The 144179-nt window shown below is 40.1% G+C and overlaps 1 protein-coding gene across 1 annotated transcript; it reads left to right on the forward strand.

Moving 5' to 3' along the window:
* Window positions 1–11249: 11249 nt before the first annotated feature.
* On the forward strand, window positions 11250–102057 carry LOC136866667 (UDP-glucosyltransferase 2-like). The gene is made up of 7 exons (XM_068226802.1): window positions 11250–11437; window positions 27408–27591; window positions 37221–37399; window positions 77516–77978; window positions 84754–84976; window positions 96472–96691; window positions 101772–102057. The coding sequence occupies exons 1-7, from the start codon at window positions 11250–11252 to the stop codon at window positions 102055–102057; spliced, it is 1743 nt and encodes a 580-aa protein (XP_068082903.1).
* The last annotated feature ends 42122 nt before the right edge of the window (window positions 102058–144179 follow it).

Raw genomic sequence — 144179 nt, forward strand, 5'->3', positions numbered from 1 at the left:
TACCTCATGCTAGTTAGGTTAAGTTGGTACCACTAAGGTTAGACCCGTCAAGATGGCAGTACTGAGGTTAGCGATGCGTTGTTGTCTGTCAAAAAGCACGTGGCTGTCAAAAAACACGTGGGTTTGTTTACCTCACGCTAGTTAGGTTAAGTTGGCACTAGTGAGGTTTAGGCCCGTCAAGATGGCAGCAGTGAGGTTAGCGTTGCGTTGTTGTCGATGACAGCTGTCAAAAAGCACGTGGCTTTGTTTACAAATTCAAATCTCGCGCCAAAATTCAAATTTCCCGCCAAAATTCAAATTTCCCGCGGGCGGCGGCGGAGGCGGCGGCGGAGGAGGCGGCGGGAGGAGGAGGAGGCGCCCGAACTCTCCCATTATACTACTAACTCTTCTCTCAATGCAAAAAATAACTCACTTTCTTAGGAACAGTTTGACACCAAACTAAAACACACGGTATATTGCCACAGTTTATTTCATTTCAATCAATCAATACTGATCTGCATTTAGGGCAGTCGCGCAGGTGGCAGATTCCCTATCTGTTGCTTTCCTACCCTTTTCCGAAATGATTTCAAAGAAATTGGAAATTTATTGAACATCTCCCTTGGTAAGTTATTCCAATCCCTAACTCCCCTTCCTATAAATGAATATTTGCCCCAGTTTGTCTTCTTGAATTCCAACTTTATCTTCATATCGTGATCTTTCCTACTTTTATAAACGCCATTCAAACCTATTCGTATACTAATGTCATTCCACGCCATCTCTCCGCTGACAGCTCGGAACATACCACTTAGTCGAGCAGCTCTTCTTCTTTCTCTCAATTCTTCCCAACCCAAACTTTGCAACATTTTTGTAACGCTACTCTTTTGTCGGAAATCACCCAGAACAAATCGAGCTGCTTTTCTTTGGATTTTTTCCAGTTCTTGAATCAGGTAATCCTGGTGAGGGTCCCATACACTGGAACCATACTCTAGTTGGGGTCTTACCAGAGACTTATATGCACTCTCCTTTACATCCTTACTACAACCCCCAAAACACCCTCATAACCATGTGTAGAGATCGGTACCCTTTATTTACAATCCCATTTATGTGATTACCCCAGTGAAGATCTTTCTTTATATTAACACCTAGATACTTACAATGATCCCCAAAAGGAACTTTCACCCCATCAACGCAGTAATTAAAATTGAGAGGACTTTTCCTATTTGTGAAACTCACAACCTGACTTTTAGCTCCGTTTATCAACATACCATTGCCTGCTGTCCATCTCACAACATTTTCGAGGTCACGTTGCAGTTGCTCACAATCTTGTAACTTATTTATCACTCTATAGAGAATAACATCATCCGCAAAAAGCCTTACCTCCGATTCCACTCCTTTACTCATATCATTTATATATATAAGAAAACATAAAGGTCCGATAACACTGCCCTGAGGAACTCCCCTCTCAACTATTACAGGGTCAGACAAAGCTTCACCTACTCTAACTCTCTGAGATCTATTTTCTAGAAATATAGCAACCCATTCAGTCACTCTTTTGTCTAGTCCAATTGCACTCATTTTTGCCAGTAGTCTCCCATGATCTACCCTATCAAATGCTTTAGACATGTCAATCGCGATACAGTCCATTTGACCTCCAGAATCCAAGATATCTGCTATATCTTGCTGGAATCCTACAAGTTGAGCTTCGGTGGAATAACCTTTCCTAAAACCGAATTGCCTTCTATCGAACCAGTTATTAATTTCACAAACATGTCTAATATAATCAGAAAGAATGCCTTCCCAAAGCTTACATACAATGCATGTCAAACTTACTGGCCTGTAATTTTCAGCTTTATGTCTATCACCCTTTCCTTTATACACAGGGGCTACTATAGCAACTCTCCATTCATCTGGTATAGCTCCTTCGACCAAACAATAATCAAATAAGTACTTCAGATATGGTACTACATTCCAACCCATTGTCTTTAGTATATCCCCAGAAATCTGATCAATTGCAGCCGCTTTTCTAGTTTTCAACTTTTGTATCTTATTGTCAATGTCATTGTTATCATATGTAAATTTTATTACTTCTTTGGCCTTAGTCTCTTCCTCTATCTCGACATTATCCTTGTAACCAACAATCTTTACATACTGCTGACTGAATACTTCTGCCTTTTGAAGATCCTCACATACACACTCCCCTTGTTCATTAATTATTCCTGGAATGTCCTTCTTGGAACCTGTTTCTGCCTTAAAATACCTATACATACCCTGCCATTTTTCACTAAAATTTGTATGACTGCCAATTATGCTTGCCATCATATTATCCTTAGCTGCCTTCTTTGCTAGATTCAATTTTCTAGTAAGTTCCTTCAATTTCTCCTTACTTCCACAGCCATTTCTAACTCTATTTCTTTCCAGTCTGCACCTCCTTCTTAGTCTCTTTATTTCTGTATTATAATAAGGTGGGTCTTTACCATTCTTTACCACCCTTAAAGGTACAAACCTGTTTTTGCATTCCTCAACAATTTCTTTAAACCCATCCCAGAGTCTGTTTACATTTTTATTTACCGTTTTCCACCGATCATAGTTACTTTTTAGAAACTGCCTCATACCTGCTTTATCAGCCCTATGGTACTGCCTAACAGTCCTACTTTTAAGACCTTCCTTTCTATCGCATTTATTTTTAACTACCACAAAAACAGCTTCATGATCACTAATACCATCTATTACTTCAGTTTCCCTATAGAGCTCATCTGGTTTTATCAGCACCACATCCAGGATATTTTTCCCTCTGGTTGGTTCCATCACTTTCTGAATCAGCTGTCCTTCCCATATTAACTTATTTGCCATTTGTTGGTCATGCTTCCTGTCGTTCGCATTTCCTTCCCAATTTACATCTGGCAAATTCAGATCTCCCGCTACAATCACATTTCTTTCCATGTCGTTTCCCACATAGCTGACTATCCTATAAAATAATTCCGAACCCGCATCAGTGCTACCCTTTCCCGATCTGTACACTCCAAATATATCAAGTCGCCTATTATCTTTAGAAATGAGCCTTACACCTAGAATTTCATGTGTCTCATCTTTAACTTGTACGTAGCTTACAAATTCTTCTTTCACCAGAATGATAACTCCCCCTCCCACCTTTCCTATCCTATCTCTACGATACACACTCCAGTGGGGTGAGAAAATTTCTGCATCCATTATATCATTTCTCAGCCATGATTCAACTCCTATTACAATATCTGGTAAATATATATCTATTAAATTACTTAATTCTATTCCTTTCTTTACAATACTTCTACAGTTCAGCACTAACAATTTTATGTCATCCCTACTTGATTTCCAGTTCCCTGTTCCCTTATCACCGCTCCCTAGGCCATCCCGTTTCCCTGAATGTACCTCCCTATTACCCTTCCAAACAAATTTCCTAACTTATACGTACCACTGCGGTTTAAATGAAGGCCATCCGAGCGCAGATCCCTATCTCCTACCCACCCATTAGGATCTAGAAATTTCACTCCCAGTTTCCCACATACCCACTCCATAGTCTCATTTAAATCCCCAATCACCCTCCAGTCAGTATCCCTCCTACACAGTATTCCTCTGGTAACAATCTCCGCTTCCTTAAACTTCACCCGTGCTGCATTTACCAGATCCCACACATCTCCAACTATGTTGGTACTTATATCAGCTTGCCTTACGTTGTTGGTACCAACGTGAAACACTACCACCTTCTCCTTCCCCTCCTCCCTCTCTTCTACTTTCCTCAACATCTGCCTCAACCTAATTCCTGGATAACATTCTACCCTGGTTCCCTTTCCTCCACACACTTTCCCCACGTGTCTGACGATGGAATCCCCCATGACCAGAGCCTCAACCCTACCCACCTCCTTTGATCCCCTCCCCTCCTGGTCAGCCCTATCTTTCCTGATAGCTGCAGAAGCTACTTCCTCCTCCCTTTTCTCCTTCCCATGACCCTGTTCCACCTGTCTTTTCCTATCCTCTACTCTACATTTCCCTTTCCTACCTCTTCCCTTCCTCCTACTTCCATGCATCTCAGCAACAGTTCCCTGTCCCTCATCTTCCCTCTGTTGTTCTACCTGGAGTGACTCGTACCGATTTCGCACAGACACCTGTCCTGAATTCTGATCCTGAAAAGAGCCCTTGGCCTGCAATCTCCTTCCCCTTAGAACATTAGACCACCTGTCTTCTACAACTCCTCCCTTTCCTTCCCCTCCCTCTTGTACACCTACTGTAACCTGTACATTGTTTGAGGGAGTGGCATTTAATAAGTCTGCTCTTGCCAAATCACTACAGTGTTACAAAATGTCATACCTCAGTAAGCGAAAGGGTCCAAGCATTATACCTGAGCGTGGGACAAAGGAAAACCTTAGGAAACCCAGCTGACAACAGACAAGCTGAAAAATTGAACATTTTTTTTTTTTGCTATTTTCTTTAAGGCCTACGTCGCACCGACACAGGTAGTTCTTATGGTGACGATGGAATAGGAAAGGCCTAGGAATGGGAAGGAAGCGACCGTGGCCTTAATTAAGGTAAAGCCCCAGCATTTGCCTTGTGTGAAAATGGGAAACTACGGAAAACCTTCTTGAGGGCTGCCGACAGTGGTGTTCGAACCCACTATCTTCCGGATGCAAGCTCACAGCTGTGCGCTCCTAACCGCACGGCCAACTCACCCGGTAGAGAAAAGGTTTTATGGTATCATTCATTTAAAGCATTACCACCAAATTACTTGTATCACCAAAAGCCTTACTTCACTCTTCGCTTCCTTATCCTAATGACCTCAAAATAGCTTGTGTTGTAATTTGAAGGCAGTTAACCTCGATCATAATGGAGCGACAGAATGTTTCCTCATGACTTTCGGTAGTTCGATAATTTGATAACAGAATCAGTCAGTTCGGCTGAAGAGCAGTACCTATCGGTTTCTGGTCATGAGGTGAGTTAAACTTTAACACTACTCACAGAGAGGTTAGGTGTTTATAATCCTTAAATTTAGCAGATGTGTGTACATCTATATAAATAAAATCGTAACGACCGTGTGTCTGTACAATGATTATTTTGGCAAGATTTTCATTCAGTTATCCGTTTCAGGTTTAATAATGATCATTGTATATTTTTTAGCTTTGGTGTCAGTTTTTCTGTTTGTCTGTTTATCTGTCTGTCTGTTGTCTGAATTCTTATAACTTGAAAACTACTGGAAATATTTCACCCGTCCTTGGGTAGGTTTTAGGGCCAATATTGTTTCTAAATCTCTGAATTGACTGGGGGTTTATACGAAACCGAAACGGTGATTTTGCGCTCCCACAATACATACACAACATAAATTAATGGACATCCACCTGCCTTAAAATCAACTTCTAAACCTTTTTCCTCATGTGCATAATTTTGATACGAGGATTAATGAGGGAGATATCATTAACGCATGGTTTTTCAGTACAAGTCCCACCGGACTTAACTAAAAAACGAGTGCGTGTAAAGCGTATTTCTTATAACTTGAAAGGTTTTTAGGTCCATACCATGTCAAATTACCGGAATGGACTGGGGTTTTATAGGGAACCGAAACAGTGATTTTACTCTTCCACAATATATACAAGACCAATCTGACCGGAAATCGATCAACCTTGATAGAAATCATTTATTTTTTCGTCATGTAAATCTTTTCTATAGAAGGATTAATATGGCATATACCGTGAACGGTCGGTTTTGGGGGCTAAGTCGAGCGGACATAGCAGATTCATTATCTATATAAATAAAATCGTAACGACCACGTCAGTACATTGACTATTTTGGAGAAGTTTTCGTACAGTTATCCGTTTCAGATGTAATAATGAACATCTCCATATTTGTTAGCTTTAGTTTCCTGAAATTTCTCAGTATTACCCCCCCCCCCCACCTCCCCCCAAAGCATGGTTGCGGCACAATCTGCCAGACGAGCTAGAATATTGAAATTTGTCAAAATTATGTGTCCGCCTGTAACTAACGGATTGCTTCCAAGATCTGAAAATATTTCACTTTTTACCCCCGAAAAATATCGAAATATTGAGGCAATGTCAATGTCGGTGCAGACTTTCGTTTGGAGGTATTTCGTGGCTAAACGGTAAGTCGTATCACAAAACGGATTTCACAATCTCCGTCCTATTTGGACTAATCTACAACTTTGGTCCCACCGAGCTCGATAGCTGCAGTCGCTTAAGTGCGGCCGGTATCCAGTTTTCGGGAGATAGTAGGTTCGAACACCACTGTCGGCAGTCCTGAAGATGGTTTTTCGTGGTTTCCCATTTTCACACCAGGCAAATGCTGGGGCTGTACCTTAATTAAGGCCACGGCCGCTTCCCTCCCACTCCTAGTTCTTCCCTGTCCCATCGTCGTCATAAGACCTGTCTGTGTCGGTGCGACGTAAAGCAAATAGCAATAGCAACTTTGGTGCTATGACGTTTTGTCGTATCTCAATTCCTTATACGTTAGATTTGTCTCTATTTCTCGATTGTACGTACATTTTGCAATTTGTACACGTCTAATTCATAGTTTGAAACACGTATACGAAAGATAGAATCATCTAATTCTACACCAACATTGGATCACCCAGTATTCATATGAGAGCCAAATTCTATGTTTGTAACTGTCCCATTTGCACCCAAAAGTAATACACTGTGAGGTCTTACCGAATTTTCACCCTACTCAACGTTTGTAACTCAATCTTACCCTTAACTATATGAGATAGGAGAAAATATTATAAGACTAGCTATTTGGACCGCTAAATGAGGCGTCTTATGGTACAATCCGTTTGTCGATATGACGTATGGTTTGGCAGCAGTTAATCTGTAAATGGAGCCTTGGAATATTGTATACATGAATATATTTCGTATGTCGATGTAATATTTATTGAAGTCGATTTGTAGCGATCTAATCAACATTTTACAAATCGATAGTGACTCTCAGGTGGAGGACGTCGGTTATTGTAACACCGGCCTGCGAAAAAAAAATCACTACAGCGATAGCTTGAAGAGGTGATTTACCTGATTTAGGTGTGCTGATTTCAAATATGTTAACCGTTTTTGCCAATCGCATACAGTTTTTTATTTGAAATCAAAATTTGACATATTGCTTTAATTTCGATAGTAAACACCATAATAGAGAATATATATCATTTTAATGGGACATGATCAAATTGCAACGAATATACAAAAAAAGTAACATATTCATTGCTAGAATTTATGAATCTCACTACATGACCACTATTGTTTACTACACTTTGAGGTGAATGAACGCTGTGTTGATTCGCGTTTGTGTTCCTCAGTAGTGTTATCTCGCACTAGACACCAACAGTAATCTGACATCATGGAGACGTCCCATCGCCCCTGATACCTTCTTTTAGATCCTGATGGAACCTCTCGCCATGTTCCTCGCCGAATGCTCCTAAATTTGCAGGAAAATAATCCAGATGACTGTGCAGGAAATGAAATTTTAAGCTCTTGCGGCAACCCAATTTCTGAAAGTTCTACAGCATGATTTCCATAATCTGTTGGTAGTTGAAATCTGTAACATTACCCACGAATTTGCTACAAGCATCCTTGAATGTTTCCCGTGCCTTAAGTTGTGTTTCGTTCAGCATCGTACTGAATGGCTTCATAACCTCATCAGCTTCCGAATTTGGGGGCCGTCAAAAACACCTTCCTTGATTTTGGCCTCCGACAGTCCTGGAAATTTCTGACAGAAGTACCGAAAGCAGGGACTGCCTCAATCCAAACTCTTCACGTACTGTTTCATAACTCCCTATTTAGCATGTTAGGGGGGCCAATAACACACTTTGAGGATCAATTAATGGATGATTTACAATGTTTTCTTCTCCAGACACGAACTGTTTCCTCTTAGGACACTCAGACACTAACCAGTGACGATCCCTGTCCCGAGAGTCCCACTCACGCAGCAAACACAGGAACTTTGTATATCCTTCTTGCTGCCCTAATATGACACAGCACACTTTCAAATCACAGCATAGTAACCATCTGCGTTCATTGTAGTTCAGTTTCTGCAACACCATAGATAAATTGTGGTAGTTTTCACGAAGAGATGTGAACGGGCGACTGGCACTGAAGCAACATTATTTCCATTGTGCAGAAGATGCTTGTCTTGTCGTTTTAAGGGGCCTAACATCTAAGTCATCTGCCCTGTGCAGAAGAACATCTTTGAGACTTCTTTTACTTGTATCAATAAATAGTCGCCAGTCCTTTGCTTGGTAAATATTTCCAAGACGACGAATCAAGCCAGGGATATCACAGCAAAACGCAAATTTGTCTTCGTGAACAAAAAACTGCCGGAATTCTCCCTCACGATTTCTGTAACAATATGAATTTGTCCCAGGAAGTAAGAAAAAGTACCTCTTTTAATCTTCATCCTAAAAATTCACTCTTTTCTTTATTGAGACCTAGGTCACGCACCAAATCTTTTAAGTCACACTGATTATAAAGACGTGGTGGTTTGTCTTCAACATTCCGGTACAAAGGTATCATCACCATACTCCGCACTTTTGAAGATGACGAAGACACACTCTCTGGTAACTGTATTGGTGGTTTCGGGACAGGAATATCGGGTCCATGTGGTACGGGGGCTATGGCAGATGGAAGGCAGGGATACACAATGTGCTTTTTGTTTTTCGTATTGAAGCCAGACACTTTACATCTTCTTCTTTCCTAATTTATCTGTTTACCCTCCAGGGTTGGTTTTTCCCTCGGACTCAACGAGGGATCCCACCTCTACCGCCTCACGGGCAGTGTCCTGGAGCTTCAGACTCTGCGACGTGGATACAACTGGGGAGGATGACCAGTACCTCGCGCAGGCGGCCTCGCCTGCTATGCCGAACAGGGGCCTTGCGGAGGGGTTGGGAAGATTGGAAGGGATAGACAAGGAAGAGGGAAGGAAGCGGCCGTGGCCTTAAGTTAGGTACCATCCCAGAGGTCGTCCAAGGACTCGACATACTCCACAAACAGAGGACGACATTCTTGAAGCCGTTCACCAATCACCTGGAGGAGAAGTGGGAAACCACGGAAAACCACTTCCAGGATGGCTGAGGTGGGAATCGAACCCACCTCTACTCAGTTGACCTCCCGAGGCTGAGTGGACCCCGTTCCAGCTCTCATACCACTTTTCAAATTTCGTGGCAGAGCCGGGAATCGAACTCCTTCGCTGAGTCCGAGGGAAAGGCCAACCCTAGAGGGCAGCTAATCACACTAACCACTACACCACAGAGGCGGACACACTTTACTTTCACAAAAATATCATTCGTCAACATGATCTCTTAGTTCCCGTCAAGCCATTGGCATTGACGGCAATAACCAAATGTACCACTCCCGCAGGTTTTCTACACACGTTTTGCACACAATATGGAGTGTGATATTCTTGTCCTGATTACCTAACTTCACGTAAAAATATGCCAAGTACAGGCTTTTTATAAATGGCGTAATATTTCGCTTCTGGCCTGTAATTGTATACTGGCCACATATACAGGGTGAACAAAAAATGCCGCACGAGGAAGTCTGCATGCGGTTCCTCGTCGAAATTCACTACGAAAGTTTATCTTGCAAAACTTAGTCCCACCAATAGGTTTAATAGAAATGCGAGTTAAGGAACGAGGCTCTGGCAACGCTGTAACGGCGCGTTTCGTGGCCAAGCACAGGTCGCATGAACTCGGCGTTATGCCGGAGCTGTCTCGTTAGCTCAGAGAGGAGGTAATACCATAAATGCCGGTTGTGCGGACGCGCCGATGTTTGAGTCGCCTTCGCGCCAATTGTTTTTCAGTTAATGTATCAAATTGTATCCAATGTACACTTCCACTATGCAATACACTATGTTCTGTCTTATCGTTACAGTTACCTTTACTTAAACATTCAAACATAACTTGAATTTCTTACAGACGTAAACGACCACCTTGTTTCTTCCATGGCACAAATAAAGCCGATACGTAGGACATAATATTGGACACAGTAACACCGTCTCTATCCAATGCGGTACAAGGAAACACAATACAGAACAGTAGGTAGGCTACGCCTTGGGAGGTCAACTGAGTAGAGGTGGGTTCCATTCCCACCTCAGCCATCCTGGAAGTGGTTTTCCGTGGTTTCCCACTTCTCCTCCAGGCAAATGCCGGGATGGTACCTAACTTAAGGCCACGGCTGCTTCCTTCTCTCTTCCTTGTCTATCCCTTCTAGTCTTCCCATCCCCACGCAAGGCCCCTGTTCAGCATAGCAGGTGAGGCTGCCTGGGCGAGGCACTGGTCATCCTGCCCAGCTGTATCCCCGACCCGGAGTCTGAAGCTCCAGGACACTGCCCTTGATGCGGTAGAGGTGGGATCCTTCGCTGAGTCCGAGGGAAAAGCCAACACTGGAGGGTAAACAGATTAAGAAGGAAAGAAGAAAAGGTAGGCGACACTGGATTGCCCATTATGTTACGCACAATAATTCCATAGTGTACGTTTGACATCCAGTCTTATCTTCACAGAGCCAGTACGTACACTTACGAGCAACGTTCACTTCACAGCAGATGTTCAAAGCGACCACCTTGCATTTGCAAACACTTCGTCACTCGCTGGAGCGTACTTTGCCGGACCATACGCAACACACCTGCATCCACCATTGCCGATGCAGCATGCACGGGAGCTATTAGGTCTTGTACATCTATGGGTGGAGTACTATAAACATGTTCCTTTAATGTTACCCACAAATAAAAATCTAGTGGATTAAGGTCCGGGGAACCTGAAGGCCAGAACATTGGACCTGCACGACCAATCTATTTCCCTAGAAACGCTTCATTTAATCAGTTAGGCACGGTCATTCCAAAGTTTGGCGGTGCACCATCATGCTGAAACCACAGCTGTCGCCGAACACCAAGTGGAACGTTTTCTAAATCGTCAGGCTAAGTAATGCGTAGAAGTGTACGACGGTGGGGAGCATTCAACTTGTCCGGCAATCGGTAAGGGCCTAAAGGCACTCCTCCCACGATTCCAGCCCACAGGTTTATGCCAAAGCGTGCCTGAAAGCCACGTTCATCGGTGACACGTGGGTTGTGGTCGGACCAATAATGGCTGTTGTAATGGTTGAAAATACCTTCCCGAGTGAAGCTACATTCGTCACTCCATATCACATGCTTTATAAAATGTTTGTTATCTTCAACTTGTTGCAAAAGCTATTCAGAGTACTGTACTCGTTAAATGTGGTCTTCTGGCCGTTGGTGTTGAGTTAACGTGTAATGATATGGATGCACGTTTTCGTCGTGCAACACATCAACAACCAGTGTTTGAGATACCTGGAACTGCCTTGCAATATCATGGGTACTTCGCCGAGGTGATTGGTGAACGGTTTCAAGAATGTCATCCTCTGTTTGTGGAGTACGTCGAGTCCATGGACGACCTCTGTCCACTACTTGTGGACGAAGATTACCGGTTTACCGCAGGCGTTGCTCAAGGCGACGAAAAACATTCTTATCGGGATGGTGCCTTTGAGGGTACCGTGCTGCATACTCACGAGCAGCAGCAGAAGCTTGGTTATCGGATGTACCCAACACTAAAAGCATATCGTTGTATTCGCCGTTTGTGTGCTCCATCAGGAAGCCGCCCTACAGGCACTTGACAGGACCAGGTATGGTTGAGCACTGAGTGGTTAGTCGACTCATGCATTCAGTTGAACTGATCACATTCTCATGGGTTCCACTATTGCCATGTGACAACAGGATGTCATACTCACAAACGCAGTTACACGACGGGAACTAGGGACCTGAGGTCACACACACAAAATAAAAAAATAACAACCTGACGTGGATTCGAGCCGTACCTCCACGGTGCATGTGGGTTTCATAACCCAACCGTCTACTCTGCAAGTTGCGACGGCGGGTACGGTAGAGCGGGATGATGCACGTTTCTCTATGACATTCCGATGCGCCGCAGGATGTGACAGTGTTGCCAGCTTCTCGTTTTCAACTTGTTTTCCAACAGCACCAGATCCGATCTGGCTATAGAAACTTTTGTCTTGCAATGGGATGAGGAATCGCATGCCGACCTCCAATTGCGGCATTTTTTGTTCACCCTGTATAACAGAAAGAGTTGGGATTGTTCAAACATTTTCGCCACCGCCATTTTAACACGAACGAACTCACTCATTCACTCAATCGACTCCAAGTGCACGTTGTAACTTGTATAAAAGGGCGTGACACATGTTCTCAGACTACGGAGAAACGCGATCATGACATTTTGACCTTGTCTGACATTGCGCATGCGCGAACTGCAACTGTTCTAATTGTTCTTCCGGTGTTCCTGTATGATTACCTACTCCCCTCTAAAACAGAGCACATACAATATTTTCTCTCGGACATGTCCACACCTGCATTCCATACAACCAATCCAAACCTCATTTACAACAACGAAGCTCCAAAAGCATAAACATGAGACGGTCTTGTGACAAATCTGTACGCGATACGAAACAACTGGTATTATTTTTTACATTAGGACACTAAATGTAACGTATATCACATGCAATTGATTTTCCCGGAAAATCTTCGCAGGCCGCGGGAGGTTCCCATACGTTGTTTACAATGTAAAGTGCGAGTTGCGGAGTTGTGATAATAACGGCAGGCTCACTTGCCTACTGCCATTCACAATCGAGTAGAAAAGTATTCATTATAATGGGAGTCCGCAATACCTACTGCGTGGTTACGATCGATTTTGGGAGTTTTAAAATGGCAGGCGTCCTTTCCTACTTCCAGACAGATTACAGTTGAAGAGTCAACAATCGGATTGTGCTATAAGACGCCATATTTAGCGGTCTAAATGGCTGGTCTTACGACATTTTCTCCTGTCTCATCTATTTATGGATGGAATTGAGTTAGAAACGTTGAATGGGGTAAAATTTGGGTAAGGTTTTCTCACAGTGTATTACTTTTGGGTACTAATATGAACACCTACAAACATAGAATTTGGTATGAGTGATTCGAATTCGAATTACGAATTATACGCGTGCACAGAGCAAAATGTAGATATACTCGAGAAATAGAAACAAACTAACATATAAAGAATAGAGATACGACGAAACATTATAGGACCAAAGTTGTAGATCACTCTAAATTGAATTCACATTGTGCCATCCGTTTTGTGATACGACTTACCGTTTAGCCTCGAAATACCTCGAAACGAAGGTCTGCATCGACATTAAAATTGCCTCAATATTCTGATATTCTCCGGGGGTAAAAATGAAGACTTTCATGAAACTAAAGTTAATAAATACGCAGATGGTTATTATTACACTTCAAACGGATAACTGTAGGAAAATTACCCAAAAAAGTCAATGTGCAGATACACGGTCCTTACGAATTTATTTATAAAGACACGGAATCTTCTCTACGTACAACCCCTTATGGACTATGTCAGCTGGACTTACCCTAAAAACAGATCGTTTATTTATCTCCCTTTTTGATTCTATCGAAAAAATGCACATGAGAAAAAGATTTTAGAAATACATTTCCATCAGGTTTGGTCGATTTTCAGTCAGGTTGGTCTTTCATATATTGTGGGAGAGTAAAATCACTGTTTCGGTTTCCTATAAAGCCACAGTCCGTTCCGGGAATTTGACATGGTATGGAACTAGAAACTTACCTTTGGACAGGTGGATGCTAAATATGAAGTTTGGTTGAAATATCTCCCGTAGTTTTCAACTTATAAGAGGTACGCTTTACACGCACAAGCTCTTGAGTTAAGTCCGATGGGACTTGAATCGAAAACTGGTCCGTTAATGATGCACATGAGGAAAAAGGTTTAGTAATTGATTTTAAGGCAGGTGGATGTCAATTAAGTTTGGTGGTGTATATTTTGTGGGAGTGCAAAATCACGGTTTCGTTTTCTTATAAACCCCCAGTCATTTCAGGTATTTAGAAACAATATTGGCCCTAAAACCTACCCAAGGACAGGTGGATTCTTAATGTGAAGTTTGGTAGAAATATATCCAGTAGTTTTCAAGTTACAAACAAACAGATAAACAAACAAACAAACAAACAAACAAACAAACAAACAGACACCAAAGCTAAAATATACGCAGATGGTCATTATTACACCTGAAATGGATGACTGTACGGAAATTTCGCCAAAACAATCAATGTCGTTACGACTTTATTTTTAAGACAGATTGGCTAGCGCACGTTTGAAAGTGCAGACCTTCATTTAGAGATTTACTGCTCCTAAACGGTACATCACGTCAACAAAAAGTTTGCACCATCAGACGCCCCTTTTAGAGCTCTATATGTTTGGCCTTAAAACAAGTTCTCATATCTCCATATTACGGGTTCGATTGAGTTACGGTGTTTGAATGGGGTGACATTTGGGTACATCTTTAACAATTTTACATTATTTTTCACATACTTATGTGGAAGCTAGAATCATGAAATTTGGTTTGCATATAGCCATTGGTCGTGTCAATCTGCGTGCCAAATTCGATGACTATATCTTTCCCATAAGTGTGTCAAACTGTTTAATATTCGTGTAAAAAGCATAAAATTTACAAACAATCGAGATATACAGCCAAATCTAAGGTATAATAGAGAGAGAGACGACAAAATCATAGGACAAAAGTTGTAGATCTTTCGAAATTGAACTGAGATTGGGCCATCCGTTGTGTGGTACGACTAACCGGTTAGCCGCAAAATTCCTCGAAACGAAGCTCTGCAGCGACATTAAAATTGCCTCCATATTTCGATATTCTTCGGGGTTAAAAAGTGAAAAATTTAAGGATCTTGGAAATTTTCCGTCGGTTACAGGATAAAACGTATAATTTTGGCTAATTTCAATTTTCTAGCTTGTCTGGCATATTGTGCCTCAATCTCGATTTTGGGCGAGGCAGGTAAAATTTAAGACTTTCAGGAAACTATAGCTAAAAGATATGCAGATGGCCATTATTACCGGGAAGTGTTACAAGCAGAGAGATGCGAATCTTGATATTTCATCCATCAGACGCCTCTTTTATCGCTCTACATGTTTGGTCTTAAAACATTTTCTCATATCTCCCATATTTATGAGTTACGATGTTTGAATGGGGTGACATTTGGGTACAAATTTAACATTTTACATTATTTTACACATACTCATCTGGAAGCTAGAAGTTCACAATTTTTAAGTATTTCCTCCAGCCAGTTAAATACAGTTGGACCCACAATTACAACTAAATTCATCCAAGTTTGAAGCTATGTACATTATAAACATAGATTCCCATTGCATTTGTTGATTATATTTTATCTCAAGTTTTTATGAATCACTGTTTTTTATATATGTCAATCTTCTTTATGTTATTTTAGCTGATGCTGGCCTCTAGGCTAGGTCAAAACATGACCTATGTAGCTTTGTAGACAGACCATTTATCAAATGGCAAACGTGTATTGAACAGGTGGACTTTATTTAATTAAATTCTTATAGATTTTATCTCAGACAATATTGAGAGAATGTGAATTTCTTCCAATACGATTCAAAGAATTTTAGAATAACACCACGGGACCTTATTACCTATTTTGTTATAAAAAAGTAAACTCGTGTCCTCATCCCGAGGTAAGGAAGCTCTTTTCAGGCACACCCCCCAAACGCAAGGGAGCTGCATGAACCATTTCAACCATATACCAGCCCTCCTGCCATTCTTAAATTTCTGGCAGTACCAGAACACGGGCCCTCGAGGACGGCAGCTGATAACAATAAACGTAATACCAATATAAATGGTCCGTTGTTGAACATTATAAACCTTCCAGCCGGCTCATTCCTGGTTGCCAGCGTTTCGTTACTTCACCAGGGCGCGCTCAAAGACAGACCCTCTAGACACGCCCGGTAACGTAAGTTCTGAACCACTATCTATCATTAATGTAAGTGCTATGTACCTGTATGTGTATTTTATTCAGCGTTCAGTCGAATTGAAATGGCTGATGTTTCGGTGAAACAAAAAAGACACAGACGCTGATTCAGAATTATTTCAGAAGATAATCAACTATGTGGGAAACGATAAGGAAAGGAACGTGATTTTAGAGGGTGATCTCAATTTACCAATCAAATCAATCAATCAATACTGGTCTGCATTTAGGGCAGGCGGCCAGGTGGCGGAATCCCTATCTGTTGTATTCCAAGACTTGCCTTAAATGATTTCAAAGAAATTGGAAATTCATTGAACATCTCCCTTGGTAAGTTCTTCCAATCACTAACTCTCCTTCCTATAAATTAATATTTTCCACAATTTGTCCTCTTGAATTCCAACTGTATCTTCATATTGTGATCTTTCCTACTTCTAAAGACACCACTCAAACTTATTCGTCTAATAATGTCATTCCACGAGATCTCTCCGCTGACAGCTCGGAACATACCACTTAGTCGAGCAGCTCGTCTTCAATCTCCGAATTCTTCCCAGCCCAAACTGTGCAACATTTTTGTAACGCTACTCTTTGTTGGGAATCACTCGAAACAAATCGAGCTGCTTTTCTTTGGATTTTTTCCAGTTCTTGAATCAGGCGATCCTGGAGAGGGTCCCATACACTGGAACCATACTCTAGTTGAGGTCTTACCAGAGACTTACATGCCCTCTCCTTTACATCCTTACTATAACCGCTAAACACCCTCATAACCATGTGCAGAGATCTGTATCCTTTATTTACAATCATATTTATGTGATTCTTTGGGAGTGGCGACCCCATCGCACTAATAGCCTATATCTGCTTCATTCATTTAATCCCTGACCCGGTCAATGACTGGAAAACAGGTTGTAGGTTTTCATTTTCATTTTCATTTATGTGATTACCCCAATGGATATCTTTCCTTATATTAACACCTAGCTACTTAAAATGATCCTCAAAATTAACTTTCACCCCATTAACGCAGTAATTAAAACTGAGAAAATTTTCTTATTTGTGAAACTCGCACCTGACTTTTAACCCCGTTTATCAACATGCCATTGCCTACTGTCCATCTCACAGCATTTTTGAGGTCACGTTGCAGTTGCTCACAATCTTGTAACTTATTTATTACTCTATACAGAATAACATCATATGCAAAAAGCCTTACCTCTCGTTCCACTCGTTTACACATTATTTATATATAAGAAAACATAAAGATCCAATAATACTGCTTTGAGGAATTCCCCTCTTAATTATGACAGTGTCAGATAAAGCTTCGCCTACTCTAATTCTCTGAGATCCATTTTCTAGAAATATAGTAACCCATTCAGTCACTCTTTGCCTAATCCAATTGCACTCATATTTGCCAGTAGTATTCCTTGATCTACCCTATCAAATGCCTTAGACAGGTCAATCGCGATACAGTACATTTGACCTCCTGAATCCAAGATATCTGCTATATCTTGCTGTAATCCTACAAGTTGAGCTGCAGTGGAATAACTTTTCCTAAAACCGGACTATTAACCCAGTTATTAATTTCGCAAACATGTCTAATATAATCAGAAAGAATGCCTTCCGAAAGCTTACATGCAACGCATGTCAAACTTACTGGCCTGTAATTTTTAGCTTTATGTCTATCACCCTTTCCTTTATACCCAGGGGCTACTATAGCAACTCTCCATTCATTAGGCATAGCTCTTTCAACCAAACAATAATCAAATAAGTACTTCAGATATGGTACAATATCCCAACCCATTGTCTTTAGTATAACCCCGGAAATCTTATCAATTCCAGCCGCTTTTCTAATTTTTCAACTTTTGAATCTTATTGTCAATGTCATTGATATCATATGTAAATGTTAATACTTCTTTGGCATTAGTCTCCTCCTCTATCTCGACATTATCCTTGTAACCAACAATCTTTACATACTGCTGACTGAATATTTCTTCCCTTTGAAGACCCTCACATACACACTGCCTTTGTTCATTAATGATTCCTGGATTGTCTTTCTTGGAACCTGTTTCTGCCTTAAAATACCTATACATACCCTACCATTTTTCACTAAATTTTGTATGACTGCCAGTTATGCTTGCCGTCATGTTATCCTTAGCTGCCTTCTTTGCTAGATTCAATTTTCTAGTAAGTTCCTTCAATTTCTCCTTACTTCCACAGCCATTTCTAACTCTATTTCTTTCCAATCTGCACCTCCTTTTTAGTCTCTTTATTTCTCCATTATAATAAGGTTGGTCTTTAATATTCCTTGCCACCCTTAAGGGTACAACATTTTTCACATTCCTCAACAATTGCTTTAAACCCTTCCCAGAGTCTGTTTACATTTTTATTTACCGTTTTCCACCGATCATAGTTGCTTTTTAAAAACTGCCTCATGCCTGCTTTATCAGCCATATGGTACTGCTTAATAGTCCTACTTTTAAGATCGTCCATTCTATCACATTTATTTTTAACTACGACAAAAACAGCTTCATGATCACTAATACCATGTATTACTTCGGTTTCTCTATAGAGCTCACCTGGTTTTACCAGCACCACATCCAGGATATTTTTCCCTGTAGTTGGTTCCATCAACTTCTGAATCAGCTGTCCTTCCCATATTAACTTATTTGCCATTTGTTGGTCATGCTTCCTGTCGTTCGCATTTCCTTCCCAATTGACATCTGGTAAATTCAGATCTCCCGTTATACTCACAATCCTTTCCACGTCGTTTCCCACATAGCTGATTATCTTATCAAATAAATCTGAACCCGTGTCAGCGCTACTTTTTCCCGGTCTGTACACTCCAAGGATATCAAGTTGCCTATTACTTTAGAAATGAGTCTTACACCTTAACTTTCATGTTTGTAAACTTTTTCGTAGCTTACAAATTCCTCTTTCACCAGTATGTATACTCCCCCTCTCGCCATTCCTATCCTATCCCCACGATACACACTCCAGTTCCGTTAGAAAATGTTTGCATCCATTATATCATTTCTCAGCCATGATTTAACTCCTATTACAATATCTGTTAAGTATGTATCTATTAAATTACTTAATTATATTCCTTTCTTTACAATACTTCTACAGTCCAACACTAACATTTTTATGTCATCCCTACTTGATTTCCAGTTCCCTGTTCCCTCATCACCACTCGCTAGGCCACCCCGTTTCCCTGAACGTGCCTCCCTATTACCCTTGCAAACAAATTTCCTAACTTATACGTACCACTGCGGTTTAAGTGAAGGCCATATGAGCACAGATCCCTATCCCCTACCCACCCATTAGGATCTAGAAATTTCACTCCCAGTTTCCCACATTCCCGCTCCATAGTCTCATTTAAATCCCCAATCACCCTCCAGTCAGTATCTCTCACACACAGTATTCCTCTGGTAACAATCTCCGCTTCCTTAAACTTCACCCGTGCTGCATTTACCATATCCCACACATCTCCATCCATGTTGGTACTTATATCAGCTTGCCATACGTTGTTGGTACCAACGTGAAACACTACCACCTTCTCCTTCCCCTCCTCCCTTCTAATTTCCTCAACATCTGCCTCAACCTAATTCCTGGATAACACTCTACCCTGGTTCCCTTTCCTCCACACACTTTCCCCGGATGTCTAACGATGGAATCCCCCATGACCAGAGCCTCAACCCTACCCACCTCATTTGATCCCCTCCCTTCCTGGCCAGCCCTATCTTTCCTGATAGCTGCAGAAGCTAATTCCTCTACCCTTTTCTCCTTCCGATGACCCTGTTCCACCTGTCTTTTCCTATCCTCTACATTTCTCTTTCCTACCTTTTCCGTTCCTCCTACTTCCACACCTCTCAGCAACAGTTCCCTGCTCCTCATGTTCCCGCTGTTGTTCTACCTGGAATAACTCGTGCCGATTGCGCACAGCCACCTATCCTGAATTCTGATCCTGAATAGAGCCCTTAACCTGCAATCTCCTTCACCTTAGAACATTAGACCACCTGTCTTCTACAACTCCCTCCTTTCCTTCCCCTCCCTCTTGTACAACTACTGTAACCTGTACATTGTTTGTGGGAGGGCTATCTACCTTCCTGACTTCTGTGAGAATCCTAATTATCTCCCTCAAACTTTCCAACTCTCCAACTCCTCCCTCATATCCCTCAATGCCTCGCCACACCCACAGTGTTCCTACGCTGGCACTCCTTAGCCATTCTTTACCAAATGTCAATTGGGACGGTAATGCGAACGACAGGAAGCATGACCAACAAATGGCAAATAAGTTAATATGGGAAGTGCATCTGATTCAGAAAGTGATGGAACCAATTAGAGGGAAGAATATTCTGGATGTGGTGCTGGAAAAACCAGATGATTTCAATAGAGAAACCGAAGTAATAAATGTTATTAGTGATCACGAAGCTGTTTTTGTGGTTGTTTATAATAAATGTGAAAGAAAGGAAGATATTAATATTATAACTTTTAGGCAGTACCATATGGCTCATGAAACGGGCATGAGGGAGTTTTTAAAAGGTAAGTAGGATCGATGGAAAACGGCAAATAAAAATGTAAACCGACTCTGGGATGGTTTTAATGCAATTGTTGAGGAATGTGAAAATATGTGTGTACCTTTAAAGGTGGCAAGGGATGGTAAAGATCCACTATATTATAACAGAGAAGTAAAGATACTATGAAGGAGGTGCAGGTTGGAATGAAATATATTTAGAAATGGCTGTGGAAGTAAGGAGAAATTGAAGGAACTTACTAGGAAATTGAACCTGCAAAGAAGTCAGCTAAGGATAACATGATGGTAAGCATAACTGGCGGTCATACAAATTTTAGTGAAAAATGGAAGAGTATGTATAAGCACTTTAAGGCAGAAACAGGTTCCGAGAAGGATATTCCAGGAAACATTAATGGACAAGGGGAGTGTGTATGGGATGATCTTCAAAGAGCAGAAGTATTCAGTCAGCAGTATGTAAAGATTGTTGGTTACAAGTATAATGCCCAGATAGAGGGGGTGACTGACACTAAAGAAGTATTAAAATTTACCTATGACAACAATGACATTGACAGTAAGATACAAAATTTGGAACCTAGAAAAGCAGTTGGAATTGATAAGATTTTTTTTTGCTATGGCCGTGGCCTCAATTAAGGTACAGCCCCAGCATTTGCCTGGTGTGAAAGTGGGAAAACACGGAAAACCATCTTCAGGGCTGCCGACAGTGGGGCTCGAACCCACTGTCTCCCGAATGCGAGCTCACAGCTGCGCGCTCCTAACCGCACGGCCAAATCGCTCGGTTGATAAGGTTTCGGGGGATATACTAAAGACAATGTGTTGGGATATAGTACCATATCTGACGTACTTATTTGATTATTGCTTGCATGAAGGAGCTATAACAAATGAATGGAGAGTTGCTATAGTAGCCCCTGTGTATAAAGGAAAGGGTTATAGACATTAACATGAACATTACAGGCCAGTCAGTTTGACATGCATTGCATGAAAGCTTTGGGATAGCATTCGTTCTGATTATATTGGAGATGTTTGCGAAATTAATAACCGTGTTAAGAGAAGGCAGTTTGGGTTTAGAAAATGTTATTAAACAGAAGCTCAACGTATAGGATTCCAGCAAGATATTGCACTCGCCCCGTACCCTATGGGTTCCGGCGATAAGTCTACAGGGTCGTTAACGGGTTATAATCAATTGGGCGTAAGACGTAAAACGACTTAGCGGCATACAGGTTCACGAAAAGACGGGCGGCATAACTAAACTAGATTGACAACATATTCTTATTAAATTTAAATTAAATCGATTGAGTTTTTTAGATCCTGATGATTATGGTGAGTGAAAGAAATATACGCAAATGATATACATGGATTGGCTCTATATTGTTGTGGATTGTTATGATAATTTGGTATTGCGGAATAAGCCCGAGTACTAACCCATCACGATGCAATATGTCATGACTTAACGTGTACGGAAACATTTAACATAAATCACTCAAGCTATTCCGCTATTACTGGGCCAATAAATTTTACACTCGATGTGAACAAGTCTGAGTGACACCTACTCTACTACAAATTTGTTTCCCAATGGAATAACTGAGCCTAATATAATACAATTTGTACAAGGATCAAACATCATGGGTTCGAATCGAACCTTCCCTTAAACACAAGATTTCGCCGCACCAATGGGTCAGAACCATTGTCGACGCTAATCACAAATACAATGTCCGACTCGTTGGCTGAATGGTCAGCGTAGTGGCCTTCGGTTCAGAGGGTCCGGGGTTCGATTCCCGGCCGGGTCGAGGATTTTAACCTTCACTGGTTGATTCCAGTGGCCCGGGGGCTGGGTGTTTGTGCTGTTAACATCCCTGCAACTCACACACCACACAAAACACTATCTTCCACCACAAGAACACGCAGTTAAGTACACATGACAGATGCCGCCCACCCTCATCGGAGGGTCTGCCTCACAAGGGCTGCACTCGGATAGAAATAGCCGCACGAAATTATTATACAAATACAATCAATACATAGTACACAAATCATATGAGATACACATAATTTATCCCACCACTGTGGAATAGGTGTACACACGCCCAGGACTGATCTAGTGACCACAATGTTGCCGGGGAATCTGAAAAGCCTACTTTCATTTAAGTGCAAGAAACAATAATATAATAAATATTAAGTATAGATTACCGTGTCGCTTATTACCGAAATAAACCTAAATCAGCTGTACCAATAAATATCAACGTGCTTCGCACGAACAAAATTTCGATCAGGCAAAAGACTCTGCTTGGGTCGAAGTCCTCACAAACAAAAGGAATACACCACGCAAGGCTTTCACAAGAAATATGGTTCTATGCCAGCCTCCCCTCGCAGCGGGCGTGTCTTCAAATCTCGACTACTCATTAACGGAAGACTAAATCGTCCCTTTAAAATATACATCTCATTACTGCAGCACAGCGCTATAATCATGATGTAGATTCCTCATTCATAAATCTCTACATGTGCAATTACAATATCTCACATCTTGAATCCTGACTTCGAATCATCCTGTCTTCGTAAACCTCATCTCCGCACATAATTTAATATACAGCTGAACCGTTGGTAATTAATGTTACGCGTTTTTCTGAACATCAAGACCCCGGCTTCTAATATTAATATTCTTCTTCTCCTTCTTCTTATTACTATGATCATTATTTTTATTAATATGATCGTTATTATTATCATCATTAATGATCATTATTGTCATTATTATTATTATTATTATTATTATTATTATTATTATTATTATTATTATTATTATTATTAATGATCCTTTGAAATGGGTCTACACCCCCTCTGACCTACCTAAGCGATTCATCTGTCACACACTCATTAATCAAGCAACACACACGGTAATTAAATGAACACACGCGTTAATAAAGCAACACGTGCACGGATTAAAGCGACAGAAATAAAATGAAACAGTCCCTAGCTAAGTATATCATTGGAGGGCTTGGGTTCAGTCCTTTGGGCGACTCTTGTAGTTCAATCTCTTCTCACATAACTTATCCTACCATCATATCACTACGAATGAATAACTAACTAAGCTGGTTCTATTATCAAACCTTGAATCTATTAATCTTCTGATATTATAAAACAACAATGAATAGTAAGCTCCACAAATTATATGGAAAAAAAATCCTTTTCCCATAAATAAATTTTCCCATATTTACAAATAAAGCCACTCAGACTTGCTACAAAAGAAAACTCCGTGCTCGGCTTCGGCATATTTACGTTTAAATAAAATTGAATCTCTAACATTAATAGCTACAGTTTTACGTAAAATAATTCACATATCCAAAGCCATGCAAAGAAAGATGGGGTACTCAGACTAAAATTCCTCGAGACACCTCTATAAGCTTAGGTGGTCCATGTTGAGGCTTAGTACCGCTCCATCAGCACTGAGACGGTCGCTGATTGCACATGTTGACTGCTGGGTTGAATCTACATAGTCCTTGGCTGGTGACGACTCTCCACTTTCCTAGGCACAGAATATACACAAGTTTATTCCAAGTTACGCACGTCAGCTTCCCCGCGCACGACCCGACGCGTTAACAAGCCACGAATCAAAGAATAGTGATATAAGGTATTGCGATACGGCCCGCACAAGATAATCCACGACTCAACACTGTGTTACACTGTACCTTTACTGGAACAGTTCATTTACTACCGCGCGTTCCCGCAGTTACCTCGGGTAAGCTTCGAACAGGATTAATAATAATAATAATAATAATAATAATAATAATAATAATAATAATAATAATAATAATAATAATAATTTTACGAGTTACGTGAAGAGTTCTAAAACACGACACAGTTTTATCACTCCTTTATTAAAGTCGAGAACATTAATACGGCGCACAATTCACTTGAATTAATCACTTTCTTTGCGATTTACAAACAACAGTTCACTGAACAAAAGGACACTGGGAGCTCGCCCGGCACACGTCCGCCTCTCGTGAAAAGAAAGATTAAGATACGAGACTCTGGGCTGACGCTCCTGCAGTCCTTTAACAACTAAGAGGCTACCCCCTCTCAAAACTCGCATATGACCCGTTCACGGCCTAACAGAGGTAAACTAGTGCAATAATGAGTTGACCAGTATTCACCTGATGTAAATGAGACACTTCCGTGCGAAATCCAATCGTGGGATCCTTCGTAATTAATAAATGTCTCTCCTCGATTTCTCCCCTCCTTGGGTAAGGCCCCGTGTCAACGAGGTGTGAAGATATAAGCCAGATGGCTGCCAATATTTTTCCATGGTTATATAACCAAGCATTCTTTCTCTATCAGTAAGTTATTAACAGAAAAGTCACCACGTACTCTAAAGAAATGCTCCACTTATAACATGCCCTTCTGGATCAAAAAGCAATGCTGGAATATGAATTTTATTAATTCTCTCGGCGTAGATAATCAAGTTGGCCATGCTGCTTTAAAGATGGCTCCCATATTCCGATTCGAAAAAGTTTACTCCTCCCAATCGGTTACAGTATGAGTTGGGGGTAACTTCTCCTACATATCATTCTGGTGGTTTACCGACTCGGCCCCATCCGTAATACTACAAGCTTCAATCTCCCGGGAACTTCCTGCTAAACAATAAAAGGTTGCGCAACAGACTGTAACTACCGAAAGATTTTATAATCAAATTTAAATGGTTGTTTTATCTCTTGCCATGATGTTGATAATTATCGATTTAAAAATTTCTCTTCTGAAAATAGCGTTACGTCTGCAAATTAGATGACCAGTCTTGACCAAAGGTCTTTGGATCTTGCCTCTGTCGGGTGCAATATAGCAGGCATCCTGGATTCAGATGGCCAATTGGACAGTATCGCGATTGATATATCTAAGGCATTTGATAGGGTAGACCATGGGAGACTACTGGCAAAAATGAGTGCAATTGGACTTGACAAAAGAGTGACTAAATGGGTGGCTATGTTTCTACAAAATAGAACTCAGAGAATTAGAGTAGACGAAGCTTTACCTGTCCCTGTAATAATAAAGGGGGGAATTCCTCAAGGCAGTATTATTGGACCTTTATGTGTTCTTATATACTATATTCTATATCAATGATATGTGTAAAGAAGTGAAATCAGAGATAAGGCTTTTGCAGATGATGTTATTCTGTACAGAGTAATAAATTAGTTACAAGATTGTGAGAAACTGAAAAATGACCTAGATAATATTGTGAGATGGACAGTAGGTACAGGTATGATGATAAACGGGGTTAAAAGTGAGGTTGTGAGTTTCACAACTAGGAAAAGTCCTCTCAGTTTTAATTAGTGCGTTAATGGGGTGAAAGTTCATTTTGGGGATCATTGTAAGTACCTAGGTCTTAATATATGAAAAGATCTTCATTGGGGTAATCACACAAGTATGATTGAAAATAAAGGGTACAAATCTCTGCACATGGTTATGAGGGTATTTATGGATTTTAGTAAGGATGTAAAGGGGAGGACATATAAATCTTTGGTAAGATCCCAACTAGACAATGGTTCCAGTGTATGGGACCCTCACCAGGATTACTTGATTCAAAAACTGAAAAAAAAAACCAAAGAAAAGGAGCTCGATTTGTTCCGGGTGATTCCCGACAAATGAGTAGCATTACAAAAATGTTGCAAAGTTTGGGCTGGGAAGATGTGGGAGAAAGGAGACGAGCTGCTCGACTAATTGGTATGTTCCGAGCTGTCAGTGGAGAGATGGCGTGGAACGAATATGTAGATGAATATATCTGACTGGTGTGTTTGAAAGTAGGGAAAGGTCCCAATATGAAGGTAAAGTTGGAATTAAAGACGACAAATTGGGGCAAATATTCGTTTATAGGAGGGGGAGTTAGGGATTGGAATAACTTACCAAGGGAGATGTTTAATATTTTCCAATTTCTTTGCAATCATTTAAGTAAAGGCTAGGGAAACAACCGATAGGGAATCTGCCATCTGGGCGTCTGACCTAAATGCAGATGAGTAGTGATTGAAAGAGGTTGAGAAGCTAATAAGTCAATGTAGGGCTACAGTTGTAAACGTTTCCAGTTATTTAATGAGTAGAAATTCATCAAAAGTGTGATTTGGGTCTCTGAAGGAAGTGCTGCAGCTATAGGTGCATTCAGATCATTAGAGTTCAATTGTCGTATTGAATCGATTCGTGGTCCCACGGCGACACCTAATAAAAAACTAGGATATAACAGACATTGAAGTAGCGAGAATGACCGTTGGTACAAACAGGTGGGAACAATGGCAGGAGGGACTTGGAATGAGGAGATAAGTGCTAAGGTAGAATAGAACTCGTTTGATGAGGCTGTACGCATAAACCGGCTTCGATGGTGATGCTATGTGAGTCGAATAGTGAAGGATATGGTACGTAGGACAGTAATAGAATCGGTCATGGAGAATGTGGAGGCTTACAGACTGAACGCTGAAAGGCATAATAGTCTATAATATAAATGTATGTAGGTTACGTTAAATTGGAAAATAGCAACTTACGTGAAGAAATGTGTTTAATTTCCGTGTCACAAAAATTACAACGTATGAATGACTACTTTTCTTCTTCTTTCTTTTCCTGCCGCTTTTCCCACACCTGTGAGGTCGCGGGTGCGAACTGCGTCGCACATGTGGATTTGGCCCTGTTTTACGGCCGGATGCCCTTCCTGACGCCAACCCTCTATGGAGGGGTGTAAGCACTATTGCGTGTTTCTGTGGTGGTTGGTAGTGTAGTATGTTGTCTGAATATGATGAGGAGAGTGTTGGGTCGGACATATACACCCAGTCCCCGGGCCAGAAGAATTAATCAGAAGCGATTAAAATCCCCGACCCGGCCGGGAATCGAACCCGCGACCCTCTGAACCGAAGGCCAGTACGCTGACCATTCAGCCAACGAGTCGGACGTATGAATGACTACTGTTACATGATATTCTTGCTCTGTTAATTGAGAAGTCTTTATGGATTTCAGATTTAGCCTCTGAAATAAAGAATACACCAGTCCCTCATTGTTGTTTCAGATTCTCAGTAATGTCCTTCGTGGGCGTGGTACTGCTCATTTCACTGGGCTGTGGCCATGCTGCTCGAATACTTGGTATATTTCCATCTCCAATGATCAGCCACCAGTTGCCCTTCCAGGTTATTATGAAGGCTTTGGCAGCCAGAGGTCATCAGGTCACGGTCATCAGTCCTCATCCACAAAAGGTAGGAACATCTTATTTATTTTTACATGATCAGATACAGGGATATGATCATTCTACACGCAACAAGAATTCGGTACAAAATGTCATACACTGAAAAATATTTAACTTCAGAACTTCTATATTTAGCGACAGGTAAGTTACATCTTACATGGTTTCAGTTCCATAAATAACAGAATTTCGTCATTGCACCGTCCGGCTCCATGGCTAAATGGTTAGCGTGCTAGCCTTTGGTCACAGGGGTCCCGGGTTCGATTCCCGGCAGGGTCGGAAATTTTAACCATCATTGGTTAACTTCGCTGGCACGGGGGCTAGGTGTATGTGTCGTCTTCATCATCACTTCATCTTCATCACGACATGCAGGTTGCCTACGGGAGTCAAATCAAAAGACATGCACTTGGCGAGCCGAACATGACCTCGGACACTCCCGGCACTAATAGCCATACGCCATTTCATTTTTTGTCGTTGCGCCTAGAAAAATCACTGTCATTTATACCCGTAATATTAAAAGAAGCGTTTTGACAGATAGAGCTGGAGGGAGGCGCATTGCACGGTGCTGACACATTCCTGCATTCTTTTCTCCCTCCCTTCACTTGCGCATCACTTGTCCGTTGGTTCAGACCGCTGTGTTCTGTTTTACGTGACTCAGAAGTGAGAGGTTTGGCAACTCCAAGCAGCATGAGCCGGCCAGCAGGCTTATCTCCATGGCAACCGCAGTGGGTCCGCCCACATTTCCATGGCAACAATACCCCGTACTCCCTTCTCCCCGCCCAGGCAGGCAGTAAACGGACCTCCCTCTATGAACTGTCAGAGCGCATCTTTCAATATTACCCCAGTATGGTTCAGTATTGCATGAACTATATCAACGAATTTTCGTTCCGAGTGATACATGTGCTGCGGGTCAGTATTTCTCCTCCCAACATTGTCACATAACGATATTTCGAGGCGCAACGATGATTTGTTGATTTCGAGTACGTGGCGTCTAGTCATGAAACACAACAAAGTAACGAGCGGTTGATTTCTGACGAACGTGGCTGTGCCAGCCAGTGGCCTCGTGTTGGAATATCCTATGTGTTGCCTGTTCGAAACTGGTATAGGCTATTGGAAACAGGAAACCACGAAAAACCATCTTTAAATCTGCCGACAGTGGGATTCAAACCCACCATCCTACGAATGCAAGCTCACAACTGTGCGAGGTTAACCGCACCGCAGTCTTTCTCCGTCTCTACTTTCCGTAAATCCTTACGTATGCTCTTCTTTTGTTCATTAATGTTTCCTGGAATGTCTTTTCTGCAACCTGCTTCTGCCTTAAATTACCATTAAATGCCTTTACGTTTTCACTATAATTCATATGACCGCCAATAACGCTAATACCATCATACTGTTATCCTTAGATGTCTTCTTCGCTACATTTAATTTCCTAGTAAATTCCTTAAATTCCTCCTTACTGTCACAACTATATGCAAATCTATTTCTTTTCAACCTGCACCTCCTTCTAATCTCCTTGTACTGTATCTCTGTTATTATACAGTAGGGTTTTACCATTTCTTACAACGTTGTAAGGTACATACTTGTTTTTACACTCCTCATCAATTACATTAAACCCATTCAATAGGCTGCTTACATTTTCCTTTACTATTTTCCAGTGGTCATAACTAGTACTTCTCTTAGCAAGCATATGGTACATAGTTCTGCTATAACCAAACGCTAAGGCACAACAACCCCCAAGGCCATAGCCTGCGCGAATGAATGCAGGGTATAAAGTGTCGTGTGGTCAGCACGACGAATCTTTCGACCATTATTCTTGGCTTCCTAGACTGGCGACCGGGGCCGCTATCTCACTGTAGCCCGCGTGAACCTCAAGTCAGTCCTCAGATCCAGTAAAAATCCCTGACCCGGTCAGGGATCGAACGCAGGGCATCCAGGTAAGTGGCAGGCACACTGCCCCTACACCGCGGGGCTGGCTACACGGTACTGCCTGACAGCCTTTCATTCTATGACATTTAACTATGGTAAAGAGAGGACCGTGATGTTTCATACCATCTATCACTTCAGTTTCTTCATAGAGTTCATATGGTCTTTTCAGCACCCCGTCTAAAATATTTTTCCCTTTAGCTGGTTTCAACACTTCCTGTTTCAGCTAGCCATCCCAGTTGAACTTATGCACTATTTTTGGGCTTGCTTTCAGTCATTCGCATTACCTTCCCAGTTAACATTATTGCATTGGTAAATTGCGATCACCTACTATAATCCACATTCTTTTCTGTGTAGTTTCCCACATAACTGATCTTCTTTTCAAACAGTTATGTGTCAGCATCAGCCCTTCTTAGTCCGTACTCACCAGAAACACCAAGTTGCTTATGATCTTAGCTTTACACCTTCATTTTGTCTTACTTACAATTTATTTTTTTCACCATTATGAATTCTCCGCCCTCCTATCGAATCTCTCCTCTCTCTACGCCACTTAATTATATTCCCTTTCTTACAATATTTCTTGCTAGGCTGAGTGGTTCAGACTGTTGAGGCGCTGGCCTTCTGACCCCAATATGTCAGGTTCGATCTTCGTTCAGTCCGGTGGTATTTGAAGGTGCTCACTCTCATATCCGTAAATTTACTGACACATACAAGAACTCCTGCAGGACTAAATTCCGCCACATCGGCGTCTCCGCAAACCATAAAAGTAGTTAGTGGGATGTACAGCCAATAACATTATTACAATATTTCTCCAGTTTAACAGTAACATCCTTTCTTGACTTCCTGTTCCCTATCCTCACATGACCGCTCCCTAGTCCAGCCCGTTTCACTGAACAGTCCTCTCTATAACTCTTCTAAATAAACCTTCTAACTATTTTCAGACTGATGCTTTCACGGCTCGTAATTGTAGACTTAATAATAAGCTTTTGGGCTCTCGCCGTGTTAGAAAATAAGATCAGATTCTTTACGTTTCGCAGAGAACATTGGTCCGCGTCTTTAGAAGAAACTCTTGTCTGTTCATGAGTAAAACCTCCCGCGCACTAGGCGACCAAGACAGCGGTCAGAGTCCCCGCGGTTAGGAAACTGTTAATGCGTATACGAACATCCACGCACTGGACGACAGTTTCCCGCGGCGTTGGTCGCTGACATCAGCGGCACACACAAGCGACCGTTGGCTGCGGCGACCGGCTGTTTGTGTTGTAACTTGTGGACAGCCGCACACTCAAACGACCAGCAGTACGACTCTTTGGACAGAAGCAGAGTCCGACTTGTCAGTTCAGTAAGTGACGAGTACATATGACCATGGATATCGACAGTGAACAGTTTATAGTATAAACTGAAAACTACCTGCAATTCGGAATATTTCCTCGGAAGCATATAGTGAAAGAAATGTAAAGAGAAATCGTTCAACTGTTTTCAAGCTACAACATTGCAGATAATAGGGAAAGAAATATGTTTTAATGATCTAGAGCTTAAGAGCGGATGCACCCAGTAACTTTTCTTGTGTTTGTATCATCTTCGGTAAGGATAAGAGTATGCTAAAGCAGCGATCTCTTCAACCTCCATTTCAAGAGTCAAGATTGTGGATGACATCAGTCGTTCTACTGGTCACTGTGTTGGACGTTCAATCAGCGACCAAAGCCGCGGCTTTGGCTGCTGTTGTGGTCGCCTAGCGCGCGGGAAGCGTAAGACGTCTCTAATAACGAAGGTTTGAATTTCTTCTTTCTTTTTTCTTAATCTGCTTACGCTCCCGGGTTGGTTTTCTTTCGGACTCAGCGAGGGATCCCACCTCTACCGCCTCAAGGGCAGTGTCCTGGAGCGTGAGACATTAGGTTGGGGATACAACTGGGGAGGATAACCAGTACCTCGCCCAGGCGGCCTCACCTGTTATGCTGAACAGCGACCTTGGTGGGCAATGGAAAGATTGGAAGGGATATAGAAGGAAAAGGGAAGGAAGTGAGCGTGGCCTTAAGTTAAGTACCATCTCGGCATTTGCCTGTAGGAGAAGTGGGAAACCACGGAAAACCTCTTCCAGGATGGCTGAAGTGGGAATCGAACCCACCTCTACTCAGTTGACCTCCCGAGGCTGAGTGGACCCCATTCCAGCCCTCGTGCCACTTTTCAAATTTCGTGGCAGAGCCGGGAATCGAACCCGGGACTCCAGGGGTGGCTGCTAATCACACTAACCTCTACACCACAGAGGAGGACAGGTTTGAATTTATGAATGCTTTATGTTGGATCTATACAGGGGGAGAGCAGCGAGAGATGCAGTCGGCCGTGGTCTATAGTATGTGGTTCTTTCCTTTGTCACCAGTTGGCTCACTGTGCGCTAGTCTTCTGAGAGGAAGGTGACGACACCATCTTAGCTCCAATTAACATGTTTCTTGTTCCATCGCACGTGCGTGTGAAGAAAACAGCAAGGTCATCAGATGAATCAGGGACGTATGCGGTAGAAATAAATAAAATACACAAGTACCACGGAAGACTGACGGGATAGAAGAAAAGAATAAAGCTGAAGATGGAGAGAAAAATGTGTAGCAGGAAAACGGCTTTGAGTCAGGTAGAGGTGGGGTGGCGGGGTGCAGGGGTAGCGTGGCTGCCCTTTACCCGCAAGTCCTGGGTTCGATTCTCGGCCAGGTCAGATACTTTTATCTGGATCTGAGGGCTGGTTCGAGGTCCACTCAGCCTACACGATAATAAGTGAGGAGCTGTCTGACGGTGAGATGTCGGACCCGGTCAGGAAAGCCAACAATAACGACCGAGAGGAATCGTCGTGCTGACCACAGGTCACCTCATAATCTGCAGGCCTCCTGACTGAGCAGCTTGGTAGGCCAAGGCCCTTCTGGGCTGTTGCGCCAAGGGGTTAGGTTTTTGGTTTTGGGTGTGAGGTGGGGGAGAACGTCGTAGGTGGAGGGGGCTGGCAGGACGTACTACAGCGAGATTGAAGACATGAGAGTGAATATCAGCAGGAATAATACAATAACAGGTGTATACAGGTTATGAAAGTATGACCCATAGCACATAGCACCATCTGGTGATGAGGAGAGTACGAATTCGGAAAACACCGAAACGAAATAACGATAGTGAAAGGATAGTGAAAGGACGTGAATCCTTAAGGGCTGGCAACCACGTATTAGTTACATTGTTGAAATTCTTAGGTTTTTAGGTATTTCCACAGCTTCCCGTATAATTTTAAATATAATGTATAGCATGGCTAAGAGCCCGAAGGACTTGGAATACTGCATGAAAAAGGTTCCTTTTTAAGCCCGTATTGTCACTTGTATAAGCGTTATAATGTTTTTAGTTCCACCATTACAATACTTAAGTTATTTTATTCATTTGAAAAATGACACACTATACTGAATAAAATAGGACATGTTATGTCCACTTTGGGACATCATCAGCCATTATTCTTCCTCCTCTTAATCTGCTTGCCCTCCAGGGTTGCTTTTAATTACTGCGTTGATGGGGTGAAAATTCCTTTTGGGGATCATTATAAGTACCTAGGTGTTAATATAAGAAAAGACCTTCATTGGGATAATCACATAAATATGATTGTTAATAAAGGGTACAGATCTCCGCACATGGTTATGAGGGTATTTAGGGGTTGTAGTAAGGATGTAAAGGAGAGGGCGTATAAGTTTCTGGTAAGACCCCAACTAGAACATGGTTCCAGTGTCTGGGACCTCACCAGGTTTACTTGATTCAGGAACTCGAAAAAATCCAAAGAAAAGTAGTTCGATTTGTTCTGGGCGATTTCCGGCAAAAGAGTAGCGTTACAAAAATGTTACAAAGTTTGGGCTGGGAAGACTTGGGAGAAAGGAGACGAGCTGCTCGATTAAGGGGTATGTTCCGAGCTGTCAGTGGAGAGATGGCGTGGGAGGACATCAGTAGACGAATAAGTTTGAGTGGTGTCTTTAAAAGTAGAAAATATCACAATATGAAAGTAAAGTTGGAATTCAAGAGGACAAATTGGGGCAAATATTCATTTATAGGAAGGGGAGTTAGGGATTGGAATAACTTACGAAGGGAGATGTTTAATAATTTTCCAATTTCTTTGCGATCATTTAAGAAAAGGCTAGGGAAGCAACTCAGAGGGAATCTGCCACCTGGGCAACTGCCCTAAATGCAGATCAGTAGTGATTGATTGATTGATTGATTGATTGATTGATTGATTGATTGATTGATTGATTGATTGATTGATTGATTGATTGATTGATTGATTGATTGATTGATTTTCCCTCGGACTCAGCAAGGAATCCCACCTCTATCGCCTCAAGGGCAGTGTCCTGGGGCGTGAGACATTGGGTCAGGGGATACAACTGAGGAGCATGACGAGTACCTCGCCCAGGCGGCCTCACCTGCTGTGCTGATCAGGGGCCTTGTTGAGGGTTGGGAAGATTGGAAGGGATAGACAAGGAAGAGGGAAGGAAGCGGCCGTGGCCTGAAGTTAGGTACCATCTCGGCATTTGCCTGGAGGAGAAGTGGGAAACTACGGAAACCACTTCGAGGATGGCTGAGGTGGGAATCGAACCCACCCATACTCAGTTGACCTCGCGAGGTTGAGTGGACCCCGTTCCAGCCCTTGTACCACTTTTCAAATTTCGTGGCAGAGCCGGGAATCGAACCCGGGCCTCCGGGGGTGGCAGCTAATCACACTAACCACTATACCACAGAATCAGCCATTATTAGAAGTTAAAATTATTGGAACAAGGATAATTTAAAACACTGGTTGAATAATCATGTTTCGGCAAGCGAATCAGTCAATGGTAATTCAATTAAAATACATAGGCTATTATCGAAAGTTAACATGTAGATGAATTTAAAATACTGAATCCACATCAAAAACGGGCATTTAGAAAGCCTTCATAGTCCGTTGTAGGTCAGAAAATGGTGGATTTTATTTGTCCTTTTCTGTCTTTTTCGGCGTGTTTTAGGCTCAACGGCCTTTTTTTTTTTTTTTTTTTTTTGCAACTTCACCTTCTTTACTGGCCATTCTCAATTCGAATCATCGTTAGTTCATCCATCACCACTTAAACACATATAATGGATCCATTCCTGAAAGGAGAGAAATTGAAATGAAGTGAAAATAATGAAACTAGTGTTTGAAACAAACACAGAGTATCAAATTGTATGTAAGATAAGTGAAATACTGAAAGGAGAAAATGTTGATGAGAGTATTTTTGAGCCCTTAACATCCTTTGATGTTGAGAGAATATTCTCGATGTTTCACAATCTGTTGTCTGAAAACCGACGATCCTTTACATCTAAGAACTTGGAGATGCCTGCTGTGATATACTGCAAAGCTATTGGAGATTAGGTTTACGAATTGCATTTCCTGTAACCCTAGTGTGGTTGAGCCAAATATGATTCCAGTTATACTAATTTAAATTTCTTTCTCCAGGATGTCCACTGGGGGTTTGCTGAAATCATTCTAGGTGGAAAATATATATTTTTTAAATCCTGCAAGTACTCTTTTAACAAACACCGGAATCCTTTTTTTTAAATTACATACTGTTTGAAAAAAGAAATATTTCACTCATATATTTTAGATTGCACTGTATGTTGCACACCACCAGAATTTTGCCTTTTTAAACATTATATTCCTTCATTAAATGTGCAATTGAAAATTAAATTATGAATTAATTTGGATCGCAATTTCACGTCGTTTTTGCCAGTTTTAGGTCCTTTTTTGTTTGCGTATGTTTAGGTCTTTATTATGCAAATTATAAGTCTTCAATTTCCGAGACCTAGATAACCTATTTTCAATTTATAACATCCGTGCTCCATTCTATTGTTACGCGCCAGCCGCTCCATAGTCCCTTTCGGCACTTCTTGGAAGGGACAAGTGTGTCAGCAGACTGGGGAGCGCCCAGCTGGCCTAGAGGGTATGGCTGGCATTTCCGTGCATTGTTCTCGTCGGCTGGCTGTGAGTATCTTGGAGATTCTACGGGAAAGTTCTGTCTCTAGCCAACTCGGGAATGTTCTGGTTCACATCACCCGAGCTACAAAAAGGGAGGCTAGCCGCGAACAGCCTGTCAGTATTGGGCTCCGTGGTGGAGTCAGTGTTAGTGCTGGACTCGGAATCAGTGTTGGACTCCATGGTGGAGTCAGTTGTGGGACTCAGTGAGTTGGAGTTCGGTGGCTGGGTTGAGGATGGCAGAGGTCTTGGCTGTCACTAGTGTCCCACCGAGGTCTGAACGAGGATCTGTGGTTTTTGGTATCGGCGTGTCTAGAGAATGGCTGGACTGAAGACGTGCAGAACGGAATATTCTTTACTCCCTGAGAGAGTACAGTGTATTTGTGTATTTCTGTGGACTGAGGATCGCCGTGAGCCAGCCAGCCACTATCGTGAGTGTGAGAGTATCAATCAATCAATCACTACTGATCTGCATTTAGGGCAGTCGCCCAGGTGGCAGATTCCCTATCTGTTGTTTTCCTAGCCTTTTCCGAAATGATGTCAAGGAAATTGGAAATTTATTGAACATCTCCCTTGGTAAGTTATTCCAATCCCTCACTCCCCTTCCTATAAATGAATATTTGTCCCAGTTTGTCCTCTTGAATTCCAACTTTATCTTCATAATCTTTCCTACTTTTATAAACGCCACTCAAACTTATTCGTCTACTAATGTCATTCCACGCCATCTCTCCGCTCACACCTCGGAACATACCACTTAGTCGAGCAGCTCTCCTTCTTTCTCTCAATTCTTCCCAGCCCAAACTTTGCAACATTTTTGTAACGCTACTCTTTTATCGGAGAGGGAACTGCGTTAATATTCGCTGTTGTGAGTATCGTCCTGCTGTGAATACTGTTCAGCTGTTGCTGTATAATTGTTCAATGCATGTGACTATGTGAATTACTAAACTGTCCTGTGTTCAAATCCAGTGGCCTAAATGCAGCTGCGCCGAGCTCGATAGCTGCAGTCATTTAAGTGCGGTCACTATCCAGTATTCGGGAGATAGTGGGTTCGAACCCCACTGTCGGCAGCCCTGAAGTTAGTTTTCCGTAGTTTCCCATTTTCACACCAGGCAAATACTGGGGCTGCACCTTAATTAAGGCCACGGTCGCTTCCTTCCTACTGCTAGCCTTTTAATGTCCCATCGTCGCCATAAGACCTACAGTATCTGTGTGATGTAAAGCAACTTGTAAAAAAAAAAAAAAAAAAAAAAAAAGGATACACACAGCTGCTGTATGAGGTGACATTACTTGGGAATGTGAAAGTAAATATTAACCGTCCCGAGGTAATAAGAACGGGCCAGACCACCTGCTGTGCCTTAGGGAAGAGAGACTTGTAAGTAGACAGCAACGAGTAAGTGTGACAATTCATGGATGACTATTTTGAATAAATTATATTTATTTATTTATTTATTTACTTGTTTGTGTGCATTTATTGGGTCATCCTGAAATAATCCAGAGCAATATAATAGACGACGTAGATAGTCATTTTGATCAGAGTTTCTAATTAACGAACGGCATATCACATTTCTTTGCTGCTACAGTATATGCTACACAAGTCTTTCCTTGTAAAATTACATTTGAAGTTATTTTTGGTATTCAATATCCTCAATATAATAATGGTTCATTTTTAATTCCTCAACAATGTCCATTTATAAGTTGAAGACAAATATTTTGAGGATCGCCATTAATTTTTCTTATAGATTCCTATTGCGAACTACACCGACATTGATGTATCGGATTCTCTCAAACTCGCTTCAGAATGGAAATTCCATGAGTTGGAAAAGATGCAGCCAGTTGACACTATGACTATCTTCAACTACTGTCTTTCCGAGATAATCGACTTTCAGCTTGGTTCTCCTCAAATCCAGGCCCTTATTAAGTAAGTATTAAGAATGAATAAATCCTTACTATATAATATGTATATGTACACTATCTAGGCTATCACTAGCTAATTGTTATGAAACAAGCTATTTTATTGATAAATGTGCTATTTGAAACCACGACTTCATAGATGTGCCCACCCGAAATCGTTAAAAATGTAGCGTTCTTCTAATTATCAAAGCGTTAATTATCTTATTTGTCTTTTTCTTAATTTTCTGGTGTCTTCAGTTCACAGAAGGCTGGAGACCATCATGGAGTAATGATAGGGTAAACCTTGATAAATTCGTTTATACATTTCTGAAATTACCTCTCGAAGTATTATACCCTACAGGGCATAAACAACAATGCATAATCGAACTTACCTGCTTACCTCTTACTAAATAAATGCACCAGGCTAACTGCAGTCGGCAGGCGGTCGTTTACTGGGTTCTTGTGACGAGAGTATGGGGTTAGGAAACTTATTCTATTATCCTAAATTATGAAATGAGGAACTCAGTAGCATTTAAATATATATAATTTTACAAAGCATAAGTTTCTGTGTTCATAATCAGTTTTTCTTTACAATAGATAGCACTCGTAGTGCAAGAAAAAAATATGCCATAAAGGCTTACATCTATAATTTCCAAAGACAACATAAAATGGCGTGATATTCCTGCGCGGAGGCGTAGATCAGTGAACCCAGAGAAAAAAAGAAACGTGTCCCCTACATGGAACAGCACCAATAGACCTATAAAATGAAAAGACATGATGGTAAGATCGGAACGGTCTCGCAGAAATAAAGCCATTGAAAAGGGTCCCCGCACATATTGGGGAGTACACACACAAATAGCAAGTTCGAATCTACTAGTACTGGCATATCTCTCCCTATCCCGCATAGAAATATCTATATGGATGCGACCTCAGGTCCATTAAGCGATCATTATATTTACAAGATATACTAATACAACTAATTCCTTATAGTCAAGATGTCCTATATGTAATTCATGACAATATTAACACGTAACCGGAAAGAGAAAAGAAAGAAAAGAAAAATCAAAAAAACATCACTGTCAAATGCTTCTCTGCTTGAAGGGGAATGCCTTACCACACAAATAAACATACACACGAATGCCAACAATAGACATCAAATTAATCATCTGGAATGAAAAAAAAAACACAAGAGAAACAGAACAAAATTAACAATACGCATGCAGACATACAAGACGAAAACTCCCCTGTAAACGGGTGTGGGTCGTGTCTTTGACCTGCTGAGTGGGGTGAGGATCTCTCCCTGGCTAGCAGCAATAAAACAGTAAACAAACACACCTCCTCGACCCAGTTCCTCTCAGCTGATGCGAACTTGACGTGACAAGGTCTCTAATTCTTCCACTCTTACAAGCGGGCATATCGGCTTCTTCGGCCATTCCCAACACAAGGGATCATTTACTTTCACAAAAAAAAAAAAAAAAAAAACTCAATCACCTGGCCGCAACCTCTCTTCCTTGAATCCCAGGTTCAAGTCAAGTGCATAGTGAAAAAACTCTGTCGGAAATTCAGATAATCTTACTGTTACGACGTTGCTACAGTTCATATGCCACCTCACCCAAATCACTGGAAACCATGCAATAACAACATGCAGATCCCGACATGAATTTAACTAACATTTTATTCCTACCCAGACTCCGTATTAAATTATCAGAACTTTCCTTTGACGACACTTACGTTGCGCAGATCCCTCTATCCTACCCAATAGAGAGAAACGATAAACTATTCTGATTAACTCTCAATTTACAAGAAAGTTTTATACAGATCCTAAGGAAATATACTAATCTAATGTACGCAAACAAGCTCCTGTAATACTTCCTATCATGTAACCTAATTTCAACCGTTGTTGCTGCATAATATATATATATATATATATATATATATATATATATATATATATATGCTTTACACATTAGTATTATAGAATCATCTTAATGAATGGCCTGATAAGCTATAATCACACCATCTACCAATTATTTATAAATTTAACTACTGTATTTCTGCGCAACAACCCCCGATCTTAACACATGCTTACTGTAATTATGGTTCACTTATCTATCATTCTGGAGACCTCTTCCTCTCCTTCCGAGTTGAATCGCCTGCTTAAGCCATCATGGTAGTAGTATGGTCCTGGGTCGATCCTCTAGGTCCAGTCTCCATGTGTAGCTCATTCATGACGTCTTCTTCTGTAAGGACGGCTCGCTGGTCGTCTTCTTGGGTTTGTGGCCGGAAGGTCGTAACACTCGTCTCTTGCACACGGCGCAGGTCTTTACTAGAATGAAATATCTACTTTATTCACAGCACACCATCTTCCGATATATTTTTATTCCCTATTGACATGGGCATCAGTACTGGCTATCTGTAACCTCAAAACTGAAACCAACACTGAGTCATTCGTGGCAATTTACTATTTCATGCTCCACTGATTTAGCCTCCTAAGTCTAGCAGGAATAATACCGATTGGTTTAGTTTATTATTAGTACTTCTTTTGCCCTTCGCAAACTTCACCCTTACCGCTTCATAATGAAGTCTATAAATACGGCATTCTTTACCGTCAATTAATTAGGCACTCGCGATCTCACTGGATAGCGTCTAAATATTATCGTACACTTGAATTACTGCTGGAACGTTTATAGATCTCCGATCCACTGAATGTAGGTTATTGCCACTACACTTAGTATGCACAGTCTTTGTCCTAAACAAAGGTTTCTGGCGTAAATACAAGCAGACACGCGACACGCACGGACAGCAGTCTTATCGTCGAATGAATCCCCTCCTTCCACATCTCTCAGCTCTTATAGGCACCGTGCGTGTCGCTCTAGCGGCCGGGCGGAGAACAACACGTGAGACAGACTCCATACTCGCGGTAGCTGATCCGTTGTGACTGAGCGTGTAGCTACTTCGATGATAATGGCAGAGAAACGGAGATCAAGTAAACGCAATTGTGTTGTCGGATGTTCCAATACAATACTTACGGAAATACCGGAAGTGAAGTACAATTTTATTGTTTTCCAAAACGAGCGATAGAACTGGACCGAAGGAGGTGATGGCTACAAGCAGTTAACCGAACGAAGTAAGTAGGTCTACACATACGTACTGCACATGTTTGCAATAAGTTCAATTGATCCGATTTAATTTAATTTCGGTTTTAATTTTTAGCACTGATGGATCACTTTGGCAACCTACGACTTACTCAAGAATATGTAGTGCACATTTCATCGGAAACAGAAGATCTGGACACCCACTAAGTCCAGCCAATGTTCCGACAATATTTCCGGATGAATACAAGAAGAGGAATGTGCCGCCGGGACCCAGCTTACAGCGCTTTCGCAGACAACTCAAGCGATTAAAAAAGGAAGAATCAGACGGAAAATTTTCAAATACCGTTTGCCCAAGTAACATAACCAAGGATGCATCTGTGGGAACAGATGCATCTGATTTTCATTGTTCAGACTTCATGTTTTCTTGTTCAATAAATGAAAACGACGTAAATACACAAGCATGTTTTCCACTTAATTTCTGTCTGGGAGGGAACATTACGAAACATGATAAATGTGTGGAACGGAAGACGATCATGCAGAGATCAAGGGTCCACGTTTTCAAGGCAACAGGTCCCTAAGGAACAATACACAAATGCGTGATTGAACAGGTGTGAACTTCAACGTCTTTGCCTTGCTGCTTGCGTTATTAACAAACTGGAACGTTTCGAAATTATGTAAAGAAACCAGATTATCGATTTTCCTAGTGAAAATGAAAACCATACTGTCCTATTCTGCTTTGAGAGTGCTATTCGGAGTTCACAGGACAATAATTTCACGTATTTTTACGACCGTGCTTATGCAACTGGCACTGCGTACGAAACATTTCATGTTCTGGCCTAGTAAGGAAAGTGTTCAAGAAACAATACCTCCAGTATTTAAGAGAAATTACGGTAACTGTCGAGTCATTATTGACTGCACGGAATTTAGGGTTGAACAGCCCCCCAAGTAGATCAGAGAGTGTATTTCTATTCTCATTCTCAATACAAGGATTGCCACTCTGCAGAAGTTTTAATTGCAATCACGCGTAGAGGTGTGATCGCCTTTAAACCTAAATGTTACGGTGGAAGAGCTAGCGACCCATTCATAACAACCGACAGGGGTTTATTAACTTTCCTTCCACCTGGCGACGAGGTCATGGCTGATGAAGGATTTCCTGGCATCAGAACTAACTTATCTGGCCGCGGTGTCATAATCGTTCTTACATGACAAGAGATTAACAGCTGAGGAAGTTGAGAGTAGGACAATATTGCGAGTGTTAGAATTCACGTAGAAAGGTGTATTCAAAGAATCAAAATATACAATATAATACAGAAATTGCCAACAGAACTTTTTCCACACATGGATGACATCGTGCATATGTGTTGCGTGTTACGAATTTGCAACCTGCAATAATTAAAGAATAGTGGTGTGTATGTCTGGTAGGCGCACGTCGTTAGAGACTTGCAAATGTACGAGTAATAGCTGTGTCACAATTTATTCACAGTCTTCTCTCTCGACATCATTCTCTACCCTATCTATCGATGAGGCCACTACGGCCCTGCACGATTGTTCGATTTCAGTACTTGCTTCTGCTCGAAGCGTTGTACGAAGACTGCAAGGGATGTGTTTTAAAATATCCTCAGTTAATTCGAAGGGGGGAAGAGATGTCTCCAAAGTCTTTTTACCGAACAGTTCTACGAGTTTGCCTTTTCTACATTTTTCTGTTGACATTATTTTTGGGCTCAGTTTTCCCCATTGTTCCGGACAGTCTGTTTTGGAGGCAACACTTTCATTATTTATATAATACACTACCGCAGCTAAGTGTTTGCAAGTTCCTCTGGCGCCGGCAGGACAGAAACATTCGCTGGTAGAGATATTACGATTCTAATCAACCTGAACACAAAATATAAATGCGTAAAACTTAGCAAACATGCATTAAGCAATCCTTACTAAATAAATTTTATAAACTGTTACCTAACTACACCTTGCCTACCTCAAGTTTCACGATATAAGGCGGCAAAGTGACAGACGTTTGTCGGGTGACTTTTCCTGTGAAGTATCCGAAACCATTCAAAATTAACTCTTCAACGCCGTTCACGTGGCCAATGACAACAAGATTTCTTCATTTATTGCATGACTAGCGAATGTACCCGTGCTTCGCTACGGTATTCTACATTGTATTCGGTTATCGAAGTAAATAGTGTACATGCAGTAAATAAGATTGTTTTAAAATTGCATGTCTCTTAGCGTTATCCGAGAAAGAGCATGGGGAGTTCCCCGTACGTTGTTTCCAATGTAAAGTGTTTGTTACGGATTTGTGATATAGCGGCAGACTCACTTGCCTACTGCCATTCACAATCGAGTTGGGATGATTACGTAATAATTGCAGGCCCCATTGCCTACTACGCGGACAGAATCGATTTGGGGAGTTTTCGTTAATATGGCAGCCCCTTCCTACTTCCAGACAGATTTCAGGTGAGGAGTTTTTATTATAATGGCAGGCAATTACCCTACTATCACTCGAAATTGAGTTGTGCAGTTATCATTATAATGCCAGGCCCATTTTCCTACTGCCAGCCAGCTTACTGCCAGTCACACCAAGTTGGTGAGTTTCCATCAAAATAGCAGGCCACTATGCCTAATGCCAGTCACATTTTAGATGAGGACATTTCTTTATAATGATAGGCACCCTTGCCTACTGCCAAACACAATCGGGTAGGGGAGTTTTAAACAAAACTGCATGCTCACTTGCCTTCTGCAAGTCAAATCGAGAAGGGAACTATTCATTATAATTGTAGGCTTTCCTTACTAATGACAGTTACACAGGAGTTGGAGAAGGAACCCTTTCCTACTGCCAGTCAAAGTCGGTGTGGGGAGTACTTATTACAATAGCAGACCCACCCTTTCTCGATCGCTAAAAATCGACATCAGTGAATATATATAGATCGACATACGAAAGTATATGCGTATTTACAATATTGAAGACCTTCATTTACAGATTAACTGCTACTAAACGTACGTCATATCGACAAAGGATTATACCATAAGACACGCCGGATTTAGTGGCCTAAATGGCTGGTCCTATGATATGTCATCTATTCTTGGGTCAGATTGAGTTAGAAACGTGGAACAGGGTAAAGGTTTTGTAAGATTATCTCACATTACATTACTTTTCGGATACATACATAGCATTTGGCTCACATATGGCTACTGGGTGGGCCAATTTTCGTGAAGAGTTTAATGATTCTGTATTTCATATAAGTAATTGAAAGTATGAATTATGCATGTGAAAATTCCAAATTGACTTAACATCGATTAAAGAGAAAAATCAAACGTAAAAGGGATACAGATACGGCAAAAAGTCATAAGACCACGGTTGTAGATCATTCCAAATTGAACGGAGATTGTGCAATCGGTTATAGGATAGGAATTTCCGAAGGTCTGCACCATCATTAAAATTGCCTGCGTATTTCGATATTCTTCGGGGATTCAAAGTGAAAAATTTAATGATCTAGGAAGTTTTCCGTTCGTTACAGGCTTAAACGTATAATTTTGTCAAATTTCAATTATCTTCTTTTTCTTCTGGCAGATTATGGCGCAATTTGGATTTTGGGCGAGGCGGGTAAAAATTAGTACTTTCAGGAAACTAAACCAAAAATTATGGAGATGGTCATTATTACCCCTTAAACGGAAAGCTGTACGAAAATTTCGCCAAAATAGTCAGTGTAGAGGCACACAGTCGTTACGATTTGATTTATATAGATAAGGAATCTGCTCCATGTAAAACACCTTTTGGGCTATGTCCGCTGGACTTAACCTGCAAAAGTGACCATTCATGATATCTCCCTTAGTAATCCTCCTGACGAAAGAATGCACATGAAAAAACGGTTTAGAGGTGGAATTCCATCACGTTTGGTCGATTTCCAGTCAGGTTGGTCTTGTTCTGTATATGTTGTGGAAGAGTAAAATCACCATTTCGGTTCCCTATAAACCGCCAGTCCATTCCGGAACATGAAATGTTATTTACGTTTAAAACCTACCTTTGGACAGGTGGATGCTAAATATAAATTTTGGTTCGAATGTCTTCAGTAGTTTTCAAATTGTAAGGAGTACGCTTTACACGCACCCGCTCGGGAGTTAAGTCCGATGGGACTTGTACAGAAAAACGGTCCGTTAATGATATCTCCCTTATTAATCCTCGTATCGAAATGATGCACATGAGAAAAAAGGTTTAGAAATTATTATCTACCAAGGTAGGTAGATTTCCATTAAGTTTGGTTGTGTATATTTTGTGGAAGTGCAAAATCACACTTTCGGTTTCGTATAAACCCCCAGTCAGTTCAGGGATTTAGAAACAATATTTGCCCAAAACCTATCAAGGACAGGTGTATTCTAAATATGAATCTTGGTGGAAATACATCCAGTAGTTTGTAGCACTCGCGTACATACGGCGTAATTAAGGAAGAAATAATACAGTTAAGAAAGTTGAAAGTAATAGAAAATGGATTATAACTGAGGACAGCCGGATAACGACAAATATGTAAATGCCAAGTGAATGTATTGGAAAATCAAATGCCCCTCAATAAATTATGCTAGTGTGAGTAATGGATATAATAAAGCGGTAACAGAGGAGAAATTTAGGTCAGTGATTCTTAGGTAAACAAATAATAAGAAGATGACTAATTGTGTTATTACTTAATCTATTCGAGGGCGGTTATAATATCCAACGATATTCCGCCAATATCCCGCAGATAGGCCGATTGACGCCTCTCTTGCCTTCTACCCAAGGAACAACCACGAATTTAAAAGCATGATGAGGAAAATGGCAATACGTTACTTCCCTGCTGGCATGCAGTCAGAGACGTTGCCATGGTAACCTGTAGTTTCGTTGTCGGTCTGTCGGTCACTCAATGCAGAGCATGATACCAGCGGAAAATTGTAAATTTCTCCGTCATGTGAAGAGTAAGGTAAATTATGAACATAACGAAAGTTGTTTATAATGAAGAGACGTTTCACGTACGGTAAACGAAGTTTACAGAAAATCAATAGTATAAGAGAAAATGGAGGAAACCCATTCTGGTTTTCCTATAAACCACCCGTCTATTCGACGATTGTAAAATAATATGTATATAGAAACCTTCCCCGAGATGAGTATTCTCTAAATATGAAGTTTGGTTGAGATCTATCCAGCCGTTTCGAAGTGATGGTGGAAAAACCATTCAGGTTTTCCTATAAACCCCCGTCTATTGAAAGATTTTAAAATGATATGCATATCGAAACCTTCCCCGGGATGAGTATACTCTAAATATGAAGTTTGGTTGAGATCTATCCAGCCGTTTCGAAGTGATGGTGGAAAAACCATTCTGGTTTTCCTATAAACCCCCGGTCTATTCAAAGATTTTAAAATAATATGCATATCGAAACCTTCCCCGAGATGAGTATACTCTAGATATGAAGTTTAGTTGAGATCTATCCAGCCGTTTCAACGTGATGGTGGAAAAACCATTCTGGTTTTCCTATAAACCCCCCGAGTATTGAAAGATTTTAAAATGATATGCATATCGAAACCATCCCCGGGATGAGTTTACTCTAAATATGAAGTTTGGTTGAGATCTATCCAGCCGTTTCGACGTGATGCTGGAACAGACAAACAAACAAACAGACAGACAAACAGACAAACAGACAAACAAACAGACACGAAACGTAAAAACCACCGATTCGGTCTTGAGTTGACCTAAAACGGATAAATATCTGAAAAATTGGCAAAACAAAAGAAATTACAGACAGCGGACCCCCTACAATTTTATTTATATAGATGATTCACTTAGATCCCCGAATTGAATCGCTTTAAACCAGCAACTTCTTCGAATGTCACACATGTTGTACTGAGACTCTCGCGCTACGCCTCACCTCTTGTTTCAGAACGGGCCACTATGTAGCGCTAGTAGTAGCATTTCGATCTATCTGCACGGTGCCTATAGGAGGCAAACACCCACTTGAGTCTAGGGAATGTCGAACGAGCAGCCATCATCGGCTTTGCTCGTGACTGCTCGAGAAACCTCGGCGTTTAGCACCTCCTACCTATCATGGCGATTTCGCGCCACGTGTGGAGCAGGAGAAGAAGAAGCTTTGTTTTGCTGTCAGGCATTGTCGAGCGCGTGGAGCCGCTCCCACGTTTTAAAGTATGAATTTCTTTCATTCTTGAGCAATAGTACAAATAAAATCTGTCCCTCCAGACGCCGTACATGTTTGTATAACTTTAAAGCCTAGAGTTTTAAGTACGGTACTTAACTATATTTTTAAAGCGTTTTCAAGTCCCTAAAAAATAATCAGGCGGCAAGATTGAACAAGGAACGTTACCGGTACGTGTTTAAAATTGATAAAGTAAATAATGATTTTTGCTTCTTTCTATTACAATAGTTGAATGTTAATACTGATAGTAATACTAATAAAACTCAATAAGGATTTCACTTTGTTCGAATCCTTGGCTGTGACCGTCATTTCAGAAGGTCCCGGATTTGTTTTCCATCCGGATCGAAGATTTTAATCACGCCTAATTACTTCTGGCTCATAGACTGGGTGTTAGTGTTTGTTCCACCACTTTTCTCTTAATATTCCGACAACGCACTGAGCCTCCCTGTCACAGACGGCAGCCCGTCGGCCTCTCACCGCTGGAAAACGTGGTTCAAATCCCGGTCACCCCATGAGGGATTTGTGCTGGACAAAGCAGAGGCAGGACAGGTTTTTCTCCGGGTACTTACGCTTTTTTCCTGTCATCTTTCATTCCAGCAACACTCTCCATTCTCATTTCATAGTATCTATAAGTCATTAATAAATCACCTTGGGAGTGGCGATCCCATCGTACTAATAGCCTAAATGTGCTTAATTCATTTCATCCTTGATCCGGTCAAGGAAAACAGAAGGTAGCTTTTTAAATTCAGACAACACACACTGCACTCCCAACCACCACAGAAACTGCAATAGTGATTACTAGACTTCGGATATTTAGGTGTTAAAAGGTCATTTTAGCTGCCTAAAAGACTGTCAAGTAGTTTCTAAAATACTTTTAGGCAGCTTCAATTGTACGTATTTTGATAGGCATTAAGTTAATTAAAATACCATACTTATTTTGCTAAATTGATAATCACTACTGATCTGCATTTAGAGCAGTCATCCAGGTGGCAGATTCCCTACCTGTTGAATTCCTAGCCTTTTCTTAAAGGATTGCAAAGAAATTGGAAATTTATTGAACATCTCCCTTGGTAAGTTATTCCAATCCCTAACTCCCCTTCCTATAAACAAATTTTTGCCCCAATTTGTCCTCTTGAATTCCAACTTTATCTTCATATTGTGATCTTCCCTACTTTTAAAGACAAGACACCACTCAAACTTATTCGTCTATTGATGTCCTCCCACGCCATCTCTCCCCTGACAGCTCGGGACATACCATTTAGTCGAGCAGCTCGTCCGTCTCCTTTCTCCCAAGTCTTCCCAGCTCAAATTTTGCAACATTCTTGCAACGCTACTCTTTTGTTGGAAATTGCCCAGAACAGATCGAGCTGTTTTTCTTTGGATTCTTGCCAGTTCTTGAATCAAGTAATCCTGTCGAGAGTCCCATACACTGGAACCATACTCTAGTTGGAGCCTTAACAGAGACTTCGTGGGCTGAATGGTCAGCGTAATGGCCTTCGGTTCAGAGGGCCCTGGGTTCGATTCCCGGCCGGGCTGGGGATTTTAACATTCACTGGTTAATTTCAATGGCCCAGGGACTGGGTGTTTTTGCTGTCCCCAACATCCCTGCAAATCACACATAACACTATCCTCCGCCATAACAACACGCAGTCACCTACACATGGCAGATGCCGCCCACGCACATCGGAGCGTCTGCCTTTCATGGGCTGCACTCGGCTAGAAATAGCAAACACGAAATTTAAAAAAACAGAGACTTATATGCCCTCTCCTTTTACATCCTTACAACAACCCCTAAATACCTTCATAACCAAGTGGAGAGATGGGTACCCTTTAGTTACAATCATATTTATGTGATTACCCTAATGAAGATCTTTCCTTAATTTAAGACCTAGGTATTTACAATGATCCCCAATGGGAACTTTCATCCCAACAACCCAGTAATTGAAAATGAGGACTTTTCCTATTTTTGAAAGTCACAACCTGGCTTTTAACCCCGTTTATCATCATACCATTGCCTACTGTCCATCTCACAACATTATCGAGGTCATTTTGCAGTTGTCCACAATCTTGTAACTTATTTATTACTCTGTACAGAATAACATCACCTGCAAAAAGCCTCATCTTTGATTCCACTTCTTTACACATATCATATAAGAAACCGTAAAAGTCTAATAATACTGCCTTGAGGAATTCCCCTCTTAATTATTACAGAGACAGATAAAGCTCCGTCTACTGTAATTCTCTGAGTCCTATTTTCTAGAAACAGAGCCACCCATTCAGTCACTCTTTTCTCAAGTCCACTTGCACTCATTTTTGCCAGTAGTCTCCCATGATCCACCCTATCAAATGCCCACCATAGGTCAATCGTGATACAGTCCAACTGGCCTCCTGAATCCAGGATATCTGCTATATTTTGCTGGAATCCTACAAGCTGAGCTTCAGTGGAACAACCTTTCCTAAACCCAAACTGCCTTCTATCAAACCAGTTATTAATTTTTCAAACATGTCTTTTATAATTAGAAACATTGCTTTCCCAACGTTTACATGCAATGCATGTCAAACTGAATGGACTGTAATTTTTAGCTTTATGTCTATCACCCTTTCCTTTATACACAGGGGCTACTATAGCGACTCTCCATTCATTTGGTATAGCTCCTAAATGCAAACAATAATCAAATAAGTACTTCAGACATGGTACTATATCCAACCCATTGTCTTTAGCATATCCCCTGAAACCTTATGAATTCTAGCTGCTTTTCTAGTTTTCAACTTTTGTATCTTACTGTAAATGTCATTCTTGTCCTAGGTAAATTTTAACACTTCTTTAGTATCACTTACCTCCTCTGTCTGCACATTATCCTTGGAACCAACAATCTTTACATACTGCTGACAGAATACTTCTGCCTTTTGAAGATCCTCGCATACACACTCTCCTTGTTCATTAATGATTCCTTGAACCTGTTTCTGCCTTAAAGTACCTATACATACTCTTCCATTCTTCACTAAAATTGTATGGCTGTCAATTATGCTGACTTCTTTGCTAGATTCAATTTCCTAGTAAGTTCCTTCAATTTCTCCTTACTTCCAGAGCCATTTCTAACTCAATCTCTTTCCAACTTGCATCTCCTTCCTAGTCTCTTTACTTCTTTGTTATACCGTAATATAGTGGATCTTTACCATTCCTTACCACTTTTAAAGGTACAAACCTATTTTCACATTCCTCAACAATTGCTTTAAACCCATCCCAGAGTCTGTTTACATTTTTATTTACCGTTTCCCACCAATCATAGTTACTTATTAAAAACTCCCTCATGCCTGTTTTATCAGCCATATGGTACTGCTTAATAGTCCTAATTTTTATATCTTCCTTTCTTACACATTTATTTTTAACTAGCTGACCTGACAAATGTTGTTCTGTCAAAAATAAATTACAATGGAAGGAACTCGAATTCAGTCTGTACTGCACGCAAAAATCAGAATAATGCAAATGATTACGTTATCAACATCGAATGAGTTAATTTTCTACTGCTACCAAAAGTTAATAACAAACTACTGGAAAAATGTATTTTCATTACCTGCAATATGCATATCTTGATTGTGAATAAGGAAATGCTGAAATAGGTCACAGCATATCACTACGTAGAAATTACCCTGATAGACTAACATAGATGTGAACTGTTCAGCAGGTCTATATTTTTTGGATATTTGTAAGGAAATATATGGAATCTGTTCTTGTTCGTGAAACTAATGAGTACAATGGATCTGGTGGTGGAATCAATGGCACTAATTTCATTTTGCCATTTGCGCAACACAATCCAGCGGCTTCATTTTTGTATTTCATTGCCTTACAATATTGGCACACTGAGTTCATAGATACAATAGCAACGCACTGGTAGGCACTGTACTCAGTCGAAACATCGTAACTGAAAGCAGCTCGATTCAAAGTTGCAAGATTATTAGCTGAACGACGCGCTGCACGGGTTTGTAATATCCCAATCCTTTCAGTTTCATTTCACTCTTCACGTTGTTGTGCAGTTCGATTAAACTGGAAATTAGCTTGGCTTGTAGTATGTGGAGTTCTTCGACCAAAGTTGCTCCGCCCGCGTCTAATAGGCGGCATGAGTCTTGAAATGAGTATACTGTACATGGAAGCACACACAAAATAAACCACTCAACCGAAGAAATAGATGAACTTGTTTGTTGAGAATCAAATATTTAAAAACAATCAGGATAGACAAAGGTCTCCAACTATAACAAAACACAACACTGCATGCGACTATCTGGAGAGCGTATGTTTGGGAGATCCGTACCAGCAGTCGAGCCAGCCAGTGGATAATATAGTGGATCTTTACCATTCCTTACTACCTTTAAAGGTACAAACCTATTTTTACATTCCTCAACAATTGTTTTATATATATTAAATTGGCACTGTTGGCGACGGGGGCCGGGCTCGCTACTGCGGGCACCGCTGACGTTGGCCCGGCTGGCGACGGGCTGCGCTAACGTTAGCCTTGCTCGCAGACGGATTTCAGTTGTACTATAAGGTAGGGGAAATTGGGCAGAGTTGAAAGGTCACTTCTAGAAAGCTTTCTTGCATAATTTAAAGAGTATTAATACCCCGCGTAGGTATATAAGGACATCAGACTCTCCTCAGCTTCATTATGTCTGCATTGACACCACCTTTGAGCTGGTTCGTTCAAAGTGCCGAGTTGGCGGAGCTGCCGATTGACTGATGTGAAAATGGGAAACTACGGAAAACCATCTTCACAGCTGCTGACAGTGGGGTTCAAACCCACTATCTCCCGGATGCGAGCTCACAGCTGCGCGCTCCTAACCGCATGGCCAACTCGCCCGTTAATAAGTTAATTAATATAGGCTACTACTATACTACTTATTTGTGTGATTTTTTAAATTCCTACAACACCCTAACAGGATGAAAATTGCTGGTTATTACTGCAAACAGAATAACGCACAAGAATTAAACAATTCTTAACTGCAGTTAATAACTCGTTACGGGGAAATAAACAACTTTATTCACCTCTTTGCTGCAAACGTCACAGGAGCAACTCCTGTAACCACTTTTTAATTAAAGACGAGTTGTAACCTGACACTTTCAGCATAATTCATACACTGAACAAACGGAAACACCAAAATATTCTCACAGAATGAAATGCAGTTCTTTTCCCCAGAAGTCAACGGATACTGTGTCATCTTCTGCCTTGTGACAAACTACGGGAGTGTTCACTGCAGGAGGTTCTTAAGGCATTTCGGAGAGAGTGGTTTATAGCTTCCCGATTTTAAAATTTTCGTAAAGACTGAACATAAGCCAGCAAATATTTTATTTTCTCGAAATATACTGAAAGGCATTTTTAACCGATTTAGGGATAAAAATAAGAATTATATAGGTTTTAACGTCAATTCAGACATTTTTAAGCACAATAGGAGTACAGTTTCTAACTTAATAAATACATGAAACGTGTATATACAACTTCATTTTTAGTCATTTCTTCAAGAACAAAATACGTCTTTCCCTAAAATCTGAGGGCTGGTGATTACATCCCTCCACAGAGTTGGCGCCATGAAGCGAGACATGTCACACCCCCGAATCCACATATATGGGAAAAGCAGTAAGAGGAGAAGAAGAAGAATATTTTTTGTTTTATATATTTTATTTTAAATTTTTCATCAAATAATATATAAACATAAATTTCTTCATTTTCACAAAAAACAGGAAATTTATAACTAATCAGTAACTAACAAACAATTTAACCACCTAAAACAAAAAATCAAGGACAACTTACATAAAGGCAATACTACTGTACAGTAATTGTGGGTAAAACTGAAGACAGCATTTTTTCAGAGATGATAAATTCAATATTGCCAAGAAAGACCGCACTAATACCATCCAAAAGAATCTCAAATAAATACTCAAAAATCCTCAGTTCTTGTTAAATGAACAGCAGACACTGCAATCGATTAACATGAACCCCAAAATACCAACTGCAAGAGCACTCCTTAAAATACACAATATAAACAGGGCCAATGACTTTCGATGTGACGCCTCTTTAAACAACAAGCATCATCCTCATCATCAAAATAAACATACCGGACTTGTGTCTAGGAGCAGCCATAATCGGCTTTAATAGACTTCTGCAGTGTTTTGGGGGTCCACTTCATGAAATAGCGAATTAGTTATGTGAATTAACTCCTTTATGGCACATTGCAGTGAACTTTTTATGCTTGCACAATGGACAATTTCGTATGTAGTGAGTGTAATAAATTTTTCAATTATAGGAAAACTTTAAATCATCACGTAAGAACAAAGCACACTAACAAAAATCCTAAATTTTCGTGCGATTTGTGTAGTTTTACCTCTCACACAAAATACAATTTAGAACGACATAAAAATTCACAACATAAGACTGCGAAGTGTGAACAACCTCAAGTAAAATGTCCGCTTTGTGTAGAAGAATGTGCTACATAATCCGATATGGTGGCACATTTTATTAATTTTCATGAGATTCGTATCGCAAAGGAAAGTTTAAAATTTGCGAATGAAGAGGATTTCCTTAAGTGGAAACGTGAAAAAGAAAATTAGCAAGTGTGTGAATTTGTTGTATGTCGCTCCAAGTACGAATGTAAAGATGGTTCCTCTAAAATGAAATACAGGTGCCACAGGGATGGGACCTTTAACTCAAGGGGTAATCATGAGCGTCACCAGAAAGTACTTGGAAGCAACAAGATAAGTGGTCATTGTCCAGCAAATATTGATGTTACTTTTCAGTCTGGAGAAGTGCATGTTTCATTTTGTGCAACTCATGTAGGCCACCAAGAAGAGTTAGGTCGCATGAGATTATCGCTGTCGGAAAGAAATGACTTAGCGAGGAAGATTGCGATGAAAATTCCTTTCGATAGAATCCTTGATGAGGTTAGAGATTCTATTGGTGAAACTGACATTGAACGCATTCATCTTCTGACCAGAAAAGATCTATTTAACATTGAGCAAGAGTACAATTTAAAATCTGAAGCTGTGCGGCATGAGAATGATTGTACGAGTGTCGAAGCATGGATTCGTGAAATGGACGAACGTGGAGGAATAGTACGCTTTTACAAGGGTCAAGACATGTCTTCTATGCTGTACCCTCAATTAAAACCAGAGGACTTCGTTCTAATTATAATGCATGAGGCGCAGCAAGAAATGTTACTACGATACGGCGACAAGTTCACTTGTATTGACAGCACACATGGTTTAAATAAGTACGAATTTGAACTAACTACCCTCCTAGTCGTAGATGGCAAGTTCCAAGGATTTCCATGCGCGTTCATGCTATCAAATAGGACGGATGCATTTGTGATGGAAGTGTTTTACAGAGTTATTAAAGAGGCTCTGCAAGTGACACTACAGCCAAAAGTGTTCATGTCAGACATGGCAGAAACATTTTACAGTGCCTGGCTATGCGTAATGATGCCTGCCAAATTCCGCCTGTTCTGTTCGTGGCATGTTGACCGTGCTTGGAGGAAAAACCTTTCTAAAGTTAAAGGCCGAGAGAAACAGGTGGAGGTGTACAAGGAGCTCAGAGTATTGTTGGAGGAAAGAGACGAGGCTGCTTTTTCGAGAATGCTCTATCAAGAAATAAATAAATTAAAAAGTGACCCTGACACAAGAGATTTTGGTATTTATTTCGAGGCCAATTATGAACACTCTGCAAGTAGCTGGGCTTATTGTAAACGTCTCAATGCCGGCCTCAACACTAACATGCATCTAGAGCGCATGCATGGAGTAATTAAACACATATACATGGAGGGTAAGAAGCCTAAGAGACTGGACATCGCAATCCATATCCTCATGCGATTTGTGAGAGATAAACTTTATGACCGCCTTATTTACATGAATAAAGGCAAACACAAATAAACTCTCACAAATAAGACTAAGGCATGCCAATTCATTATCGTTACAACCAGGAGAAATTATTTGCAGTGAGGATGTATGGACTGTTCCATCCACGAAGAAAAGTGAACTGTACGAGGTCAGAAGAACGGGTGAAATGAATTGCGGCTGTGACCTGAAGTGTACAGAGTGCAATACCTGCATTCATTCATACGTTTGTACATGCCACGACTCTTCCATTAAATTTAATATGTGCAAACATATACACCTAGCGGCTAAATATATTGGTGGTGCTAATGAACACTATTTAGAATCAGATACAAATTTAGTCATTCAGGAAGCACCTTCAAACGAAGAAAAGGACATTATTCTGAAGGAATTGCATAATCCCATGAAAAGAAGGCTAAGTGAGGACATAGAAGAGCACAAGGCCAAGCTTCGAGAAAAATTTGAAAGCATTCTCGCAACAATAGAATCACCAAAACATGTAGATATAATTGAGAAACAGCTCCAACCAATAATCCCAACTATACATGCCCATAGCACAAAAGCGATGATCAGCACACCACCTTCTACTTCAAGGGGGATAAAGTGTGAAACACAGTGACGATTATTTTCCACAAAAAAAGTCCCATACGAAAACTTCTTCTTCCTTGTCAAGGCCTACTGGCCTACAGGCAATTGCTGCAAATTTGTTACTCCACTAAGAAAAATGTGTTATAGGCCCTACTTCAGTACAATTGTTGGCTGCACCTGAGCAGTACTGGTGGAGATGTTCCATTTTTTCTTCTTCTTCTACTTCTCTCTCCCTCTTGTGTGGACTCCCTCTTTTTCTTGATCCCAAAGCGCCCTTCATGCTGCTGCTGGGAAGATTCTGTGTTGGCACAGAATTGGGTTTTAGCCTAAAAAAAGTTTATTGAAACAAAGTTAATATTCATATTAATTATACACATTGCTTTTTGAATAAGTCCATGCTATAGTACTATGAAATGCAAAACTGGTAGGCTATAATAATACAGCATATAAATTACAAGAATATGATGAACTGTTATGAAATACCAATCAATTTCATAGTAGTTGTGTAACAGCCCAAGATGTATTATTATTATATTATTATTTCTTGTGGTCCATGGTGTGGGTTACTGCAGTCACCGCCTAGTTCGAGAACCACAGGCAACGGCTGAGTTGCCTATAACATGGTCCTCAGACTCGAGATACCCTAACATATTCCAAGTCATGGCCTGCTTTGTGCTCAGGTGGCTAGGACCCGTCAGGGGAGAGGTCGTCACTAGGACTATAAGTAAGGTAGCATCCTGCTTCACAGAATCGACCTACCTTGGAACATTTCAAGTAAGCCTCGGACCTATGGAAGTAACGGAGTCCAGGATACAGGCATACAATAGGGAAAGAATGGGTGGCATACAGTGATGCAGCAGTAAAAGCAGGAAGGAAATGCCTAGGAACAACCCTCTCTAAAGGTAGTGAAAAGCAAAATATTGTCGGAATGACAGAGTGAAGGCAGTTTTCAGCGTTCAGTTACCACGGGCCAAGTCCTCAGTGTATCTGTGCTCCATGCGGTGGAGCTTGTCATAGGTATCGCACACTTATCTGTCCTCAGAGAAAATAATTGCTGACATGTTTCTGCTGCAACTAATATTTACTCCCCGTTGTGAGTAGTGAAATGTTGTTTGGTGCCTTTATTATATAATAATAATAATAAATTGCAAGATACTGTGCTGTAATGTGCAAAATATTCATGTTCAAATTATGCTCATGTTTTTCTAGTGTAACTTAAAGGATTTATGAACTGTAATTTAATCTTATGACCATTGACTGCAATAAAATACTAAGTTATTATTATTTAACTCACAGAGGCTTGCAGACTGAACGCTGAAGGGCTTAACTGCCTGTAGCTATGTATGTATGTAATATTCATTTTCTCTATTTCAAGCAATAAAGGGAAGTTAAGTTTTATACACAAGAACTATTTAACTTCATAAAGCATAAAATTACAGGCCAGTCAGTTTGACATGCATTGCATGTACGCTTTGGGAAAGCATTCTTTCTGATTATATTAGACATGTTTGCAAAATTAATAACTGGTTTCATAGAAGGCAGTTTGAGTTTAGGAAATGTTATTCTACTGAAGCTCAACTTGTAGGATTCCAACAAGATATAGCAGATATCCTGGATTCAGGAGGTCAAATGGACCTTATTGCGATTGACCTATGTAAAGCATTTGATAGGGTAGATCATGGGAGACTACTGGAAAAAATGAGTGCAATTGGACTAGAAAAAAAGAGTGACTGAATGGGTGGCTTTTGTTACAAGCCCAAGTCAAGGCTTGGAGTGGAGGCCTCGCCCACACATGCTAGAGAGGCATCCTTGGTTCCTCCACCTGGGTTCAGGTGAAGTGGGGCTGGTGACTGAGGTGAAGGCTCACTGCGGGGCGCTGGAACCAACACATCACTTTGCTCTACGTAGCCTGGCCCGAACTCAGTCATGATAATGCCAAGTGGAGACCACGTGAGTAGGCCTACTGAAGGGGGAACAAACCTGGCTAGGTTCGGGCCAGGGGCGGACCGCTGGATGGACGACTGAGGGGCGTGGTCTCTGCTACGGAGAGCCTAAGTTGTGGGAGGACAATGTATGGCTGTATGGCTCACCACGGATGGTAAGAACGACGCTCAGGACCCTAGAAGGGCCAAAAAACCTATGATTGATTGAAATATGTTTGCTTAAAAAGAGCCAATTTCAAAAATTTCGATATCAAGGGAAGCCATGGAAGCTCCAATAGAGCATATCCAGGAGCAAGCCCAAGATGAAGAAATGGAGACAGAAGTCCCAATTGGACAGGCTGTCGCTGACTCAAAACAAGAAATGGCAACAGAAGCTCCAGTAGAGCAGACTGCTACTACAAGCGAAGCAGAACGTCCATAGAAACAGAACTGAAGATTTCTGCCTCGAAAATCAACAGATTTCATATCGACAGACCACCTCGCAACAGTGCATATTACAAGGAAAGGAAGGGAGCGAGGAAGGAGGCCAAAATAGCGACTGGAACTTGGACGGAGAAGAAGCCAAGGAACAGGGATCGGCGAGAGGCTATCCCTCCGACAATGCCCAAAAGGCTGAGGCCATCAAGTTCGGCTACAAAACCGCCCGCCAAAAACCAGAAAGAAGAGACGGTCATGTCCTTTTCGGAAAGACTAACTTCAATCAAGGTAGCAATAATACCTTAAACCTCTCCAGATGGGAAACTGAAGGAGGATGACGTGAAGGAACTTACATTTGCTCTGATAGCGCAAATGAAACCGCTGTCAGATGGATGCCTTTCAGGCTTCTTCGAATCTCCGAGGCTGGAAAGTGGAGCAGTGGTACTGATCTGTGTAAATCCAGAAACTAAAAGCTGGCTGGAACAGACAGTGGCCAATTGCTACCCTTGGAAAGGGGAGAATTTGGAGGTGGCAGAAGTCAAGAAGGTGCTGAATACTACAAAGGTCATCGCCAAGTTTCCTCCTCCATAAGACAAGATGAAGGTTGATGATGTGCCTTTCAGGATACATGAGCATGACACCAAATTTCCGACGAAAGAGTGGAGAGTGCTGAATGCAACAACTACTGGCCCTTAATGAAAGAGCTTTTGAAGAGCTCAAGAAGAGAGGCCTTAAGGCCAAGCTTGGACTTGGGCAGATCAACTTTCAAGTAATCAAGGGAAAAACAAAACCTAGCGTTGGCAAGGATGGTACTGAATGTTCTACAGGCCAACCTACAACATAAAAAGTCAGCTGTTGCCAATTTCGTCAGGAAGTTCAAGTCCGAGGCTATCGATGTGGCTTTTATACACAAGCAACGGGTAGTTAAGGCAGAATAGCAAGACTCACGGAATCTGGAGGTAAGTTAATGTACGATACTACATCGAATATGCCTAGAACATGTTTACTTGTGAGCAGAAGACTACAATGCCTTCTGATGCAGGAACATTGTTCCAAGGAGTTATTGGCAGCCAAGATAAAAGATAAAACTTGGAAATTGGGAAGCTCCCAAAGATATAACCATAGGCTCTGCATACCTCCCATATGACTCAACTAATCTGTCCCCACCAGAAGAAGTTGAGAACCTAATTTGCAACGCAAAGAGGAAAGGCGAACACTAAGTCCTTCGAGCAGATGCAAATTCACATCACACGGCATGGGGCAGCAATGCAAGAGGTGAGTCTTTACTAGAGTTTATTATTGGAACTCTTGACGACACTAAAACCAAGAAACAAGCCTACGTTTATAAATAAAAATCGTCGGGAGGTAATAGACATTACACTCAGCACTACGCATATTGCAAACTTTATTAAAGACTGGAAGGTACTGGAGAAACCATGATTGGCAGACCACCAGCACATCCAATTTGCAATAGATGCGAGACTATGTGGGATTGACATGTACAGAGTAAAAAAAGAACTAACTGGGATAGATACAGAGAAGTTCTAGGGAAGGCTGTACAAGAAATTCAAACTAATGTGAGAGGACAGAAAGAATTGGATGGGCACTGAAAGTATTAGAAGAGGCCATAATAGACTCATTCCATGACAACTGTCCTCTCAAAGAAAAGAAACACACCAAAAAGTAAGGTGGTGGAACAACAAACTAGCCAAAATGAAAAAAGAGGTTAGGATGTTGTATAGAATATCATCTAGAAATGGTATGTGGGACGTATATCATAGGAAACTCACTGAGTATAACCTAGAGATATGGAAAGCAAAAAGAAAATCTTGGAGACCGTTCTGTGAGAAAGTGGAAGCACACAATGAAACAGCAAGGCTCCAGAAGATTCTGAAATCAACCCATATAAATCACATGTCTTGAAGAACATCTGAAAATGAACTATAGGAATAAGAACATTTTCATTTTAACGGACAGCCAAGCGGCCATTAAGGCACTAGAGGCAGTCCGGATAATATCCAGAATTGTCTGGTATTGCCACTCATTTCTTCTGAAGCTCTCAAAGTACAACATTGTCAAAATAACATGAGTACCAGGCATAAATGTATAGAAGGAAATGAAAAGGCAGATAAACTGGCCAGGAAAGTGGCAGAAACACATTTTGTAGGCCCGGAACCTGTATGCGGGATTTCCTATGGACAAGCCCGACACTACATAGGAAAATGGGTACAAAAGAGACAAATGGAGAACTGGAAAATTACTCCAGGATGCAGCCTTGCAAAGGAACTGAAAAAGGATTAAACAAGAAGCATACTAAAGAGTTGTTGAAACTCAACAGAGGAAATATAAGATGGGTAGTAGACCTGATGACAGGATACTGCCATCTGAAAAAAAAAAAAAAAACAACCTACATAGAATTGGAGTAATAAGAGACAACATATGTAGGAAATACAATGAAGCAGAGGAATCAGCTGAACACATACTTTTCGAATGTGAGGCGTTGGGTAGAATCAGACTCTCTACTCTAGGACTACCAGGTGAAGTGAGAGGACAAATCCAAGAAGACCCAATAAGAACAACCTGCTGCTTTGTGAAGGGAGCAGGTATATCTAGGTGGGAATGAAGGAAAAACATGGTAGCAAAAAAGATCTTAGAGGTCGACACTAATTAGGAACTAATATTTAGAGGCCCCATGAAGAAAACAAGAATGGGTGGCTATATTTCTAGAAAATAGAACTCAGAGAATTAGAGTAGGCAAAGCTTTTTCTGACCCTGTAAAAATCAAGAGGGGAATTCCTCAGGGCAGTATTATTGGACCTTTATATTTTCTTATATATATAAATGATATGTGTAAAGAAGTGGAATCAAAGATAAGGCTGTTTGCTGATGATGTTATTCTGTACAGAGTAATCAATAAGTTACAAGATTGTGAGCAACTGCAAAATGACCTCGATAATGTTGTAAGATGGACAGTAGATGATAAACGGGGTTAAAAGTCAGGCTGTCAGTTTCACAAATAGGAAAAGTCCTCTCAGCTTTAATTACTGCGTTGATAGGGTGAAAGATCCTTTTGGGGATCATTGTAAGTATCTAGGTGTTAATATAAGGAAAGATCTTCATTGAGATAAACACATAAATATGATTGTAACTAAAGGGTACAGATCTCTGCACATGGTTATGAGGGTATTTAGGGGTTGTAGTAAGGATGTAAAGGAGAGGGCATATAAGTCTCTGGTAAGACCTAAACTAGAGTATGGATCCAGCGTATAACTTGATTCTCAAGAACCGGAAAAAATCCAAAGAAAAGCAGCTCGATTTGTTCTGGGTGATTTCCAACAAAAGAGTAGCGTTACAAAAATAATGCAAAGTTTGGGCTGGGAAAATTTCGGAGAAAGGAGACGAGCTGCTCGACTAAGTGGTATGTTACAAGTGATAAAAATCATGTTGGGTCCATACTGAATCTCAGTTATGTTCCGAGCTGTCAGTGGAGAGACCACGAACCTGCTACGCAGGCGTAGCAGGGGGAGAGGTGATACTCCCACGTGGCGCGTCCCAGGTGGCGGATAGGGGGGTCCTAACCGGCTTGCCGGCGGACTTGAGGGAAATAAAATACCTCTCGTGGACCAAACACACACCCCCTGTGGGTGGGGGAGGCTGACGAATAATACACCCACGGTATCCCCTGCCTGTCGTGCGAGGCGACTAAAAGGGGCGACCAAGGGATGAATGAATTAGAACCATGAAACTACTCTTGATTCGTACCATCATGCGGGGAACACCATGGGTTGCATGTACTTGCGAGTAGTATCACTAACATGGTACGAAATATGTTTGTGATTCGTTGCAGTAAAAAGCCTGGACTGGTGGATTCCAGTACCCGTGCGTTGTACCCATGTGGGCAACACCGCGGGTCTGGGCGTAGCCTGTGAGTTGTACCACTATATGAGCGACACCGTGGGTCTGCGTTGCCTGTGATTAGTACTCACTATGTGCGGAACACCCCGGGGCCCTTGGGACCGGCACCCGTGACTAGTACCCTAGGTGAGGAAACTCATCGGTTTGCGTTGGCTGTAAGTGGCGCCACTGTGTGCGAAACACCATAGGTCTGCGTTACCTGTACGAAGTACAGTACTTGTGAGTAGTACCATCTTTTGTGGAACACCGTGAGTCTTCGCTACTTCTGATTAATACCCCAACATGACACATACCATGGTTCTATTTTACTCGCGACATGTACCATTCTGTGGGGCCTTAGACGTGGATTTTGCATCCCCTTTAGACACCAAGCATCATTGTGCTTTATAAGTGGTTCCTTGGTCGGTAATAATGTTTTTTTCGTTCTCTATTGAATCCGATCCACTGGTTTTTGTTTGTTTGTTTTGTGTTTTGTTGGGTTCCTGTCCATCCATTCATTCTTCATGACATTTTTTATTTTATTTTTTTGGTCAGTGGATGCCTTTTTAATTTTTGTTCTTTCATTTCGTACCATTAGGGGCCGATGACCTTCGATGTTAGGCCCCTTAAAACAACAAGCATCATCATCATCATCATCATCATCAGTGGAGAGATGGCATGGCATGACATTAGTAGACGAATAAGTTTGACTGGTGTCTTTAAAAGTAGGAAAGATCACAATATGAAGATAAAGCTGGAATTCAAGAGGACAAATTGGGGCAAATATTCATTTATAGGAAGGGGAGTTAGTGACTGGAATAACTTACCAAGGGAGATGTTCAAGAAATTTCCAATTTCTTTGCAATCATTTAAGAAAAGGCTAGGAAAAAAAACCAATAGGGAATGTTCCACCTGGCCGACTGCCCTAAATGCAGATTAAGAGACTGAGTGATTGATTCATGACTTACCCCTGACTAAAGTGCCGAGGATTCCTAAAATCTGTGGATTGGAAGTGATCTCAACATATCTTGTATGTATGTAGGTAGGTCCCTTCCATTGATCACACCTAAAACATAAAAAAAGCCAAATTAAAGTCAAACCTATGAGTACAATCTCTGCACCGCCACTAATATTTCACAATATTGGAATTTACTTACACTGGTTTGCCTCGAGGAAAGCAGAAGAAAGAGTTTATTCTACTGACGGAGGGCCTATAACACATTTTTCTTACTGGAGTAACAAATTTGCAGCAATTGCCTGCTGTTCACTCTCGGTAGGCCTTGACAAGGACGAAGAAGTTTTCTTATGGGGCTTTTTTGTGGAAAATAATCGTCGCTGTGTTTCAAACTTTATCCCCTTTGAAGTTGAAGGTGCTGTGCTGATCATCGCTTTTGTGCTATGGGCTTGTATAGTTGGGATTATTGGTTGGAGCTGTTTCTCAATTATATCTACATGTTCTCGTGATTCTATTGTTGCGAGAATACTTTCAAACTTTTTTCGGAGCTTGGCCTTGCACTCTTCTATGTCCTCACTTAGCCTTCTTTTCATGGGATTACGCAGTTCCTTCAGGATAATGTCCTTTTCTTCATTTGAAGGTGCTTCCTGAATGACTAAATTTGTATCTGATTCTAAAATGTGTTCATTAGCACCACCAATATATTTAGCCACTAGGTGTATATGTTTGCACATATTAAATTTAATTGAAGAGTCGTGGCATGTACAAACGTACGAATGAATGCAGGTATTGCACTCTGTACACTTCAGGTCACAGCCGCAATTCATTTCACCCGTTCTTCTGACCTCGTACAGTTCACTTTTCTTCGTGGATGGAACAGTCCATACATCCTCACTGCAAATAATTTCTCCTGGTTGTAACGATAATGAATTGGCATGCCTTAGTCTTATTTGTGAGAGTTTATTTGTAAGTTTGCCTTTATTCATGTAAATAAGGCGGTCATAAAGTTTATCTCTCACAAATCGCATGAGGATATGGATTGCGATGTCCAGTCTCTTAGGCTTCTTACCCTCCATGTATATGTGTTTAATTACTCCATGCATGCGCTCTAGATGCATGTTAGTGTTGAGGCCGGCATTGAGACGTTTACAATAAGCCCAGCTACTTGCAGAGTGTTCATAATTGGCCTCGAAATAAATACCAAAATCTCTTGTGTCAGGGTCACTTTTTAATTTATTTATTTCTTGATAGAGCATTCTCGAAAAAGCAGCCTCGTCTCTTTCCTCCAACAATACTCTGAGCTCCTTGTACACCTCCACCTGTTTCTCTCGGCCTTTAACTTTAGAAAGGTTTTTCCTCCAAGCACGGTCAACATGCCACGAACAGAACAGGCGGAATTTGGCAGGCATCATTACGCATAGCCAGGCACTGTAAAATGTTTCTGCCATGTCTGACATGAACACTTTTGGCTGTAGTGTCACTTGCAGAGCCTCTTTAATAACTCTGTAAAACACTTCCATCACAAATGCATCCGTCCTATTTGATAGCATGAACACACACGGAAATCCTTGGAACTTGTCATCTACGACTAGGAGGGTAGTTAGTTCAAATCCGTACTTATTTAAACCATGTGTGCTGTCAATACAAATGAACTTGTCGCCGTATCGTAGTAACATTTCTTGCTGCGCCTCATTCATTATAATTAGAACGAAGTCCTCTGGTTTTAATTGAGGGTACAGCATAGAAGACATGTCTTGACCCTTGTAAAAGCGTACTATTCCTCCACGTTCGTCCATTTCACGAATCCATGCTTCGACACTCGTACAATCATTCTCATGCCGCACAGCTTCAGATTTTAAATTGTACTCTTGCTCAATGTTAAATAGATCTTTTCTGGTCAGAAGATGAATGCGTTCAATGTCAGTTTCACCAATAGAATCTCTAACCTCATCAAGGATTCTATCGAAAGGAATTTTCATCGCAATCTTCCTCGCTAAGTCATTTCTTTCCGACAGCGATAACCTCATGCGACCTAACTCTTCTTGGTGGCCTACATGTGTTGCACAAAATGAAACATGCACTTCTCCAGACTGAAAAGTAACATCAATATTTGCTGGACAATGACCACTTATCTTGTTGCTTCCAAGTACTTTCTGGTGACGCTCATGATTACCCCTTGAGTTAAAGGTCCCATCCCTGTGACACCTGTATTTCATTTTAGAAGAACCATCTTTACATTCGTACTTGGAGCGACATACAACAAATTCACACACTTGCTCACTTTCTTTTTCACGTTTCCACTTAAGGAAATCCTCTTCATTCGCAAATTTTAAACTTTCCTTTGCGATACGAATCTCATGAAAATTAATAAAATGTGCCACCATTTCGGATTTTGTAGCACATTCTTCTACACAAAGCGGACATTTTACTTGAGGTTGTTCACACTTCGCAGTCTTATGTTGTGAATTTTTATGTCGTTCTAAATTGTATTTTGTGTGAGAGGTAAAACTACACAAATCACACGAAAATTTAGGGTTTTTGTTAGTGTGCTTTGTTCTTACGTGATGATTTAAATTTTTCCTGTAATTGAAAAATTGATTACACTCACTACATACGAAATTGTCCATTGTGCAAGCACAAAAAGTTCACTACAATGCGCAATAAACCACTTAATGCACGTAACTAATTCACTGTTTCATGAAGTGGACCTCCAAATACTGCAGAAGTCTATTAACACAGTCTGAACACAGCAGCACGATTTAAAAGAAATACTGGCTTCGCGAAAAGCTGCAACCAACAACAAACAAAACAGAGCTTCTTCTTCTCCTTGCCCCACACGTGGCGCGCAATAGCTAGGTAGGCGGTACTAAACGCCGAGGTTTCTCGAGCAGTCACGAGCAAAGCCGATGATGGCTGCTCGTTCGACATTCCCTAGACTCAAGTCAAACACCCACGCGTCGCCCGGGAAAGCCCCTGGAAACAACTTAAGTTTGGTATGCGGCCTCTAAACAGATTCCCACGGTGGTCGGCTTACTACATAGTTATTAATCTAATTATTTGTTAACAGCATTAGACGTATCGTTGGCTTCGTAAAATTCTGGAGATAAATCTTATCCTTCATCATCCTGGAAAACCTTCAGATAGAATAGATACCACTCAATTCCCGTGATGTGGTGAACCTGACTACTCCCGCTAAAATTTTTTGTTAGGATGGCATGGTTCTTCCCCAAACAAATTCTTATCTCCTTTTCTCCCTTCCACATATTCAGTCTCACTCATGCATCGCCTAGGGAAATCACCTTCATGGCATTATCGGACATATAGAATGTAAAGAACTTCATACACTGGGAGACAGAAAAGCTTTCATCTATCTGGAAGATGCACAGAGCGCGGATTTCTGGCCACAGGGAATAAAAGTCAGAAGATTTCGCTTTCGGAGATATGATAGGAGACCGGAGGAAGAACGAGGGGTGCAACTTCAGTGAACATCTCACCCAATTGCCAAAGAAGAAGGAACCTCGGTCGAGCACTGAAATAAGTGTATTATTGTGGAACATAGAGGGAAGAAGAAACGCAATACCCCACATATCACAGAAGACAACAGACGACACAGATGTTATAATAATGACAGAGACATTCCCCACGGAACCTATGGAGCTGCGAGGTTACTATGGTATACACACGCTAGCGGCCCCGACGGAAGGAAGACCAGCAGGTGGAGTCACAATCTTCATAAAAGAGAAACTATGAGATATCAAGCACATCATCAAGAAGAAAAACATGATAACAATAATCACATCAGAAATTACGATAATAGGAATTTATGTTCAGCCAAATACACCTATAGAAAACATAATGGATAAAACATATATAGCCATAAAACAAACGAAAGCAGAAAGGAACGTAATACTTGCCGTAGATTTTAACTGTGTCTGTGCGACGTAAAGCAATTAGCAAGAAGAAGAATACAAAAACTTGCATCCTTCTCGAGACACTAGAAGAAGAGGGCTTCAGAAGAGCAAACAAAAAAGAGACACCAACCTACTTTGCACAGAACGGTCATAACACCATCTACCTACTATTTTTAGAGGAGTACAACTACAATTATGTAAACAAGAAGGCCTATGGAACTCATCGGCAGCATCAAGAAGAAAACATATAAGTATAATGACACGCCTACGCATGGAAATCCAACAAAAGAGGGAGGAAGCAAAAATACCAAGTATAAATACCAGGAAAATACAGCGGAAAACAATAGAAGAAAACGAGGAAAAATCGGGAAAGCGAGAAAGCTAATAGAAAAAGAAATACTAGAAGAAGCCCTAGAAACAGCCACCAAAGTAATAACGAAAGCTATAGAATAATAGTTAAGGAAAGAAGACACGCACAAGCTTGGTTGGTTCTAGGACATTTCGTCCCACGGACATTTAGTACCACCGGACATTTCGTACCACTTGACCGGCTGATCACCTGCGAAGTGTCAGCTGATGACTTAAGAGTATTTAGGAGAGGACATTCCGTACTGCTTGAAAGAATGGGAAGTATTACGAAGCAGAAACGATATCATAAAGAATGTATTCATTACCGGGCGAGTTAGCCGTGCGTTTAGGGGTGCGCAGCTGTGAGCTTGCATCCAGGAGATAGTGGGTTCGAACCCCACTGTCGGCAGTCCTGAAGATTTTCACACGAGGCAAATGCTGAGGCTGTACTTTAATTAAGGCCACGGCCGCTTCCTTCCCATTCCTAGGCCTCTCCTATCCCATCGTCGCCATAAGACCTATTTGTGTCGGTACGACGTAAAACAGATTGTAAGAAGAAAAGAATGTATTCATTTGTATATCCATTGTCCACTACTGGAGCAGAAGCCTCTGCACGGTGTGACCACTACCAAATACAGTAGAGACAATACGCGACACTCAGCGAGATATCGAGGGACAGATTAGAGCTCTCTCTCTAGCGGGTAGACCTGAGAACTACTGATTCTCTCACAAGAGCACGTGTATTCGTGTGTGAAGTTTTTGTATTTAATGCGTTTTCAGTGAGTTGCCATAATTAAATAGTCTAGCGTGTGTCATTCCTTGATATCTCCTCTCAACATGAGGGGAAAGGTATGTGCTGTGTTTGGCTGCAGTAACTATGAAGCAGAGAAGAATGCGCGGTCTTTCTTCCGTTTGTCTCGTGGCAAGAAAATGTAAGTAATATTGGGTTTGCGTATATATTCTTCCAGTGACAAAGAGATTTTTATAGTACTTCATAATCTTCTGACCCGCTCGACCCATATTTTAACTGGCTTAAAATATAATACGCATATTTTATTGTATAGTGCAGCAGTTAAACTTCAATACCGATGTTTTGTTGTAGATGTGATCTGTGGATTTTAAAATGTCACAGAAGTGATTTTGATAAGGGGTAGGCCACAAAAAAGGGACGTTACGCTTATATAAGAATTATAAGTTCTGTTCAGATTATTTCCAGGCCAGCGACTTTAGAAATCCTCGACTATACAGCCATGGGTATATTACATTTTTACTCTGAATGTAGGGGAAGGGGGGGCAAGATGGGGACACGGGGCAAGACGGGGTGGGGGTTTCCTTGTCCCCATGGTGCTGCCACTGGCCTGAAAATGGAAATAGCTTGAAGGGCAGATGAAGGTTACACAGTTTGTACGACTTCTAGTCAGTGTGAGCTGTCTGGATGCTTGGAGTGGCCTTTTTACTGTTTCTCACCCCTGTGATCTTATACATATGTATCTTTTGGACTTTGATGAGGTAAGCTGGAATTGCAATACATTTGTTCTTGAACACTATCCATTAGACTGTACCTTAATGTATATATATTGAGCTTGTGGAAGTAATTCACAAATAAATAAATATATTTTTATTCCGTTAGTCTCAGTATAACACTTGGGGCAAGATGGGGACATCCCCGTCTTGCCCCAGTCCCCATCTTGCCCTAGTCCCCATCTTGCCCCAGTCCTAATCTTGCCCTTTAGGATAAATAGTATTTCCCCTATAGGTACTTATATAATTTCTAGACATATTTCATTTTTATAAATTATGCCCTCTGGTATAGGCCAAGGGACCAAATACTGAGTGCAAAGGGTAGTGGATTTCTCAATCAGTCATTACCGACAGCAGTGGCTACGCTGGCTAAAGCGCAGCGATAGGTCATGGGACCAAGCTCTCCGCTGACTCGGTAGACGCGTGGGTTCGAGCCTCACCGTCGGCCGTCCTTGAAATGGTTTCCCGTGGTTTCCCATTTTCAACACCAGTCAAATGCTGGGACGGTACCTTCTGACAGTCCACGGCCACTTCCTTCGACACCCTTGCCCAGTTTCATTCATCTTCATCCATTCCATCTCTCATCCCGTCGCGCAGGTCGCCCACGGGAGTCGACTTTAAAGACCTGCACACGGCCGCTCAGGAGGTCACGCGAAAAAAATCGGTCATTTAAAAATCCATACATTTTTACCATAAAAATGAATTTAAATTGTATTCTTGCTCATTATGCCATCTACGAGCCTTATGATGGTTTATTATGGTGTAATACTTTACGTTGATATTAGTAATTCAAGGTTATGGGAATAGATTCAAATTTTAGTATAATTTTTACTGTAGAATGCAAGTTTCCAGGCCAGTGGCAGCACCATGGAGACAAAGAAACCTCCACCCCGTCTTGCCCCATATGTGGGGCAAGACGGGGCATTGGTAGTATGCACGATTTTTTGTGTGTGGAGTTTTTGTGTTTGACTTTTCAATAACTATTTTAGTGCACTATGAGAAACAGATAGTGACGCAACAAAATAGAACTATTTATGAATATATTATCAACCTGTATAACGCACCTGAACTACTTTTTCCTTAGCGTCCCCATCTTGCCCCCCCTTCCCCTACGTAAATATTCCTCAAAGCATCACTATCGACAACATTTTCATACTTTTCTTTCTTTTATCCCTCTTCTCAGATTAAAACCGGGATTTGATAGATTGTCTTTCTGTTAGTAGGCTGAAGAACGGAAAGAAAGTATGTGGCGAAACCAGAGGATGATAATGATGTGAGTCGGAGTGAGAAGGTTGGGGGAGGGGCTATAACCGATGTACACACGTTATGAAAGTGTGATATTAACACATAACACACAACTTGGAATGAACCAGCTGGTGATGACTGGTTCGTTAACTTGTCTTAGTTTAATCAATTTTGTTCATACCTCTTTTTCTCAATGTTATGTTCTCAGATCCCTGTCCTTTATATATAATACTAGCAAGATATCCGTCCTACGGTTTTAAATTGCAAGATATTTTTCAAAATGTTACATTTTGGGGAATCTACTGTCGACTGAGCCTGTAAAATACAATTTGCAATTTTGCTTTACGTCGCAGCGACACAAATAGGTCTTATGGCGACGATACGATAGGAAAGGCCTAGGAGTGGAAAGGAAGCGGCCGTGGCCTTAATTAAGGTACAACCCCAGCATTTGCCTCATGTGAAAATGGGAAACCACGGAAAACCATCTTCGGGGCTACCGACAGTAGGGTTCAAACCCACTATTTCCCTGATGCAAGCTCACAGCCGCATGGCCAACTCGCCCGGTCCTGTAAAATACGTCATTGGGGGAATGATTGTTAATTTTCTTATCAAACACGCATTTGAACCCCGAACAGAATAACTGGAATTTTAAAACCCTATCTTATTCAAAATCTAGGGTGTCAAATTGATCATCCTGCGAAATTTAGGTGTTGTGCGCCGAACAGTAATGGAGGAATGAATGTTTCTTAGGCGGAATGTTTCAAAAATATTTCTTAACATTTAGGATATAGAAGACCGCCCTTCATGTAAAATTTTAAGATCGTGCCTGAAACGGTTTCAGAAGAATGGATATTTTATTTTTTGCGAGTCAAACTCCATCTAAACCACTTAAGGGAGAAGAATTTTGAAGTTTATGCTATCTTACATCTAGGACATAAACAACGAACCTTCTCGTAAAATTACAAAGTTGTACGTCAAACGGTTTTGGTGGGATGAATAATTTCGTTTGCGGAGATAACCCCATTTAACACATTGGGGGCGGGGGGGATGTTCAAACATTTTTCCTAATTCATAGTTAATATTGTATGCTATCTTACATCTAGGACATAAACAACGAACCTTCTCGTAAAATTACAAAGTTGTACGTCAAACGGTTTTGGTGGGATGAATAATTTCGTTTGCGGAGATAACCCCATTTAACACATTGGGGGCGGGGGGGATGTTCAAACATTTTTCCTAATTCATAGTTAATATTGTAACGAGTTGGCGGGATAGTATGATCAATTAACACAAGACTGGTAGCTTCAGTTTCATAGATTTATCAACTACGCACTAAACTATACAAGACTGCACACAACTGTTGCTCATAACACAAACTTACACAGTTCGTGCGCTCTCTCTCCCTTCGTTTCTCACTTGTGCTCACACTACACAGTGTTACACTCGCACACACGGTCCCGCATCGCACGGCTGCACGTTCCCTTCCTCGCCGACAGTCCGCACTGTAGCACACTAGTCCGATAATCACGACTGAGCCACACCGACTTCTAACTCGGTCGAACTCTTCACCCCTGCAGGCGAAACGTATGGGCACCTATCTCCGGAGAGATAGGTGGTAAGTGGGCTACCGATACCGGTGCGCTTTAGCGCTCCTCTGTCGGTCGTTGTTTAGGATAAGTTAATTTTGCGATTTGTGCGTAGTGTGAATGAGTTAATTTGAGTTAATTAGTTAGTTAATGGATTAATAGTTACGTTTGCGAATGTTTAATATGTTGTGGTCACCCATCCAGTGAGTGACCACACCCAATGTTGCTTAACTGTGTGAGTTAGTTTGGCGAATTTAATATAATAATTTTGCGAGTTTAATATAATTTTTGTAATGTAATTTGCGTTAATTGTTAATTTTGCGGTTTGAAACATTATTTTATGAGTAATTTCCAGTGAAATGCACGTTATTCTCCCGGATTTGGTGACACAGGTATTTTGTTGAGATACGTCATATGGCTGGATTTAGCCGTGCCCGGTTTGCTTTCGGAATTGCAAAGGCTATGACGTATATATTTCGCTAATTTATCCGAGATAAATTTAGTAGCAGATGTTATGTAATTTGGTGAAAGCATCGTTATTGGCAGCATATGTATGTGCACCGCCTCGTCTCCTGTGACCAGTGCTTCATCTTGTGCGAAGAGGTTTGTGATGTTACGTGCCGGTATTGGCGCAAAAGGAAGTGAGGACTTGGCGGTTCTTGGAGGGTTGGGGCTGTATCTTGGCGGAGTGGTGATTGATACTTGGTTGGGGGGTTTTCAGGGACCTCAGCTACTCAATCCACCGAGGGAGCCCTGTAGAGGGTTAACTTGGCTGTTGAGGAGGGTAATGAGGAGTTGTAATAGGGTGTTTTGAGCTTGGTTATTGAGAGGTGGGATAGGTGCGTGGGAACTTGGCTGGGGATTGGAGTTGGGATGCATGGGATTCTTTCTGAGCAAGTTTTTCTGTTGTGACTTGGTTTTTGCTATAACTGCCTTTTTAAAGTATGGGCATCCAGGGAACGAGGCCGCGTGTCCGCCCTGGCAGTTGGCGCACTTCGTCTGGTGCTTAGGAACCTTGCATTCGGTGTGGCGGTGGGGGCCGCCGCACCTATTACAGCGGGTTGAATTACGACAGCTTGCAGCGTGGTGGTTCAGTGTGGGGGGCTGGTTGATTTCTTCTTGACGTAGCTTCACCCCTGCAGGCCGGTCGTTCCTCTCTTTTATACCTGCGCTGGCTCTTCTAGAGTCGTCCGGATGCTGGATGAATCCAGAGACATCGCTAGATGGAACACTCTAGATTAGTCGCGGAGTTATCTCCATACTTCTCGGCTACGGACCGCGAGCGGAAGCGAGTGGGGGCTGGCCTAGCTGCTAGTGACTGGCGCAGCTGAAGCATAAGGGGTGGGTCTTTACGGTGCCGGGCCGGGCCCACTGCCAGTTGACATGGCGGACGCTAGGACCATTGCAATATTTTGGTATCATTGCTCATTCCCTAGTCATGTTTAGTGTACTTGTATTAATTATTACTCACCTACGTCACTCGTAATATTTCATTTTCATTTGCAACATTTTGAGCGCCAAAGCCCTTGCCTAATTCAACCACACTTCATGTTATAAATTATATATTCATAAGATTCTTAATTGTTTTGAAACATGTTTTAGGATTTCGCCAAATATTGTGTATGTTTAATATGGCTGATGATGACCCCTAGTAGGGTTGAAACTAGTTCCATGTAATTGTAAATTACATTGTAAATACAACTTAGTATTGAATAGGTGGAAAACTCTCCTGTGCATAATTTATATGTCATACCTACCATATAAAATGTATAGGCCCTACCGCTATTTGAATTTTTGTCTTCGTACGTTAAACAGCTTTAGAGGAAGGAATGTTTTCGGATCTTAACGCCCATTTAACCCTTTGAGGTTAAATTTATCTCAAACATTCTGTTATTCGTATTTAACTCCAAGGATGCGATTTGAAAGTTTAATCTCGTAATTCAAACGGTTTCATAGAAGTTAATATTTATGTATCATTGCTCATGCCCTAGTCAAAACCCCTTAGGGGTAGGGGAGCCTCTCCCAGTACCGGCCACCTAATAATTTTCCTTCATTGTTTAAAAATAGAATGGTCAGCAACAAATATGATCAAGTTAAAAGAGGCCTGATACAGTATTAGACATGAAGAAAATGAGTGTGCATGTTCATTACAACAATAGATAGAATTCTTACAAAACCTCACATTACAAAAAATGTTTCCCAGTACCGGCCAGCCAGACAGTTTTTCTTATTATTTAAAAATGAGGAAGTGATACTTTACAAATACACATTTAAACTTCAATGAGACATTACAAAACTTTAATTAACAATACAAATACATAAAGCAAATTTTACACGATAAATAATCCTACATATCAAAGTATGAAAAGTTCAAACATGATATTTAAAAATTTCGGTGGAATACAGAAAAAATGTTCTAAATACAATGATCACATTTGTAAAAGTCAATGTTCTCTTGATCTGCACATTGAAGATGTGCCCAACCCTGACAAGAAACACACTGAACCCAAGCTTCGTCCGTTGTTTCCAGGCAAATGATGCATTCTGTTTCTCGATCGCCTGATCGCCCTGTGCCATTCTGCTTTCTCTTGGACTCGAAGTTAAGTCTCTTCGCAGCTCTACTGTTTTTTGTTTTTGTTTACTCTTGAAAACACTTCTGTATCTCTGATTTTCTTTCTTTCATTAGCTTTCTCCCGTTTTTCTTTCAATCTCTGGTCTTCTCCTTCCAACATTTTCTTATACGGAGTGGATGTTAGAATTTCACTCTTTTCACTTCTCCTCTTTCTTATGGTAATTTTCCTTTCTGTCAAATCTGATTGTGGGGATATTTCTTCTACAATCTTCAGAAATTCTTGTGATGTAGAAGGCATTTCAAGTCTGGAAGAAGAAGTAGCTTCTGCAAGAAGATCTTCTTTTTGAGCATCAATTATTTTTCCCATCTGTGGAATCACTTCGCCACCAGTTCTTATTACTCTTACTCTACCTCCCAATGTGTTTCTTGGAACAGAATACTGAGTTGAAGCTTCCCTGACGCTTAATTTTCCGTCCATAACCATCTAAATTGCCTCTTTCATGTTTTCCGGTAACCATTTCCCTTTAGATTTGCCTTCCATTATCGATAAAATAGTTCTGGAAAGCAATAAAATCCTATATTGTAATCATATGATATATATAATTTAATTTAATCACAAGTCTACCAATAACGCTGTTACGATTACTATCTATACCTTATCTTACTACAAATAAAATAAATATGAATAAATAGAGATCAACTCACCAGAGATTGGTACACAAAGACTGAAAGTTTAGCAAGTACAGACTGAAAACAAAATGACAACTTCTCATCACAACAGCTCTCAAGCAAATGAACACAGGCGCGAGGGATTCTGAAGGGCATCCCTTTGTTATTGTATCTAAGTAGCAGACACAGTAAACATGTGCCATCTAGCTGCGTTTCTGAAAAACACGTGACGGCCGGTACTGGGAAATGGCCGGTACTGAGAGAGGCTCCCCTATATGTTTGAAGACCGCTTCGTATTTAAAATCTAAGACATAGAATTTAGTGTGTATAGACGGCAGCACCGATCTCTGATAAAATAGAGATGAAATCTTCTTTATTATTTTGGCTTGTTTTATGCATTACGCTTGTGGAAAGTGATTAGTGATTTGAGCGGTTTAAATCCTTATATATTATACATTCAACGTCTGCAAGAATTCGTAGGTACCATAAATGGTATGTTATACAGTCTCAAAATAATGTTCTTCCAGTTGTGTATCAGTTCAAGATTATTACAGTTTCAGAAAAACAGTTTCAGAGAAATGAATATTATGTCATCAGAACTGACCCATAGTCAAAACTCCTTAAGAATGTGTTGGTTTAAGACCACTTCTTAGTTAAAATATGATGCGCATGGGAGCAATCATCATGTGAAGTTTCCACCTCGTATGTCAAACGTTTCACAGAAATAAATATATTTGTTGCTACGGCATAAGCCCAAAAGCCTATACAGTATCATGTCTATAATATATTTGTCATCGGACAACACCCCCAGTCAGGAACCCTTGTAGGAGCATTGTTTCAAGACCAATTTTCATTCAAAATCTAAGATACTGAGGAGAAACCACCATGTGAAATTCCAACCTCGTATATCAAGCGATTTCAGAGAAATTGATATTATTGTGATCAGGCCTCACTCCCACCCCTCAGTCAAAACCACTTAAGGGCGCACTGTTTTAAGACCACTTTTTATTGAAAAATCTATTACATAGAGGAGCAACCATCATGTGAAAATACAACCTCGTAAGTAAATCAAACAGTTTCAGAGATACGAATATTTATTTTTTCAATCATTTCCCTCTCGGTCAAAACGCCTTACGGGCGTATTGCTTTGACACCACTTTTACTTAAAATCTAAGACGTATAGGGCAACAATCATGTGAAATTTAAACCTCGCATTTCAAATTGTTAGAGAGAAATGAATACTTATGTTCACAACTACAACCCCCTCCAATTACACACCCTTTGTGATGTATTGATTCAAGCCACTTCTTATTTAAAAATCTCTTACATATAGGAGCAAACACCATGTCAAATTTCAAACTCATATATCAGTCGATTTCAGATATATGAATGTTTGCTTTTTTAGGCCTCGCCCTCACGGTCAAATCCCCTTAGGGGTGTAATATTTTAATACCCCTTTTTGTTTAAAATCCAAGACAATAGGAGCAACCGTCATGTGAAATTTCAAACTCGTACGCTAAATGGTATGAGAGAAATTAATAGTTATGTCGTCAAGACCTCATCCCCAAGTCAGGCCCCCACCCCTAGGGGTGTATTGTTTAAGACCACTTATTACTCAGAATTTAAGATATACAGTACAACCATAATGTGAGATTTCAAATCCATGTGTGGATTCTCACAGAACAAAAAGTGCGCGTTAGTTTATAATTAATGGAGATTCCAAATACAACTTTTAACGTCTGACAGCCACCCCTCAGTAAAAATCCATTATAAGTTTATTATTTTAAGGTCAGGTTTTATCGAAAATTTAAGGTATACAGGAGAAACAAACAAGTTAAATTTAAACCTCGTACGTCAAACTGTTTCAGAGAAAAGAATATATTAGCTTTTGGGTATTAACCCCCATTTTACCTTTAAGGGCTGATTTTTTCTCAACTAGTCTTACTTACCATCTAGTACACAAAGAAACAATCATTGAGTGCAACTTCAACTCTGTCTGGTCAATGTTTCCGGAGGAATCAATATTTTAGTTTTTAGATATTTACCCCCGTTTCACCCCCTTAGAGTTTTTTGAAACCCTTCCTTAGTGGGTGCCTATCGCCTTTCATATGTATAGATATATACCAATTTTCACGTCTGCAACGTCTTCAGTTTTAGAGTTATAAGTATTTTCATAAAAATATTTCAACTCCTTCTTCATTTATTTTCACAACCCCCCCCCCCCCTCCCAATGTGGATTCTCACAGAACAAAAGAATGTGCGTTTGTTCATAATTAAAGGAGATTCCAAACACAACTTTTTACGTCTGTAACATCTCCACCATTTTAGATAAAGTTACCTTCATAAAAATAATTCAACTCCTTTTCCAGTCTTTTTCACACACACACACCCCCCCCCCTCTAATTAGATTTTCCGAAAAAAGTGTTTATTTATTTTCAATGAGATATAAGTTTCCTGATATAAATAATTAAATCTATTTCACTCAGCCTCCCCCAAACGTAAGCCCTTATACCAATTGTCACGTCTGGAACATCTTCAGTACTTGATAATACTGTAGATTTATACATTACAAACATTCACCCCTTTTAAAATTTCTTTTCACCCTCCTTAAATGGATTTTTCGAAAACTAAAAAATATGTGTTTCTTTATTTTTAAAGGAGATACCAAATACCAACTTTTATGTCTGTAATATCTTCAGTTTTATATATACAAGTACCCTCAAAAAAGGAATTGAACCCGTTTTCTCCTCTCTTTATCCCCCCCTCCCAACACAAGAGGATTTTCTGAAAACGTAAAATATACGTGTTTATTTTTAAAGGATACTCCAAATACCAATTTTTACGTCTCTAAATTATAAAGTTTTTGAGATATACAGTAGATATACTTATTTAAACAAATCACCCCTTAACGATGGAATATCAAAAAATTCCCTCTTAGTGAACACCTTCACTTTAAATTAAATGTATACCCAAAATTAAATTTCTTTCTGTCCATTAGTTTTGACTCGGCGATGATGAGTCAGTCAGTCAGTCAGTCAGTCAGTCAGTCAGACAGGGCATGTTATTTTAGATATAAGATTTAGACAGCTACTTTTGCGAGACCCATCTGGACGCTCCACGAACTCTACTGATAAGTTTGGGCAGGCGCACTTTAGGACAGGTGGTCGGATACAATACGGAGTGTAAAGGATGTTACGCATGTACATACGTATGTACGTACGTCCGTACGCACCCCCAGTCAGATTGCTGAATGGTGGTAAAGTTAAAAATTTAAAAGAGAAATTCAGATAGTTTCTACGTTAGGTAAAATATAATGGTTACTAATTTAATAATATTCGAATTTATATTTTCAGGAATAACGATACAAGATTCGATCTAGTGATTATTGAAAGGGTTTCGAACCAAGCGTTCTTCGGCCTGATTCACCAAGTGGGATCCCCGCCAGTGGTTGGAGTATTGTCATTAGGAGGTATGGCAATATCTTACAACAACATGGGGAATCCATTCAATCCTTCGTACCTGCCTGATACATTTTCTCCATATTCCGACCACATGTCATTCTGGAAACGCTTTTACAATGCCTACGTCTGTGTGAAGATAATGTACGTATGGAGATCGGAGGTACTCCCTGGACAGGAAGCTTTACTGAGGAAGTACTTCGGCTCTGCACCACCGTCAGTGTACGAGACTGAATATAACGACAGCCTGTTACTCCTCAACAACCACTGGAGTCTGTCCTACCCACGGCCGCTGCTTCCAAATGTAGTGGAACTTACTGGGCTGCACGTCCAGACTACAACTAAACCTCTCCCTAAGGTAAGAACATTACTCAACATTTGCGCATGTTATGTAAGGCTGTAATTTTTCATCTTTATTATTCACTAGCAAATGTACCCATGCTTCGCTACGGTATTCTACACTGTATACGGATATCGAAGTAAATTTCGGTACACCCAGTGAATAAGATCGTTTAAATTGCATGTCTCTTAGTGTTATCCGAGAAACAGCATTGGGAGGTCCCATACGTTGTTTTCAATGTAATGTGCGAGTTGCGGAGTTGTGATGATAACGGCAGGTTCACTTGCCTACTGCCATTCACAATCGTTTTGGGAAGTTTTCGATATAATGGTAGGTCCCCTTGTCTATTGCCTGTCACAATCGATTTGGGAAGATTTCGTTACAATGGCAGGCCCCATTTCCCACTTCCAGACACATTTCAGTTTAAGACTTTTCGTTATAAGGGCAGGCACCTTCCCTACTGCCAGTAAAAACGTTTACATTACAATGAAAGGCCACTTTTCCTAATGCCAGTCAGCTTACTGCCAGTCACACTCGAGTTGGCGAGTTTCAATTACAAAAGCAATCCACTTTGCCTGATGCCAGTCACCATTTAGATGGGCAAATTTATTTATAACGGCGGGCACACTTGCCTACTGCAAGACACAATCGGGTAGGGGAGTTTTGAACAAAATTGCAGGATGCCTTGCCTTCTGCCAGTCAAATCGAAAAAGGAATTATTCATAACAACAGTACTCCTCCGTACTAATGCCAGATACACAGGAGTTGGAGATCCTCCCACTGCCAGATAAAGTCGATGCGTGGAGAATTCATTACAATTGCAGACGCCCCTTTTCCTGACGGTCACGATCGATTTGTAAAGGATTATTTATAATGGCAGACATCCCCCTTTTTATATCGCTGCAAAATCGACTTCAATGAATATATACATCGATATATGAAACTATATATACGTTTAAACACTACAAAACTTCATTTATAGATTAAGTGCTGTCTAACGGTACGTCATATCGACAAACGGATTGCACGTTAAGACGCTGATTTTAGTGATCTACATGGTTGAAACTATGACATTTTGTCGTATATCATCTATTTACGGTAAAGTAAAAGGTGCATTTTTCTGTTACTGTGGACACGACCGGTACAGAAATACCATTCTTTTTTTAAATTCTGAACAAGTGCAGACAATACTCTTATATAGATAGATAGATAGATAGATAGATAGATAGATAGATAGATAGATGGATAGATAGATAGATAGATAGATAGATAGATAGATAGATAGATAGATAGATATATAGATAGATAGATAGATAGATAGATAGATAGATAGATAGATAGATAGATAGATAGATAGATAGATAGATAGATGATATACATTGATCCTTTGATGAACGGTAAAAATGGCTTTAAATGTAGCAAGTAGGGTGTGATCAATGATGAAGGGTAAATTGTGTGGATGACAGTGTGGGTTTAGTCCAAAGACAGGTTTTCAGGTCCAATTTTTTAGCATGTATTAGGCAATTGAAATTCTACGAGACGAGTAGTCACTTTATGTTTATGTTCCGTAGATGTAGAGAAGGCATATGACAGAGAACGAAGAGAAAAGTTGTTGGCCTAACGAAGGGATTACAGGTAAAAAAGACATTTATATTGAGATTCGGGCCGTAGATAGGATTGTAAAATGATTTCTCAGTTCTTGAGATTAAACGAGGTTGTAATATTGCACTATTATTGTTTACAAGGACCTTTGACTGACAGATATAAAGTGTCTGTGAAGATTTAAGTTAGGTCTCAATGTCCGGTAGAGAGTTCAAAACTGGACTGGATGGATCAATTCAAGTACTTAGGATGTGTATTCTCCCAAGATCATAGAATAGTTACCGAAATCGAATGTATGTGTATCGAATTTAACGCTTTGGGTTTTCAGTTGCAATCCGAAGTATTCCAACAAGATAATAAAGTAGGTGTAAACGAAGAACATCTTTTGATTTATAAGATCTCTTGCCAGGACAGGCAGCGGTGTTCTTGGAACCATTCACCTCCTATCGTGTTAACAAGTGTAGACTGTGGAGGATTATCTTGGGTAATTAATAAGACATGGAGTGTAGAAGAACACAACCCAATGCTTGATCGTCTACAATGGGCATGATATTCACTAAGATCGTGTATTAGAAATACTCAGTATTCTCCGGAACCTGGTCGATCTTTATGTGGATGACCAGCTGGGCTGGGCGCGTTAAATAACTTCGGTCTGCAGTACGCAACACAACAGTTCTCATTTTACCACCTCGCCCTTGACATAACTCATCTACGGACGGCGGCTTCCACATATGCCTTGGACGTAGGTCCTCTTGTAAAAGAACTAGGTCTCTTCTGTGTGGCTGTCGAATTGCATGATAGCTGAGGAGTTGGAGTAAATATTCTTTGGTCCTTCTCTTCCAGAAATCTTCAGTGATGTGTTGGCTGGAACATAATTTCTTCTGTGAGTTGACGTTTAACTGCATCAAACATGCGCTCCCAGTCATCTTGCCAACGAAGCCGCCACTGCAGCAATGAATTTCCATGTTATCCCACGTAATCAACACTCCGCGTATTATAAAGCAAGCATTTAAGTTGCTTTACGTCGCACCGACACAGACAGGTCCTCTAGCGACGATGAGACAGGAAAGGGCCAGGAATGGGAAGGAAGCGTCCGTGGCCTTAAGTTACAGCCCCAGCACTTGCCTAGTGTGAAAATAGGAAACCACGGAAAACCATCTTCAGGGCTGCCGACAGTGGGGTTCGAACTCACTATCTCCCGAATACTGGATACTGGCCGCACTTACGCTACTGCAGTTACCGAGCTCGGTGTATTATAAAGTAGCCCAAGATATTCCTTAACAAGTACATGAGTAGTATGTTGTAGTATTGTCTTTTGTCCTTCCTCTTTGCCGGTTATCACTGTGCATGCCACCTTCCGATACACCACTGTTAAGCTATAACGCGGGGCAAAGCACAGGGTAGGCAAAATAAAATTGGCCCGGAAAATATTTTCAATTATATTTACAACTAGCTGATGTACCCGTGCTTCGATATGGGATTCTCAGAAAGACTTGCTTTGTGGGTTTCCTAACTGAAGTCAACATAGGTCATTACAAAAACATCGGTAGGAAAGTAGCGATTAAAACCATTGTTGTCATATGAAATACTCGATCAAAGAAAAAACCGCACATTTTTTTTAACTTTAAGCGAACAGTTGTACGGTGCCGATCGAATAGTCCAAAGTTCCAGAGCTGGAATGACCAGGCCACACACAACCGTGAACACTCCTCTGCCATTATTCCGTTAAATATGCACACTGTTCATTCCAATCAGTGCCTCAGAGTAGTGTGTTACGTACCAGTAGTATCTTTTTTTTTTTGCTAGGGGCTTTACGTCGCACCGACACAGATAGGTCTTATGGCGACGATGGGATAGGAAAGGCTTAGGAGTTGGAAGGAAGCGGCCGTGGCCCTAATTAATGTACAGCCCCAGCATTTGCCTGGTGTGAAAATGGGAAACCACGGAAAACCATTTTCAGGGCTGCCGATAGTGGGATTCGAACCTACTATCTCCCGGATGCAAGCTCACAGCCGCGCGCCTCTACGCGCACGGCCAACTCGCCCGGTACCAGTATTATCAAAAACTTTATGAACTGGAGGAGTGGCATGCTAAAGAAGAAAGTTATTTAACTCCCCAGCTACTTCCCGCCAATATTCAGGCAGGCTGTTACACTCCCTATGAGCGGGCGAGTTGGCCGTGTTGTTAGGGGCGCGCAGCTGTGAGCTTGCATCCGGGAGATAGTGGATTCGAATGTCACTGTCGGCAGCCGTAAAGATGGTATTCCGTGGTTTCTCATTTTCTGGACAGGCAAATGCTGGGGCTGAACCTTAATTAAGGCCATGGCCGCTTCCTTCACACTCCTAGCCCTTTCCTATCCCATCGTCACCATAAGTCCTATCTATGTCGGTGTGACGTAAGACAAATTAAAAATACTCGGTACTCAGCAGTATTCCTATCTATCGGAGATGAGTGGCAACAGCAGACTAAAAGCACACCAGAACAAACAATGGTCAACGTAATGTTATTGTTGATCAATTTTATGAGCTTTCCATATTGTAGGCCTTCACATTTTGTTTTCTTTCGACTCTGCGATATTAGGGAATGTTGTATAATTAAGTATAGCGTGGACTGTAGTTCCTTATTCTCCGAATTTACATACCGATTTTCATTAAATTCTGTTTACCCATTTTCTCGCGACTCGGCGCTGATATGGACTTGGTAACAAAAAAAAAAAAAAAAAAAAAAATCCAAATTCACGAATATCTCTGTGACCATATCCGGGATGGTAACAATGTATAAGACATGAATGATCGGATATTTAATACTATATTACTTTAGTTATGTGGTATTTATCGATACGACCACTAATAACATGCATTACATATTTGAGAAATATATTTTAAGTCTTTCCCTAAACCACCATTTCACCCAGCGTGAATAAAATTATTTATGGTCTAAATTATAGCAACTTATTCCCCGACTTAGCATGCCGATTTTCATTAAGATAAGACCACTAATAACATAAGTATTTGATAATTAAATTATAGGTCTTCCCCTAAACTACCATATTTCTCAGCGTGAATACAATTATTTATGTCCTACATTATAGCGACTTATTCGCCAACTTCGCCTACCGATTCTCGTTAAGTTACGACCACTAATAAATATTTGAGAATTAAATTTTAGGTCTTCCCTAAACTACCATTTCACTCAGCGTGAATACAATTATTTATAGCCTCGATTATAGTGACTTAGGCGCCGAATTTGCATACCGATTTTCATTAAAATATGACCACTAATAATATAAATATTTGAGAATTAAATATTAGATCTTGCCCTAAACAACCATTTCACTCAGCGTGAATACAATTATTTATGGCCTAAATTGTAGCGACTTATTCTCCAACCTTGCATATCGATTTTAATTAAATTCTCTTCAGCCGCTTTCTCGTAATGCGTGTACAGACAGACAGACAGACAGACAGACAGACAGACAGACAGACAGACAGACAGACAGACAGACAGACAGACAGACAGACAGACAGACAGACAGACAGACAGACAGACAGACAGACAGACAGACAGACAGACAGACATTAAAATTGCATTTCCTTGTTACTGTAAACACGAATGATACAGAAATACCGTCCTTTTTAAATTCTGAGCAATGTACAGACAAAACACTTATATAAATAGATAGGACTGACGCGGAATTGACCCTTGTTAATGAACATTACAGAAGTTGCTGGAAATGGTCACCGTTGACGTGGATGCAGAGCGGTGGTCACTTTATCTAACTGTAAGACACGCACAGCAGCTCTGCCCGAGGGGTAGAAGCAATAGCGGTTTCAATTTTCTGCTGTAGCTCTTGCAGTGTGTGAGGAATACCGGATTACACCTGACCCTTCAATCTTCTCCACAAGTAAAAATCACACGGAGAGAGATCAGGCAATCGAGGTGGCCAGTTTATTGTAATGCCTCTGCTGATTGTCCTGTCTTCGCTAAACACCCCATGGATTCGTGACAAGGTTATCAAGGTGGCGTGTGCTGTTGCTCCGTCTTTCTGAAAATAACCGTTCAGTTTCCATGTGTTGATGCACATATGTATTAAACGGTGTCTCGACATTAGCAGTTTGGTGAAAGATTCGTGTCACGATGCGGACACCAGACATTGCGCACCACACACCAATCCTAAGATTATGCAACGGCTTCTCGACGTACTAATGGGAAATTTCTGATGTATAATGGCGCGTGTTCTGTGAGTTTCCATACCCTGACAGGTTGAATCAGGTCTAATCTGAAGAAATAAACAACTCAGAAAGCACCGATAGAACCAACAGACGAAGGTTCGTCTGGACCCTGTAATGCATGCACAACAGTAAATTTGCAAGGATAACGTTTCGACACGACGATGTCTTATTCCCAACGTCGTTGAGATTTCAGCGGACTTCGTTCAAGGCTTTACTTCATTCGAGCAATGTTTTCTGGAGTTCAAACTCTTTTCGGATAGTTACGGTTTTTATTCGCCACAGAGCCCCTTTCGAGCCATTTAGCCACTAAGTTTTGCACTGCAGACTTTGCGGAGGTTTTGCCAAAACACTTCCGGCCTAAACTCTTGCCCAAAGAGCTCCGCACAGGTTTTCCAAGAATCGTGCTTCGTATAACACTCGACAATGAAGACGCGCTGTTTCATGGTGAACAGCGTTTTGTGTTGCACTCAACTGGTCACTAAACACGTCTGCTCCTCACAGTCACTCACACGTAATGGCACAGCGATGTACTCGGGACAGAGCATGCGGGAGATGCGCACTCGTAGACATGTGGCAGCAGCCGATTGCGCTTCGAAATCATGGTTTCCTGCATTTCTTGTGGTAGCCAGTTCTCCTATTCATTAACAAGGGTCAATTCCGCGTTAGTCTTATACATTTTTTCCAGACCATTTTTAATTTGCCCACCTGGTATGTCCCTGAACAACTGAGTTATATCGGGTTTCTACTCTCATTGGAAACCAAATCATCAGAGATGGTCTGAGATCGCATACCTCAAATTGTGACTGATTTAATTTTTAATCTTTATTTTATGTTCATTTTTATTTTGAGATCAATCTTCATCGCTCAAAACGTGCATTTTTATATATTTTTTTATTGCAGAAGATTTATTAAATCCATCTTTAATTACGGATGTAAAGTTGCAGATTTCTTTTTTTCAGGACATCAAAAGTTTTCTCGATGGTGCAGAGCATGGAGTCATCTACTTCAGCTTGGGTTCGAACGTGAAGAGCGTAAATCTACCGCAAGAGAAAGTGCAACATATTCTCGATGCTTTCTCTGAGGTACCACAGCGTGTCCTTTGGAAGTGGGAGTCTGATTCGTTACCAGGAAAGCCAAGCAACGTCATGATACGCAAGTGGCTGCCTCAGCAGGATGTACTAGGTAAGTAGAGTTTCCTAATCCAGACGATAACCTTGCGGTGCTGAAGGTACCCTGGACAAATTAAATATTAAGGGTTATAAAGGGAAGAATTTTAGATTATTTTACAGCAACATATAACACGTACCGAGTGAGTTTGTCACGCAGTTGTGAGCTTGCATTCGGAAGATAGTGGAATCGAACCCCATCGTCGACAGCCCAAAATATGTTTTTTGTGGTTTCCCAATTTTACACCAGCAAATGCGGAGTCTGTACCTTAATTAACACCACGGCCGCTACCTTCCCTCTCCTAGTTCTTTCCTGTCCCATCATTATCAGTGTCTAAAGGCAAAGCCTCGTCCATGCAACCATTCTTTTCTGTTCTCAGCTCCCCGTTTCATTTTATAATTCGAACCATATGAAGAATCTGTGCAAAGTCTTGAAGGAACTTTTTCCTCGGTCGTCCTTTGCCTTTCTTCCCCGTGTACTTTCTGTGCAGCAGATTGGTAAGAAACGTATTGTGTCGCAATATGTGGTCAGTGAATTTAGGTCTTCTTCCTTATATCGTTAGCATCAGTTCTCTCTTCCCTTGAATTTCTAGAAGAACGCTTTTGTTTGTTCTCTTTTCAATCCATTTCATCCTTATCTTTCGCATCCAGGGCCACTTCTCGAGTGCTTCCAGTCATTTCCAATCCTGAATCCCGATTGTCCAAGATTCACAGCCATACAGTTTCATACTTCACACAAAAGAAATCACAAATATCTCCCGCATTCCATAATAAAAATTTTGCACTGATTTAAAGATTTCTCTTATTACTAAATGCCTGTTTTTCAAGTGCTATTCGCCTTTTGATCTCTTTTTTTTACACCTGGTGTCACTGGTATTCAGGCTTCCTACGTAAGGGAAGATGCGTCGGTGCGACGTAAATCACCTAGTGCGTGTGCAAGTTCTCCTGGTGTATACATACCCCTTTTTTGGGTTTGCCCTCTTAAATGAAAGGACCTGATCATCATATCATCATTATCATTCATCGCAATATTCAAGAATTAACCACCGGGCTGAGTGGTTCAGACGGTGGAGGCGCTGACCTTCTACCCCAACTTGGCAAGATTCTGGCTCAGTCTCGTGGAATTTGAATGTGCTAACATTCGTAAGCCTCGTGTCTGTAGATTTATTGACACGTAAAAGAACTCATGCGGGACAAACATCTGACACCTCTGCACCTCCGAAAGCCGAAAAAGTAATTAGTGCGACGTAAAGCCAATAAGTTTATTATTTTGTTAAGAATTAGTCCGTTCAAGGCCCATTCCGTCGCCATGTTCAGCTGGACACTGCATCTTGGCAATCCTCTTCGTGGTCCAAATTTATTAGGTTCGAGATTCGATACGGATTTCATCCACCTTTACGGTCGGATGCCCTACATGAGAATAATCTTATGTGGAGGGATTTGCTTTCAAATGTAGATTTTGTATTTTAATCGAGAACAGTAACTGAAGTTCTGTGAGTAGCACTACATAAGTATCTTTAATTCTCTGCTGAACTTTACTAATTAGTAACTGTACAACTTCATGGGATTCCATAATACAACATCAGAATTCTCCAAATATTTTGCTCTTTGAATGAAAACCTTTCCATTATTAACAAGTAAACTAACATAATCCCCCAAAATGATTCCTACTTGTAGATTTTCATTGCTGAAGTACATTTTTAAACTTTGGGACTGTCTAAACATTCAATGTACATTTTTTACAGGTTCCACATTTTTAAAAGCTGTAAGAGATGACCACCTAGTATTTGCATGGTGAAGGATTTCAGCACATTCAACATCCTCCAGTTCAAAATATAATTTTAACCTTTCCGTACGTTTGGCAGAACAGGAAAAATGACAAAAAATCTTAAGCAGTAGCATTTAAATATATATAATTTAAATAATTACGTGCACTATTAATGGCGTTATGAATCAAATGATTACAACTACTGGCTTGAAGGGAGTTTTCGGCTCTCTTTACCTAACATTCTCATGACTGAAATACGCTGTCCTTAAATAATACACTGGCATCAACAGCGAAGTTATGATGATATATTCCTGACATTCAAATGGTTTGAATTTAGTGAGTTAAATAACCTATGGACACCAATTGCAGTTTCTTATGCCTGTTGAATGGAATACACCAACTTGTTTTGGATTTCACCAAAGGCGTCAAAATATCGTACCGCAACTAGAAACGTTTTCATGTTTAGGTGATTGGAGGCATATGTTGCTATAGAAACAACATTGTAAACTCTTTGGGGCATTTAACTTTGCCAGAAATGTTACACTTCCTTAGGCTAATACGTTCTTTACAGTTATCTCAACATTTTTTGGCAAACGACAGATCTTTTGGACACATCATATTCGCTGAACACCTTTTTTGAAAGTTTGATGGCATAGTCCAAGCTCTTAATGGAGATTTGCTGATGATGTTATTCTGTACAGAGTAATAAATAAGTTATAAGAATGTGAGCAACTGCAAAATGCCCTCGATAATGTTGTGAGATGGACAGAAGGCAGTGGTATGATGATAAACGGGGATAAAAGTCATGTTGTGAGTTTCGCAAATAGCAAATTCCTCTCAGTTTTAATTACTGCGTTGATGGGGTGAAAGTTCCTTATGGGAATCATTATAAGTACCTACTGTAGATGTTAAAATAAGGAAATGTCTTCATTGGGGTAATCACATAAATGGGATTGTAAATGAAAGGTACAGATCTCTTCGCACGGTTATGAGGGTATTTAGAGGTTCTAGTAAGGATGTAAATGAGAGGTCATGTAAGTCTCTGGTAAGACCCCAACTAGAGTATGGTTTCAGTGTATGGGACCCTCACCAGGATTACTTGATTCTAAAAGTGAAAAAAGATACAAAAATGCAACTCGATTTGTTCCGGGTGATTTCCGACGACCGATCTCGATAGCTGCAGTCGCTTAAGTGCGGCCACTATCCAGTATTAGGGAGATCGTGGGTTCGAACCCCACTGTCGGCAGCCCTGAAGATAGTTTTCCGTGGTTTCCCATTTGCACACCAGGCAAATGCTGGGGGCTGTACCTTAATTAAGGCCACGGCCGCTTCCTTCCCACTCCTAGCCCCTTCCTCCCTCATCGTCACCATAAGACCTATCCGTGTCGGTGCGACGTAAAGCAAAAAAAAAAGATTTCCGACGAAAGCGTAGCGGTACAGAAATGTTGCAGAGTTTGGGCTGGGAAGACTTTGGAGGAAGGAGACGAGCTGCTCGATTAAGTGGTATGTTCCGAGCTGTCAGTGGAGATAGGGCGTGGAGCGACATTTGTAGACGAGTACGTTTGAGTCTTGTCTTTAAAAGTAGGAAAAGATCACAATAAGAAGATAATGTTAGAAAATCAAGAGGATAAATTGGGGCAAATATTCGTTTATATGAAGGGGAGTTAGGGATTGGAAGAACTTACCAAGGGAAATGTTCAATAAATTTCTAATTTCTTTGAAATCTTTTAAGAAAAGTCGAGGAAAACAACAGATAAGAAATATGCCATCTGAGCGACTGCACTAAAAGCAGATCAGTAGTGATTGATTGAAGGTGGGGAGAAATGATGAAAGTCCTAATTATAGATGGAGTATTGACATCTTTTGCTTTGTTAAAAAGCAATCAGAGGAAGTTATCTTAGAAAATGACCATGTTACGTAATTGGAACAGTTTACGCAGTAATGAAAAAATAATAGAATAGATTGTATTAATTCTTTCTTCCTTCTTTCTTTCTTTCTTTCTTTCTTTCTTTGTGTTGCTCAACTTTTGGTGGTTTGTTGTGATTTGATTTCGTTGGTTTTACTCTACATAACGTGTGAGTCGTGTAGGTGCAATATTTTAAAATAAAATGGTGGGCAATGACGACAAAGATAAAACGCCACCAAAAGAGAAAATAGCGTATATGTGTACAAATCTTTCCAAATGAGAAGATGTATATTCATGGATTGGATCAACACAGTCTTGTGCTTATAAAGCAAACTGTTCGATCAGAAAAAGTGAGTTCATCATGGCACATGACGGCAAGAAGGACCGTGTAGTGCACATGATCACTGCAGATAATAAATTAGTCAAAATTATCATAAAATCTTGTTCGTAAGTGCGTAAATTGTTCCAGATAGTTCGTAAATATAACTTTAAAGCTTTTTAGGCTGTCAACATATAAAGTTCAAAATAAATATTGTACTATAATATATCTTTAAAATAACACTATTAAACAAGGAATAAAAATACCCACTATTAAGAAAAGAATGACATGTCTCGTTCCTAAAAGAAAAATGATCAGATTTTATCAAGTCAAACTCAATATCTATATATATTGGTATTATATATATATAATAACATGTCCTGACTGACTAATTCATCATCGCCAAGCCAAAACTACTGGACATACAGAAATGAAATTTTGAGGATACCCTTGCTAAGAGGGTGAAAAGGGGGTTCGCATTTTTAAAATGTGTGTATCTATATCTGAAAAAATTAACATTATAAAGACAAGAAAAGTGGTATTTGGAATCTCCTTTAAAAATAATGAAACACGCATTTTTAGTTTTTTGGAAAATCCTATTAACGAGGTGAAAACAGGACAAAGAAGGGATTGAATACCTTATATGAGGATATATCTCAAAAACTGAAGAAATTACAGTCATGAAAATTGGTATTTGGAATCTCCTTTAAAAACACAGAACACTTATTTTTTGTGTTTGTAGCACTTACATAAGTGTGGGTAACAGGAGTGAAAGAATAGGTGAATTTTTAAAAGTGTATATCTACAATATATCTCAAGAACGTAACGTGTTATAGACGTGAACATTCGCATTTGAAATCTCCTGTAAATGTAAAGGAACACGCATAATTTGTTTTCTGAAAATCCACTTAAGGGTAAGTGTTAAAGGGAGTGAAATTTTAAAATGAGCATATCGAGAATATACCTCGAAAACTTAAAATATTGTACACCTGAAATTGGTATTTTTAATCTCCTTTAAAAATTAAATAACAGGTATTTTTTGTAAGTATTCCTGAAAAAGGGAGTTGAATTATTTTTATTTGGATACTGCTCTCTCTAAAACTGACGATAATACGGACGTGAAAATTAGTATTTCGACTCTTCTTTAAAAATAAAGCAACACATGTTTTTTTGTTTTCGGAAAATTCACTTGAGGGGTTGTAAAAAGGGCTGAAAAGGGGGTTGAAATTTTTTTATGAGGATACTTGTATCTCAAAATCTGAAGATGTTACAGACATGGACACTTTTATTTGATATCTCCTTAAAGATATAGAAAAATATAGTTTGGTTTTCGAAAAATCCACTTAAAGGGAGTGGGTTGGGTGAAAAGAAGCGAAGAAAGTGTTGTAATTTTTTCTTGGGATACTTCTCTATCATGCCGTTTCGAGTCCAAATTTCCCAGCGTTGAAGAAAAATCCACAGCTAGTGTCGGTGAACATCTCAGGGATTACAGAAAATAGTTTTTAAAAAAGTGAATTCGACTGAGAGCAATTCAATACAACGCTTCCATTTACGCCAGACAAGTTTTACGGATTTTTCAGCTTAAAATCAACCGCAGAATCAGCAAATACTTATCAGCTACGTCATCATATTATTTTATATACTAACATTATAATCTATAAGTAATAATAATAATAATAATAATAATGATAATGATAATGATAATGAATTAAATCTCAATAAGTATTATTTATTCCAAAAATATTGAAAGCGATGGATGGATTCATCAATATTTACAACAATATTTCTTTAAAAGCATTGGTTGAATGTTGTCTTTTTCGTCTGAATTGTGATAGCCTTCAATAAAAAAGGTTAATATCAGCTTCTATCTAAGCTTTTGATTTTAAAAGTAAATGTATTATTCTTCTCAAATAAGTTTTTATAGATCGGAATTATTTAAATTTAAATTATCCTAACTTAATATAAATTGCTTCTCACATCTCCTAGACCTAGGTTTCTTATTAAAGAATTGAACATTCAAGAGCTTGTTATGTCAAAAGTAAATTATATGAATAAAATGTTTGAAATGTTGAAAAATCTCATAATAAAAGTATTTGATAGTGCTCCTAAGAATGATTATTTCATATGGTCCTACGAATGATTATCTTTTATCATTTCTTTCATATTAGATGTACATAATTAAATATGTTCAAGTAGGCATACACAGAATAAGATCAGTTTCAAATATGTAGCTTCCAATGGTTATTTTCCGTAATATATTTAAAAATAAATATAACTATTCCTAAACAATTATATTCGAAATATCTTCCTTAGAAATATGTGAAATTGTCCTTAATAAATTCAATAGCTTCGTTGTCAGGTTGCAATTATATCTTGTCACTTCATAAAAGTCAATCATTTAACTGCAAGTTGATAAGGAATACCATGGATGAAATTCCTAATTCCTCATTAGAGATAGGCTGTCATAAAGAATACACTAAAATCGTATATTCCATTAACAACCAGTTATTTTAGCTTAAATCATTTTAAACCACATACATAATACGTAATTCTCTTCGAAATTGTCATATGAGTGTTGATTATAGATTATTGGAATTATTTTTGACGATAATTATCTGTTATTAACTCGTAAGTTTATTATCAAGTTGCCACTTATTACGTAATATGGATTATTCCATATTTAAATATCATTACTACCATTCATTCTAACCTTGATCCACATTTGAGTTACTAACCATTCATTATTTAACATTACATGAAAATCCTTCCTCATACGTCTTCATATTTATCATAATTCAACAACTAATTTCTCTTATACAACATTATTCCATCATCTCATATTACTTTTCTCATATTTTCTTCATATATTTGTACTGCACCACATGCCAATATTATTTATTTGTTTCTATAACACATAAATCAATTCACTTCTCAACTACTTAAAATAACACTTCATGGATGAACAAGTAACCAAATGCCTAGCAATACACATCTCACTTATCCATATATTTTCATATTTACCCTATATTGGCTTAAACTTGGCAATAAGATGTCAATATTTGCGAACTTGGTAACCTACGACTTGATGTTAACATGTATCACACTACATTCTCATCAAAACTTCCTATCTTTGCTATAGCTTATAGAGAATTAACTGAAATATCGCTAACGTGACACTTCACTGACATATGTTCACTTTCCTACCTTAGGATGTACTGAAGACTACCTATAACCTTCCTCAATGCATCACTATTGAATAACTCGCGTCAAAACTACATGTTATTAAATATTTCACGAAGATATAACGACCTATCCCTTCAGAAAATTATCAATCAACAACTATCTTCTACAAAGAAAAATATTAATGATCTTAAAATAAATTGCGAAACGTATCTTATTCTGTGTCTGTCTGCTGCCGGGATCGCTACTTGTTCTGCTACATCCTTCCATGGATAGATTCTCCCTTGGTCAACGGCTCAGTCATCTGGGAATCTCGGTAAGTGAGCTCGTATTTGCGGGTGATATCGGCTGGAGTCCATCAGTCGCCAATTCCATACTTGATTTAGGAAGCCATTACGTCGATCTCGTGCGCATGCATGAAAAATACATTCAAAGATAATATTAATAACATCTTCCTGTTAGTTGCAAAGCCTTATTGTACTATTCGTTTGCTTTATACTGGCAAATGTGACGTCAATTTGTATGCTAAGGCTAACTGAGTGACGTCCTCGAAGCACTTGAGGTGGAGTGGTCGATTTAGGACGGGCAAGGAGGCCCCTATTGTCAACACACAATCAAGTTCAACTTGCAACAGTATAACTCCACCTCCTAATCAAGAAATCTATTACAATGTGGCATCACCACAACACTGTTTTATGTACAATATGCACATAATTTTATTTGCATAGCCACTTACGGAGTTTTATAATTGACAATTCGTCGTTTTGAACAACAGTTTTAACATATGATTTTAATTGGACTTCATGCTTCATATCATGTTCACACCGAACCATTTTAACATTGAAGATTGACAAGACGCTATCACGCCGCGTCACAGTATACAAAGACTTTGCATTTACTTATTTTAATGTGTCCTCGCCTTATTTTTAATGTTATATATTTGTATTTGTGACTGAAGATGTCCTATAAGAGGAGGAAACATGTTTCACGAGTGTAATTTAATGTAGTCTTTGTAATAAAGACAATTACAGTATTGTAAAGGTGGAATTATAAAATCTAAATTTTCACAAGTTGATACTTTGACAATACGGGCTCTAATATGAAATTTATAACGTGCAATAAATCACTGAAATCACCGTTAACCACGACTATAATTATGACAATTTCGTGGCTCTTTGTCCTGTCAAAATATAAGTTTCAATTATATATTCAAGAAATGAGTTCAAGACAACTTGCGAAACCTATAGCGTAAATGATACCAATGAAATTATTATTATTATTATTATTATTATTAATAATAATAATAACAACAGAGCAAAGCCATACCAAAAAATCTGTCAATAGCAATCTAAATAAATCAATAAAAATATATGACTGATACTGTCACTCAACATCTTGTTTTATTACAATAAAATGATTCCTACCATAGGCTATACATTTTATAATATCCCAATCGTTTATTTAGATTCTGCTTCAAAAAATATATACAGTATATTTAAAATTTCTACAACAACATTTTAGGATATCATGACCGTAGATGAATAAATTTCTAATCAATTATATCGAATTTATATAACTTAATCCTAGCTCGTTTCACTGGCAATCAAAAAAATAATTAACTAATTTTGAAAAAATCCAATAGTTGTCCATTTAAATCATTTTATCTAAAAAATAAACTAAAATTATATCTCACATGATCATCAAAAATACGCTGGTAACCTGAACTGACAACATACTCCTAATAATAATAATAATAATAATAATAATAATAATAATAATAATAATAATAATAATAATAATAATAATAATAATAATAATAATAATAATAACTGTACACATACTTATATGACATACAGAAAAATTCCTAAATAGTTTGACGGTGCTTCCGTACCGTACTACATAATAACTAAACATTATCACTAACCACTCGCGTAACTGAAACTCCATTAACGGTAAAGACATATTTTAGATTCTATAAAAATCATGAGATGTGCTCACATTTTTGCAACCAAATTCAGCCCGTAGCCAATGGGCTCCCGCCATAGGTGAATTTAGAAAAACATCTTCAACAAATTACACTCTTCCATTTTCTTGCTGTATCCATAATTGCTCACACACAACTTATATAGAATACAGGATTACAACACTTAATCAACACTTAATTATGTACACTTACCACACGTTTTTACACTGTACTATTACGCATTTTACGCCGGAGCATTGATCAGCTTATATTCGCACTAACTATCCTATGTTGTATCGAAAGGACTGCTGGTAGTAGTTATTTATTTCGGATGTCGGCTTTTTCCACAGACACACATCCTACAATTCCAATCCTTCCCCTAAGCCAGGGTCTCTCAAACGCCCAAAATCTCACGCGTGCAGAGCGAGGCGCAAGAGCTCCGTGCACTGTGTATCGGTGTCGCTCGGTGCCGCTCGGTATGGCTCGGATCAACGCTTCGTCTCTGGGCTACTCGGCTATGCTCCAAATCGAGGAGTGGGGGGTCTGCACTCTGGTCAACCAAGCCAAGTCGTCTTTTGCACCGAGCACAGTGCATGCACCACGCGCATGCACCCTGAGAGGCCCTGCCCTAAGCCTTGACAAAGAGTCTCCCGCAGTTTCGGCTGCTAAGGGTTCTGTCGTCATTGACCGTGCAAACTGACTGTCTTTCAAAGACCCTCTCTTAAATGATGACAATAAATGTCTCCAACAGCCGCCCATCAACTGGCCTACTATAAATGTGAAAAGGAAAGTGTTCTTTTAAACTAGAATTATCCCCTGCTTGTTGGAATGTCTGTGGCTACTAGTGAACGTAACAAATACTGTACTGTGATTATGTCGTGATTATTATAAGACATAAATCTCCAGTTGACGTAATTACTCGCTGTTCCACACATTTAATTTTTTATATCATTTAATTCCCTGATAATATAAACGACACTGTCTTCGACGCCCACATTATGATTTATACCGTATTTAGACTTATAACTCTCTATCATGTATTTGTCCACTATACGGTACGATTTTTAATTCACGTCTGTCCGACGTTGACTCTGGTTGCGAACTGATTTTGCAAGAATCGTGCTCTCTTCAAACTTGCTCGCGTTGTGGCGGAAAGATACTCATTTAGCAGACAGAAGTCCCCACTCGAGGAGCGGCTCTCAATCGTTAAAATATGTTCAGTTGATTAATTGTCCCACTTGATTGATTAAATAAAGTGCGTGTCAGACCAATTATAAGGTGTGATCATAGAACTGTTCGTAAATATTTTATAACCCTGACGGCGTGAGTCAAACTAATTTTTCATACGCACTGTTGAACCTAACTGTGTTATGGCGGTAAATCCTCACACCGGTATTGACTCATAGCTAAGTGCGTAATTAATTATTTGTAATTTAATTAATGTAATTAGTCGTAAATATACTTGGTAAATTAAAGTATCCTGCTTTGATGGAATCCTTGTTAATTATTTGTACAGATCGTAGATGAATTGAATATTCTGTCCCACTTCTTTCAAAATATATGAATGGTGACTTCTGATTGGGTGAGAGGTATTCGCTAGTCACTTTTACGGACGAGTCCATCACAAATCGAGGGGTTTTCGGGGGTCTTCTTCTTCTTCTTCTTCTTCTTCTTCTTCTTCGTTTTCTGTCTGTTTTGCACCGTGGAACTTGCCACTGCTACTGCGTAGTACCTCTACTCCTATACTGATGACATCAACCGGGTGTTCCAAGCTTACTTTTCAGATATAACTTTTTATCATGAAAACAAACGTGGGCTTCATATAATTTCTAGTTCTCTTAAAGAGGCCTTAGAAATACCATAATTATACAATTTAAATCCAATGTATGAACACCTCACCTCTAATTTAGAAAATGATTAATTTAATTTGCCAACAGGCTCAAGATGTTGGGTGCAATACCAAATATGCATGTCTGTATACATACTCCACGTGGAGTGAGAGTTACAAAATTTGAGTGTCATTTAGGAGCTTATAGTGGTGGTTCTATCGGCTGATTCTTGCAGTTCGTCTTGTCCATTAATATGTATGGTTAACGAACGTGATCACACGACTGTGTAAGGAAAAGTGGCTAAAGCGTATTCTTCTGAACTTGGTAGGTGAAACGGACGTGAATTGCTTGATATGTAGCTCGTTTACAAGGATTGTGCACGAGTAATACATAACATATGGTTTTACATTTTCGAAAAGTCTAATTAATTTAAAAATTTGTTACTTGTTCATCGACTGCAAAGACCAAGGTAATTATTTAAATCAAACCACACAACTGTAAAAATTACTGTTTCTAATACAACGATATTTTCAATTCTCGTTACAGCTCATCCGAATATACGTGTGTTCATCACCCAAGGAGGACTCCAGAGTTTCCAAGAAGCAGCCTACCACGGTGTACCACTGATTGGCATCCCATTCTTAGGTGATCAGTTTTATAATGTTGCCAAGTTCGAAGCTGCTAAAATTGGAGTGCAGCTGAAGTTCAAAGATTTAACTAAGGATACCCTTTTGGAAGTCATTGAGAAGTTAACTAATGACTCAAGGTAATATGATTTCCATTTCAATAATAGCAATCATCATCATTACCACTGATCTGCGTTTAGGGTAGTCGCCGAGATGGCAGATTCCTTACGTAGTGTTTTCTTCAATAATTTCAAAGAAGTTGGAAATTTATCGAACAACTCATTTGGTAAATTATTGAAGTCCCTAACCCCTCTTTCTATAAGCGAATATTTGCACCAATTTCAATTTGTCCTCTTGAATTCCAATTTCATCATCATATCCTACTTTTAAAAGCGCCACTCAAACTTACACGTCTACTCATGCGATTCCACGCCATGTCTCCACTAACAGCTTGAAGCATGCCGCTTATTCTAGTAGCTCGTCTCCTTATTCACAAATCTTCTCAACCCAAAGTCTGTAACTTGATCGTAACACCCCTCTTTTGTTGGAAATCACCCATAACAAATCGTGATGCTTTTTCTTGGACGTTGAATGGGTAAAAACCATAACGGTATAAGTAGCATTTTGGTCATTCAGAGAAAAAGGCATTTAAACATCTTCAACACTCATATAAAGCATGCTATTTGTAGTTATACCACACATCACTAGAGCGCAGAATATTACCGCTATCACTTGTATCTCTTTGCTGGTGAAAGGATACATCCTCCCGGAGTTACATCCTGCATTTAACACATTTTTTAAAAATGTCACTTATACCGTTATGGTTTTCACCCATTCATTTTCTAGTTATCTAATCAGGTATCCTGGTGAGGATCCACCAGTAACTTACATGCCCTCTCCTTTACGTACTCACTACAAATCCTAAATACACCCACAGCCATACGAAAAGGTTTGTATAACCTTCATTTACAATCCTATTTGTGTCATTACCCCAATGGAGATTTGTCCTTATATTAATAATTATGTACTTACAGTGATCTCAATGAGGTACTACCACCCCATCAACACGGTCATTAAAACTGAGAGGACTTTCCCCTTGGTCAAATTGACAATGTGACTCTCTACCCGTTTCACCATTATTATTATTAGTTATCCAAGTAAACATTCTACTTTAAACATGATATATTAGGGCTACCTACAACAAAACTAGATTAATACACAGGTTACATAACAACTAAAATTTAAAACTGGACGTCTTGTAAATACAATTCAGAAATTTATCCAATGCAATACAACAGCAGTTTTTAAAAATAAAGAATCAGAAGGCGCTTTATATTTTATGTCACACATATTTAAGTGAATTACTAAATCATATATAATTATTAAAAAAATGGGATAGTCAAATAAAAGATGATTAGCAGTTTATTGCGTTTCAAAGGTACAATTGTGTAGGGCTTCTATATATTGATTCTAAACCTCTCATAGTAGGTTCCAAATTTCTCATTTAATGACATTAACTGTGTTAAAATATGGCCATGTGTTAATCTACTTTTCAGTCTATCCTGAATCTACGGAAAGAAAAAATTCTTTGTAAGCTGACCTTTTGAACCAGTTATCCATACATTCTCCGGATATGTTTTCATATATTAACAGAGAGTCCGGGTGGTTGCAGTTTCTTTGGCAAGTTTATCAGCTCTCTTGTTCCCTTCTGTACCGTTATGTCCTCGTGCCTGTTTCTTTCCTTTTTTTTTTTGGTTTACGTCGCACCGACACAGATAGGTCTTATGGCGACGACGGGACAAGGAAGGGCTAGGAGTGGGAAGGAAGCGGCCGTGGTCTAAATTAAGGTACAGCCCCAGTATTTGCCTGGTTTGAAAATGGGAAACCACGGAAAACCATTTTCAGGGCTGCCGATAGTGGGGTTCGAACCTACTATCTTCCGAATACTGGATACTGGCAGCACTTAAGCGACTGCAGCTATCGAGCTCGGTCGTGCCTGTTTCATGCCGATATGCTTGTTGTAGTCTAATGTATGTAATCATACACAGCAATCGGATATAAATTGTATTTGTCTTGAATTGCATTCAAAGCAGCCTGAGAACCTTCCAATATACGTGCATTACAATTGTGACACTGAAACTGCTGTCCACTTTACAAGGTTGTCGACGTTTCTGCAGTCGCTTACATTCCTGTAACTTATTTATTTGTACAGTATGACATCATACGCAAAATGCTTATCTCTGAATCCATTTCTTTCCTCATATCATTCATATATAAGAAAACGTAAAGGTACAATAATACTGCCCTGAGGAACTCCTCTCTTGTTCATTACGGGATCAGATAACGCTTTACCTTCTCAAATCTCTGAATTCAATTTTCTCCCATTCAGTCGCTCTTTTGACTAGTCCAATATCACTCATTTTTTCACTACTCTCTCATGATCTACCCTATAAAGAGCTTTGGACAGGTCCGCAGTGATACAATCCATTTGACCTCCTGAATCTTAAATATTACTTTACCCTACTGAAATGCTGCTAGTTGAGGCGCAGTGGAATAACATTTCCTAAAACCCAACTTGCTTCCATTAAACCGGTTAATACATTCGCTAATATATCTAATATAATGAGAAAGAACGCTTTACCACAGCTTGCATGCAGCCCATATCAGCCGACTGGTCTGTAATTATCAGCTTTATGTTTCTCACCCTTCCCTTTGTACACAGGGGCTACTATAGCAATTCGCCTTCCCTCATGGGTTTCAGAATTATTGATTGATACGATTTTTATTAATAGGTAGGCTGTAATATGGTATATCGATCATTTATAGACAGATTTTACACGACCCTTGTAGTTCTCAATCAAGGTTTACCTTTTTGGCATCCTCCAATGGGGGAAGCGGAAATAAATGCATTTCCTTCTCTCTATCACCGCTCTCTGAACCACCCCTTTTTCCCTTAGTATAACTCTCCGTAATCCTTCTAAACCGTCCTTACAAATAATCCCTCTCCTTCAGTGGCGGCTCGTGGATATCAGCAGTGGGGGGCGCACCTTAGTTTCATAATTCCACAAAAATCTCAAGTTCTTCAAACCATGTTATCAAGATACACACTTCGAACACTATACGGTGCAATGCATATGCAATTGTTTTGATTATTATTATTATTATTATTATTATTATTATTATTATTATTATTATTATTATTATTATTATTATTATTATTATTATTATTATTATTATTATATGCCTTTACTGGCAGGACCTAGTGTTTACAATGCACTATGTCTTCTGGTATGGGTTAGAGCAATTTTGTTACTTTCATTGATCAGTCTGTCTTATCCTTGGCTTTGACAATATGAAAGTGACTGAGGTATGAGCGATGCTAGTAATGCCATTCCTTCTGCAGCCAGTCCCTGCTATGAACAGTGTGAAAATGTTGCTCATAGGGTCGGTTGGTGCGTGCATTTCAGTGGGCTTGGTAGACTGATATGTAACAGCAACTTCTGGCTCAGTGAGGAAAGCAACGGGAAACTACCTCACTCCTCATTTCCCTAGTGTGCCTCTTCAGTGATGCCTAGGCCATCTATGACAGCTGATGGCAGAGCTGTTGAGGATCCAACCATCCTTAGGGCTGAAGACTGAACATACATCCCCCTGTGGGTGGGGGCGGTAGAATAACACCCACGGTATCCCCTGCCTGTCGTAAGAGGTGACTAAAAGGGGCCCCAAGGGCTCTGAACTTTGGATCGTGGGTTGGCGACCACGGGGTCCTCAGCTGAGTCCTGGCATTGCTTCCACTTACTTGTGCTAGGCTCCTCACTTTCATCTATCCTGTCTGAACTCTCTTGGTCAACTCTTGTTCTTTTCCTACCCCGACGCTATTAGGTTTGCGAGGGCGTCTTTCATTTTCACGCCCTTCGTGGCCCTTGTCTTTCTTTGACCGATATCTTCATTTTTCGAAGTGTCGGATCCCTTCCATTTTTCCCTCTGATTAGTGTTATATAGAGGATGGTTGCCTGGTCGTACTTCCTCTTAAAACAATAATCACCACCACCACCACTGAACATACATACATTATTATTGAATAATAATAATAATAATAATAATAATAATAATAATAATAATAATAATAATAATAATAATTGCCTGTTCTTGTCCACGATCGAGTTATGTTTACGAATAGTTTCACTGTAGTGATCACTTAAACAAGACACGACATTGACTTCACCAAGCATTTCAAAGTCCATGGTACTATTGATATCACCCCTGTGGTGACCCATTTATCTCCTTTCCTAGAACGGGAGAATAGCAGGCAAGGAAAGCAGTAAAAGGTTTCTGAGATATCACTTCCACATATCCGCGAGTTCTTGTTATATACGTCAGGAGAATTAATTTGTCTTTAGAAAGCCCAATTTTCATTTTTCTTGGTCTCCGGTTTTTTCAACAAGAAGTCTGGTGTCGGCCTAAAACACTCCTTCAGTTCGACTTTCTTCTCGATAGAAAGAGAAGAAAACTTTAGTACTTTAATATGTTCGACGGTAATCATACCGTACGAAGTGCAAATATAACACTACGCCTACATATAAATCGCAATCTTTCTCCTAATTTCACCTTGTCACAGTCACCTCACGAGATCATTCATCAACACGAAGTTAAACATTGCGCTCTCCAAGCGAGTACGGCCAACATGAGTCAAGTGCGAGGAGACAGTAGTTACAGTCGTTACTCGTTTCGTTAGTTAATAATCCTAAAAATTACACGACTATTTTAAATATATACCGGCACATTTAACTCAGGTAAGTACCTCAGTAAAATAGTCCCTAGTTTTAGGAGAGAAATGGTATAAACTGACCCCTATTAAATAGAAATCAGATCACCAATGTTTCGGGTAGGTTGGCTGCAACAATGGGCCGCGGCAGAAACGCGCCGGAATCTCCGTAGAACAGCACATCTCTACTGCGCCTCTGATTGGCTCCCTCAAGGCCAGTCAAGCGAGACTCGGAGTATTTGGTCCGCTATGAGAGAGCGCCCTCCTGCGCGGGGCCAGCAGCGCATCTTGCCGCAGTACAGTACCACTCGCGCTCTTGATAATAATCTTATAGTACGCAAAATATTTCCCTTGTTAACATTTAAGATTAAAATTCCCGAATTTAATGGAACCCCGTGGGGGGCGCGCGCCTTAGCGCCTCCCAAACGAGCCGCCACTGCTCTCCTTGCTTACAGTTACCGTGACAATATGAAGACCTTTTCGGCAGTGTATCGGGAAGAAGTGGGACCATCTCTGGATCGTGCGATCTGGTGGATAGAATATGTATTGAGACATAATGGTGCTCCGCACTTGAGATCGGCAGCACTGGATCTCTCATGGTACCAGTACCTACTGCTGGATGTCATCGCTTTCCTACTTCTAGTTTCAATTATAGCTCTTATTGTGATCTATATAGTGTTAAGACGACTTATGATGTTCGTTAAGAGTTTTATACCCTCTTCTAAATTAAAAAGTTCTTAAGTAAATTTATTTATTTATTTATTGTTTGATAGGTAACGTTATTAGGCCTATATTACGTTAAAATTTATGTTTTCCTTCGGTATATTCAACTAAATCATTCAAACATGAATATAGACTTATAATAACGTTAAACAATTTTACTGTGTATTTTGTGTCATGTTGTTATTTAGTTTTGTAACACAAATAAAATTTCTACCTTAAAACTGATGTGTTAACAATATGGTGAATACCAAAACTGAATAATATGATTGAGACTTACAGATGAAGAAGATTAAGCTTTCATGAATACGGAACATCTCCTATTGTTTTTAGGCTGAACATTGATTAATTGATTGATCATTTATTTATTTATTTATTTATTTATTTATTGATTTATTTATTTATCTTGGCAAGGCCAGTTGGTCTTCTCTTACATCTTGGTATAAACTTAAGTCTTACTTCTTCACTTTAAACCTCATTTTAAAAGGACTGGCTTCGTAGCTCAACGAATTAGGCGGTCGCACACTGCGTTCAATTAAGTAGAATGTAATCTAGCAGCAGTTAGCATCTAAGAGCGTTTATGGGGAGTCGTGACTATAATATTTTATTTTTCCACAAAAATAAATCATGTTTTAACCTTAAAATCCCAATTCTTCCTTTTTTAAATCCCGTCATCAGTTTTGCACTAACACCATTTTTAATATCCTAAATTACAGATTTAAAGGGTGGTGGTACAGCGTTTATAGAGGAAGCCCACGCTCCCGTCAGACAACATTAGCTAAAACGTTTTCAGCTCTTTGCCTTGTATAAAATGCTCCTTGCGACAGAGTTCCTGTAGGATTCATCTGAAATTTTCAGAAAATGTTTGAATAAGTACAGGGATTTCAAAAAGTTCTGCATTTTATTACCGTATGAGTTGAATATTACCTTCAAAATTTTCCCCTTAAAATAGCATTAAACTATATTTTTGGCTATCACATGAATAATCAAATATTGAAAAATTATATTTCTAATAGTTTACAGTACCCATCTGACTACAAAACCCTGAGTTGTTATTAAATGTGCGAGTATTTTTGACAAGTTTGCCAAATTGTAGGTCATGAAAATGTAAACTTTGCCTCAAGCAGCATTTTTCATGCAACATATAAAAATATAAATTATTTGTTAATAGCTTTGCAAAAAATAAAGAAAATCAACTCCATGTTTTGTGTAGTGCTGAATCTTATTAATATGTGCTTGTGTTTCAATTTTGTTGTTCAAAGTGGTAAATTGTATAAGTTTTAAATTTCAATCATGACTCCCCTTAAAAGTAATAACGTTATGACTGATCTACTTGATCGTGTGAATGATTTACTTGTTTCTTTAAGGACCCGTTATCAACAAAAAATGAGTTAGGAAATATTGTCAGTTCGGAATAGGTGACTGCCTGGAGAGTTATCAGCATTCATACGGGACGACAAGACAAAAGGTAAGTTCTCCTGACAATGAACGCCAAGTGCGGGGCGGCCGGCAATAATGCCAGCGAGAGATGGTAATTTCAGCACAGTTGCGACAATGAGGACGGGGCGAGCAGCGTACAAAGCAATATTGTCAGCGGTCCATTCCAAACTGGCTAACAAGGAGACATTCCCTACTCGTCACCACCGATTTCGCTCAAATTCATAGAACATGCAGAGCTTGGCTAGAAATGAAAATACCCGGAGTGGGAACTCCAGAACGCCAAGCGTATAGAAAATTAAAAAAAAATATTGACGCGGCTCTCGCATCGTATAAGCCACTTACGTTAGTCCGGACGCTGTGCAGTTGTTGGCGTAGCGGTAAGAGCTCGGAGTGGTAATTCGATGGTCGTGGGTTCGACTCCCCGCGTGGAGACTGGTCTTTTCTGTCAACTTTCATATTTTCCTTTTCCAGTTACGAAAAGGGGTGAATAATTCATTTTATTTATTTATACGCAAAAGGCATAGAAAAGGTAAAAAATTGGGATTTCATTGTCATTGTCTACCTGCGCCAAGAATCTATTGTTTGTGTACAGGCGCCAGGAGCAACTTTCACTTGTCAGGTGAAAACGAATCTTACAACGAAACGACTATTCCCGTTTATGGCACATTCCCCAAGGAGGGGAGATAGCCAGTAAAGGAGAAAAAAGAATTTCTGTTTGAACACGTCGGGAAAGTTCGCAACTCCAAATTTTCTACAATTGTGCGTTCATTAAAAAAAATATTTCCTATATGCATTTTGCATGTAAATAAGTAAAATAAATTAAAATAAATGAATAATAAAACATCATCATCATCATCATCATCTGTTTACCCTCCAGGGTCGGCTTTTCCCTCGGACACAGCGAGGGATCCCACCTCTACCGCCTCAAGGGCAGTGTCCTGGAGCTTCAGACTCTTGGTCGGGGATACAACTGGGGAGAATGACCAGTACCTCGCCCAGGCGGCCTCACCTGCTATGCTGAACAGGGGCCTTGTGGAGGGATGGGGCGATTGGATGGGACAGGCAAGGAAGAGGGAAGGAAGCGGCCGTGGCCTTAAGTTAGGTACCATCCCGGCATTTGCCTGGAGGAGAAGTGGGAAACCACGGAAAACCACTTCCAGGATGGCTGAGGTGGGAATCGAACCCACCTCTACTCAGTTGACCTCCCGAGGCTGAGTGGACCCCGTTCCAGCCCTCATACCACTTTTCAAATTTCGTGGCAGAGCCGGGAATCGAACCCGGACCTCCGGGGGTGGCAGCTAATCACGCTAACCACTACACCACAGAGGTGGACAATAATAAAACATAAAAAATAATATAATATAATATAAAAATTGAAACAAATATGTGTACTGTACCCGCTCAAAGCCTGAGTTCCAACCAGCATTTATCTCAGGGAGTGTTACGGTCCGAATCTATCGCAACTAATACACAATAAAAAAATATTTTGAGATATAAGATCTCAAACTAAATGTAAGGGCGCCATCCAATCAGTACTATAGGTTTGAACGGGACACTCTAATCTTTAACTTTAGGGCTCATCATCAAACATAAAAATTATATACATATTCAGATCAAAGGAAAATTATGAAGGCTCCGTCCTAGGAATGGGAACGGATATTTAAACGGTCACCGAGGGTTTACTCTTCTACAAGAACAAGAACCTGGAACTGTTTCCTTGCAAATGCTAAAGGAGCATTTTATTTAAGTAAACAAAACAATTTTTACACACAATCAAAATCTGTTGACCCTTGATTTGCCGGTACTTTGGCAAATATTCCTGAAAATGATTACATAATATTTATCACTTTTGACCACCCTTCCATTTGGGTGGTGGAACCGTTGATATCTGAAGGTATCAGATTTACCTTCGTTAAGACCATGACCATATTTGGTCATGGACCAATTACCTGTTGGCTAAGTGGGCGCGATCACATGGAGTATGTTATCGCCTCCACTTTGATTGAGATGAGACCAACCCGGGAAACTACAAACTCTCCCCGGGTTCCTAACCAAGATATGCTAATCGTTAGTTGAAGGAAACGACAAAGGGACTCTAACCTAATGGTCCAGATGTAGGGATTTGCCTTCATTTTACAAATATTAACTTAACTTATTATTTACAACAACGTGACATGATTACGTTAATTCGCCAGCTGACTTCCCTAGTATCATTCATCATCAGCATCCGAAATAATAAAATAAAATAAAAATAATAATCAATTATTATTATTATTATTATTATTATTATTAGTATTATTATTATCAACATTATCATTAATAGTGGAGATCGTGATTATCGTAACCCGTAATCATCTTCGCTATAATACTTCAACTTCTCGCTCTTATTATTCTCATCTGAAATAAAAAAGTAGCTTCCTTTTTTAAACTTCAAATATTATTATTATTGTTAAAGTGGTTAGAAAATTTCAATATTTTCAATTCAATTCCCACCATCATTATTGTGTTCATAAATAAAAATTAAAAATTCTTCTTCTGATTCTTCTATTATTATTATTATTATTATTATTATTATTATTATTATTATTATTATTATTATTATTTTAAAAAGTTAATTTCGCTTGTTACACGGTAGTCCACTCTATATATGTTTACCGCATAACCCCTTTTACAATTCCGATTTATTTTGGCATTAATCAATCCAGACATGATTTACTTGGAATATTATTATTATTATTATTATTATTATTATTATTATTTCTAATATTATTATTCTTTCGAGAATCTTTATTTTTATTCCCCATCTTTATAATTTAGTCACATACGTTCTCTCCCAAACAGAAATCACCAAGATCCGAATTCACATCGGTCGGGACATAATAGTGTTCGAACCCGCAACCTTATTTTCGTACTGTCGTTAATTCATGGAGACCATATGCTCCTAAGACAATTCTCAAATCCCATAACACCTCGCAGTTGGGCAAATACCTCCAATCTCTGCAAGTGTTAAATTATTCCTTCCTTTTCCATTTTGAAGTCCATTTATCCATCTTCAAAACATTTTCACTAATTAACCCTCGGTGTGTGGACTCTATTCTGCCACTCAATACACCGATATAGAAATACAACCTCTATGTAGGCCTTAAGATCCATCTATTTCTTCATCAACATCAGTACAATTCACTTTTATATCGGGCCGGATTTCTGTCCCACAAAACTCCAAATCTCAACTTTTGGCTCAAATCACTCTGGGCCTCAAACACAGCGTGACCATATTATCAAAATGCCTATCTCGTTTCTACCAAAATTATTTATGATTATTATGGAGTCCAAAAACGTTAAATCAACAATTAGTGTTAAAATCGGATTTATGCCCAAAAATATTCATGCCACGTATTATCTCCACATTTAAATTACTTTAATTTACAATCATTCTATCCAACTAGGCCCGTGCCTTTATTCTCAAAGATTATTATTAAATACGCCTTTACACATTACCCAATATTAATTTATTACTTCGACACTTGTACATAATATTATTTTGTCCACTGGCGAACTTCGCGATATTTACAAACAAATCAATGGACATCATTCCGTCCCACAACAATTTCAATCACTGGGCAACCCTACCTCTGGATTATCTTAACAACATGCCTTAATATCTATAAAATTTCCGATTACGGAAAAACACTTTGGAAGCACTTCTAAATGCATATTAACATTACGTGAAACGTGCTCCATATCATATCAAACAACTCAAGCACTTGAATGAACAAATAAACCCTACTCTACTCTATTAAATAATCAAAATTATGATGAGTGCTTGATCTAATTATGTACATATTAATTTGTCCCCTTGTCTATCTATCTTTGAATTTATACGAGCCGGAAACGGCTCGTTTCACAATTAAGTTACATGATAAATTAATATGATTTCCTCCCCCTAACGATAGCAATCTACAAATATCTCAAAAGGTTACTCATCTCTTTTTTGTAGTCTGCTAAGCCGGACAAGGAGCACAGGCCCCGTCCAGTCTTAGCCCTGCATCCTACTGGTTTTCATGCCAGCTTGAAGAAGTAATCCAATGCACTTTTCAGATTTACACATATTAATTTTCAAGATTTAAAATTTTAACATTTTAACAAATTTACACACACTAATATTGAACTGAAATATTTACACTTCTGGCATTTATCTGACCCGCCTAATTCATACACATATTCTTCATTCCTTCCCCGGCACTAAGGAACTGGTGACATCTCGATATCACATTCAAACGGCCCGGCGCGCACTTGATTTTCCCGTCTCACGTTCGCGTAGCTGACCAGGTATCAGTTTATAATCGACTATTACTAGATGAAATACATCGAACACTCGTGACCGTTCTCACGTAACGTACTTCCTGATCTGTTGGTAGAATCTCACACTCCGTAAGTTATGCTTTACTGAGTCATGTAACTATATGAAACACTTCATACTAGTATACTGCTCAAGACTGTAATATGAACTACATCACGTCGTGAATCACTGTGCTACGTAACATTCCAATACTTCGAACACTTCTCCACGAGTAAATATACACATGCTCCCTAGCGTATTGACGGCACGGAATATTCACAAGTAAGTTACGCACCCCTCGCGTGGTGACAGCTCGAACACAATATCAGAAGTAAGTAAGTCCGTCTCCACGACCCTATATTTATATTTGACTCCCCTCTCCTCCGAGTTCACGGGAGGTCATCTTAGGACGCACAGTCCCGATATCCTCATACGATAATTTGCGGTTCGGCCCGTGGCTTAAATATGAGATCCAATGATGTAATTATGTTCTCAAAGGCTCTATACCAATTCTCAACTATTATCGTTCGCTGGTAATTGATATATTTGCGAATTTAGCTGCCGTATCCCGGCTCGGGATTTCGCGCTATATTGTGGCGTCCCTTCCCTCCAGCCAATCAACGGATAGCATTCATGAATTCTCAGAATTACGCCAATCAATCTCCCTCAGTTAGTGACTTTTAATTTTATTACTTGGTTAGGCTTCTAAATTCCACCTTATTCCGAATTTATAACACACTTCCTTCAATATATTTAATCTGTTGAGTTCAGGTTTCTCGTGCTTCTTACAATACGAAGTTGGCGTACCTGCGACTGGTCGATGAATTTTTCTATTGGTCCACATAAACCACGGGACCGGGAAAGCTCATATTTTTTCTTCAAGTGCCAACCTCGCGTTCAACTCCCGCTAGTACATGGAGATACCCTGCCATCATTTCTAAGAAATCTGCACCCGGCTCTTTGCGCTGTTGCCACTACCTATTTCGCTCGAGGCGAGGAATGTGTCCCCTAACTTGTCAACAATTCTCGCCACTCTCTTTCCCCCTTCGTCACAATTTCTGAGAATTCTAATTCTGCTGTTCATTGTGTTTGTTAATCTCAGTGGAGACAACAGTCTGGGGTAGGTTTCACAACATCCTCTCGGCCTGGTCTGTATTTATAATATATAAAGTACGATCTTCTCGCTTCTGAAAATGAAATATATATCCCTCCATAAATAATTACAATTGCATGACGCTTATCACCAGGGCGCAGTACATCGACTAGCGATAGTTGTGCACTCCAGTAAAAAAAATATAAGCTCGTTTAGAAATTTTTCGATTTGTCGATGTGCATGCATCGATTAACAATAGTTGCGCACTCTGGTAAAACTGAATGTAAGATCATCTCGTATGCGTGCGCATCTTACGGGACTTAGCCACACATCACATGCTTTTAACAGGTATTAGCTCTGAATTTTAAAAAAGAGAAGGACGCTATCCTTACTGCTGTCATCTTAACGGGACTAAGCCATGTGCAGGCGTGGAATTTTAAATAAACCCTAACCTCACTACCGTTATCTTGACAGGACTTGGCCACGCGCAGTCGCGGTATTTTGAACTTGGCTATCTTCATTGCTGTCATCTTGACAGTTTATAACCTCACTGCTGCCACCTTAACCACGTAGGACAGGGGGGGACGGAATTTTAACATGTTAAGATTACAGCTGACACTTTGACAGATCCTAACTACGTGCAACTCAATGCGCGGAATTTGAAATTTATTATCTTGACGCAACACTATCTTAGAGGTGTACGGCCTAAGGTCTCTGGGCCTGTTTCTGCGTATTAGTGTGTTAGCCTCCGGATCGCAAGATAACGGGTTTAAAACTCGGCAGAGTCAGTCGGATTTGTCTAGGAAATTAAGAACGAGACATAACCGGGTCGCTATTTTTACATTAACCTTGTAACAAAAAATATACTTCTACGCGACAACATTCTGACATTGCGAGTAATAATAATACGAAGCTGAGTTGGGAGAAGATCAATTTGGCTTCAGAAGAAATGTAGGAACACGTGAAGCAATCCTGACTTTACGTCTGATCTTAGAGGATCAGATCAAGAAGGGCAAGCCTACGTACATGGCATTCGTAGATCTAGAAAAGGCATTCGATAATGTTGATTGGAACAAGCTATTTATGATTCTGAAGATGATAGGGATCAGATACCGGGAACGAAGAATTATCTACAATCTGTATAAATTCAGTCTGCAGTGATAAGAATCGAGGGCTTTGAAAAAGAAGCACCAATCCAGAAAGGAGTGAGGCAAGGCTGCAGTTTGTTCCCTCTCCTTTTCAATGTTTACATAGAACAGGCAGTAAAAGAAATCAAAGAGAAATTTGGAAAGGGAATCACAGTCGAAGGAGAGGAAATCAAAACCTTGAGATTTGCCGGTGATATTGTTATTTTATCTGAGACTGCAGAAGATCTCGAGGAGTTGCTGAATGGTATGGATGAAGTCTTGGGTAAGGAGTACAAGATGAAAATAAATAAGTCCAAAACAAAAGTAATGGAGTGCAGTGATGTAGGCAGGTGATGTAGGAAATATTAGATTAGGAAACGAAGTCTTAAAGGAAGTAGATGAAAATGGTTACTTGGGTAGTAAAATAACTAACGATGTCAGAAGTAAGGAGGACATAAAATGCAGACTAGCACAAGCAAGGAAGAGCTTTCTTAAGAAAAGAAATTTGCTCACTTCAAACATTGATATCGGAATTAGAAAGATGTTTTTGAAGACTTTCGTGTGGAGCGTGGCATTGTATGGAAGTGAAACGTGGACGATAACTAGCTCAGAAAGAAAGAGAATAGAAGCTTTTGAAATGTGGTGTTACAGAAGAATGCTGAAGGTGAGATGGATAGAGCGAATCACGAATGAAGAGATACTGAATCGAATTGATGAGAGGAGATCGATTTGGCTAAATTTGACGAGAAGAAGAGATAGAATGATAGAACACATCTTAAGACACTCAGGACTTGTTCAGTTGGTTTTTGAAGGAAGTGTTGGTGGTAAGAACGGTATGGGTAGACCAAGGTATGAATATGACAAACAGATTAGAGCAGATGTAGGATGCAATAGTTAAGTAGAAATGAAAAGGTTAGCACAGGATAGGGTGGCATGGAGGGCTGCATCAAACCAGTCTATGGACTGATGACTCAAACACACAATAATACGATATACCCTTTGCAGTTCGAACCCGGGATTCACTAAACCGATGCCCTGAACTCTCCTGCTACAACGCCCAAAGGCATGCAGTTGGCTAGTACGGGCTACATAGCCGAATCTGTGGGTAGTCGACTACAGTCTATAATTTAATTCTACTACAATAATCAATATCAAATACTCCTAAAGGCATGCAGTTTTCGAGTGGCCGGCTCGTTGCCACCTGAGCTATACTTTACGTAAGGTTTGTGCGGAGGCGTAGACAGATACACACCATACACACTCTTATCCCTGGGGTTCGATTCCTAACAAGGTTATAGGTTTATAGCTGCAACTATAGAGGAGAGCTAATAACGTCAAAGGACAATACTAATATTATTATCATATACAAATATACAATTTCGTAGTGTGTAGAGAAGACTTACACACATATACACACACACACACACATTCGCTGCTTCAGCATAAAATTGAAACTTCGTTTCCTGTTGAACACGGCACAGCGGCCTACAGTCCTGTAGCTTGTTAACTAAGTAACCTTTTCTATTATTTAGACGAAGTGAATTACAAAATTATTGATTTTAAAAATGTTGAGGTCTTAGCTCTTACCTAGAGGCTACGAAGACGATTTCCGAGCTAGGTTAGATATTTTTTGCCTGCATCTACAGTCCTAGCATTTTCTTGGTATTTACTATGCGCTATTTTGCGGTCTCCGGGTTCGATTTCTCTAGAAGGGCAACGTCTGAGCCACACAGCCTAGCAAGGTACTAGTCGTATGCCAAGAAAGGCCTTGATTAAATTCTAATCCTCTTCACAGTGCACATATAGAGTAAGGGCATATAACGCTGTTGATAGTGTTTTGTCCGTCGGTGAGCGTTCCATGAGATAGCGGGTTCGAATCCAGGTACCGCACGGAGCTTCTGTCCAGTTTTGAACCCGCTACCCTCAGACTGAGCAGCTGCGCTTGGTAGGCCAAGGCCCCGTAAGTTACATTATAGAAGAGGATATTTTTATTTTCACTGGCCCTCCTGCGACCGAAAAATCAGCAGGCCTTCAGGCTGAGCAGCGGTCGTTTGGTAGGCCAAGGCCCTGTAAGTTACAATATAGAGGAGAATTTTTTATTGTCACCAGTCCTCCTGCGACCGAAAAATCAGCAGGCCTTCAGACTGAGCAGCGGTCGCTTAGTAGGCCATGGCTCTCTAGGTTACAATATAGAGGCTACAGCCTCCTTGTTGTCCAGAGCAGCAGTCACTTAGTAGGCCATGGCTCTCTAGGTTACAATATAGAGACTCCAGCCTCCTTGTTGTCCAGAGCAGCGGTCACTTAGTAGGCCAAGGCCCTACCCCAGCAACCACTGCTCATGGGTACATATTATTATTATTATTATTATTATTATTATTATTATTATTATTATTATTATTATTATTATTATTATTATTATTCGAGCCGACACTGTATGGAATCGATACTGTATGTGAGACAAGACTGCACTGCATGTTCCCGTCAAGGTCGGAGTAAAGCTGATAAATCACATCCGGTAATGTCAGCAAACAGACTCTTGCACGTTACTAGTCCATTTCTATCGCTTCACGCAGAGAGCGCACATCAAATTTTCATATCTGATTTAATCCCCTCCCATTTTTACATGTAAGTATAAAAAAATTTTAACTCTGTGAATAAAGTGTGCAGAGAATTAAAATTTCGTGTGTGTGTTTTTACGCGTAGTGCTAAAATGTATGATGTGTAAGGCTAGCTCACAGCATTTGCTTGCCCTACAATCAATTCTATATTTTTGCGTGTGTTCGGTTTTTACAATAGAGAGTGTTGCGCGTGTATGTCATCAAAGAAATGTACAAACGAATATACGAATTAGTGCGTTAGTTAACATGTATTGTCTGTTCTTACGATTAATCAGTGTTCGAATCCATCACAGTAATAGAAAGAGATTTTCTATAGCTGTTATGTGTTGGTATTTTTATTCTAGCATTAATCAGAATGATAAGGGTTCGATTCTATGACAGAGAGAACGGGGGTTCGAATCAATTTTTTTCTAGAGATTTTATGTTTTAATCTGACATTTAACAGAGTGATTAGTGATCGAATCCATTACACTAATAGAAAGAGCTTTTTATAGTGGTTATATGTTGGTATTTTATTTTACTATTAATCAGAGTAATGAGGGTTTGATTCCATAACAGAGAGAACGGGGTTTCGAATCCATACTTTTTCTTTTCTTCAAATCTGATATTCAACAGAGTGATCAATGTTCGAATCCATTACCGTAATACTGTGTGTTAGTATTTTTATTTTTCTATTAATCAGCGTGATAAGGGTTCGATTCCATAACAGAGAGAACGGGCGTTCGAATCCATTTTTTTAAAATCTGACATTCAACAGAGTGATTAGTGTTCGAATCCATATTTTTCTTTCTTCTAGAGATTTCCTTTTTTAAATCTGACATTCAGCAGAGTGATTAGTGTTGGAATCCATTACAGTAATAGAAAGAGATTTTTTACAGTGGTTATGTGTTGGTATTTTATTCTACTATTAATCAGAGTAACGAGGGTCCGATTCCATAACAGAGAGGACGAGGGTTTGAATCCATACCTTTTTCTTTTTTTAAAATCTGACGTTCACCAGAGTGATCAATGTCCGAATCCATTACAGTAATAGTATGTGTTCATATTTTTATTCTTCTATTAATGAGAGTGATAAGGGTTCAGTTCCATAACAGAGAGAACGGGAGTTCGAATCCACATTATTTTTCTAGAGATTTTCTTTTTAAATCTGACATTCAACAGAGTAATTAATGTTCGAATCCATTCCAGTAATAGAAAGAGATTTTTTAAAATGGTGGTTGTATGTTGGTACTTTTATTCTATTATTAATCAGAGTTCGATTCTATAACAGAGAGAGAACGGGATTTGAATCCATTAATTTTTTCTAGAAATTTTCTTCCTTTAATCTGACATCCAACAGAGTGATCAGTGATCGAATCTATATCTTTAATACAGATTTTTCTGTTGTCTGTAATAGAGATTTTCTTCATGTGTCGGTTAGAGTCGCAAAGCCTTAGCGACGGTGTTTTCTTTTTTCTGTTCAAAACATGATGGGGAATGTATGCTGACTATTCCAAATCTTTACTGTAAGATAACAACAGACTATATATATATATTGAGCCCAATTGGCTCATATCATTGTCTTTAAAAATATTAGAAATTTAAAAAAATGGCATATGAGGGAATAGCCGCAGTTACATTATAGGCCGGATGTGTGGCGCCATTTCGCTTGCCCAGGTTTAAAGATGATGAAATGGAAAGCATTGGAATATTCCATGAGGTGTGATGACCAAAGTCACCAGATTTAAGTTGGCAACATTTTCAGGCAGCGAATCGCAGCAGAGCAGGTTTTGGAATGATGGGGGTAAATTAAAGATGGGTGCCGCATAAATGACTTCTAAAATAATTAAATCCACCAGGGGATAAGGTGAAAACAAGATTAAACCATTTTGAGAACAATAATTAAAGACGGCGTATTTGCAACAATTTATTGGAATAAATAATCGCAGGCATATGTGACGGGATGTTACATCATTGTTGATGGGGTTCCCCGAGCTCACTATCCAAGATCCAGCGTGCATGAAGGAGACGCGTGCCGCTGAGAAGAGGCACTCTGCTACGGAAATTTGAACGTGTCGGACGTACGTGTATGTGGTTCACGAGAACCCTAATCTAGAGCATTTCCTATCAAATAACTAGCTGTCGAAGATACTACGGGTCCGATAGACTTTGCATTTAACTCAATAATGACCGAAATTTTTGTAAATTCAAGAAGGTGAATTTTTACAACATTAACTGAAAATTAGGATCGGAGCGAGATCAAACAAGGACGCATCGCAGTGCCACGTGTAAACTCGCGGAAAGCAGAGACAAAGTGTATATTACAATTGTGAATAAGTGTATGTGCTAGAATAATTTAACTATATCTGTGTTTTTTTTATATGTATTTTAGTGTAGTAAGAAGTGATGAGCGTGTGATTTCATGAAAGCAACAAGAGTGAAGACCATGGTTGTGGAGAATGGTATGGGTTCAGGTTCTGAGGCCGTTAGCATGATGGCTTAAGTACATCATGGGGCCGACCTGAAACCATGAGGCCGTGGAGCTGAGTATGGAGCGTCGCCGAGTCGATAAGTACCCTGATTCATTATCTAGCATGTGCATGATTAGCTGTTAACTGTAAATAAATTAATGCATGATTATTAGTTTATTTTCCTTTTTAAGTACTTTAGCAAGGATAGTTAGGTTTTCTTTGGTTTTATTTTATGCTGATGCCTAGGGGGGTGTACATATTGTGATATTACCGTGTGTTAAAATATGGTCTTCGCGAGTGTGAAAATAATGTGTGTAAATAATGATCTTCCATTACGGGTGTGAAACATGGTTTTTTTTTGTTTTCTTCTCAGTGCGTTATCTTCTAGCAAATATTAGCGTGTGCGTGTGTGAATATTTAATGACGTAGGAGGTATCAGTAAGGATTAGTTAGAGGGAATAGATAGATTAACCTGGCATGTCGCATGAAAGTTCATCAAGAAAATTTCCATGGCCAAAGTTTCGAACCTTGATCTTTCCGGCACATTACAGTGGGATTTTTGAAATAGATGTCATCAGTAAGTAACAGGTAGTGCTAACCAGTGAATTAAAATTTTGTGCTGTAGGAAATAAAGTGTAATTCTATTAATTTATCCGGAATATAGCTAGCTAGTATTGAAGCAGGGACCTCTAAGACACAGATTGCCAACCGCAGGGTCGAACCAATGATATTGTACAACGCCACAGATGTAAAATACCGGCATAGTGATATATGTGTTCCCGAGAATGTTGAATGGAAAAGGTAGTACAAATATACGTGAAAGATGGAACAAAATGAGATGTATTGAGAGTGTCATATATAATTAGTTACTGTTCGCACCGAGAGTAAGAATACGCAGATATTGTGGAGGAAACATATGGCTTCATTTAGAGCGGAGAGAGAGAGAATATTAAGCGGGTGCGGACAAATTAGAATGCCGTGTCAATGAAACGAGTCGGGCGTGAGATAAGGCAGCAGACCGGGACGGCGTGTTGTGTATTAGAGAAGCTATGGTAGCTGTAGTAGGGTCTTATAAGTAAAATATATTACAGTCATTTGTTAGATAATTCTGTTTTGTAGAACTTAGGACAGCACAATAAAATTGATTAATAACAGAGATATTTCGTGACAGTTTATTGCGGCAAGCATAATGATAGGTCACTGTAATGATGCCATGTTGAGGGTCGGAGTTCGATGCCCGGCCGAACCAGTGTATAATGATTTTCCCTGTGACTATATGATTGAAATTATGTTGTGTTTGTTTATGTTATATGTTCTTCAATATGTGGGCAATGCAAATTTTGATTTTGCAGTTGCAATATTTCTTGTGATGTTGAATTCAGTTCACGATGGTTGTTTATACTTGCGGCAATGAGGTTTATCCCATTGTCTGTAGAATCAGTGTAGGTTAAGATGTATTTGACATTATAGTATAGGGTTTCTTGCTACAGGGTAGGCATATGTTTTGTGTATGATAAAACAGCTAATTAAGCATATGTGAGATATTTATCATTTTAATGAATCGGTAAATTAATTTAATTTATTTATGTCAGGGTTACTTTTCGATTTCGTGCGTGCGTTCCATATTATCAGCATTATATGAGGGGAGGATGGTACTGAGAAAGAATAAGTTAAATAGTTTCGGACTCAAATTAGGGACTATTTTTATATAAAATTTGTGATGAATAATTTTATGATATATAAAATTTTGGATTGAATTACCAAATCTAACAAACGTGATTGGATAAATTTATGATTTTCAAGGTAACAATTATACCGACATTGATAACTGCGAATTTGTAAATTATAATGAATTTAATGGATTTAATTAATTAAAAGATGAGTTGTGAATTACACGGCGGATGTTGCTTAATGAATTTACACAGCCTCATACTTTTCATTTTGAAGAGTGTATTTAAATAAATAATTTGGTATTTAGTAAATGGTAACTACAAGGTTTATAATATGGTGAGGAAATAATTTAAAGGTATGGAGAGCAAATACGAATTTGTTATTCAAAGAATGAACGGAAGAAGTTTGGTTGTATTAACATTTAAAAAGGCACTTTGACAAATTAACAAAGGTCATGATGATAGATTATTATAATATTTTATTATTGAAAATTTTGAAATATGGTGGTACCAAAATATGAGTGGAATGGAATTGGATTAAAATTTTTGAAGTACTGAAGTAGAGTTGATGAATAAGATGAAAGGGAATTGTAATAAAGATGAAGTAATGTGTTTAGAAGGATTTGAAATCTATGAGTCATGAGGTTGATATTTTATAGTCGAGGGTGATAGAGGTTGTGAACAATATTTGGTCCGAAGAGTTTATTGTTTGTATAGAAGTATATTTGCTTTGCCAAAGTTTAGCCTGTTCAATAAATTTTGCATTCGTAAATGTTCTCATTCGGATTTTTATTTAATTATTTTATTTCTTCTCTTTTATCCTTCCCGCTTGATTAATTTAAGGTTAGTTTATAATATTTGAAGATATCTTTGAGGGTAGTACCCAGTCAGCGACCCTGGGATGTCTCGAGCCGGCGCCACATTTCAAGGCAGGAAGGGTAGAGGGTTGAGTTGTCGCCCGTGACGTGGGGCACGATTGTGTGTTTACCCATTAAGTGGAACCAAGTTGATCATGGTGATGATAGAAATTTGGAAAATTTTTTGGAAAATCCTAAATTTCGGGTTTCACGATTTTTGTTAGATATTTTATGAGTGACATGTAAATGTAGATTATTTTGCGAAACTGAATGAGAACAGATCGTGAGTACCATTGTTATGGACATAGGCTCATGGCAGTCACTTAATAGAAATGCCCAAAAGAATAGAGGGATTGTGTTAAATCCAAACGAGGGTAAAAATGTCTGGTTTATTCTTCAAATAAATTCAGCCAGGGGCAATAGTTAAGAATAATTGTAGATTTTCGTGAAAGGATGAGATGACCTCGGTCTCAAGTTGTGGAAAATGGCAGTAACAAATGTTATGGTGTCAGTTTACGACGATATGGGCCATTGTTTCGGTCATATCCGCCGTAATGCTGAGGGCATGTGTTTGTATACTGGCATGTACTGTATGTGAAGTACTTAATAATTCGAAAGCCCAATGATAGTATCGCGATATTCGGTGGTTCAATGTTAAATTTCTTTGGGGCTGTGTTAATTATTTGTTAGCGAATTTATTTCGGGTTTTGCTTTCTTTGTATAAAACTTTGGCAAAATGTAGATGAAATAGGGACAGCTTTTAGATGGCAATGTTTGGCCAAATTTTTGATTGATATTATCCACGTAACGTAAAGTAAAGAAGCTGGAATTAAATTATATGATATTAATTATGGAAATTTGAACTTATTCTTTCTCATATCCACGGCACATGGTTAGAGGGAAGGCCCGTTTTCTCAGTGAGATAATATGGTAGATGTGGAGGTGGTGAAGGGTCTTATGACCGAACTCATGAATGAACTGAGGGAGGACATGAATGAACAATTTAGGGAAGCGAAGGAGAGCACCAATGAACAATTTAGGGAAGTTAAGGAGAGTGCGAATGAACAATTTCAAGGTGTCAATGAACAATTTAAAGAAGTTAAGGAGAGTGCAAATGAACAATTTAAAGAAGTTAGGGACCAGATGGTCAGTATCAAAGATCAGCTATCGACAGAGATAACTATAGTTAAAGAGGGCTGCGATAGGAATGCTCAAAGATTAGAGAAGCAGATAGAAGAGGTCCGAATGGAAGCAGTTACCCGCAGTGACAAGTTGGAAGAAAAGATAGATCAGGTCGCTTTAACAGTATCGCAAGTAGATGCCAGGTTGTCGGAGAAACTGAGTCAAGTCGAAATAAACGTCGAGGGTCAACAGAAAGCTGTAAATTCGATCAAGGATAAGATGGTTGATATTGAGGAAGCGATCGTATTGACAGGCGCCAAAGTCACCAAGCTACAAATAGAAACACATGAATCGTTTGTCAAGACTGCCGAGGGATTCAATGACCGGTTGTTGCAATTGAGAGATAATGTCCATGGAGAAGTTAAGAAGGTAGAAGACCAACTGAAAGAAGAGATGGCTGAAAATAGGAAGGAACTCTTGGAGGAAATAAATGGAGTGCAAGCGGATCTTCCAGCTGAAGGTTGTGAAGTAACGAAGCAAATTAGTGAATGGGCTCATAAATGCCATAAGGCGGAAGTGAAGGTGGACATACATGAAGAATTAATGAAAGAAATGAAAGAGGAGATCGGGCAAATCAAGGGACTTAAGGAAGATGTCGAGATATTGAAATTACAGGAGACTAAGGGAGAACTGCTCATGCGATCGATGATAAATAAACAAAACGTCTTAGAGCAAGCAGGAAGCCATTCTAGTAGTGTAGGATTGGGAAATGGAGTAGATCAGACCCGTTTACCTGAAACTACCAACCAACCATTTGAAGAACGAACTTCAACGCCACAGATTATGGGACCAATTCCATATTTTGAATTGATGAGATTATCCGAGGGAAAGCCAAGGAAATTCACTGGCGGACCCGAGATAACACCGAAAAGTTTCCTTAGAGAGATGACAGAATATATTCAGGACAATAGAATTCATCCGGATAGACAGTTGAGGATTGTAGAGCGATTTCTAGATGGACAACCATTGATCTGGTTTAAAGCATTCAAATATTGTTTTGATGACTACGAAGGTTTCAAGCGTGCCTTTTTACAAAAATACTGGGGTCAGGAGGTTCAACAAGGACTCAGACTTGAACTGTATTCACGAAAATACCAGAGCACAGTACCCACGAGATACGCAGACTTTTTCAGTGGGCAACTTTTGAAGCTTAGGGAGTTAGACTGTCCGCCTCCAGAAGAAGAGTTAATCGCATCAATCGAAAGACAGTTACCTGTGGATGTGCAAAGGACATTGATAGCTGCGAACGTGAAAACAGCTGTAGAGGCCGAAGTATTGTTGAGGCAATTAGATCAAACATCGAACTTGTATCATCCTAGGAATCGGAATATTGAAGCAGTCCATACTATTGACTTGACCAAGGAAGAGAATTCATCAGAGAAGAAGACCCAGGGAACCAACACGTACAACAATAAGAACGATGATAATCAGAACAGAGAGTATCGAGGAGGATACCAGGGAAGAAATTGGAAAGCTCAATCCTTTGGAAGAGGACGAGTCAACGATAGAAGTTATGAGTCAAATTATAATCAGAATTATGGAGGAAACAGAAGACAAGGGTACCGATATAGATATGGAAGGTTTGGAGAGATGAGAAGACCATATCCACCATATAATAGATCAGGTGATGCAAGAGGTCGACCACGAAGAGAAGAGAATGACAGAATGGATCTTCAAGAACGCAGGAATGAGTCTAGAAGATATGTTGAGGAGTTGGCCACGAAAGGAGTATCGTCGGACCAGTGGAAGAGTGCGATTCAACAAGGGAATCAGGACAGAAGACGTAGAGAAGAGATTGAGGAAAATCATGACGTGACACAGAGAGAGGAAGCTAGGGGCTTAAATCCAAATGCTCCGGGTTTTTCCTTGGAAGGAACAGGAGTAAAGAAGAAAACACACTGTTGGTAGGTGAAGATGATCTTGAAGGACATCCTGAAGAAGATGAAGGAGGAGAAGAAGATGGAGGAGGAGAAGAAGATGATGAGATGGAAGATGAAGAAGAAGAAGATGTTATGTTAACCTACGATACTACATATGAGATGCCCAGAGGAGAAATGGATGAAGACAAAAGTTCTGGCGGAGAGTGTGCCTGTGAAGAATTAATTGAAATTAGAGGAATGATGGAGAAGGTGGTTGCCAAGTTAACAAGAAGAAAATTTGAGTCTAAAATCTGGATGTGTTTAGAAAATGGTGTAAAGACAATGATATGTTTGAAAGATATATGGTTGGAAAAATCCCTTGTCAGTAATTTTTCCAAAAAGAAAGTGGGGGAAAGATGAGCCCAATTGGGTCATATCATTGTCTTTAAAAATATTAGAAATTAAAAAAATGGCATATGAGGGAATAGCCGCAGTTACATTATAGGCCGGATGTGTGGCGCCATTTCGCTTGCCCAGGTTTAAAGATAGTTCCACGTGTCAAGGTCATCTTATGATGAAATGGAAAGCATTGGAATATTCCATGAGGTGTGATGACCAAAGTCACCAGATTTAAGTTGGCAACATTTTCAGGCAGCGAATCGCAGCAGAGCAGGTTTTGGAATGATGGGGGTAAATTAAAGATGGGTGCCGCATAAATGACTTCTAAAATAATTAAATCCACCAGGGGATAAGGTGAAAACAAGATTAAACCATTTTGAGAACAATAATTAAAGACGGCGTATTTGCAACAATTTATTGGAATAAATAATCGCAGGCATATGTGACGGGATGTTACATCATTGTTGATGGGGTTCCCCGAGCTCACTATCCAAGATCCAGCGTGCATGAAGGAGACGCGTGCCGCTGAGAAGAGGCACTCTGCTACGGAAATTTGAACGTGTCGGACGTACGTGTATGTGGTTCACGAGAACCCTAATCTAGAGCATTTCCTATCAAATAACTAGCTGTCGAAGATACTACGGGTCCGATAGACTTTGCATTTAACTCAATAATGACCGAAATTTTTGTAAATTCAAGAAGGTGAATTTTTACAACATTAACTGAAAATTAGGATCGGAGCGAGATCAAACAAGGACGCATCGCAGTGCCACGTGTAAACTCGCGGAAAGCAGAGACAAAGTGTATATTACAATTGTGAATAAGTGTATGTGCTAGAATAATTTAACTATATCTTGTTTTTTTTTATATGTATTTTAGTGTAGTAAGAAGTGATGAGCGTGTGATTTCATGAAAGCAACAAGAGTGAAGACCATGGTTGTGGAGAATGGTATGGGTTCAGGTTCTGAGGCCGTTAGCATGATGGCTTAAGTACATCATGGGGCCGACCTGAAACCATGAGGCCGTGGAGCTGAGTATGGAGCGTCGCCGAGTCGATAAGTACCCTGATTCATTATCTAGCATGTGCATGATTAGCTGTTAACTGTAAATAAATTAATGCATGATTATTCGTTTATTTTCCTTTTTAAGTACTGTAGCAAGGATAGTTAGGTTTTTTTTTGGTTTTATTTTATGCTGATGCCTAGGGGGGTGTACATATTGTGATATTAGCGTGTGTTAAAATATGGTCTTCGCGAGTGTGAAAATAATGTGTGTAAATAATGATCTTCCATTACGGGTGTGAAACATGTTTTTTTTTGTTTTCTTCTCAGTGCGTGATCTTCTAGCAAATATTAGCGTGTGCGTATGTGAATATTTAATGACGTAGGAGGTATCAGTAAGGATTAGTTAGAGGGAATAGATAGATTAACCTGGCATGTCGCATGAAAGTTCATCAAGAAAATTTCCATGGCCAAAGTTTCGAACCTTGATCTTTCCGGCACATTACAGTGGGATTTTTGAAATAGATGTCATCAGTAAGTAACAGGTAGTGCTAACCAGTGAATTAAAATTTTGTGCTGTAGGAAATAAAGTGTCATTCTATTAATTTATCCGGAATATAGCTAGCTAGTATTGAAGCAGGGACCTCTAAGACACAGATTGCCAACCGCAGGGTCGAACCAATGATATTGTACAACGCCACAGATGTAAAATACCGGCATAGTGATATATGTGTTCCCGAGAATGTTGAATGAAAAAGGTAGTACAAATATACGTGAAAGATGGAACAAAATGAGATGTATTGAGAGTGTCATATATAATTAGTTACTGTTCGCACCGAGAGTAAGAATACGCAAATATTGTGGAGGAAACATATGGCTTCATTTAGAGCGGAGAGAGAGAGAATATTAAGTGGGTGCGGACAAATTAGAATGCCGTGTCAATGAAACGAGTCGGGCGTGAGATAAGGCAGCAGACCGGGACGGCGTGTTGTGTATTAGAGAAGCTATGGTAGCTGTAGTAGGGTCTTATAAGTAAAATATATTACAGTCATTTGTTAGATAATTCTGTTTTGTAGAACTTAGGACAGCACAATAAAATTGATTAATAACAGAGATATTTCGTGACAGTTTATTGCGGCAAGCATAATGATAGGTCACTGTAATGATGCCATGTTGAGGGTCGGAGTTCGATGCCCGGCCGAACCAGTGTATAATGATTTTCCCTGTGACTATATGATTGAAATTATGTTGTGTTTGTTTATGTTATATGTTCTTCAATATGTGGGCAATGCAAATTTTGATTTTGCAGTTGCAATATTTCTTGTGATGTTGAATTCAGTTCACGATGGTTGTTTATACTTGCGGCAATGAGGTTTATCCCATTGTCTGTAGAATCAGTGTAGGTTAAGATGTATTTGACATTATAGTATAGGGTTTCTTGCTACAGGGTAGGCATATGTTTTGTGTATGATAAAACAGCTAATTAAGCATATGTGAGATATTTATCATTTTAATGAATCGGTAAATTAATTTAATTTATTTATGTCAGGGTTACTTTTCGATTTCGTGCGTGCGTTCCATATTATCAGCATTATATGAGGGGAGGATGGTACTGAGAAAGAATAAGTTAAATAGTTTCGGACTCAAATTAGGGACTATTTTTATATAAAATTTGTGATGAATAATTTTATGATATATAAAATTTTGGATTGAATTACCAAATCTAACAAACGTGATTGGATAAATTTATGATTTTCAAGGTAACAATTATACCGACATTGATAACTGCGAATTTGTAAATTATAATGAATTTAATGGATTTAATTAATTAAAAGATGAGTTGTGAATTACACGGCGGATGTTGCTTAATGAATTTACACAGCCTCATACTTTTCATTTTGAAGAGTGTATTTAAGTAAATAATTTGGTATTTAGTAAATGGTAACTACAAGGTTTATAATATGGTGAGGAAATAATTTAAAGGTATGGAGAGCAAATACGAATTTGTTATTCAAAGAATGAACGGAAGAAGTTTGGTTGTATTAACATTTAAAAAGGCACTTTGACAAATTAACAAAGGTCATGATGATAGATTATTATAATATTTTATTATTGAAAATTTTGAAATATGGTGGTACCAAAATATGAGTGGAATGGAATTGGATTAAAATTTTTGAAGTACTGAAGTAGAGTTGATAAATAAGATGAAAGGGAATTGTAATAAAGATGAAGTAATGTGTTTAGAAGGATTTGAAATCTATGAGTCATGAGGTTGATATTTTATAGTCGAGGGTGATAGAGGTTGTGAACAATATTTGGTCCGAAGAGTTTATTGTTTGTATAGAAGTATATTTGCTTTGCCAAAGTTTAGCCTGTTCAATAAATTTTGCATTCGTAAATGTTCTCATTCGGATTTTTATTTAATTATTTTATTTCTTCTCTTTTATCCTTCCCGCTTGATTAATTTAAGGTTAGTTTATAATATTTGAAGATATCTTTGAGGGTAGTACCCAGTCAGCGACCCTGGGATGTCTCGAGCCGGCGGCACATTTCAAGGCAGGAAGGGTAGAGGGTTGAATATATATATATATATATATATATATATATATATATGTTCTAAACACACAAAAATGTTGCTCTTGGTAGAGGATCAAAGCACAATGCAAATTTTTCGGTTCTCTCTAACAGAATTGATTAACAACATTTTTTATCTTGTACTGGAGGAGAGGTCACGAGTCGGATAGAGACGTAAAGCCTTAGCAACGGTGTAGATAGTAGAGGGGGAGGAGGGTCATCTAGCACAGGAGGGTATCTATCCTTAAAATTGTCAAGAGGAGGAGGAGGAGGAAAAAGAACGTGGCTGGCAGCTGCCATAAGCCCGTATATTTTAAATTCCGCGCTCCACGTAGTTAAGTTGGCAGATAGCCACCATCTTGCGCAATCGCCCATGGGACGTCTCCTTAAATCCTATGTCTCCCCTAGAAAAACTTTCTCTATAAGTCTATGTATAGCCGCCATCTTGCGCAGTAGCCTATGGGCCGGCTCCTTAAGTCCTATGTCTCCTCTGAGCCAGCTTTCTCCATAAGAGCATATCCGCCATCTTGCACAGTAGCCTCTGGGCCAGCTTTCTCCATAAGAGCCCTGCATAGCCGCCATCTTGTGCAATTGACGTTTCGAAGGGCAGCCTGCTGAGGAGGAGAAGAGAGGTTAGGCCCCTCCAAGATAGCGACTGTCCATGTCGGGAAGGGCATCTGCCTGTAAAAATAAGGTTAGGCCCTTCCAAGATGGCGACTGTCCACGTCGGGAAGGGCGTCTGGCCGTAAATCTAGGTCTTGTGAGGTTAGACCCCTCCAAGATGGCAACTGTCCACGTCGAGAAGGGCACCTGCCCGTAAAACTGAGGTTTGGCTCATCTATGATAGCGACTGTCCACATCGAGAAGGGCATCTACCGCCGTAAAACTGAGGGTAGATCCCTCCAAGACAGCGACTGTGTAATTAGGCATGCTCTCTTACGTAAAATTCACGTCGGGAAGGGCAACTTACCGTAAAGAAGTGAGGTTAGCCATGTTCACTTGTTTAAATTCTGCGCCCACGTGGTTAGGACCTGTCAAGATAGCGGCTGCCAAGATGGCAGCTCTCAAAAAGCACGTGGATTTTAAATTCCGCGCTCACGTGGTTAGGACCTGTCAACAGCTGTCAAAAGCACATGGATTTTAATTTGCGCGCCACAACGTGCATAAGGTGGGAACAAAGACATTACGGTCTGTCAAGATGGCAGCAGTGAGGTTAGCGATGTTCACGTGTCCGAAAAAGTGAGGTTAGTGTCCGTCAAGAGGACAGCTGTCAAAAGCACATGGCTTCGTGTACAAACAATAGCACGTGGTCGTGTCGTCACTGTCACGTGGTCATGACGTCATGGGGTCAATGACCTTGGCCGGGGTTAATGACCTCGGGTGCTGACTCAGTAGAAGGAACGCTGACGCCATGCTTTTGAATCACCACTGCTCTACTATTCGTATTATTTAGAGATGAATGGAAAGAAAAGTTGAAATTGAGTTGGGAGAAGATCAGTTTGGCTTCGGAGGGAATTTCGGAAAACGTGAAGCAATCTTGACTTTAGTCTGATCTTAGAGGATCGAATTAAGAAGGACAAGCCCACATACATGGTGTTCGTAGTTCTAGAAAAGGCATTTGATAATCTTCATTGGACCAAGCTATTTGAGATACTGAAGGTGATCGGGATCAGGTACCGAGAAAGAAGAATTATACACAATATATATATATATATATATATATATATATATATATATATATATATATATATATAAATCAGTCTGGAATGATATGAATCGAGGACTATGAAAAATCAGCAATCTCGAACGGGGTGGGGCAAGGCTGTAGTTTGTTCCCCCTCCTTTTCAAACTTTATAACAGGCAGTAAAGGGAATCAAAGAAGAATTTGGAAAGCGAATCACAATCCAAGGAGAGGAAATCGAAACCATGAGATTTGCCGATGAAAATGAAATGAAATGTCGCATGGCTTTTAGTGCCGGGATATCCCAGGACGGGTTCGGCTCGCCAGGTGCAAGTCTTTATATTTGACTTCCGTAGGCGACCTGCACATCGTGATGAGGACGAAATGATGATGAAAACAACACATACACCCAGCCCGCGTGCCATTGGAATTAACCGATTAAGGTTAAAATCCCCGACCCGGCCGGGAATAGAACCCGGGGCCCTCTGAACCGAAGGCCAGTACGCTGACCGTTCAGCCAACGAGTCGGACAGATTTGCCGATGATATTTTTGTTTAATCTGAGACTGTAGAAAATCTGGACAAGTTGCTGAATGGTATGGTCGGAGTCTTGGGTGAGGAGTACAAGATGAAAATAAAGAAGTCCAAACAAAAATAATGGAGTGCAGTCGTACGAAATCAGGTGATGCCGGAAGTATTAGATTGGGGAATTAAGCCTTAAAGGAAGTGGATGAATAATGTTTCTTGGGTAGTAAAATAACTTATGGTGGCAGAAGTAATGAGGACATAAAACGCACGCTAGCACGAGCAAGGAAAGCCTTTCCTAAGAAATGAAATTTGCTCGCTTCGAACATTGATATATATTCATTAGAAAAATGTTTTTGAAGACATTCGTTTGGAGCGCGGCATTGTATTGAAGTGAAGCATGGACGATAACTCGCTCAGATAGAAAGAGAATAGAAGTTTTTGGAATGTGGTGTTTCAGAAGAATGGAGAAGGTGAGGTGGATAGATCGTATCACGAATGAATAGATACAGAATCGAATTGATGAAAATGATCGTTGTGGCTAAATTCGACGAGAAGAGGAAATAGAATGATAGGACACATCTTAAGACACGCAGGACTTGTGGAGTTGGTTTTTGAGAGAAGTGTACGTGGTAAGAACGGTAGGGGTAGACCAAGATATTAATATGACAAGCAGATTAGAGCAGATGTAGGATGCAGCAATTATGTAGAAATGAAAAGGTTAGCACAGGATAGGGTGGCATGGAGAGCTGTATCTAACCAGTCTATGGACTGAGGACTTCAACAACAACAACAACAGCAACAACAACGGTTACTTCTCAAAACTCACGAGTCTCAAACCTCACGGGCTATAATTAGTAACAAACAGTATCAAAACTCACGACTACAAACTGGTAGCTAAAGTAAATATTCTAATGAGTCTCCAAATTCACGAATCCGGACAGCAGGTGCTTGCGATGACTGCAGGAGGGATGAGAGTGCGGTGACTCACGCTTTCCTTCAACCCATGTTTTTGCACCGAATTAGGGCAGTCACCCAGGTATCAGATTGCCTATCAGTGTTTTATCTAGTCTTTTATTAAATAATTTAAGAGCCCCTGGGGCGCCTTTTTATTCGCCTCTTACGACAGGCAGGGGGTACTGTGAATGCTTTTCCGCCACCCCAACCCACAGGGGAAAAATAATGGTTAATGAATGGAAGAGACCGAGGTGTATTATTATCATTATTTTAAAAATGTATTGCTGTTGTCTTAAAGCGTATATAATTTATTTTTTCCATTTCACATAAATTTATAATAACGGCGTGTGGACTCTGGTGCAGGTCTTTAGAGTTGAGGCCGTATAGGCAACCTGCACGTCTGTGGAGATGAGGCCCTACCTAAGATGAAGCCTAATGCTGAAGACGGCACGAACACCTAGTCCCCGAGCCATAGGCATTAACTAATGAAAGTTAAAATCTTCCACCTGATCGGAAACTAAACCCGGGATCCCCTGGATCCCTTGGACCAAAGGCAAGCATGCTAACCATTTATGCATGCAGCCGGACGATATAAAATTAAAGTAGGTATATTATCCGCTGGTAGTTAAAAGAAACTGTCAATTGGTAGTCCTGGGGCTTAGTTCCATTATTCGGCCAGAAGGCGGCATTTACTGTAATTGAATAAGGAATTTTATTTAGAAATATTAGAGATCAAGACAACACATACACCCAGCCCCCGTGCAATTGGAATTAACCAATTAAGGTTAAAATCCCCGACCCGGCTGGGAATCGCACCCGGGACCCTCTGAACCGAAGGCCAGTACGCTGACCGTCCAGCCAACGAGTCGCACGACATGGGGGTGAGAATGGATGAAAAAGATGCTCCAAATTATTGAGATTAGGTATGAATGTGTAATGTTCGAGTATAGCTCTCAACCGAAATTAGTACATATGTAACTTACTATCTGAGAAAGTTAACTGTGGTAGAAAAAAAAAAAACCTTGCACTCCTAGTTAGTGAAGCTGAAATACAAAAATAATCGAAAACAACCGATATCAATGTAGAATCCATAGTTTTCGGGGCCGGTGAGTTGATATGTGATACTCTGGGTGCTTTTTAAGTCATAGTTCAGCCCCAGTCGAAATGGAGGTCGACATTCGGTGTTCGGTCGTTGTCAAGTGCACACGTATTTACCTGGTCAATGGTGCAAAGGCGGTGTTTCGCTTGTAGATAGTAGAGTGTTTTGCTTTATAGTTCTTCCTTTGTATTTGTTTCGACTATCGGATACTGAATAATGTCTTCAGATAGTGGAGGAGGTACTTGACCTCCCGATACTGGAAATAATTCCAATAATGAGGACTTCCTACTGGACGATCATATCATTGATTCTCAAGGGTAGATAACTCAAGATATCGTACGTAACAAGGATCAAAGTCAACAAGTTCCATAACATAAATACCCCGTAACTCATCTTGGTCCATACATCGTACACGTAGAATGGAATGACTCTAACAAAATACAGGATATCTTCATCCTATGGCTCTGGGCAGGTTGTTCTATGAAACACAAATTGATGAAGTAAAGGAAGGAAGGTTTGAAATAGGATTCAGATTACCTTTCAGCCTAGTAAGGCTGCAAGCGCCTTTCTTAATCATCATATCCTTGTAGATAAACACTTGAAAGGTTTTATTCCGTCCGCGAATATTCATAGAGTAGGGGTAGTTACATACGCCCCTTTTGGAATAAGATATCTTAACCTATCTACAATCTCCAAACCCAGTTGTTAAAGTCCAACGTCTCAATAGACGATCATCGAAAGATGGAAAAACTGAATATATCATTACGGGTACTGTGAAGGTCATCTTTGAAAGTCAACATCTCCCCAAAAATGTTCTCATACTTAATGTGATTTTAGAGATTCAGGCATTTATATTATAACCATTAATATTCAAACGTTTTCAGCGGTATGGCCATACTGCTACAAATTGTCGATCAAGGGAACCTAGATGTAGTAAATTTGCCTTCAATCACAATTCAGAAGACTGTAATCAACAACTCTTTAAAGGTGCCAATTGTGCAGGTAACCACCCAGCGGGAGTTGAACGATGCGAAGTTCAAAAAAAAAAAAAAAAAAGGAAATTTAAAATTTCATGCTTAGAAATCAAGGACTATTTTGCCCCATTAGATTCCGTAAGTAACCCACTCATGATGCCTCAACACTTCCCCACGCTACTAAATAGAAATTCTCAAATATCAGATGAAACCTTTCCTCGAAAGCGGAAATTTACAATAGTGGTCAGTTATCCTCCCCGCCCATCCATAAAACGATGTTATGACAAGACAACATATTTCAATATTTTAAGTAATCCGAAGGTAGCTAAAGGAAATTCTGGAACTCGAGTAGTAAGAATGATAAGCGCTAATATCAATGAGGCTGCATCCACCTCACAGAGGCCAGTCAAGAGGGACAAACTTCAGATCGCGGTGCCCATACATCTGTACTCACCTTCTCTGGGGAGGCGATAAATTATAGTAAACATATTAATTCAAATGATAAATGTCAAATATTCTCTAAGAAATTTGATATACTAATGGATCAAATGGGGCAAAACTTTCAATGGAAACACTTCTTAAAGTCCTTACATTACGAACCTCTTCTTTTATTTGGATATTCGACCGCCTCAAAATAAAACATGCGGTTATTGCAACGGAACTCTCGGAGTTTTCTCAACAAGAAAGTCTGTGAGTCTGTTAAACTCTTTCGCTCCCCATCTACTCTTACTGTGTGAAACTTGGCTGAAACATCATTTTGGTATGAAAGGTTTCTCTCCGATACGGCATGACGCAAACATGTCCGGAGGAGCTGGCTTTTTAATCAAACAAGATCTATTTTCAGGAAATTTCCCTCAATTATATTATACCGGGAACTCAAGCCATCGCAGTTCAAATTAAAGACTTGTATGTTGTTGTTATATACTGCCCACCGTGGGTAAAATGAAATGGGACATATTCTTTTCGCAGTTTTCCAAAAACACGATAATAGAATAATTCGATTAGATGTTGGGATTCCGAATGCGCTTCCTTAGCACACCGAAGACAAGCCGCCTTAAAAGCATACCAAAAACCTTGGAATATACAACTATATTTGGTATAAAAAATAGTCGCTTACAAACAGTCCATTTTTTATGAAAAAAAGACGAAATGCGTGGAAGGTTTTTGTATTGTCTCGATAGACAAATTCCTATTCAAAATATATGGAGGGCCAATAAACTCTAAACCATGCTCCGGGTATGGTTCACATTTCACTTTTGAAGGTGGTGACATCAGGGCCTACTGGAACCATCGCTGCGCTGGAGCTAGCTAGAGCGACGCATCAAGTCGGTCGTAGTGACATGTAACTAGTGTCTTGTTCCAACGTTTGGTAGCAGCACAGGCACAGGAGCCAAAGAATGCCCTCGTCATAGCCATTTCATAACAACAGAGCAGACAACATGGAAAGCAACCGCCACGGACATAGCTATACGACTTGGTTCCTATGGAAGGAAAGGCGTGACCACTGCGGAAATTCACCGGCGCTTGGTGGAAGTCTGTGGAGAACAAGCGCCGTTACGGGTGGAATGTTGGAAAACAGGGAGGATATCGGTGGACAAGGGAACCAGTTCTGGAAGGAATGTAACAGTGTCAACACGAGCCAACATCGCCAGGGTCGAACAGGCCATCCAAGGAAACAAATGCATCCCATTTACGGAAATGGAGGCAGCCACGGGAATTAGCCGAAACACCCTGCAGCGGATCGTGCACGGCCACTTACAGTTGGGGAAGGTGTCATCCATGTGGTGGCCAAGACTCTTGTCTGCAGACGAAAAGCAGAGGCATGTGGAAATGCGCAGAGAACTTTTGCAACGCCATGATCAAGATCCAGCCGACTTCATAGCTAGGCTTGTGACTTGTGATGAGACATGGCTCCATTGTCATCAGCCACAAACGAAACAACAGTCGATGAAATGGAAGCGTAGGGGCAGTCCACCACCAAAGAAATGACCAACAGTGCCACCAATTGGCAAACGAATGGCGACAGTGTTCTGGGACACAAAGGGCATCATCCTCGTTGACTGGCTGGAATTTGGGGCCACGATTAACAGTGCAGCATATGTGGCAACCCTTAAGCGCTTATGTCGTGCCATTCAAAATAAGCGGCCAGGAAAATGGGCTAAAAGCGTGCTTCTGTAACATGACAATTCCCGGCCCCACACTAGCCGAGAGACCACCGCTGCCATTGATCAAACGGGATTCACGATGAAGCCACGCCCACCATATTCTTGGCACCAAGTGATGTTCACCAGTTCGAGAACATGAAGAATCCTCTGCGTGCTCGCCGTTTTGCGGATTTTGCAGAAATGGACACAGCTGTCAAGGCACGGGTACGCAGCACTCTGAAAGAATGGTTTCAGGTAGGTTTGGAGAGACTGACACATCGATGGCAAAAGTACATACAGTTACAAGGAGATTATGTTGAGAAGGTGGACGTAACAACTGATGTGTAATGTACTTCATTTGGGTAGAAAGAAATAAAACAACATAGTACGCCCTTCGTATTAGGATTAATGTTATTAATTTCAGGAAGAAATATGATAAAGGGAAACAGTTTGGACCTTGACCTCCACAGGAAACGCCAGGGAAGAAGCGACAAGGTAAGAAGAGAGTTGACACCATAGACTCGTTTCAGGAGGATGCAATAAGACGTCATGTTTATAATTATTATCGGCGGAAAGACCGTCCTACACTAAGCGGGAAAGGCCTGTTCAATGTTTGTTTAATATTTTGTTTAAAGTTTGTTTAATGGTCAATATATTTCCAAATTCCTTACAATTACCTAAGACAACACTAGGTAAACAGATAAGGAATTTCCCACCTAGGCGGCTGTCCTAAATGCAGATCACTGGTGATCTGATTGATTGATTGATTGATTGATTGATTGATTGATTGATTGATTGATTGATTGATTGATTGATCCCTTTAGGTATTGTTGAAGGGTATTGGTTTCCATTATAGTAAAATAAATGGGCATAAACCTTTAATGGAAAGATAAGATGTTACTGTTTGGCGTTGTAGGTTCTTAGAAGTGTTAAGGACGAAGACTGTGCCAGATGAAACCTGCGTTAATGCAGGCCATGGTATTACAAACGGTGGGGCTGATGACACCACTTAAGGTACGATGCGAGTAGCTACAGGGAGTGGGGGGGACTTTATTTTTTTATTTTTTTATTTATTTATTTTATTTTATTTATTTATTTTATTTTATTTTATTTTATTTATTTATTTTATTTTATTTATTTATTTATTTATTTTTTATTTTGTATTCAGGCACTCTGAAGGCTTTGTTCGAATCTGTACGCCTTTGTTCCGATTTAAGAAAGCTGGGGACTACAATGAGGAAGTGAATGGTTCGAGCAATAGTTCCCTATGTAACGACCACTCTCATTCGGTAATACTCGATGAGGCTTCCACCGAAGCTAGCTCGAACCTGAGATCATGAAAAGGCTTGGTAGGAAAGATATTGAAATAGGCTGAGCTCCTGGAAGTTGTGAAGCAAGTCAAACCTCACTTGTTGAGATGGCGCAAAAGCATGGGCAGAGTGTATTACGGTTGCCACCATACCACCGCTATTTCAATCCTTCTGAGCTCATTTCGGCTCAGGTCGAAGGTTTCGTTCCCCACAACAATAAAAATTACAGTTTAAGTGAACATGTGGCAGCTGAGAGGTAAGCACGTGCAGAGTAAGGAAGGAATTCTCGATGACGTAATGCAGAGGTTGATCCTCTCTGTGACAGTGGAAGCTCATCAGATGGCTTGATACGTGACGCGGAGATGCAGTAATTAGGTAATTACATTACACATACAATAAACTTCATGATAATTCCTTACTGACTTCTAAAACAGAAAAGTTCCTATTCAATAACTTTGAAATTACTTTACACTATTATACGATGGAAAGGCATTTATTTTTCATTTTACCAGGACATGTTTTTATTCATTGGAACTATCTTCAGCTAGTTTAAACGCCTACTTTCATGTTCACTTTTAACAACATTTCTTCTCTTTCTTTCTAGACTCCCGAATAACCCAATATAACGAAAATAGTTCCTCATTTGTCACTCTAAGCTCCGTCCAACGTCAAACAACGGCGATACAACAGAGGAGTTCCCACAATTTTAAATCGGTACAACTTTCAACGTCCGACTCTGTTGTGTAGTGGTTAGTGTGATTAGCTGTCACCCCCAGGAAACACGGGTTCGATTCCTGGCTCTGCCACGAATTTTGAAAAGTGGTACGAAGACTGGAACGGGGTCCACTCAGCCTCGGGAGGTCAACTGAGTAGAGGGGTTTCGATTCCCACCTCAGCCACCCTCCAAGTGGCTTTCCGTTGTTTCCCGTTTCTTTTCCAGGCAAATGCCGGGATGGTACCTAACTTAAGGCACGATCGCTTCCTTCCCTCTTCCTTGCCTATCCCTTTCAATCTTTCCATCCCCCACAAGGCCTCTGTTCAACACAGCAGGTGAGGCTACTTGGGCAAGGTTCTGGTCCTCCTAGCCATTTGTATCCGTTGACCGAAAGATTCATGCTGCGGGACATTGCCCTTGAGGCGGTCGAGGTGGGATCTGTCGCTGATTCTGAGGGAGAAACCAACCCTGGACGGTAAACTAATACAGAAAGAAAGAACAAGTTCGAGCTATATCATAATTAATGCCACTGTCACTTCCCCTCCTAGTCGTTCCTATCTCATCGTCGCCATAAGAGCTGTCTGTGTCAGTGTGACGTAAAGCAACTTTCTGTTATGTTCACTAACATTGTTTGTCAGACTAACATTGGGTTGTGAGAGCGTAGTATCCTCCATGTTATGTGTATTGTGTTACTTTTCTTACGTCGATTTCGTGTAATAGCGTGTGGCCTCCAAAGAGGCCTGGTGCAGGTCTTTTGATTGACTCCGTATAGGTGACCTGCACCTCTGTAAATTTGAGGTCCTATATAGGATGAGTCCTGTTTAGGACTGTTTTACTGGAATAAAACCGAAGAGAGTAAAATGCAATTTATGAGCTTCTATTTGTCTGCAAAGGGATCTCAACCGACACAATTTAAGACATTTCAAACTTAAACATCCCACAATTCTAATTTTCGTGTTCTGTTTGTATAGTTTTATTTTTTTTCTCGTGTTCCCCTTGTATATAGTATTTCATCTTTAACTTCGTATTTTGCTTGTTATGGGTAAATTTTTATTTTCGTGTTTCTATCGTATATTCTGTACGTAAATAGAGCACTGACGAATGTTTCTTCAACTGTGCGAGTATATTTTTTATTGATGAAAATAACATTGTGACATTTGGAAACACATCTACTGCCAGTGTAATTGTGACAGGTTTATTTCAGAATTATGAAAACTTTATTATCCTAAAAATCAAACATTTAGACACGATTTTTTGGGTGCGTATTTCAGAGTTCCGACTGCTTTTTCACGTGCCGTGAAGTTTTACCCTGGTCTAATTACATACAATACAGGCCGATACATTCAACTGGTGAAAATATCCTTGGATTAATTACTTTTAAACACCCGTACTGCAATTGTAACCGTGTTATGTGTACTTCATATTGACCAAAACATCTTAACCTAAATGCAGCATTTAAACGTGATTGTTAGGCTCGAATTCCAGTGTTCCGACTGTTCCTTCACGTTCCGTGCAGCTATAAGATGGCCGAGCATCACTTTCCCGCTGACGAGGAGCATGTAATGTTGCCTCACAAAGTTCTCTCTACTGCGCAGTTACAGTCCCGTGTGTCGGCACACTGTGCCGAATCACTCCATCACAAGCTGCTAATATTCCGGAACAACTGACAGTTCCGGCCTGCCCAACCGTAATCGGAATTTACAGATAAAGGTTAAAATTCCCGACCTTGTCGGGAATCGAAGCCGGGAACCCTTTGGACAGAAGGCCAGTATGCTAACCATTTAGTTATGGATGATTCTATTATTTTCCTCGCAAACCCAAGCTCTTTGTTTTCGTGTTTCATTGTTTCATAAGTAGAGACATACCCACAAAGCTATGTAAGTCCTTACGTGTGATCATTTAATGCTCTGTTTGAGATCTTGTATTTCCCGAGTGGACTTTATATTCGCTAATGATTAATTCAGCTGAGCTGCCTGACATTTGTTGACAAGGCGTGCCAACAAAGTCGATCGTCACTTGTTGTAAACTTGGTAACATCAATCGAAATGTATATATCGTGTTCAGTACGTAGAGTGTGTCCCGAAGAGATGTTAAGTACAGAACTAAATTGGCCAAACCGGACACCAATAGGATTCGAACTCACACTCTTCCGATTTCGCGTTGAGCGCTCTGACCGGTTGAGCTGTGGTGATATTTGTTCTATTGAAAGGATCTAACAAAGCTACAAGTCTATTAGTGTCATCACAACTGTAGAGTGCTCACGAGTTTATTTCGAGAAAAAAGCGTGTCCTTCCTTTTATTCTAATGACATCATGGAACGCTGGACTGAGTGGTTCAGACGGTTGAGGAGCTCGCCTTCTGACCCCAACTTTGCAGGTTCGATCCTGGCTTAGTCCGGTGTATTTGAACGTTCTCAAATACGTCAGCCTCGTGTCAGTATATTTACTGTCATGTAAGGGAACTCCTTCAGGAGTGAATTCCATACCTCGGCGTCTCTGAAAACCGTAATACTAGTTAGCGGGACGTAAAGCCATCAACATTCTTCTTCTTATTATTACTAATTTAATTCATCGAAGAATCAAATCTATTCTTTTTTCTTTTCTGATTAAAGTTATAATAATAATAATAATAATAATAATAATAATAATAATAATAATAATAATAATAATAATAATAATAATCGTATAGCTACCGTGTGTTACTAGATTGTAGAGTAAGTCGGAATTCTGTTGGGTGATCAATGACTGAGCTTCAATTAATTTTATCGGGTAAACACCAAATGTTGTGTGTCCTCCGCACCTAAAGCTCCGCGCCTACAAGCTCCGCAGCCCGCCGCATCACCGATGGTTCCAGAGACTACGAGGTGACTGCACTGCGCTTGGCATGTTCGTCTGTGATGTCAGCCAGCGCTATATAAGGAGCAACGTTCCACGCCTCTCCAGGACTACCCCAGTGTCCAACGACCAGACCATACCGCAAGTGAGACACGGAGGCATCCTCTTTAAAATGTGTTTGAACAGGTGGACTGATTTCTGGCCCTGAGGTCTCACCTCTGGACATTGCCTCACATTTCCTGATCCCCGTAGCCACGTCGAGCCCCGAGTCAAGCATTCTGCTACTCCCTCAAGTCCTCACCAGTGCTCCGACGTCACTCTTAGAATTCTGCTAATTAAGAATATTAATGCAAGTTCCTTGCAAGTCTAAGGCCCGTTTCATCAACACATGTTAAATATATACTAACAAGTAGTTAGTTAATACGGAGTTAAAAATTTAACATCTTGTTAGGTTTCTTGCGTTTCATCAAACTTTTCGTGTGAAATGTTTACTAATCGACTGTTAACTCTCCCAATATTGCGAACTGGTGCGAATCAAGGAGGCAGTGGTACGAACATGCTGTTTTACAGCGCGCTCCGATACGCTTTTGTTTGATTACAGCTGTAAAATATGGCGCGTGAAGTGAAACGGAATCGTAGTTTTAATGTTTCCTCCTTCGAAAAAGAGTTGTTAATTGAATTAGTTAGTAAATATATATAAGTTATTGAGTGCAAGCGCACAGATGGCTTGACGATAAAAGAAAAGGACGAGGCGCGGGAAAAGTCCGCGAGGGTTTCAATGGGGTTAACAGATACTTTTTAGCGGGTATCCACTTGTCACCTAACAATATCACTTCGTTAATTGTCCCACTTCAAACTGCGCTCCGATATGGCAGTTATTGTATATTCATGTGCAGAAGTATATCCCTGATTTGGAGGTTAGGCTCGCTAATCACCTGAACATTAACATTAACAGAGAAATATCCCTTCCGATTACGATATATTTCGGCCCAATTGCCTCCAGGTGATTGGATTCTTACATGTGTGCAATCTATTGCACCTAGAACAAACACCAGGAAAACGGCTTATTTCATAGAAGTCGTGGATAATTTGCTGACGCTCTTCTACTGAAGGGAATGTTATATACCTCCTTCTCATGGATGCTATTGCTGCAGACACTCGAAAAACAACTCTACTAACAGTGGCTTTAGAAATTCCAGCAAAAATCTTAATATTATCAGTACCTGCAACATCGGAGAAATAGGCAAGTTTCTCTTCGTAGGATATTCCAACCTCACTTGAATTTCGTCAACAACCTTAGAAACGACTATTTTCGATAACCTGTATCTATGAAGAAATTCCGCATCCGTCAAATGTTCAAAGTCATTACGTCGCTGAACTCTTATTCGATCAGGATTGTTTTGTAAAAGATCTAAATAGAGCAATTCCGCCTCGAAAGCAAGATTCACAGCAGCCATTTTGGAACAGGTTGCTAAATGCTAATGTTAGCCATTTAACATTGGAAATAGCTGATGTTAACTTTAATACGCAGTTTAACATTTGTTAATGTTAACAGTTGTTGATGAAACGCAAATTTTCTTAAATCGTATGTTAAAATGATTTAACACCTTGTTAAGTACTAACATGTGTTGATGAAACCGGGCCTAAGCCTAATACTAGCTTCCTGTTAATACGAACTCTCTCTCTACGAGTTACATTCGTTATTACTCAGCAGATAGTTTTCGACAATCCAAGGACATTCTCATTGGAACAGACTATCTCATCAAGATAGGATTGAATATGTATATAGGAGTCTCCATTTGTATAAATGTATATACGCCACAGACCTTCAGTCTACCTTTCAATATCAGCATTAACTGCGTGCAATTAATCAAGCTTCAAGAAAAGTTTAGTTATATTTCTTGTAAATACTGTATAAAACTATTGAAGCAATAAACTTTATGTTGTGTTACTGTATGCTAAGTTCCTTGTATACAACACAACAAAATTGACGACCAGGAGAAGTACTACTGCCCCGCCAATTTAACAAAATTGGCGACGAAGAAAACTTCATAGCAGGTCGCGCCGATTTAACAAAATTAGTGACGAAGAAAACCGTATTGTCTCACGCCAATTCAACAAAATTTGGCAACGAGGAACACTTTATTGGCGGGTATCGCCAGCAATATTGGCAACGAGGTCCACGTCACGCGCAGCTATCGCCAATACAACAATATTACCGGCAAGCAAACATTCCCAGTGGTTTCGCCAAATCACCAGCGCTACGGGACACAAGTTAGCTACGCTAACAATCTGCCAACATTTCGCATTTGTACAGTGCAATTCTGCCCAGTGTACGCCTCGTTCGAACTACGGACAGCAAGTCGACATTCACGGCTCGCACACAAGCATCCATTCTCCACGGCATTCTCGCTGCGCCCGCTCTCTTTCTCTCTCACTCACAGGCGATCGATTGAAGATCAAGCTTCCAGATGGTCTCCTTACACGCTGTTTCGCAACTTGTGCTCCCTGTCTCATCTGTCACCATGGCCAGTACAGAACAACTAGCGGCTATATTGCAGGCTTTGCAACAGCAACAATTCATGCAGCAACAGCAGACGGCATTGCTTACAGCAATACAAGCCCTCTCTGCATCTACACAGCCCACCACCGTTCCTCAATTTTCTACGTTCGACCCGGAGAAAGAAGAATGGTCAGTGTACTTAGCCAGACTTCAACAACACTTCATCTGCCACTCCATCACGGACGAGAAGCGCCAACGCGCACTTTTTATCTGTTCTTTCGGGAATCCTACCTGCGAACTACTGCAGAAATTAAGCCCCGAAGAGCAGATATCGGAAGTTCCTTTTGCACAGCTCCAAGCTCGCATCAGTGAACATTATGGTAAAGATCCTCACATCGTAGCAGCTCGCTACAAGTTTTTTCAATGCAGGATGAAGCCGCTCCAGACTCACACTGAATGGATTGCGGAATTACGAGGTCTCGCCAAAAGTTGTAAGTTTATCTGTTCCAAGGATGGTTGTAGCACGCCCTACACAGATTCACTCATTCGGGACATAGTTATTCTCCATACCCCCCACGGCAAGGTTCGTTTCGACGCTGTAAAGAGTAGTAACCCTTCTTTGGAAGAAGTACAGCGTATTGCCACAGTCTATGAGATGACTACCAAGACTGCAGCTGAAATAGCTACTAAACATGAAGTCTCTCGCGTATCTCATACGGCCAGGATGCATTCTGCTCCTTCGAACCACAAGGTCCGCTCACTCTCTTCCAAGCGTGCCCGACAGGTTCATTCTCGCTCTTCTACGAAGACGTGCATTTCTCAGAAAACTCCTCAGCTCCTGCCTTCCTGCAGAGGGTGTTTCAAGCATCACGAACGCCGTGACTGCCGCTTCTTCAAAGCCACCTGTGATCGATGTCGTAAAGTAGGACACATCAAGACTGTCTGTAAAAGTACATCACGCCCTGCTAGTACCCTTCCGGCAAAGAAATCTAGTACGAAGGCACGACAAGACATGGAGATTGATCAGATTAATCTCATTCTTCCTAACAGAAATTCCAGCAAGATCATTATTCCGATGTCTTTCCCCAATCACTCTACTAATTTTCAATTAGATACTGGATCACCTGTCTCCATCATCAACCTTGCTACATATCATAACTTGGGATCGCCGTCTTTCTCTCCTGCTGACGTCCAACTTGTTACGTTTAACAAGAAGAAAAGTGATATTAAGGGACAAATCACTATTCTAGCCAGATATAAAGATATTCATAAGGGCGTTACCTTTGTCGTAGTCAATAACTACACGGCATCTAATATTCTCGGCATTGATCTTTATAATTTATTTGGTTTTCAAATTCATGACAACGTCAATGTAGTCTCAGCCTTACAGCCTACCTCCTAGAATAATTTCCAGAAGTCTTCGGCTCTACCTTAGGCACAGCCAAAGACTACACAGCTCATATCCAGCTAAAATCAGGAGCCAAGCCTCGCTTTTTCAAAGCACGTCCAGTCCCACTTGCACTTCAGGACCAAGTTTCTGAAGAGTTACAGAGATGGATAGCCGACGGTATAGTAGTTCCCGTCAATTCCAGTAAATGGGATACTCGACTCGTTGTAGTTCAGAAACCTAATGGTAATATTCGCATTTGTGGTGATTTTCGCTCTACCATCAACGCTCAGGTTGAAACCGACGTTTTTCCAATTCCCCGTCCTGAGGACTTATTTCGCCGTTTAGCCGGTGGACAGTTCTTCTCTAAAGTTGATCTCAAGGAAGCCTATCTACAGCTACTTTTAAACGAAGAATCCAAACAGTGTCTCACGCTGAATACCCCTCTTGGACTTCTACAGCTCCAGCGCCTACCTTTCGGTGTCTCTTCCTCCGCTGCGATTTTCCAGCGCTATTTAGCATAGCTTACCGCCTCCATTCCCGGTTGTGCTAACTATCTTGATGACATTCTTGTGACTGGCAAAGATCATCAAGAGCACCTACATAATCTGCGCCTACTCCTTACCAAATTGAAGGAACATGGCCTCCGAGCGAATCTCGCTAAATGCACGTTCCTTCAACCTCAAGTTCACTACCTAGGTCATATCCTATATAAGACTGGCATTCGACCTAGCGAACGCAACGTCTCTGCCATTGTCAACATGCCCGCACCGCAGAGCATTAAGCAGCTCCAATCATTCATAGGCAAAGCGAACTATTATAGCAAGTTCATTCCACACTTCGCTTCAGTAGCAGCTCCTCTGAACGCCTTACGCAAGAAAGGTGCTAAATTTCATTGGTCTCAGCAATGTCAACATGCCTGGCAGACTATCAACAAGGCTGTCAAGCTGACTCATTTTCAGCCCGGTAAGCTCCTCACTCTCGCCACGGACGCGTCTGATTCTGGACTCGGCGCCGTTCTCTCCCAGAAGGATCGTCACGGACAAGAACGTCCTATCGCTTTCGCTTCAAAGACACTCAACGAGCATCAACGTCATTACTCTCAAATCGAGAAAGAAGCTTTAGCTATTATATTTGGTATTGGCCGTTTCAACGAGTATCTCTTTGGCAACCATTCCTCATAATTACTAATCACAAGCCTCTTGTTCGCTTATTCCATCCTGGTAATAAGATCCCCGAACATTCTCTAAGGAAACTTCAAAGATGGTCCACATTTCTGTCTGACTACTCCTATCAGATTGTCTATCGTAGCACATCCCAGAATTGTAATGCTGATGCTCTCTCTCGCTTACCTGTAGGTCCTGATACTACTTTCGATTCTCAAGAATCTGCATGTCTTCAGTTAGACATAGAACTTGAAGACACAGTCTCTAATTTTCCCATTGACGCTACTAGCATCGCCAAAGCGACTGATAAGGATAGTACACTCGCTACAGTGCGTACTTATATCCGCAACGGTTGTCCTGTTCACAACAAGCTTCCTACCAGCCTCGCACTTTATCATCGTCTACAGCATCGTCTCACGACTCGAGCCGGACTAATACTCTTGGAAACAGGCACCCTCTTCCGAGTGGTTATTCCACTTAGTCTACGCAGACAAGTTCTCGACTTGTTACATAGATAGATAGATAGATAGATAGATAGATAGATAGATAAATGTCTTTATTGGCGTAGTTAAGGCCATTAGGCCTTCGCTTCGCGCCGTACCGGCGTAATTAGGAGGGTAGGGTGTTGTGTGTGTCCTCCGCACCTAAAGCTCCGCGCCTACAAGCTCCGCAGCCCGCCGCATCACTGATGGTTCCAGAGACTACGAGGTGACTGCACTGCGCTTGGCATGTTCGTCTGTGACGTCAGCCAGCGCTATATAAGGAGCAACGTTCCACGCCTCTCCAGGACTACCCCAGTGTCTAACGACCAGACCATACCGCAAGTGAGACAAGGAGGCATCCTCTTTAAAATGTGTTTGAAAAGGTGGACTGATTTCTGTCAGTGAGGTCTCACCTCTGGACATTGCCTCACTTTTCCTGATCCCCGTAGCCACGTCGAGCCCCGAGACAAGTATTCTGCTACTCCCTCAAGTCCTCACCAGTGCTCCGACGTCAATCTTAGAATTCTGCTAATTAAGAATATTACTGCAAGTTCCTTGCAAGTCTAAGCCTAATACTAGCTTCCTGTTAATACGAACTCTCTCTCTACGAGTTACATTCGTTATTACTCAACAGATAGTTTTCGACAATCCAAGGACATTCTCATTGGAACAGACTATCTCATCAAGATAGGATTGAATGTGTATATAGGACTCTCCCTTTGTATTGTCACGGAATTCGGACGCGTATTGTGGTGTGCCTGGAGACTTGTCAAGTTCCCTTTTGATCAAGGCTAAATTTAATAATTATTTCGACTCATGGAAATTGATCTAGGAGTGTCTTATGTCTTGAGATAATAGTTACGCTGTCCGCCACTGTAGCGCCGGCTTTCGGTAGGCATGCTGTGGAGTCTGTGCTGCCACCTAGGAGCAACCACGGAACTAGACTCACTTTTACTCCTTGCATGCACGATAATAGGCGACTGGTTTTGTTTTGAAAAGTGAAGACACGACGGAGCTGCTTCTGTGATTACTGTTGGATTTTGACCGGTTTTAAGTGAAGAAAGAAGAAAGGATGTGGGTTGTAATTGACCCGGGGTGATCGCATTGCCAAGGGGCGATGTCCTTATCGTCGTTCTGTTTCCTTTTATTATTTTTTTTTTCTACGACCTTAGTACAATCTGTAAGTAAGCATCCACTTTAGTTACCAGGAAATCTAACGATGTGAGAAGGGAACCAGATAAACCCAAGTTAAATTCGTTTGGCTTAATGAAGTACTTAAAAGGATAATATTTTACTGTCTAAATCATATTTGTGAACAAGAAAAGTATTCTGCCGTTACCAATGAAAGACTGTAATCTAGATCTTTTAATTGTAAATTAATTATCAATTATTTGGGGCTTTGTGTAACTGGTTGTAATGTTGTTCAACGTGTTAATTCCTTATAATCTGCAAATCCCCATCAGGGAAGTCATTAAGAGTTGGAAATTGTTTCTTGTCACCATTCGGCTGTGTGTTTTTTCCTTTCTGGGTGGGTAGCCATTTTGTGGTCCTTCGTCATGTGACCCCGTCGCCATGACAGCAGTGTTTACATGTGTGTGGGCGTTGCCCCTGTTATTTTGACATTTGCCGTCTCTGTCCTTTGTTATGTGCAGACAGATGACGGGCGTTTTTCGAGTGAGATTGTTGATTTCGGCTCTTGGGATGAGACGTGATTCTGTAATGCGTCTCTATTTCTCCGTATGCTTGGCTGTTGTGAT

Source organism: Anabrus simplex, chromosome 3 (assembly GCF_040414725.1).
Source record: "Anabrus simplex isolate iqAnaSimp1 chromosome 3, ASM4041472v1, whole genome shotgun sequence".
NCBI lineage: Eukaryota > Metazoa > Arthropoda > Insecta > Orthoptera > Tettigoniidae > Anabrus > Anabrus simplex.

What these genes read in the sequence shown, in the direction of transcription:
- LOC136866667 (XM_068226802.1), top strand. Translation starts at nt 11,250, where the DNA reads ATGGATGCACGTTTTCGTCGTGCAACACATCAACAACCAGTGTTTGAG. An exon ending in CTTGTGGACGAAGATTACCG is followed by an intron (nt 11,438 to 27,407) that starts GTTTACCGCAGG and finishes TTGTTGTTTCAG; the next exon opens with ATTCTCAGTAATGTCCTTCG. An exon ending in AAGTTAACTAATGACTCAAG is followed by an intron (nt 96,692 to 101,771) that starts GTAATATGATTT and finishes CCTTGCTTACAG; the next exon opens with TTACCGTGACAATATGAAGA.